The sequence below is a fragment of the Mustela erminea genome, chromosome 14 (genome assembly GCF_009829155.1).
Source record: "Mustela erminea isolate mMusErm1 chromosome 14, mMusErm1.Pri, whole genome shotgun sequence".
In the NCBI taxonomy this organism is placed as follows: Eukaryota; Metazoa; Chordata; class Mammalia; order Carnivora; family Mustelidae; genus Mustela; species Mustela erminea.
Genome location: NC_045627.1, coordinates 5,659,438 through 5,803,616, shown reverse-complemented (window position 1 = coordinate 5,803,616; position 144,179 = coordinate 5,659,438). Strand labels below are relative to the sequence as shown.

The following is a 144,179-nucleotide window of genomic DNA, read 5'->3' as shown; positions in this document are numbered from 1 at the left end:
AGTACCAATCTTACTGCCTCCTCAAGCTGGTTTTGTGGCTCCCCTCGCTGGTCTCATAATTCCCTGTGGACGCCTCTGTCACCACACGTTGTGTGTGCTTCCCCCTTGCATCCCTTCAGGGCAGTAACTGAGTTATTTTATTTTATTTTAGACTCAGAGTGGCTGGTTCATAGTGGTGCTCAAAACGGTGCTCAAAAGTATTTGTCCTGTAAATAAGTAGGTGGGTGAGTGAAAGCAATATTCACCATTATGTCAATGCATATCAAATACATTCACCCGTCTGGGGGTTTCTGGTGAGAGATGGAGAGATCTGGGGTCAGAGACACTGGTGCTCACTAAGACACAGAGCCCAGCTTTTTACTTCGGAATCTAAGTTGCTGTCCCCTTGGGGGACTTCTCCCCAGCAACACTATGGCTAAGCTGCTGTGCATTTTCAGTCTGACCCCGTTTCTGCTCAATTAGCACATGTCTTATTAAAATAAAATGAGATAGATGGTTCTGGAACACATGGAAGGATGGGATCAGCTTCTCAGTTGCAAGCAGTGAGATGAAGGCATGTGGAGGAGAAATGTTCTCCTGACAGATACTCAAAGTAATTAGGAGCAGGAGTGCGTGGGGAGGTGTCAATCACCTGACGCATGTGATAAGCACATCCTTTTTCCAGGAGCTTTTGAAGAGCTTTTGCCCAAGCACAGGATATGAGGAATATGGAGCATTTGTGTTAAAAAGACTTGTAGGTTAAACCTTTGAACAGCTAACAATAGCAGAAATAACAGTTACCAACCTTCTGAGTATGAACACGTGTGGGTAATGGAAGGTGTAAGAGATTATCAGGGATCGGGGGTGGGTTGGGGAGGGTCCAGTCCGAGAATCACTCCATGGTACCTGTAGAAACTGCATACAGGGATTAAACAAAGTATTATCAAAACGTCTCCAGCTCTGAGAGTCAGGGAGTGATATTCTAGATATAAAGCTCATAAATAAAATTCTAATACCTGTGCAGATTCACAGAGCTTTTCCTCCCATCTCTACTATCACACCATTACCCATTTATGTCGAGGCCATTCCTGAACAGAGCTGCTGCTGTATTTTCAGGGTGGTAACCTACTTTAAAATTCTTTAGAATAAACATGTGATATGTGTGCAAACTAGCTTTCCTCTGGGTCTGAAGAATTAACTCAGCGTGCAAGGCACCCTAACCAGGCTTAACATTCACTCGTTCCTTCAAATATCAAACGTGGACTGAGTGCACAAAAGTCACTTAGACACTATTCTATGAACTGGAGATAGACTAATGCACAAAACAAGTTAAAACACCTGCCTCGAGAAAGCCCACAGTCTGGTTGCAATGAATGGTGACTCTAGGTGCTAACTTAGGTACTTCCAATATGGCTGTAGAAATCATATTCAAGGGGCGCATGGGTGGCTCCATCGGTTAAACATTCAGCTCTTGATTTCAGCTGAGGTCATGATCTCAAGGTCAAGAGCTCGAGCCCCGCGTCGGTCTCTGCACAGAGCATGCAGCCAGCTTAATATTCTCTCTCTCCGCCTCCCTCTGCCCATGCCCTGCACTAGGTGCATGTTCTCTCTCTCTCAAATTTTAAAAAAAAAAATCATATTTAGAGATTTGATCATTTGAAGAAAGGATTTCAGGAATAGTTTCTCTATGGATGTACAGGAGGTGCTGAAAATATTTGGGGGATCTAAAAATTTTCTCCACATCCTGCCTGTACAGAAGAACAAGTCTAAAGGGGAGGCAGGCCCTCCAGCCAACCGTGTTCAGGGCAGGGATGGAAATCGGTGCTCCCCACTTCTCGAAGGATGTTTGCACCTGATCTGAGCATAAAGCTGGCTGACCCTGCCTTCAGAGTATTGTTGCCTCCCCCTCACGAAGAATAATTTATGCAAGTGCCTACAGAGTGCCTGGAAACAGAGGAGGGCTTCGCTGAATTTACAAGAAATGTCGTTAGATGTTTCTGCCACTGCTTGCTAAAAAATGTTGGCAATTTGGGCATATTTTGGTTGAGTATTTATCATTAAAACCTACTGCTCGAAAACAACATTACTGGAGAAGATGTGTTTAAATACTACCTTTCGCCCTCCGCTGGAGGATCCCAGTATTTAACAGAGGGACCAGCCAACCCTTGACTTAATGCATGTGGAGCCATTCCTCACAGCACCATAGGAAGAATCCTATGCAGAACTTTGGTCTTCAACATGGCTCTGCCTGGGACCCCAAGCCTTTCTCTCTGGTGGGAACCAAGGGGTTAGTGAGATTGGCTGATGCTTATTGACTCTATCCAAGCCTCACACTTTCACAGTTTGAGCCACTGGGGCTGAGCCCATTAGACCAGATTTCAGGATCTGAGCTAAAATTGGCTGGGCACCGAGGCTCTTCTTTTCTTTCTTTCTTTCTTTTTTTTTAAATTTCTCTCTAAAGACACAACCTAGGACTGTCTACTCCCTTAGGTTACCCTAAAACTGCCCCCTTCTTCTCTGGCGGGTCCTTCACACCCACACCACTATGCCACCCCCAGCCCTTCCATCTGCCACAGTCTGTGACACCAGCTGGAAGTCTCACACTTTAACTCCATCGGACACCCTGTACCGAAGCATGGCATCAGATCCCACAGTGAGGGGCTCAGTCCCACAAGACTGCCCTCCTCTCTCCCTCCTCAGACACCAATCGCAAGTCCAGGTTGTCACCTGTGCTTCTGACCAATCAGCTGTCAATCGGAGATTCCCACCACCCCCTCCTCAGGTTCCATTGATTTGCTAGAGCAGCTCACATAACTCCAGAAAACTATTACTTCATGTTTACCAGTTTATTACAAAGGGATATGGTAAAGGCTAGAGATGAGTGTTCAGATGGAAGAGATACAGAGGGCAGAGTATGTGGGGAAGGAGTCAGGACACACCATTCTCCCCACACCCCCCAAGGGGTTGCCTACTAGGAAACTCTCCAAACTCTGTACTCTTGGGAATTTGGGGGAGGGTTCCTCAGGTAGGCATCATAGATCCTCAGCTCCATTTCCAGCCCCTCTCCCCTCTCTGGAGGATGGAAGGTTTGGGAGATGAAAATTCCAAGCTTCTCATCATAGCTTGGTCTTTCTGGTGACCAGTCCTATCCCAGAGCCCACCCAGAGTCCCCTTCATTAGAACAAAGACACTGCTGTCCCCCAAGAAATCCCGAGGGATTTAGGAAATCTGTCAGAAGTCTGGGTCAAAGACCAAAGATTACAAGACCAGTGCTCTAACCCCTGAGCTATGGAGCCAAGATCAAAGATTAGAACAAAAGCTGCTCTTAGTGCTTTTATCGCTTAAGAAATTACCAGGGTCTCAAGAGCTCCATGCTAGGAACCAGAGGCAGAAACCAATATATATATTTTCTATTATTTTATAAGTGCCATGTTCTCACTTTACGGAAAATGATCGTCTTTAACCCAACCTTCCCACAAACCCACGTAATTTCCTATTAGTAGCATTTACAGAGTGTTATTTTTTCCTTTGCATAGAATATCCTCCTAAATGTTATAATAAATCATCATGAATGATGACAACTCATCATTGGTGACTGAGTCGTGGAGTCACTTGGTAGGGGTGGGAGTGCCCAGCAGCGGATCCCCTGGATCGCCGTAGGGATACACAGCTTCCTGGGAAAGAGACAGCCCTCTGAGACTGGAGCCTAACTGGTGGGAACACGCACATCCTGACATCATCGTGGAGGCGCAGGTTGTGATTCCGGAGATGGGAATCTTAACCACCCTGTGCTAAACAGGCTCACGAGACTTCTTGATCAATGTTGTGAATCCACAACATTTACAGCATTTCCTCACATAGTCTGTACAACGTAAATGCCATCAAAGCTTTACTAGCTGATGTTTCTATCTTGTCTGCATTCTTCGGAATTGTTTCAGTATGACTCGCATTAGGTCTAGAGAGTGACCCATATCCATGTAGGTACTCACAGTAAGCACGGGGTTGGGAGGCAGGCTATGATGGGGAAGGGTGGGCAGTGGAAGAAGCACTTCCTGTCAAATGATGCCAACAATTCTATCCTGAATCTTCCCAGAGAGGGTGGGCCTCTATGAAGGAGAAAGAACGGAGCTGGTTCACAGTGGAGACTCACTTTCCCGCAGATAGCCCTGCTGTGGCTGGACATACCAGATGGCCAGAGCCTGATAACACTGAATATTCATATCATATATCTAGCATCCTTTGCTGTAAATGAAGGACACGAGGACCCTGGGAGAGCATGGAGCCATAAAATAGGATGATCTCCATCTTTAATTGTTGCATCGAAAGCTACCCGGTCCACCCACATTGGACAGTCACATCAGTAAAAATTAAATTCTACTGTGGCAAACCTCTGGCATTTGGGGTTTCTTTGCTTGTAGAGAAACTTGAATTATCTGAGCCAATACAGGAAACTAGCAAACCCTTGTCTTCATAAGCTTAACAAGTTCTTACTGTTTTTCCATACCTGATCATTGGGGTTGGAAGGTTGGGGGCCAGGAGGAAAGAAAGGATTTTATTATATTATTTCAAGTGACACCTTTGCCAGATAACTCAAACATTAAGTACGTGACTGTAGATCTCCTCAGCATGCTGTGTGATCGGCCAGAATATAGAAAATACAAGGCACTCTCAAAATTGGTCTATTACAGTTGAAAGCACATTGACTTACGAGCTAAAAAATATTTATATCAAACAATTTCAGCCTATGTAATATCCTTCACAAATCAAGGGTAATTTCTAGAATAGCATAGTTATAGGACTCATAGATTGTATTTGCTGCCAGTATATGATTCACTTCCTAAGCAGGTGACAGAATTTCTATTCATCACAGTCTACCACATGAAAATAACAGAATAAACTCTACAGAGAAATTTAGAAATAGGACATAATTAACTATGATATAACTCATGCAATAAAATAATAATGAATGCAATCAAGCATAATTTTGATCATTTGAAGAAAAGGTAATTGAGAGCCAAAATGGTTAATAATCCTCCTTAAAAAAAACTCTCCTTAAAAACAAGCATCCTAGTGCTTGAGGAAAACAGAGTAAGGACGTTATTGAAAATATATTATTGCTGGGGACAAATATGGAAGTGAAGAATGTTAAGAGGAGAATGATTGACAATCAGCCTGTTTTCCTTTCCCTCCTTGACTCTGTTATAGGAACGGGGATCCAGGATGATGGAGTCTATTTTAGGAAGTGGGGAGGATGGTGGCCAAGGTCAAGTGTTCTGGAGGCAGACCGCCCTGGTTTCCATTACCTTCTACTTAGATAGCCTTGAGTGGCTTCATTCTCTCCTTGCTAAGTTGCATTTTCCTCATCCATAAAATAAGAACCGTCAGAGTACGTATCTCACAGGTCTGTTGTAAACATTAAGTAAGATAGAATTTTAAAAGGAATTCCATAGCAAATCAGCAAAAAGTGAACTCAGAAAGAAATCAACATACATACAAATCCTGGAGACTTGTAGTGCCCTGGGATCCACAGCAATGAGTCAACACTAGACTAATCTGAATACTGAAGATGAAGGTTGTAGCACTTAGGGCTTCTGAACATTGCAAAGCAGTATTCCCCCTTTGTCTTGCTCTTTAGTGTCGCTGTGTTAACTCCCTTTATTATGAATGAGAAAACAAAGTCTTAGGCAAGTTAAGTGACTCCACAGATCCCAAGTCTTCTTAATAGCACAGGATTAGAAACCAGCACTGCCAGTTCCTATTATCCTTAGCAACACTAACAGGAAGTATAATTTTGTGTGGTTAGCCACACAGAGATTGTGTCACTGCAGAAATTCAGTAAAGCACCCATACTACACACTCCAGGAATAAGGCAAAGCTCATATACACAGGTTTTGGGGGGCTGGTGCTTTGGAGAGGATGTGGGCATAGAGCCTTAGAGTCTAGAGATTTTTCTCGGATGTCATTACTTAGACAAGATTGATGGAACCACTGGTCATGGGATTGAGCTCAATCTCCGGAGGACTTTCAAACTTCTAATCACCTGCCTGATCTTTCCGGTGACCAAACTGCGCCATGATCCTCTTTGGGGCCCGTCTCCAGTCAGGTCATGAGTGTAACAAGGATACTTCCACGACTCAGAAAATTCTAGAGATTTTGAAGCTGGGTCAGAACCAGAGACAAAGACTGCACACATCCATTGTCACAGCACACTGGATTACTTTGGCCAACTGATGATCGCTCCTCCATATAATTCCCTCTCCAGGGTCCCTCTCCTCAAGGACCCTGAAGGAAATTAACTACTGATAAAGTCAAAGGAATTATGGCCCCTGATAAGCCTTTTTAAAGAACCTTTTGACATTCATCACTTCATCTGTACTGACTTCAGAGGGTCCGTCATTTCAGAGGTCCATCTGAGCCCTTGAGAAGAGCTCTCAGTAACAATTCTCTCTACTCAGTCTGGACAGTTGGTCTCCTTGGAGTCAGCTTTCCAAGGGCAGCCCTGCCAGGTAATTCCAAAGCACAGACACACCATGGTAGATGGATTTTATGTCCTTCATTACCCTAGTCTGTAGTTTCCAAATTTTCAGTAATAGACACAAATGATTTTATAAACAGGAAATAACCCAGTAAACAAAAGAGGAGTAGCCCATACTAAGGTATAAGCTTCCATACAATGATACTATGTAGCAATTATGAAGAAAGCAAAGAAGTCCAAGATATAGTTTTACATAAAAATGTCAAGCCCATATATTAATATTATTAGCTTTAAAATATATATTTATCCTTACACATACATATAGAAATCTACATCTCTATATTTATCTATTTATATACTTATATACACAAATAAAAGCTATCTTTACAGATATATACACAAATATATATCTAACCATTACATATGTACACATATATATTATATATATAAAGGTTAATAATGATGCTTTTGGTAAGTGATCTTGAGAGAGCTGGAAGCATGGAGAAGGATTTGGGCTTTTCACAATATACCTCTCTATAGGTTTAGTTTTTAATATATATGCAAATATGCCTTTTCATAAAGTTTTCTGTGGATCAACGGTCAACAGTAGGCAAACTTATGAAGAGGACAGAATTTAACTTGCTTAGTTTGAGGACCTCAAAGGGGCTTAATAAAGTCATATTTTGCAATAAGAAGCAGGAGAATAAGAAAAAGGAAGAACTCAGGGAAGGGCAGGAAGAAGGGAGAGGAATGGAGGGAGGTTTGGAGGGAGAAGCAGCGGGCATTCCTTGACTGAGTGTGTAAAGTACACCGTGTATAACCTGACACTAAGCATTAGCGTTACCCTCTAAAGATTTTATTTATTTATTTTTACTAGAGAGAGAGAGAGAGAACATGCACAAGTAGAGGAAGCAGCAGAGAGAGAGGGAGAAGTAGACTCCCCACTGAGCAGGAAGCCCTATGTGGGACTCAATCCCAGGACCCAGGGATCATGACCTGATCCAAAGGCAGACGCTTAACCGACTGAGCCACCCAGGGACCCAGCGTCAGCCCCGCCCAAACCAGTCTACCTCCCTGAACATTATGCAGAAGTCACTAAGATCAATTTTTTGCAACAAGTATTTTGTAGTCAGGGAGACCAAGAAGTTACTAATCACAGTATAACAACTTCTCCTCTTTTTCTCTTTTTTAAAATCTTTAAATCCATTAGCATAGTAACATGGATTGAATCATAATGCAACCGCGAAATCTGGGGTCACAGAATGAAAGGTGGTTTAATATTGCCTCCTGGGCAGAGAATTTTGTCTTGATTAAAAACTGGTGATTTAAAGTTAGTTTTAACCTTAGAGAATTATTGTTATAGAGCTTCAGAACAGATAAATGTTCTTCAGTATTAAATGTTTTAAAGCATTATACCCAACTTTTATATAGAAGACTGACCTTTGTACCCATCACCAATAAAGTGAAAATCTTTACAGGTCCTCCAAAACAACTGTCTCCCCCCAAGAAAACTGGAGGACAATTTCACTTGATAGTAACAATTCTGAGAAGATGTCAGACGATTTCTTTAAAACCTACATCAGACGAAATTTTTTTTTATCATGGGCGTTAATCTGAGTTTAAGGCATGTCGAGGGTGGGGAGAAAGATTAACATTTGTTGCAACCATTAAAAAAAATCTGTTTTTTCAAAGAACGGAACAACAGACACTTGAAAGAAGACAAAATGAATACATACAAGAAATAAAGGAACTATAAGCCTCATTAATTCACAAATCTAAGGAAGTATAATAAGTAAGTTACATATCGAGGGAATAACACAGTTTGTCAGAACTGTTTTTAACCTCCAAGATGATGGACAGAAAACAGACAGTGAATAATACAGTGGTAAAGCCCGACTTTAGAGATTCAGAGATTCTGGGCTGAATGAAGAGTAAGAGGCTACATTAGAGGCTGATACAAAGTTGCTAGTTGACCCTACTCCACATCCTCCTGATGGGTCATTCATAGGAAGAGCTCTTTCTTATTCTTACTTATTCTTTCTTATTCTTATTTTTATTCTTATTCTGAGCAAGGTGTTCATTTCTGGGCTTATGGAAATGAAAACATTGTAGCTCTTCAAGGAGCTCAAGAGTGAAATGAGACAGACAACTACGGATTTCCATTTCATTGTGGGCTTGTTCTGGTCAGTGTTTGGCAGCAGACGACAGAATCCACTAGAGCTATCTTAAGCAGAAAGAGATCTATTGAGGGGCATTCACAGTCTACACACACTCACCCGTAGATGAGTAGAATCTAGTGGAGCTTCTATGAAGACGGTCCCCCGCCATATCAGGAAGCTGCAGAACCAGGAAGCCCTTTGAGGAATTGAGGAATTGGGAGCTCCCAACCACTCAACCTCCACCCGCTCCGACAAAATGCATATTCTGAATCTTGCTGTTGCACCCATATACGTTCTGGAACTGGGGCTCGCTTCTCTCCATGAAGGCTTTGCGGAACATTTGAGGTCTGAAATAGGATATGACAAGAGAGAGAAAGTGTGCCCTACTCTCTTGGGGAGATGGTAGACATATATGTCTTGATATTCTTTTCTCCAGGCTTTGGTCAGTAGTGTGTGTGTGTGTGTGTGTGTGTGTGTGTGTGTGTGTGTGGTGAAAGTTTTAGAATGATCAGATCAGTCTACATTTAAAATAAAGTTAAAAATTTTTATTACCACTTGGTAAGTAAGGCCCAGTAGGAAGACCAAATTTTTATAGAGAGTCTGCCTATCAAAATCAGAGCCTTGGTGTAATGATGACCTCATACAAATGTCAGAATATCTCTTCTTCCCAGTGCCTGGCTCAGAGGGAATGCTCAAGAAGGCATTTTAAGGTGCCTCCCACATGTATGGGCCATCAAATGCAGTTCATTTTAGAAGTGAGTGAGTCCTTAGTTCCTGGGCTTATCTGCAAAGAGTAAGATAATTTTTTTTTTTTTTTGGCTTAGTGAATGCATTAGTCCAGGTGCTGGGAGAAGTCAATGCCAAGATGGGATTAAACATTAAGGACTTTATTAGGGCCGCACCCATGAAAGGAAATGGGGAGGGAGCCCTGAAAGTCTAGGAAGGCTGTTTGACAACAGTGAATCCAACAGAGTGAAACAGAGAAGGGAAGGGGCTCTGTGCACTACTGGAGGTCCTCAAGCCAAATCAGTATCTGGGATGTCTTGGCTCCTGGGAATGGGCCTGCTTGGTTGTTCTGGGGGCTCCAGTGACTGGCTGAATCGGCAGCTTCAGGGCAAATGCAGTTGTAGATTTCAGGGCAAGAGCAGCTGGGAGCTTTGATCCGTTAAAGCCCCAATGGTCAGAGATCTGTGAGATGCTTTCTGATGATCCATAATGTATATAATCTCTCTGCCTCAACAGGTAGCACCAACAATTCCTGTAGCATGGCTTTGCCAGGTATGACTATCTTATAAATATATTGTACTGAAGGTTGATAAAGGGGACACATTTCTTAGGAAGAGTGGTACTATTTTAATATATACTCTAATCCTCCTGTGTTAACTGTTGTGTCCGAGCCCAGCCGGTAGAGCGCCTCAAATTTACCTTCTGTTGAGTAGTTCGACATTCTGATGCCAGTCTTCTTTTTAAGTCCAAGGTTCACTTCCTCAATTTATTTAATAAGCATCTCACATATTGTCTTACCCCTGATTAAGTACTTTTCATGCTTCTCACGTAAATACGAAAATATGCAATTTCTCTCATATCCATAATTATTTTTCCATGAGGAGAAAGGGTAGGAGAAGCAGGAATAATTTGTTGAGACAAATCACCAGGATACCTCAAGTTCCTCAGCTCTAAAATGAGGGACAGAACATCTGCTTTGTCATATTACAGGAATGATTCATTTTGTATTAGTCAGAATGAGATACCAGAAACCACCCCAGGTCTTTTCACTGAAAGGGGTTTAATACAGGGAACACAGTGCTTACAGTATTACTGGAAGGAGCCTCCGGACAAAGAGCTGGTAGTCCTCCCTGGTAGCTTCAGGATGACCCCACCTCGCTGTAATCAGGGGACAGATCAGAAGCAGCCTGTGCAGGGGCTGTTGGCGCCAAGTGACACGGGACTCGTGGGTCACAAAGGGATGACTGGGTTTCTTCTGCTGAACTGCACTCTGAATTCATGTGTTGCACAGGAAATAGTTAATGTTCATAAGGAAAGTACCAACTCTGGGGGACTTCATTTTTTTTAAAGATTTTATTTATTAATTAGAGAGAGAGCAGAGAGCACAAGAAGGGGAGGGAGCAGTAGGCAGAGGGAGAAGCAGACTCCCCACTGAGCAGGGAGTCCGATGCAGGCTGGATCCCAGGATCCTGGGATCATAACCTGAAGCTGACGCTTCACCTGGTGACGCACACCAGGTGCCCCTTGAGGCTTCATTTAAATGTGTTTGCTTTTTCAGATCATGGGAAATTTCTAGATCCCTCATGAACCTTAAGACACCAAGCTTATAATATCGAGGCACAATCATTTCGGAATTTTCAACCTCAGTGAATTTGGTTTGAAGTGTTAATTCTGAAGCATTATACAACTGGGAAGCACAGACTCCCCTCCTGCAAACAAAACACATTTGGGCTTTTTTTTGGGGGGGGAATCTAAATATATTATTAAATTGAAAGTAGAAATGTAAATTTTTGAAAATTGTAAAGAAAGAATTAGAATAAGAAAAGTTTCCCTATTGAGCAGCTTTGTTGAAACCGTTTTTATATGTTTTATTCAAAATCATGCTACAGGGACATCTGGGTGGCTCAGGTGGTTAAGCTCTGCCTTCAGCTCAGGTCATGATCCCAGGGTCCTGGGACTGAGCCTGCCAATCGGGATCCTACTCAGTGGAGAGCCTGCTTCTCCCTCTCTCTCTGCCTGCCGCTCTGCCGACTTGTGTACTTTCTCTCTGTCAAATAAATAAATAAATAAAATCTTTTTAAAAATAAATAAAATAAAATAAAATAATGTTACATTTCCTTATCAAACATTTTTCCCTACTTACACAATCCGTTTCAGGGAAGAATTTTCCATTGGAGCCAGGTTTGAGCAAAAATGCCATTGTTAAAGCAAACGGCTGTTTCCAAAAATAGTGTTGTTACACTGATACATCATTATTGGAAAACTTCCAATGATTTGTTTCCAAGCAGTGGGAAGTAATTTCTTTAGGACGGAGAGAAGCAGTCACCTTGTGTTGTATTTAATGTGAAAAATCCCTGAAAGGATTTTTCTTTTTCCCTCTTCTCTGTACAGAGGAGAAATAATTTTCAGGAACTCAGTGCTCAGAAGGGAGACTGGGTTTGTTATGCAAGCAAAGCCTTCCACAACGGAGGCACGCGGAAAGGTTTCCTGGGTGTCCAGGAAAGAAAAGATCGTTGAGCATCTTTTTTGGCATTTTGGGCATCTGCTGGGCTCCCACAGTCTGCCTGAACATAGACACCGATTTTGCCCCCTGGGGCAGAGACCTCTGCATCCTGGCGTGAGAGCCCCACCGGGAGCTCAGGCCTGCCCTTAATGTTGCTGCAAGAGGTGTCTGTGGTCGTAGGGGGAGTGGCCAGTGGCTCGGAGGGTCCTGGAAGAAAATCAGTGCAGATGAGGCCAGGGAGACAAGAGCCCTGGAAACCGCCTATGGCTGAGCAGGGAAGGGGGAGTGTTTGGGGGTGTGCAGATTTCATCAGAAAGACACTGCCCAGCCCCGGGGTTTTCTAAGCTGAAGAGCAGTATCTCAGAATGGGCATTTAGAAAGGTCAGCTGGTGGTCAGCGTGGCAAAGGTTGAGTGAGAGGCTGGGTGCAGACGGAAGTCCAGTTTGGGGATGCTCTGCCAGGTCTGGGCGCAGGGGTCCAAGTCACTGGCGACTCATGGACGCTTCCAGGGACAAAGAAGGGAGTCCTCTCTTGGGCTGAAGACCACTGCTAGAGGGCAGCTGGCCTGCACATGGAGGTGGAGGTTCCCACACAACAGGATGCCAGTTGGGCACAGCGTGAGGGCATGAGATCCGCGGTCTGGAGGGCACATGTGCCAGCCTCTGTGACCAGTCCCCTGCCATCAGCCCTGCCCTCCAGGGTCAGGATGGCTGGGTGCTCCCTGCCCTGTCCCTGTGTGACCTTGCCAGCTCTCCGCCCGTCCTCATCTCTGCCACTCTGTCAGAGGCAAGACCCACTCCCCTTACAGTCCACTGACTTCTTCACTCTCCTGGCCTCGGAGCCTACGTTAACATGGGAAGCAAACGAGGTGAAGTGGGCTGATTCATTTGCTCATGGTTAGTACTTCCTTCTCCCAATGACACAGGATGTCTAGTGTTGGTGCTGGTGACCTTGACCCAGTACTCTAGCATGGTTGCTCCAAGACCAGGGCACTCAGCAGGACATCCAGTGGGCCGTGGGGACGTACAGGGGCCTCGGCGACACAGCCAGGCCAGCAGGACAGCGTGCTGTGGTTCTCACAGGTAAGCTCCCTTAGTCATGAAACAAGCAGCACTTTCCCAGATGGCACCAGGTGACCGTCCGGGCCCAGCCCCCTCCGGCTGTCTGCCTTGCTGACACAGGGGAGTGGTGAGGTTTGCAGAGTAGTGACTCACTCAGATATGACTTGATCTAAACCGGAAGTGTGTGATGTATTAACATGCCACCAAGTCTTACTCCAGCCGGAACACGCTTCTGTGGGCCTGTCTTTGGGAGCCCCCTTGTCCCCTGTGTCCTATGCTTTACAACTGTCTGCTCACTGGCCCCTGGGTTTTGAGATCGCTGTGGCAATGGGTCTGGAACAGAATATTTTTCTGCCTGATGTCCCTGAATGATCTATCAGGGGCCACAGCGGTGCTGGCCCCTTCTGTGGGAAGTCAGGAGAAGGCTCAGTGTGGGGTGCGTGCCATTGGGGCCAAGGGCAAAGGCTGCAGTCCGCAGGAGCCAGTACGTACGTCCTCCCGGCACCGGGGAACTCTGAGCTCCTTCCACCAGCAGCACCGGGATTCAGCAGCAGGGAATGGGTCCTTCATTCATTTTTATAGAAAAAGCACAGCCTCAAGAGCTAGGACCCGGAGCAGCTGTCCCATCCATCACGCTGACCCTCAGGGGAAGCTGTGGGTCAAGGTGGCCGCTTCAGTTTTCCATTCTGCGGCTCCGTTTGGTTTGATAGCAGGCTTCAATGTCAGAACATAACAGGGGAGCGGGGGACTGAATCAGAATAGCTCATGGGGTGGGAGAAAGGTCATCACCTAAAAACAAAATAACTACAGACCTGAGCTGTCTCCTCCTACCCAGAGAGAGCAGGGCTGGCGTGTGGTCGTCAGGAAACTCTGAAAGCTGGGAGGCCTGAAGCCGGGGTCTGGGGTGGGGGGTGGTGAGAATCAGCACTTCGCAGATCCAGGGCCCACTGGGTCGGGGGCGAATGGACCAAATGGACGGCAAGCCAGCCCCGAGTGTCCCCAGCATTCTAGACTCTGTCTTCCCACGTTGATCACCAGGCTGGGCACGATCCGCTTGTCCTGACTTGTCACAAAGATTTTTGGTGTTTTTGTTTCCAATGTGGGGCATATGTTCACATTTCACAGGACTCAAGAGTGACTCAGGGAAAAAGAGGCCATCCAGCCTGGAATGTTCCAAGCTGTCCACGAGGCTCCCCGCAGACAGGTGTGTGCAGAAGGCTGAAGGCCGACTGCATAGGAGCCTGGAGGAGCATCAGGGAGTGAGAGGAATGCGATCTTGTCTACAGGGAGACAAGATCGCGAAGGAATATGGGAACTGATTTTTCTTTTGAGGAAGACTTTCTTACGTATCTTTAAACAAAAAGATTTTATTTATTTATTTGAGAGAGAGAGAGAGAGCACAACTAGGGGAGGGGCGGAGAGAGGCAGGGAAGCAGGCTCCCCACAAAGCAGGGATCCCGACTTGGGGCTCGATCCCAGGATCCTGAGACCATGACCTGAGCTGAAGGCAGGCGCTTAACCAACTGAGCCGCCCAGGCGTCCCTCTTAACGCTCTTGAAGTAAGAACCCTTGCACCATCCTGACTTCACCTTTCTGGTGCATAGGAAGCAAAGGAACAGTGCAGCTTGCTGGTTTATGAAGAAGCCTAATTTCCACTTGTCTTGGCTTCCCTACCTCCAGTGGAGATAGCAAGGATGATTCCTCTCCTTTCTGGTCTTCGCCGGCAGCCCCGGTCCACTCACTGAATGGTGGTCCCACTTGCCAGTTTCCAGACATGACTTTGCATCATAGCCAGGTTCCTGTAATGTCAGGAATTCTGGATGTGTTTGACTGGAGTCAGGAGATTGGGGCGGGGGGCGGGGGGCAGGTGGGGGGACACAGCTCCTACCAACTGTATCTCAATCCTTGAACACCCACCTGGGTCTCTACCAATCAGCCTTCAAGAAGCAGAACTTTCTTAGAGTAATTTGGACATTGTGGATACCTTTCTTACATCTGACTTATAAAACCAGCCAGCCTCAAGCTCACAGACTGCAAAGTTAGAGGAGGAGACTTCTTCTCTGACCCTTCTGCCCAGCAATGGATTTAAGGATAGAACTTTTTCAAATAGTACTTTTTTTTTTCCCAAATGCCTTTCCCTATAGGAATTCTATTTGTTATATTATCCACTACACCAAAAGTCCTGCTACATTTTACATGGTGGAGAGTTTAAACCGCAATTGCTTGTGGTGGAGAGATGGGGGGAGGGCACTGGGGAAGGGGAGGGAGGTGCTCATCTCAGATACTGAGATAGTGGGGACGGGCCACATAGTGTCCTACAGAAGAGACACCCTTGCTTTGAGTTTCCTTCAAGAAGTACTCATGGATCACCCACTGGACCTGGGGAAGAAATGGAGAAGCCAAAGCCCTGCTTTCTGTAGCTTATGTGCCATAGGGAAGATGGACAACAAACACATAAACAATGATGCTTTTTTTAAATTGCAAAAAAGCAATGAAAGGAAATGAACAGTATGATGAGGCAGGAGTGGGAGGAGACCTTCAGAGCATCTGCTCGAGCAGGAGGAGGTCAGCGGGCTGCAGCTGGGACAGGGAGGCCAGAACCGAGCCAGCCACACAAAGATTTGGGGGGTGAAGAGGGCACTACTGGTTTTGGTTTTGTCTATTTTTTTTCCCCACTGGATTTAAGACACCACTAAGAAAGAAAAAAAGCAATGTGATTATCATTGCAAATCACCATTGATTGCAAAACACATTTGATTCCAGAGAGATTACAATGTGTTAAAATTTATGTCTTCTCATCAGTGTAATACACCAAAGCTAAAGTGAAAAAAGGCTTGGCTGGTTGGAGTGACTGAAAAAAAATCTGATAGGTTTGTAGCCAGTGAATTGAAGGAGAAAAAGGTATGAGGTTTCAGGAAGTAAAAGGACAAATCTTGGCTTTTTTTGCTTAAGCATCAGGGTATGATGCTGATGCCCCCCGCTGAGATAGGAGAGACTTTGACCTTGCCCAGATGTACATTTTAGACTGATCTTATATATTTTAAGTGGCAATTAAGACAAGGCAGGTTAGAAGGAGATTTAATACTCATTTAAACCTCAAGGCTTATAAAAAGGCTTTTGTACCATGTCTATCACGAAACCAGGGGTCCATGAAATTGTTATCTGAAGAAATTGAATAAGATTAACGCTGCTTTTTTTAATACATATTTTTATATCATCTGCATACTGTGTCACCATAATCAGTAAACTGATAAAGGGCCAGAAAATGCTTCTACATTACTTTCCTTCTGATAGGAGGTAGATGGAATTGGCGTGTCATCCAGAAAGCCGAGTTCCTCCAAGATTTACAGTCCAGTTCCTCCGACAAAGTATTTAAAGTGGTGAATTTTTCATGGAGGCCGTTGACCGGCACAATCATCGGTCTGTAGGGCTGTTTATAGCAAATGGCATGGCGTATCTTCTATCATTTCCATGCTATGACCTTCCCAAAAGGCACCTGGCGACGGGAACTGTTCCCTACAATTATATAGATGAGAAAAACTGAAGTCTGGCTCCTGACGACATGCGCAGGTACTGGAAGGGCTGGAAAGTGAACCAGAGCTCTACAGTTGCAGCTATGGTCTTTGGTCCCAGATGCTGCAGTCCTTGGTTCTTGATCACCTACTGGCATCATCCCGCATCCAGGCTCATTTTGTGTTTCCTACAGTGAAATCCAGGGTAAGTCCCTCCCCATGCTGTACTTTCTTAAATAGATTTTGCTACCGACATTTGCTACCACCACCACAAAATGACAAAATGCAACCAGGCTTAAGGTTGCCAAAAGCCCATTTTAGGTGGGAATGAAGGTTGCTACCCTGTCTTAGAAATTGATCAGCCTCGCCCTTTGGAAGTTGTTTGAACAGAGATTAACCATCTTGCTCTCTGCTTCCAAGTACTCAGGCCAAGAATGTATTGTTTTCATCCCTAGGAAGTGTTACAGTGTTAATTTTCTGGGAAAGAGGAAGATAAAGTGCTTTTTCATCAGTTAATGAATATTCAGCCAACAGTTTTGAAGCTTGGATAATTATCAGACTTCCTTGGAGGATTTTAAAATAATGCCTGCTACTGCCTTTTTATTATATTGAAATCTCCATATTTATTAAAATTGATCCTGCACGAGTGGAAAGAAAGGGAGACATTTGATTTTTCTAAGCTCCCTAGTAATTCTGATGATTATGCATTTGGGAAATGCAGCCTTGAAGATTCCTCCTAAAATGATTTCAGCTGTTCTCCGGATTAAGCCCCTTGACCCTCATCCAGCTCTCCCCGCTTGGAGTCTTCTAGAGAACACACTATCCCATCCCTCTCATAAATTATACCCTCTTCCCCTCTTCTGGTTCCTTTGTAAGCATTCACCAGGTTCCAGTCTTCCATCTTTAAAAACAACAATAAAAAAAGTCTTTCGACCCCATATTTCTCTCAAGCTAATCTCTTGTTTTAATCAGAAAAGGTTTGCTTTTCCACCCCATCTCCAGCCCTCTACCTCCTAGGTTCTGCTCACGGCCCCCTTTGAGCACAAAGTCATAGTCACTACCTTTTGCTGGTAACTGGATGCACACTTTTCAGCTTGTATCTTCCCGGGCTTCTTGGCGTCCATGACCATCAGCCTCCCCTTCCATGCTAGAATACTACCTGCTTGGCTTTCACAAAGACACATACCTTGGTTTGGTTTTGTTTTTATAGTTGTTGTTTTGGACACCGCTTCTCAGAGAATTGAACATTCCCCTTCCTATGGCCCTTAAAATTGTGTTTCTTTCTTTAAAAAAAAAAAAAGATTTCATTTATTTATTTTAGCGGGGGGAGGAGCGGAGGCAGAGGGAGAGAGAATTTCAAGCAGAATCCCCATTGAGCTCAGAGCCTGATGCGGGGCTTGATCCCACAACCCTGAGCTCATGACCTGAGCCAAAATCAAGAGTCTTGTGTTTCTTAAAGGAAGATCTTCAGCTTACCTGGATCAGAATCATTGCAGGTGTTAATGAAAACTCTGGGATTCTAGACTTGCCAAAGCAGAATCACTGAGAATCTGAATTGTTAGCATACATTTTAGGTCAGAACTTCCCAAACAGCCTGCCACAAATGAATTAAACAAGATACAGATACCCACCCCTGAGCTTACTAGTGGCTGGTGACAAAGGCCACAGGCCCTGGGCTGGCTGTGCTCTCACATGAAGAGCTTCATTCATTTATCCCAGGTCTCTTACCAGCAGGATCATTGCTGGGGGTGCCAAGATGTGCGGAAGTTTGGGAAGCACCGCCCTGGGCAATTTCTAAGCACAGTCAAGTTTGAGGACCACTGCCTTCAATGTTGGTGTCCCTTGGGTTCTCCTGTCTGGACCAGCTTCTTTCCCTACTGCTCTACACACTAGTCCAGGACAATCCCATTCACTCCACAGCTCCAGCTCCCATGGCCACAGATTTGACTGGATCTCCTGTCTGAGACCCATATGCCTAAATGCCTTTTGGCTGATACCTGGAAAATGTCCCAAGGGTCCCTCAAAAGCAGGCTGTGTTGGCCCAGGATGAAAAGCGAGGCTCCATATGCCCTATATCAATGCATCTGGTCTCTAGTCTACATTTCCAGAGCCTAGTAAATTGCTTTAGTTGTTAACAGTTGGGATGAAACTGTGATCGTGAAGTCATTTATGGCAGGAACTTCATTTCTGCAGTTTCAATCTATCTGTCCTATTACACTTTACATAAAAGATACTCAATAACTTCTACTGGAACCTTTTCTGAGCTAGAAAAAGGAATCAGGCAGGAGATGGTTTGAGTTCATCTCTGCCGCTTAGGAGCCATGTGACTTTAGATAAGTTATTCTAGTATTCTGATAACTGGGTTTGTTTTTTTTTAACTTGAAAATGGAGACAAGAGCTTACAAAGAAGCCAGCAAACATGCCCGGCATATAGCAGGTGCCCAATAATGATTAGGGTCCTCTCCTAACATGTGCCTTAGGAGGCAGACATTAACCCCCCACCACAGAAGAGAGAAGGAAGAATCTGTCAAAAGAACATTCTCAAAGCCATCTGGGAATCAGATAACATATGTAAATTATCTAAGCGGGGCCTGGCACATGGTAAGTATCTTCCTAAATGTAAGCTTAAGGCATATTTGTTGCTGAAATAAAGTTATTTTAGAGTTGCTAAAAAAGTCACTATCCTCATTTCCACATTTCTAGGCGTGAATACATCATTATGAGTTTTCCACTCCCCACGTAGCTTGCTTGTCTTGGCCATGTATACAGGACACTTTTCCCAGACACAAGAAATAAGGTGGGATCTGACCTGGCTTCTGTTCATAGTCTGACCAAATCACTTAATAGCAAAATACAAAAATTCATCTGGGAGGAAAAAGAATACAGTGTGAGATGCAGCCAAACCACGTCGGGGAAGGGATTAGGGTAACAAGGGATTAGAAAACATCGAGGGAGCAGTTTTGAAACAGCAGAAGAATCTAGAGACGGATGTCACGTTGGACTTGGTGGGTGGTGGGGCGGGAAGGAGGAGGCGGGAAGAGAAAATTGGAAACAGCAGGGTCAGAGCCCTAACTGGCATCAGCAGAGACATAAAGGTGAAAGCTGGCACTGGGACCACGTACCAGTAATGAGAATACCAGCTGACGCAGTCAGGAGAAGTGGACACTGAGTTAGTGCCAATGATGACAGCATAAAAGAAAGCGAGGGGAACCTGAAGGGGCAGTAAAATCAAAGTCACTCAGGTGAATGTGCCTTTGAAGACCCATTCATTCATTCACACACACGCCATTTCCATACCAATACGGTTGGTCCTTACTGGGCGGTGGGTGCTGTACTAAGCGTGGCCCCTGGGACTTTGCTGATATGACACAGAGTTGAAGGGTTTACGTGGCATGTTCTTTTCCTCCTCCAGAGCAGGTCTGTTTTCCCCTAAATACCTAAAAGGAATAAACATAAAAGAAGTTACAGAGTATGGCTCTTCTGGGATGCCACACACGAAGCAGCTTATAGAACACCCAGACCTCCTAAGAGGATGCTTCTGCTTCTGTAGCAACCACAGGACTCTGTGCACGTCCTGATGTGTCCTGCGGTGAATCACAGACGAGCGTATCCGTGCTCTGAAGAAATGAGAGGAAGGTCGAAGGAGACCTGCAGGAGGTCGTCAGTGTTCGGTCAGTAGAAGGTAAGTGGGAACTTGCAATGCGCTAGAAGGTTTTATATTGACCCGCAACTTCGAAAGAGAATGTAAAAATATAGTATTGCTCTCAGGAAGCAAGACCTGCTTTGCAAGAGAACCTATCTGTTCAGTGTTTAGAGCTCTATGTACTTATGCATCTAGACGGGACACATTGGGTCTCTGGATGGCATGTCAGACTGTCGCTCGTAGAGCATCTTAGCAGCATCGGTTCCCATGGCCTGATTTCTCACGGGCTGAGACGCCCAAGGTCTGATGTCCCCGCATAAGCAGGTTTGCACCGTAAGGGCAGAACCTTGGAACTAAGGCGCTCTGAGCTCACGTGTAGGTGGCTGGCATCTGTTCTTTCCTGTTCTGGTGGGATGGGGGAGGGTAGGTAGGCTGAGCGAGACAGAGAGAAAGTGAGAGAGAAAGAGACCTTTGCTCTGGAATGTATGCAAGCACTCTCTGGGAAAGGAGGGAATGTTCCTACTTTTTGAATCACCCACTTGAATGTAAGCAAATGATTCCACAGGAGAAAACACTTTAAATTCTCCAGAGCAATACACGATCTCTAACTTCTGAGGTGTATTTGTCATTCAAGCATCCTTTAGTCCAAGTGGCCAGGAATTTTTGCGCAGAAGACTCTGACTGCAGATAAATAGGAAAATATTCATGGAGAGTGATTTCCCAGCACTAAAGAACTGATGTGTCTTAATGCTTGAATAAATTGTATTGATTCTCTACGATCATACCTACTTTCCAAATATTTCCATTTCTAATGCGTTTGTACAACCTTCCCTTCATACCCTTTATTTGCGTTGCTCCCTTCCCACACCATGGTTCACCACCTGCTCTTTCTAGAGTCCTGGTGTTTCTGCAGTGGGCCCCACGGAACTCGAGGGAAGCTGGGATGTAGAGTAAAGGAAGGGCTTCTCTCTTTGAATCTCACCCCATTTCATTACCCGAACATCTGTAGTTTCACTTTTATCTGTTCTATTTGTAGGGTGATTCCACATTTTATATAGGGTGCCAGGGTGGCTCAGTGGGTTAAGCCTCTGCCTTCAGCTCAGGTCACGATCTCAGGGTCCTGGGATCGAGTCCCACATCGGGCTCCTTGCTCAGTGGGGAGCCTGCCTGCCACTCTGCCTGCTTCTGCTCGCACACTCGCTCTCTCTCTGACAAATAAATAAATAAATAAACAAATCTAAAACACACACGCACGCACACACACACACACACACATACCTTCTCACCTAGCTCGAGATTCTTGGGAGTATTTTCTCCTTTTTTTCCTAAGTGTCTCCTAGTTTTGTGTTTTATCCTTAAGTCCGCATTCCATTTTTAGTTAATCTTTGTGTAACTGTACAGCTGTGAAACTTATGTCAATATAGCTTTTTGGCCTCAGGGTATCAATTGCCCCATTTGTATTTGTTCAAAAAGCTCTAGTTCCTCGACTATTTTTATACCTTTGTCAAAAGTTAGTCTATCATATTAATGTCGGCCTGGGTTCTCTACTCTTGTTTCATTGATTGGTATGTCTAGCCTCTATCAGGACCACCCAATTCGACTGGCTGTGTAATGAATCTTAACGAATCAGGTAGATTGATTCTTTCCATTTCATTATTTTTCAAAATTGGTTTAGCTTTTTAAGCTCCTTTTCATTTCCACATAAAATTTTAAATATTTTTTAGAGATCTTATTTATTTATGCAGGTGAGCAGGGCAGGGTGGAGGGAAGAGCGGCAGCGGGCAGAGGGATAAGCAGACTCCAAGCCCGGCATGGGCACCGATGCAGGATTCCATCCCACCACCCTGAGATCATGACCCGAGGGGAAACCAAGGGTCAGACACTTTAACAGATGAGCCCCCCAGGCGCCCCTCCATATAAATTTTAGAATGATTTTGTCTGTATCTACAAAATGTTAGTCTAGTCTGGGATTTGGTAAAAATTTGGATTAGACTTGGGTATCAGTTTGAGGCAAGTTGACATTTTTACTATGTTGATCTTCCAATCCATGAACATGATATGTCTCTCCATCTAGTTATATCATCTTTAATATCTTTCATTAGCTTTTGTAGTTTTCAAAATACAAGTTCTGCACATGTTTTGTTAGATTTGCATCTAAATAATTCACTTTGAGTTGATTAAAAATGAAATTATATTTTAAATTTTGTTGTTTATATGTTCATTGTTAGTATATAGAAATACAATTGATGCTCATCCTATACCCTGTGACTTTCCTGAACACATTAGTTCTAGAAGAATTTTTTATTGTGATAAAATATGCATAACATAAAATTTATCATTTTAACCACATTTACTTGTATAGCTCAGTGGCATTAAGTAATTCGCCATCACCACTATCCATCTCCAGAAATTTTTCATCATGCCAAACTGAAACTGTAGCAATTAAATAATAACTCCCCATTCTCTGCCTCTGTGGGCAGGTACAGTCTATAAGAGGAATCGTACACTATTTGTCCTTTTGTGTCTGAAGTGTTTCACTTAGCACATCTTCAAGTTTCATCCGTGTTGTAGCATGTGTTAGAATTTCTCTCCTGTTTCCTTCTTTAAGCAACCTAGATGTCTGTATCATTTTATTTTACAAAGACAAGTCCTCTATAATACCAGAACACATGGATATTTTCCTTCTGTCCTTAGATTGAACTACATCATTGCCCAGGATTTTGAAGACAAACCAACCATTGGTTAATTTTTTTAAAAAAATTCAATTTTTTGGGACACCTGTGTGGCTCAGCATATTAAGCCGCTGCCTTCAGCTCAGGTCAGAATCCCAGGGTCCTGGGATCGAGTCCTACATCAGGCTCCTTGCTCGGCGGGGAGCCTGCTTCTCTCTCCGCCTCTGCCTGCTTGTGTGCTTTCTCTTTCTCTCTCTCTCTGACAAATAAATACATAAATAAATAAAATCTTTAAAAAGTCAATTTCTTTTCTTATTTTTTTAAAGATTTTATTTATTTATTTGTTATTTTAGAGAGATATTTTAGATATTTTAGAGAGGCAGAGAGCACACCTGAGCAAGGGGAAGGACAGAAAAAGAGGGAGAGAGAGAATCTCAAGCAGATTATGGACTGAGCACATAGCCCAATGCAGGGCTCAATCCCATGACTCTGAGATCATGACCTGAGCCAAAATCAAGAGGCAGACCCCCAACTGACTGAGCCACCCAGGTGCCCCTTAAGTTCAATTTTCTTGAAGTAAAAAAGATACTATAGAGATGCAGCTAAAACTAAATTCGCCATCTTACTGGAATGAAGAATTTCTTCCCTTTCAAAAATAAAATAATATTTTATTGTATGTGTATACCACATTTTGTTGATAGACATTTGGGTTGTTTTCACTTTTAGCTATTGTGATCAATACTGCTATGAACGTGGACGTACAAGTGTCTCTAGAGACTCTGCCCTCAATTCTTTTGGTATAAACGCAGAAGTGGAATCACTGGATCAATGGTAATTCCATGCATATTGTTTTGAACAACTACTCTACTGTATTTTACATCAACTATGCCATTTTGCATTCTCACCTACAGTTTACAAGGGCTGCAATTTCTCCACATCCTCACCAACTGTGTTTTTTCCTATGAGATTTTGCTTTTTAAATAATTGCATCCTAGTAGGTGTGAAGTGGTATGTCATTGGGTTTTGCCTGCATCTTCCTAATGCCTACTTATCATCTTTGCATGTGCTTGTTGTTCATTGGCATATCTTCTCGGAGAAATGTCTTGTCAAGTCCTTTACCCATTTAAAAATTTTATTTATTTATTAAAAGATTTTATTTATTTATTTGACAGACACAAATCACAAGTAGGCAGAGAGGCAGGCAGAGAGGGGGAAGCAGGTTCCCTGCTGAGCAGAGAGCCCGATGCGGGGCTCAATCCCAGGACCCTGAGATCATGACCCGAGCCAAAGGCAGAGGATTTAACCCACTGAGCCACCCAGGCACCCCTACCCATTTTTTAAAAATTGGGTTGTTTGTTTTTTTGTGATTGACTTGTAGTTCTTTGTATATTCTAGATATTTATCCCTTATCAGATATGTCATATGCAAATATTTTCTCCATTCTCTGTGTTGCCTTTTCACTCTCTTGATAGTGTCTTTTGATGCACCCAAGTCTTTAATTTGAAGAAGTCCAGTTTATCTATTTATTTGTTTGTTGCCTGTGTTTTTGGTGTTACAGCCAAGAAATAACTGCCAAGTCCAATGTCATGAAGCTTTTCCTGTTTTCTTCTAAGATTTGTATAGTTTTACCTCTTACATGTAAGTCTTTGATCCATTTTGAGTTAATTTTAGTATATGGTGTCAAGGTAAAGGTCCAACTTCCTTCTTTTGCTTGTGAGTTCTATAAAGTATTTGTACATTCCTTAGGCTTTTCTATGTAGAACATGTCATCTTCAAATAGAGACAGTTATATTTTTTCATTTTAGATACGCATTTTATTTCCTTTTCTTGCCTTATTGCACTGAACACCAGTATGTTGTCCAAAATTATGATGAATAAAAGTGGTGATGGCAAACATCCTGGTATTCTCGATCTTAGGAGGGGAGTATTTGGTTTTTCATTATTAAGCATACCATTAGCTGCAGGTTTTTAAAATTTTTTGTATATGCTTTTTTATCAAGTAGAGGAAATTCTCCTCTTGGTTGAGACTTTCTGTTTTTTCATTTGTTTCAGGTATATTCTTAACTGAGTTTTATGATGGCTGCAGTAACATCTTTTTCAGATAATTCTAACATCTGTGTCATGTTGTCATTGATGAATCTTTTTCATTCAGTTTGAGATCTTCTGAGTTCTTGGTGTGAGTGTTTTTCAATTAACACCTGTACATTTTTGTATTCTATAATATGAATTTTATTTAAACCTTCTGTTTTAGTTGGCTTTCTCTGATACAGCTTAGGCGGGGAAGGTGAGGGACACAGCCCTGTTACTCACAGAAGGCGGTACAAGTTCAGGTTTGCCATTTGGCTTCACTGACACCTGAGAGGAAGAGGGCTCAAAGTTACCTCTAGATGGGGTGGGAATTCTAGCTTTCCACGTGGTCTCCACTGACGCCATTGTGCGAGTGGTCTGTTACCATGGGTGGTGCTTAAAGTCCTGACCTGTCCTAAGTCTCCTCTGACACCATCCCAGCAGTAGCGGGAGGGGCACCTGTCAGGTGGAAGTCAGGCTCTACTGATACTGTCGGAGGGGAAGGAAGAGGGTGGGAGAGAAGGTTCATTACTTCTTGGTGTGCCATCCCCTCTTCTTGCATTACCTGGATGACAGCATTAGGGGTACCTCATGATCGCCTGTGAGGAGTGAAGTCTAGGCTTCCCAATCTGCCTTTGATGGCATAGATGAAATGGGACCACAGTTCTTTTCTCCCTGTGATGTTTTCTTGCCATGTCATCCTGGCTCCACTGTTCAGTCTTCTATTTCATTTACATGTAATGTCCATGGCTATAATTAGTGAGAAGAATAAGGAGAGAAAATACTCCATTCTATCTTCCTGGATACAATTTTTTTTTTTTTAGATTTTTTAAAAATTTATTTATTTGACAAAGAGAAAGCAAGCACAAGTGCGGTGGGGAGGGACAGACGGAGAAGGGCAAGCAGACTCCCACTGAGCAGGGAGCCCGACACAGGACTCCATCCCAGGACCCTGGGATCATGACCTTAGCCGAAGGCAGACACTTAACGGACTGAGCCACCCAGGAGCCCCATGTCTTCCTGGATACAGAATTCCAAGTTTACTTTTACTTCCTTAGAGATTAGATCTTAATTATTCCAACCACAGAAAAAGACATGGTAATTATGTGGTGTGATAGAGGAGCTGGCTAACTCTATAATGGCAATAATATTGTAATAGGTAAAGGTAACACATCAACACATTGTACCCCTTAAACTTACACAATGTTACACATCAAATACATTTCAATTAAAAAAACAAAAAAGACAAGAAGGGAAGGCAAAGCCAGGGATGAGAAAATGGAGCTTTATTAGTTAGACTTAAGCTTCAGACCCCCCACAGAGCCTGTGGCAAAGCCTACAAAGAGCTCCCATCATCTGAAGATTCTGCCTCATTTTAAATTATGTCCCCTGCGATTGTGAAAGTGTCAGACCTCCTCAGGAGGTTGTGAAACAGTATAAACTTGAGAAAAGAAAGTCATGTCAGAGATGTTGAGGAAGTGAGCTTCATCTATGTTTAAAAAATCAAATTTGTGGGGGTATCTGGGTGGCGCAGTCAGTTAAGCATCCCACTCTTGGCTTTGGTGCAGGTCGTGATTTCCAGGTTGTGAGATCGAGCCCTGCATCAGGCTTTGCGCTCCATGTGGAGTAACAGACTCTCCCTCTCCCTTTGCCCCTTACCCCTACACCCACTCTCTTTCTCCTTTCAAACAAATAAATAAATCTTAAGAGAGGAAGGAAGGAAGGAAGGAAGGAAGGAAGGAAGGAATCAAATTTATGGCCAATTTAAGCAGAAGTCAGCATTGAAGTGCTGTGAGCAGAAGTCATGAGAGGTCACCTCAGCATTTCAAAGGGCTCCAAAAGTCCTTGGCGTCTCCCCTACATTTATCTTCTTGGCTTACCTTTATCTACAATACAAGCGTATCTCTTGCCCAGATATTGTCTACACATTGATCCTAAAATGCCTCTCTAGATTTTGATAATAACAATGAGATTCCCCCCCCCCACTTTAGAATTCCTTTAGCTCAGGTCAGACACTGAGTTAAGGAAAGTGGATGTGACAGTCCCAGCGTTGCCTCCCTGGGCTGTGGAGTGACCACGCCGCGTTGGAGGCTCTTCCCCGTGTCAACAAAGTGAGTTCACAGCTCTCAGGGCTTTCAGGTTCCCAGCATAATGAGGAGGACAGGTTACCGGCTCACCTTATCAAACACCCTGAGGCAGATGCCACAGTCGTTCCAAATCTTGGTCTCGAATGGAGATGATGCGATTTGAAGAGCTGACAGAAACTTCAGCCTTCCGTTCTGCCACGGTGGGGTTTTCTTCTGAAATAGAGCATGGTGACCTATCTTCAAACACCTCACGGAAGGACATCTTAGCCTTCTGGGGAGAGAGGCAGAGGGTGGTGATGAGGGGGGACCCTCTCCTCTCCCACGACAGGAAACTGGATTCACACAGAAGCTGCTGTGGCTTGGAAGCCAACACGCTCCTCTCCATCGCAGCCACGAATCTGTAGACCTGATAACATACTTTGAGCTTCAAGTTACATGGGAAAAAAAAAAAAAAGATACCTGTATTTTGCTTTACTGAAGGAAGGCTTACATTTATTTATTTTTAAAGACGTATTTATTTATTATTTGGGAGGGGGAGCGGCAAAGGGAGAGGAAGAGAGAAACCCAAGCAAACTCCACACTGAACATGGACCCCGTCCTGGGGCTCCATCCCAGACCCTGAGATCAGGACCTGAGCCAAAATCAAGAGTCAGCCACTCAACTGGCTGTGTCATACAGGTGCCCCAAGGCTTACATTTCAATAGGTAAATTAACACACTCTAAGGGTATTCGATGAGAGTTTTATTGCCTTCTCTTGGAAAGAAACTTACTGTAAAGAGAAGTATGAAGGGTACAGAGATGAGAGAGTTTTTCAGAAAACTGAATAATGCCTCCTTTAGAGAGAAAAAGATGACAGTTCTTTGATTCGGCTTCCAGGAAGTAGAGGAGTTGGAAGAGCTAATCAGATCCAAAGATGTAACAAGGTAAATTTCCGTTTCTTCAGCCTGGAGACGGCCACGTCATCATCAACACTAAGGGAAAGAAGCCTTTAGGCAAAACATCACTTAAGTCTAAATGTGTCAGCTCAACCAACACCCCACCGTCTACTTCTACGGATAAAGCTATCTTGGGATTTTTGGAACATCTTTACCTCCACCGAGACAGTAACACTGACCTACGACCTATCTCACGGAAATGCCGCAGGCGTTAATTACCATACAGTGCATGGACACACTCACCATCCATAAGGAGACTTAGATCTTGTCATTTTTCATTCAATGAACACTGCGCTCTGCTATGTAACATGATCTGACTTGACTTTTTCGGTTGTGATTTGGGCAACAAACAAACAGTTCTTGGTCTGCGTGTGCTTTTTCATCAGCCAGGGGCCCGTCCACGTTCTACTTGGAGGAAGACCTCTGGTGTCAATCAGAAAACTTGACCCAGTTTTCTGACGTCATTTATTGTACTTGGCACAACGCCAGCTAGAAAGAGAACAGCTTCCTGTCTGCATGCTCGCCGGCTCCCAGTCTTCTCCCAGCTCTCAGCTAAGTGAGTCTGACCTCCTGCACTTGGACGGGATCCTCCTATTCACCAGCCTAGAACCCTTCAGTCCCCTTTAGTCACCTGTCTCTGCTCATTGGCCACAGATGCTGCTCCTTCACTTCCCCTCGGGTCTGCCCCTCCAGCCTTAGCTCCTAGCAGATGCCACCCCCAACCCTGCCGTTACTGTCCCTGCTGGGGCCACACTCATCTCCCGGGATCAACTTTATTGTCCCTTCCATGGCTGGACCGTCAGCCCCTCCTTGTCCATGTAAGTGAACTCCTGGTCCTTCCTGACCCCTGACTAGGTCAAATCTGTCTCAGAGGCTCCCAGAGCCCTCTGCATCTTTGTTCCCGATGACCCTGCCCTGTTGCTGCATTCGTCGCTGGTCCCTGGCCAGCTTCCCTGGGAGACCGGCTCGGACACCCTGGAGTCCACTTGTGAACCCCGTGCTGGTGAGTGCTTGCAGGGCGCTCACCGAGGTGAGGAGGGCCCTTGGAATGTATCCCCAATGGCACCAGAGGGCTGGGCCTTCGAACCTGGCATTGACTGTCATTGGATAGATTCCAGCGAAGAGATGCCACCTTGGGCAAGGCAGCATTTTCCAGCAGAGGACAACAGTTGAAGGACTCAGCAGCGGGCCGTTAGCTGGTGACACTGCAGGCACAGGGTGGGGGAGGCAGTGTCTCGGTCCCGGAAGGGGCCCTGGGTAGCCCAAGACAGGGGCCCTGGGTAGTCCAAGGTGTTGTTGCGTCCCTGCCTCTGGGCCCCCATAGTGCAAGCTTCTGAAGATAGCGTCCTTTGGTTGTTCAAGTGTTTAGTGTAATATACTTGGCACCATCCAGGATCTCAGTGAACGCTTGTGAGAGAACAAATGAGTCCAGTCTGTGTGACCAACCTTCCAGGTTTCTCAGGACTGTCTCGGTTTTGGCAATGAAAGTCCTACGTCTCAGGGAAACCATCAGTCCCAGGAAAACTGGGGCAACTGGTCACCCTACCCCTAATACACCTAAGTACTTTTACTGACACTATACAGAGGCCACAACTTTGGGCTCACCTTGCCGACAGTCTGTTTGGTAGGGACTGGCTGGAATTCTGTCACTACTCTGCTTGCTCTTAAATGAAGAGACAGACCTTGACTTTGCTTCAGGTTTTTTGCTCATAAGACTTAGGTCCCACCATCCCTTTTCGACATCAAGCCTCTGGTTTCTGACCTACTTCTGGACAGCATTGGCTGTTCCTGTAACCCAGCAGGTCTGTCCAGATTCCTAATCTCAGGATGTGCTGGTTTAGCTCAACCTATTGTCACTTGAACATCCTTCATTCTCTTTCCACTCTCTCTCCATTCATTTGAAAACTCAGGGTTGGTGTGATACGTTGTCTCACATTAGGGGCTGCTTTGCGAAGGAACAACTCAGTCCTTTCAAAACTGCAGGCTCAGTGGGAATCATAGGCTGGCCTGGATCAGGGAAAGAATGATCCAGGCCAAGCACAGTGAGGACAGCATGGTCTGTGTCGCCCTGTTGAATCTGATCCACTCAGAGACGTGAAGGGGCAAAGAAAAGCTTGGGAATTTTCTTGGAAAAAAATTGCAAAGAACAGCATCAGACTCTCTCCCAGTTCGGTCCCCAGTTAGGACATCTGATCTCTGTAATCCTTTCCAAGGTAGGCTCCTAGGATAAAATCTGAAATGCAGACGTCTTGGGTTTCTTGGCAACCAGGATATTTGCCCTCACAGGGACATTTCATTTTCACACTAAAGATCAAAATAATTAAAATAAGAATATCCCCGCCTTACTTCAAGGCTGGGCCTCTGACCTAAATGCCACCACCTTTCAATAACCCCCCTTAGCTTTGCCCTTCACCAAAAAAATAACTTATTTTTCCATCAATTACCACTCCTTATAAACATATCTGATGGGAATTTAATTCGTTTTGATTGATGATGTTTCTGATGAATGTGGCGATCACTGGTCCTCATTTCATGCTAGGGAGGGATAAATTCAAATGCTCAGAGATGAGTAGCCCATCTGGTATCACGCAACACACACATCTAGAATTTTGAGAGGAGCAAGAATACACCTCCTGATGTCTTGGCGTATCTACAGTGGAAATACAGTGTCTTCCTTTCAGGGATGTTCACCTACAGATATCCACTAAAAGAAAGAAACTCAGAAACATTGCCCTACCAACCAACTTTAAGGAGTGTTCACTGGAGTGCGTATTTGTATTCCTATTGTATGAAGATGCAGTTGGGAAATGGTATATAAATTTAATGGGGTAATTAAGACCAGTCATTATCAAAGCATCAGTGCACAGGAAAGTTCCTGCAAAACTACTCTAGCGCAGACTGTTTCATCTTTCTTTGATGATTCAGACAGCACTATCGTCTCTGCATAGTCCCAGCGTAACTGTTTAAGCATTGATTATCATTGTGCAGCAAGAGCCAGTTTAAAAAAAAAAAAAAATCCTAGTTGCTAGCTTGTTTGTTATGGTCTGGACAGAGGAGGTCATAAACTGCCGCATTTAAACAGATGCAAGAGAATGTTGTTTGAGAATTATGTGGGATACTCTCTCCCTCGTGGTAACTGATTTGAAAATGATCTTCCCTGGGATCAGGTCTCACACCGCCTCTGAAGTCAGGACCTAGGTGGGGGAGCTACCTCTAAATCTGGGTTTACCGAGGCAGTCACAGCACTGACACTTAGCCTGTGGGGTCTCTTGGACAGAGACATGATTTTGGAATTGGATACATTTGACCAATAACCTTCACCAGTGAATGGGGTGAGATAAAAATAAAATGTGTCATCTAATGTATTACTATAAAACAGCTGTAGATGCAGTGGGTTCTGTAATTAGCCATCATTTTTACCAAATTAGCCTCCTAAAATTAAGACTCTAGCCACATCAGAATAAAATAAATTGGCATTAGATATCACGTGTACGTAAAACTTGAATTCTATGCAGGATGCAAAAATATATAAATGTATTTTTTAAAAGATTTTATTTATTTATTTATTTGACACAGAGAGAGAGAGAGAGATCACAAGAAGGCAGAGGCAGGCAGAGAGAGAGGCAGAAGCAGGCTCCCTGCTGAGCAGAGAGCCCAATGCGGGACTCGATCCCAGGACCCTGAGATCATGACCTGAGCTGAAGGCAGAGGCTTTAACTCACTGAGTCACCCAGGTACCCCATATTTAGATTATGGCTAAATATTTCAGAATATACAGGTAGGCATATGTCTTTTGTTTTTGATTATTTATGTATACTATTTAAATAGGGCTCAGTTAAGTGTCTGCCTTAGGCTCAGGTCATGATCTCGGGGTCCTGGGACTGAGCCCTGCCTTGAGCTCTTTGTTCAGTAGGGAGTCTGCTTGTCCCTCTCCCTCTGTCTCTGCCCCCTGCCCTGGGAAAATAAATAAATGAAATTTTTAAAAAATAAAATAAAATGTTTATCCAACTCACCATGTAATAGATGTTAGGACCCACGCTCTGCCAGTCTGGGTATCCACCCTGAGAACCTCTCATCTCTTTATCCCACTTCTGCTTTCATAAAGCCAACATGTCTACCTTGTAGCTACAGCCAGTGTCCTTTTTTTCTTTTTCTTTTTTGCTCATTTGGAGCTTTCTAGCAGTTGGCACTTGGACCATTTTCTGTCTCGACACCTCCTTTCCAAATGTCAGGCACCGTACTGGTTTTCTGCACACGTCATCTCATGTAATCTGGAAGGTCAGCACTACACCAACCCCAACATAATCACCCACCAAACTCATCTTCCCTTCTCAGCCTGTACTTTAATTGTTCTTCTCTATTTATTTGTTTGCTAAACTGGTATAAGATAACTGCTTTTAAGCAACCCCCTGCCAGTTGGAGCCCTCCACTGGACTGATCCCTCATTGTCAAGGCTAAACAACTCCCTCCTTTCCACTTTCTAAGTCTTTCTGTAACATCACGCCCCTGAGCTTCATATCAGCTCTGGGTTTGAAAGCTCCCAGTTTGCAAACTGTTGTTACAGGCACAGTAAACTCTGACTAAATACGATTTTACTTATCTGGTCTCAATTTTCCCTGTTTCTGGATTTTTGACACCATCCACCCCAACTCCCAGGAACCACTTCCTCTGCGTTCATGATCATTTTCCACCTGCATGACCCCACATAGCACTGGAATTTCATGACCCCGTATTGTTCATTGACGTGGTTTATTCTCCATAAAAAAGAACAGGTGAATTCCTTGAGAAGCTGTACCACGTACTAACTTCGACAGCACTAGGTAGCATTTTGTCTTTTAGTAAAGTGCCTAAAATTGTTTTTGTTTAAAGATTTACTTATTATTTTGGAGAGAGAGAGTGCATGTGAGTGGGGGGGAGAGGGGCATAGGGAAAGGGAGAGAGAATCCTCATGGAGATGCCCCCTGGAGCGCTGAGCCCCACACAGGGCTCGATCTCCAGACCCTGGGATCATGACAGGAGCTGAAACCCAGAGTCAGATGCTTAACTGACTGAGCCACCCAGTGCCCCCGAAATTGGCTTTCATGGTAGCAGCTAACAGTCATGAAAATGTTTGCTGCTAAGTGCCAGGTGCTGGTTCCTTCCTTTCTATTCATTGTCTCCTTCCACCACTGGAAATACCCCCTCGTAACCCTTGAGCTGTCATACCTGCAGACAGCCCTTAGGTTCCCCTGCTCCCACAAGAACTGGTTCTTTTTAGAACCAGACTAGGGGAGGGGCACCTGGGTGGCTCAGTGGGTTAAAGCCTCTGCCTTCGGTTCAGGTCATGATCCCAGGGTTCTGGGATCGAGCCCCACATCGGGCTCTCTGCTTGGCAGGGAGCCTGCTTCCCCCCGCCCACCCCCTGCCTGCCTCTCTGCCTACTTGTGATCTCTGTCTGTCAAATAAATAAATAAAATCTTTAAGAAAAAAAAAAAAAAAAAAAAAGAACCGGACTAGGGGAGACCTCCCCCTTCACAGTCTCTTCACATGGACTGGGGTCCCCGCGGGTGATCTGGGGAAGGGGGTGGGGAATGTTGAGCCACGTGCAAAAAAACTGGTAGGGAGAGTCCAAAACTTAAGTGTGCAAATGATGTCAAATTATCTTGACTTTTTCACACACTCATCGGAGATTCCATCTATTTGCCTATAAGTAAAATGGGTGTTATATTTAGTTATTTATAGTTTGGTCATCATACTAATTTTCAGTCACTGCTTATAATAAATTAAAAAGAAAAACACAAAACAAGTCTAGGCTCTCAGATGATTTTGGAAGCTGACATTGGATTTTTTTTCTTTGCTAGAACAATAGCGTATAACTTGTGCAGCAAACTCTCCATAGCGTCCTTCTTTCTCCTTAGATCACAGGCAAAATGGTCAGGAGAGGACACTCACACGCACCTCTTTCCAGCAAGGTGGACGCTCCGAGTGGGATTTACCGACATGGATTCCCACACGCTCTGTACGCAGAGAAATAAACACACATGATTTTACCATTTTACGACCAGGGTGATCACTTGACCTGTATTCTGCCCAACATGCATAAAACACCTCTTTTCTTTCTGCCTTAGATATAGCCATGAAAACTGGAGAAACAGAAAGAAACCATTTCAAATGCAAGATATTTGGCTTTCTTTCTTTCTTTCTTTCCTTCCTTCCTCTCTCCTTTCCTTCCTTTTTTTGAAGATTTTATTTATTTAATTAAGAGAGAGAGCAGGGGGAATGGGTGATGAACAGAGGGACAGAGAGGGGGAAGGGGAAGGAGCAGAGGGAGAAGGAGAAGCAGACTCCCCGCTGAGCAGAGAGGGCCCCATACTGGGCTCGATCCCAGGACCCCAGAATCATGACCTGAACCGAAGGCAGACACTTAACTGTCTGAGCCACCCAGGCACCCCTATTTGGTTCTTTTCTTAAAGTCCCTCCACAATGATCTGAAATATGTCCTCAGTGGCACAGCCAAGTTCCTGCAGACCGATGCATGGGGCTTGTCCTTCTCTGGCTAGTGCCCTTTCCTAGGCATCACCAACAGGGTCATGTGGAGTCAATGCCTGGCATGGCCCGGGGCTCTGCTGTTCTCTGGGGCAGCCTGGTCTCTTTCTCAGCTCCCCAAATTCATAGGGAGCAGCCCAGGGAAAATAAGATCCTGATTAATTAAAAAAAAAAAAGTCTACTGTTTTACTTCATTACAGAGTTCTAACCACTAGTTCACATGCCACAGATTATGCAGTGACCTTTAAAATCTGGCTTGGTCACTGCCCAGTGGGTGGCAACAAGCTTGGTCCCAGTGTTACGGTCACATTGTCCAAAACTGCAGTCGCCATGTGGTGTACCAAGTTAGTAGCAAGGGCACAGAGGAAGGCTTTCATTATTCAAGGGAGTCCATAAAAAAGGGCACACTTCCCACATTAATGCAGCAATTTAAAGCAATAATGTTTACACAGAGCAAGAACAAAGTAATGCAAGAGTTTCAGGTAAATTATGCTGATGTCTCTGAGCACTTATGGACTCACTGGTAAGTAAGTTAAATATCTCACTGCCAGTGGACTTGGGATTTCCAGTCATTACTTGGAAATGGAAATAAATAATAATAATAATAATAAATAATAAAAAATAAACAAAATGCATGATCATATATATGATATATATACCATATATATGATATTATATATATATGATCATGCATTTTGTATATGTTGTATATATATATTTTGTATATGTGTGTATATATATATGATCATGCACTTTGTATATGTTGTGACTATATATATAGTCACAACATATAAATAATGGAAGAGGATTAAAAAAGACCCTCAAAGCTCAATTTCTCCAACTAAAAATAAATAACGTCTAATTTACTTACAGGAGATTTTAGCAGTCAGGTAAATGGTAGCAAGGCTATACACTCATGAACTTGCTACCTCATGTTGGAAAATGAGGTATTTAGCCTAAGCGAGTTTTTCAGACAATGGAAATTATATTTGAAAAACAAGTCTCTTCATGGGGGGCCTGGCTGGCTCAGTGGTTGGAGCATGTGACTACTTATCTCGGGTCTGAGAATTCGAGTTCCATGCTGGGTGTAGAGATTACTGAAAAATAAAATCTTTAGAAGAAACCGCCTAATTTTAATCATTTTGTATGGAACTACATCTTCACTTACTCATCTCCTTAAACAGAATATATTAAGTATAGTTTAACATTGTTATAAAAATCACAATGTTGAAATAACATTTTAAAAAAGTGTTCTGGAGGCATCTGTGTGGCTCAGTCGGTTAAGCATCTGCCTTCGGCTCAGGTCATGATCCCGGGGTCCTGGAATCGAGTCCTGTGTGGGGCTCTCTGCTCAGTGGGGAGTCTGCTTGTCCCTCTCCCTCTGCCCCTTCTCCCACTCATGCACACAAGCTCTCTCATAAGATCTTAACAACAACAACAACAACAGAGTGTGCTGTCCTGGGGGCTGTTTGCCCCTCCGGGGAGGGCTGTAGAAGGCAGTTCTTTTCTTCTGTGTCTGAGTCTGTCTTTCATGTTCGGCTCCTCTCAGCGCACTTGCTAGGTTAGCATGTGGTTCTCAAAGCAGGTGGCACAGGGCCCTCAGACCCACAAACCACACACAGGCAGCTGGGCAAAGTTTTACCAATGTGGAAAATCCGTTTTCCTCATTAAGTATTCACATTTCTACAATTGTGCTAGCCTGAGCGTGTCCTGCCGTTTCACTCAGAATGGAAAAGCCTGCAGTTAAGGGAGAAAGTTGTCAGATAGTGTTTGGCCATTTTTTTTAAGTATGCAGAAGGGTGGTCTGGCAGCAAACTGTCCCCAGACTCTGAGTGGCCCAGGAGGCCAGGGTGGACGGTGCAGGATCCGTGGATGCTTTTAAGGGACAGAGATCCGGTGCTGACTTGGGTCTGCCTGATGATTGCACAGCGGGTTCCGCCAATGTGCACCATGCCTTTTAATATCTTGCCACCTAAAAACTATGAGAAGGGCGCTCACTCAAAATTTGAGAGCTGGGTGGAAGCGCTCCCCTTTGTCAGTGGGGTGGAAATGAGAGCATTTTACTAGAACCGTGTGCAAACGAGAGCATTTTACTAGAACCGTGTGCAAACGAGAGCATTTTACTAGAACCGTGTGCAAACGAGAGCATTTTACTAGAACCGTGTGCAAACCAGAGTATTTTACTAGAACCGTGTGCAAAGCTGAGGAGGGAAGCGAGGAGGGGCTCGTTTCCTCCTACATGTGCTTCACCCGAGGCTGCAAACATACGTAAAAACGTTCTTACCTACTTCTGGGCTCCTTACTGTGTTTTCAAAAGCTGAGTTTGCCCAACAGCTCCTATTAGATAAGTGAGATGTTTGGAAAATTGTCGTCAGCAAACCATTTCCTGTTTTGCCTTCACACCAAAGGCTTGGATGTACCAAATTTCCAACAAGTAGAACTCTCGGAAAATAATACACCACTACAGGGAAAATTCTGTGTGTGTGAAAAGAGACAGATGGAAAATGGTACCAGGGGAGTCAAATGCATGGTAAGTTCTGTGTGATTTCCGTTTCAGCCCTGTAAGGAGGTTTTCAGTTGGTCAGGAAGCTCTGCTCACGGCCTTCTGAGTGAGAGACAGAGAATCCTCGGGTCCCTTCCAGGCCAAGCTTGTGCCAACTTAAAATGAACTCTTAAGCAAATACCTGCTGCTTTTAAGAGGTACTACTGGTAATTTTAAAGGGTTAAAAAAGCTTTGCATTGACTATTTCAGCATTTTGCCAGATTTGTAAACATCTCCCTGTTCACCTTCCGAAAGGCTTCCAGGAGGCTCTACAGTGTAGGCACGACTGTTTTTCAGGCAAGAGAAGCAACTCCCCGTCTTACTGATGGAGTCATTCCCGTTTCTGCCTTAAGTCACACCATACCATCTGTTCAGAAAACATCCCCTTCTCCCAGCCACTCACCGCCCTCTTTGGCTTTTGAACAAATCACCTTTTAAATCCCTTGGGGGGATGATTCCTGCAGAGACAGCCTCATAAACGGAGTCCTCTGGGCCCAACTTCATCTGCTCTACTTCCTGTTTTAGCTTCTTCTGGCCCCGCGCTGGACTCTCTGCTCAGCAGGGAGCCAGCTTCCCCTTCTCTCTCTGCCTCCTTGTGCACTCTCTATCAAATAAATAAATAAAATATTTAAAAAGGAAAATAAAATCCTAAAAAAAGAACTCAATCTAGAACACCCTTGCCCAAGAGTTGGATCCTTGTGCTTATCCTTGACACATGACTCCAAATCTCCCAGCTAGTCTTACCCCCACTGCCAGCTTCATCCTCGCTCACCTTCAGCTAGAAGGTTCCAAGGTCGTTTCCCTGCTCCCCTGGGCTCCTCCTGCCCCACCCAGCAGGTCCTACTTCTCTGCTTCTGTTCTCTGACTGATAGCTGGCTCCCCCTCAGGACCACAGAGCAGCATCTGCCCAACAGCCAAGGATGAAAAACAGAGCACAGGGAAGATACTCAGCCTTACATTTCGCATCCCCCAGGAAGCAGGAGGCAAAAGGTGCTCCCATTTCTGCATGTCCCCCCTTCCCATTTGAAACCACTAAGGCAAACTGGAAGGGCATTAAGGGTTAGTGCCTTCTCTGCAGATTCATAAAGTTATGCTTTGAAAATTAACTTGACCCTTGCAGGACTTGATGACCTCCTGATTCAGAATCTTCCCTTTCTGCTCTTTCTCCTTCTGTGTTTTGCGCCCCCCTCTCCGATTAGTCGCGCACATCCGTTCTGTTCCTGCGCGGAACATAAAGACACACTCTCCCCGTGTAAAACCCACGGCTTCTGTGGTCTTTATCCTGCGACACCCTGCGCTGTGGTCACTTTGAACTTTCCAGACTTGATGCATGTCCCTCCTGCTAAAGAGTCTCTAGTCCATTCCTTACCCCATCACCACCGCCCACCTAAGAGCAGTCCCCACTGTGGAGATGGTCAGCATGGGACACACACGGAAATGTGTTCACGGGGCAATGTCACCCAGATCCAGAGCAAGAAAACACGTATGGACTCCAGCACTGGGAAGAGGGGTCTACTGATGGCATTCTGGGGGACCTGGGGCAGCACGGGGGCTCTGGAGCCGAGGTACTTCCTTCTTAAGGCTGTGTTGCTCGGAGGCCAGACGGGCTCTCCTACAATAAAGACAGGCCAGCAACCAGCAGCACCAGGCTGGTAACAGTGTGCCCAGGGTGGCACGTCACGGAGGTATTTCTGAGAGATCTCCCCAAGGCTCAGTGATCTCACGGGGTCTTTTTCATTTCACCTTTGAACACTCTTAACAGTGTCCTGTGTGCACCATTTAAATGCTGCCTGAACAGCTTCTGTAAAGGAGTACAAACTTCGTGTGTACACAGAGGAAGGCTTTCCTTGATACAGTAAAACATAGGATTGCGACCAGCTATGACTTTTATTGATTTCAGCTTGTAAATGTAAAAACTCTCCGATTAATTTGACAGAATCTGTTCGTTCCGGGTGCCTACGTTCACGTCCTGGGCTGTGCAGACCAGGTGACTACAAATCACAGCGCACTTTCAAAACAAAGTAACTTCTTTTACAAACCGTATTCTTCGTGAGCGGTTCCCCTCCGGAGAAAGGCTTACGAACATGTGAGACATAGATTATCGTACTCTTACAAAGGGTGGAAACATTTTTTGTAGCAGAATCCTAGAGTAACTCACTCTCAAGTGTATTGTTCCCTTATTTTATTGCAGCGACTGGATTTTTGAGTACAAAGAGAAATCAAAAGGAAAAATATCTACAATCTTGGGTTAAGAAGGATGCTGGGACCCGGTGGCTAAACTGTATGTACAAGATACAAACAGGTTTATACTTGTATGTACACAGTTAACGGTTGCCTAATCATTATAAATAGTAGGTTTAAGTTAGATTCTACAAAAATAATGATTTGGGATGGGCACATGCAAACAGGTACACATAAACTTATTTATAAAACAGATCTCTATACTTCTTTTTTTTTTTTTGCTCTTAAATATAAATGTTGCTATTTAGCCTTTAGCTAAAATGATTTAAACACAAATCCCAAAGTCCCCGATCAAAAATATAAAATCAGCTTCTACCCACAGCAGCACCCTTCTTCATGTATCCTTACCTATTCGTAAAGTCTAGGTAATTTTGTCACATGTGAATTATAGGTACATATCCTGTTTCCTCAGAGATCACTCCTCCAGAGTAAAAGCTTGCTTTGTTCCATTATGTTGTTTTTTTTGTGGTGTTTTGATTTTGTTTTTTGTAAATATTTCAAACAGTAGACATCTGTTAAAAGATCATCTTGGCCTCTACATTCTCATACAAATCAATGAGACAAAGGCTCTTTCTCCCTGCTCCGGCCGTGGTGCTCCCGGGACAAGGCAGCAAAGCCCTCAGTTGCCCGCGGAGCCATCGGGGTGGGTGGAGGACTGTGGGCCCACAAAAGGCTCGTTCTGCTTCCGATCCTCCTTTGGGCCGGCAGCCTGGTCGGCAATGGAGGAGAAGGACAGCTGGTCGTGCTCTATGATGTGGACCCGATCCTCGTCCTTGTCTTTCTTCACGTAGAACATTTTTCTGAATTTTTTCAGCTCGTGGAGCTCACAGAAGGTTTCCAGAACTACCAACATGGCAATGAGGCCAAGGAGGAGGTAACCTGGGTGAGAAGAAAGACAGCGTCTCAGTGGGACCGAGTCACAGATGACTTCAGTGGTGACAGAGACAGTGTGCTGTTGAACTAATTCCCCGCCACTTTCTGAATAGCTAGGAATGTTCTTAGGTCCGTGGCTCCAAGAGGGACCACCCAGAGAAAAATGAAGAAGGACTTAACATTCTATAAACTTGGGATTATTCCGAATCAGGGTGTAATTTCTGAGAAAAGAAAAACTTGGAGCTGACATGGCATCGTAAGGAGAAATACCATCCTGTATTCACCCACACCCCAAGGGTGACCTGCAGAGGCTCTCCACCTCTGCTTCATGACCAGCGGCTCTCTAAAAGCCAGTGACATGTCAGGGGCACCTGGGTGGCTCAGTCATTAAGCATCTGCCTTCAGCTCAGGTCATGATCCCAGGGTCCTGGGATCGAGTCCTGCATTAGGCTCTCTGCTCAGCAGGGAATCTGCTTCTCCCTTTCCCTCTGCCTCCCCAGTTCATGCTCACTCTCTCACATCCTCTATCTCAAAAAAATAAATAATATCTTTAAAAAAAAAAAAGTCAGTGACATGTCCCAAAGGGTTTTGATTGTCATGAGTGCTGGGAGCAGAGCTTGCCACCTTCTTAAGGATTCAAGAATTTCATCAGTTTTTCCACTAAGGAGTAACAAGTATTGCAGTAGAAATTATAGCTGAAGCTAGATAAGAATCTCTCTGAGAATGGACGCGGACATGAAACTGGTCTTCGTGTGGCGATTCGCACCCGACCGGGATCCACCAGCTTCTTACTCCAAAATAGAAGATAACCTGTGGATTCAGGCCATGTGCTGTTCCTTGAATTCAGTGATGGGACAGTGGTGACTCTGAGTGAGTTCCAACACATTTAAAATCAGTTTCTAGGAAATAAAAAATTCATCATGGAAAGGACAGGGAAGTGAAAATGAAAACTAAAAATAACAAAAATCCCAATTTCATGGCCCAGTGGTAAAACGCTTGCAGAGGATTTTCAGAAAACAAGTGACCCGGCTAGAATGAGCAGCATAATAGGAACAAGGAGGCTGATTGTTTCAAGAATGCAGAGAGACACGGCTCTAGCATCCTGAGAGCCTGGCTACTGAGTTTTCATGATCAACATGGTGTATTTTTGTAAGAGCAATAACAGGGATGCTGGGTGGCTCGGGCAGTTGAGCCTCGGACTCTTGATTTTGGCTCAGATCATGACCTCAGGGTCCTGGGATGGAGTCCCACATCAGCTCCCTGCTCGGTGGGGGTCTGCTTGGGATTCTCTCTCTCCCTCTCCCACCCTGGCTTGTGCAAGGGTGCATGCGCTAAGATAAATAAATAAGTCTTAAAAATAAGAAATAGCAATGACGTTGTCGGACGAGTTGACAATTCCCTTCCTTTTCCTTTATCCAGTGTTTAGTCAAGCCTTGAACACTGACAAAAATATTCCACAGGGGTTTCAGGCAAAAGCGGTAGGATTTTATCCTATTCATAATCTAATACACTTTTGAAATATTCATTTGCTCTGTTCAGCACATATGCTACGTAGACCGCCTGTAACAAGCTGGTTCACACAGTAACAAGTGTTAAGATGATCGGTAAGGATTTAGCATTATACAAAAAATTGAGGGAGTTCGACAGTTGGGCAGAATTTATGAGACAACAGTGAGCACAAGAGACAAGCAGCCCTAGCAAACGTAATCGCAGAAGCATTCAACTTCTCCAAGTCCTAAAAATACTACCTTAAAATAAGGGGGTAATAGTTTACCTACCACATGAAAAAAAGGCTGAGCTAACATTTATTGGAGCTACTAAATCTGCCACAAAAACAGCCCGCAGGCCTCTGGCCCACCGACCAGGAGGGCCGAAACCGCTGTGCTCAGATCGCTATGCTGAGAGTGTAGGCCTGGAACGCTGTTTGCAAAGGGCAGGGTCGGCATGTTCTGTGAGTCCCAAGAAAGGGATATTCACTTTGGGCCAGGAATCCTACTTCTTGGATAGATACCCAAGTAGAAAAAATATAAACATATACAAATATTTACTATGGTGTTGTTTATAATGTACCCCAACAGGAGACAGTTGTAACAGTCAACAACAGAGGCCTCGTTAGTTTACTGTAGAGCCAGTGCTCAAATATGCGGGGGACAGTACAAAGAATTATGGTAACTACAGGAAACTGGAGCTCGTGCTTGTAACTATTTGGTAAGCATTTCTGGAACTTGTGTGTTAGCTGGGCACTGTTCAGAGCACTGGGGTTCATGACTGGGGTCTCTATCCTGGGTGAGCCCCTGGTTTAATGTAGGTGTTAAAATATACATAATTCAACTAAGCATGTTGTCAGGTTATGACGACAAGACAGGGCCAGGACACAGCATCTGACTGCCTGAGTCCCTCCTGTGATCTCCTCGGAAACGTGACATGAGCCGAATCTTGAAAAGTTCTTGAGACGGCAGAAAGGAAGACTGTGTGTGTATTTTTATGCAAAAATGAAGAGTTTCTTGAAAACAGGTTTCTAAGCTCTCAATACTGACATCCAATTTTAAAAAAATGTTTAAAAATGATAAACTACTGGCCATCTGAATTTGAATGCCTACTTTCCACATCCAAAATTCTGAAAATTGTTCACATATATTCTAACTTCTTTGAAAAAGAACCAGATGGACAAATGAAATACGCAACTCTTTTATGATTTTCTTGGCAAACTGAAGAACATGATTAATAGGAACAGGCTACATCCTAGCCCTAGTTTTCTGGAACTTAAAATATTTAATAAAAGCAGGAAAATTTTTTTAATTAAAAGCTGGCAATCCGGTATATTCTAGGCGGTGCATTTTTACACTAATTTACAATGCCTATTACGTTATTGGTAAGAAATTGATCAGTTATAGCATTAGTCGTTAGTAGGAAATCGATCAGCAGTTCTAAGGTACCTGGAAAAAATAAGACTCAGCAGTAAGAGTTTTGCACAAAGAGCTTGACAATTTATCAGTCAGGGCTTTTACGAATGACACTATTCATTGGAAGGTGAGGTGGGGCATGGAGCAGCAAGTAGAGGCCAAAGGGGATGGAGTCCGGGGTCCCCGATACTCACATGTGATCCCAATCTTATAGAGCTCTCTGAACTTCTGATTGTAGCCTTCTCCAGGGACGTAGTCCCCTAGGCCGATGGTGCTCAGGGAAATGAAACAAAAATAAAAGGACTCGAGGAAGTTCCAGTCGTCCTCTAAGATGGAGAACACAGCCGCCGGGATGAAGAAGAAGCAGGACACGGTGACAAAGCCGAGGAGGACGGCGTGGACAATGGCCACCACCTGCTTGGAGAAACCCCAGCGGACGTGGAAGTAGAGGACAGGCCTGCGGGTGACGTGGATGGTGACACGCTGGACCACCGCCGTCAGGAACAGGAGGGTGAACGGAATGCCGATGACCGAGTAGATGATGCAGAAGGCCTTTCCTCCGTCCGACAGGGGCACGGTGTGGCCATAACCTGCATGGGGAGGAGGTAAACTGAGGTGAGGAGGAAGTGGGGCAGAGTACACCTCTGTCAACTCGTGCCTGCCTGCTGTCCACCCCGACCCCTCCAAACCAAGGCAAAGAGTCGGAGCTCGGGTCTGATACTCTAAAGTCTCAACGGGAACACTGCACAAAGGATGTCACTGCCCTTGGCAAAATCGGACCAGCTCTTCCCCTCACATCCGAGCCGGGTTTTGAACCCACTGTCAGGCTGAAACAGAAACACTGTCTGAGACCAGCCAGGCAAACGCATCAGAGGACAGGCCTCCTCCCCCAGGCTGATGCCCCCTTGCCCTCACGCCCCCCCCCGCCCCCCGGGACCCTCATTCGTACCAAACACCAGTCTACACCTGCCTCCACCACAAACTGCTCATGCAATGTTCTAACGAGGGCGGCTGGACAGTGGGCATCTGAAGGAGACGCCAGGAAGCCACAGACCTCACCAAAGGAAAACGAAGATTAAGGCACACCAAGCCACGGGACCGAGCCTTTCTTGTACTTGCTCAGCTATGTGGCTAACAGCATATTCAGAAACTGTAACTTCCCCCCCTTGTCATTTCCAAAGGCTGCAAGATGTCGTACGTTCCCCCAAACAAACATTTAAAAAACACGTTAGGCCCCCATGATCCGGATGTACGCCTGTCTGACTTTCCAGCAGGTCTGAATCATCCCCAAATTAAGCCATTCCCCAGGCTTCATCCAACAAGAGCCAGCAAGAGAGAAGCCAGGCGGCTGCAGCTCGGAGAACCACGTTTAAAATTTCACGAGCACTTCACCCCAAAAGGCCTAACACGCCTGAATAAGTCAGTTCAGGAAGAAGGCAACAAAAAGGCCTAACACGCCTGAATAAGTCAGTTCAGGAAGAAGGCAACAAAATGCCTTTGTGTGTGTGTGTGTGTGTGTGTGTGTGTGTGAGAGAGAGAGAGAGAGAGAGAGAGAGAGAGAGAAACTGGATCCTGAAGAAGCCTCACATATGTGATTAGGATTAAAACGTGATTTCTAAACCAGATTTCTCCAGCATAGCCTCCTTAAAAATAAACAACTCTGAAAACCCTTCCGCTGTGGATCCCCATTTTCTCGGTTTTATGGCAGTTTGTGGGATAGGGCCCAGGGACGGGTGGTCAGGGAAAGCCTCCCCAGGGATTCCCAGGCACAGTGTCCACACAACAGTCGGGGGTTATCTGCTGGCCAGGGAGGCCCTCGGCTGATGAATGTGCTCCAGAGTCCCAGAAACCTGCTGCGATTGTCTGCAGCGCACACAGCCCCATGTGCCTCTTTCCGGGATGAGATCCTGGAATCTTAAGATTCTTGAAAGGGGTTCAGAACGGTTGTTTTGAGCAGCTGCGCCCACCCAGCGGCTCCCGCCGTACCGTGCTGGGCTCTGGGCACGGCTGCCGGGGAAGTGGGCAAGGCAAGGAGCACGGGGAGAACAGGAAGCATGGGCACGGCAGGGCCGATGCTGTTCCCACCAGAGAAGGAAGCAGGAGAAATGCAGCTCATGACCACGAGGCCCAAGTAAAGCAGCCACGTAGCAAGAGCCAGGGGAGAGGCGAAACATCAGAAGGGATGTTCTCGGGGTCAGAGATCTCTGGAAAGGACATCGCCCTTGACCGTGACGAAGCCACTGGAAAGCGATCACGAAGTTGGTGTCAAAGTATTAGGAGACCATAGAACTCAAGCAGGGAAGCCAGGGAGGCCTTCCACCGAGGTGGGAATTTTGGAGAGGAGTTGAATCAGCCAGATTTGGCAAAAGCCCATAAGTCCATAACTTCATTATGCTTTTTTATATATATATATTTTTTCTAAAAGTAGAACACACCAATTTCCTGGCGGCCCACCTCTTCTGTGCCATCTGTTCCAATAAATGACATGATTTCAGTTCTACTAGGAAAAAAAAGTAAACAAAGGTCCAGTTTTAAAATATTTTAGGATGTAATTTCTACTCTCAAATGACAACAGCTCTTTCCATTAGAGTGCTAACCAACTCTTCATGGACTAAAATCTTATCTCTGAGCAATGCAGATAATCATGACGAGGCTCTAAGCCTGTCCCCTGCAGTAATGTCTTTAAAAAATTTTTTTTTTATTTTGTTATTATGTTCAGGTAGTCATTGTATAGTACATAATTAGTGTACTAATGGATGCGGTGTCCAGTGATTCATTAGTTAAGTATAACATCCAGGGCTCATCACAGTACATGCCTTCCTCAATACCCAACACCCTGCCACCCTCCCCAACCCTCTCCTCCCTGAAACCCCCAGATTGTTTCTCGGGGTCCACAGTTTCTCATGGTTCATCTCCCTCTCCGATTTCTCCCCCTTTGGATTTCCCTCCCTCCCGCTGTGGTCCTCTGTGCTATTGCTTATGTTCCACAAAGGAGTGAGACCAAGATAATTGTCTTTCTCTGCTTGACTTACATCACTTAACATAATCCCCCTCCAGTTCCATCCACATCAATGCAAATGGTGGGTATTCAACCAATAGCCCCGATGAACATGGGTGCCAAAATACTCCACAAGATCCTAGCTACTAGGATCCTACAGGACATTAAAAGGATTATTCACCACTACTAGTGGGTTTTATGTCTGAGATGCAAGGGTGGTTCAATATTCACAAGTCAATCCACGGGTAGAGCGCATCAATAAAAGACAAGAACCATATGATCCTCTCAACTGATGCAGAAAACATTTGACAAAATACAACATCCGTTCCTGATTGAAACTCTTCAGAGTATAGGGATAGAGGGAACATTCCTCAATATCATAAAAACCATCTACAAAAAGCCCATAGCAAATATCATTCTCATTGGGGAAAGGCTAAGAGCTCTCCCCTTAAAATCAGGAATACAACAGGGATGTCCACTCTCTCCACTATTGTTCAACATAGTACTAGAAGTCCTAGCCTCAGCAATGAGACAACAAAAAGAAACAAAAGGCATTCAAACTAGCAAAGAAGTCAAATTCCCCCTCTTCGCAGTAATGCATTATCAAAATGCATAAAGCCAGTAATATGTTCCCACTAAGAGATTTAAAATCACCAACATGTAGATGACTCACTGAAAGCCTGTTTCTTCTCCTGAGGTTACATAGATAATTTTGGTTAATGGAAAATAAAAGTGTTAAATTTACACTCCATTGGTATTGCCTACACTTCCGGTGCAGGCCAGACTGGGAAAACTAGCCCCTGCGCAGAGCGCCCAGCATTTCTTTTGCAACGGACAGCCCTGAGTGCATGAGACGGAAGCCTTCAGTGCTGCTGAATTTTAATGAAGTGGTGAATAATTTACTCAAGTGCAGTCAGTTGAACCCCCAGACGAATCACAAAGTAAAGCTCCTATTTTAAAACCTTCTATTAAAATCCATTACAAACCACCAAGAATGTTGCAAAAGAGTAGTAAACCTTACATAGCTGGTGTTCTTTGCTGAACCTGAGCCTTCCGGTTTTTCTGGTATTTAAGTCCTCCTGAACAAAGTCCAAGACAGAAAACCTTTGTGGGCTCCTACTCAGGTCATTAGAGCAAGTCACCGACGGGCAACTTCTTCCCACACATGTTTCTGAGAGAGGGACAGTTGGTTGCTACGCCTCTGGTTGTGATCCTGCCCATATAACATATACTGTCATTTATTTAGATTATTTAGAATGATCTAGTATAACATATACACTTCCCGGTCAGCTCGCTGGATACCTGCTTAAAAACCATCTACGACAGAATCTCAACCTCTGAAGACTAATAAGGCCAGTAGAGATATTGAAATAAATTACAATGTTTCCTCTCCTGTAAAATAGAGTGCAATTTCCAATCCTGGGCTTCCGCTTATTACTTATCTCTCTCCCACTGAGCTGTGAGCCCCTGATGGGGAGGAAATCCTGTCCTCTACTGTGAGGCTCTCCTGGCTCTCCAACCACGGTGCCATCCAACACACAGGAGGGCCACAAATGCACTGTCCGGCAATGAAGAGTCTTCTGGTCACGCCGACTTTGCTACTATCATTGTGTCTTTTTTTTTTTTTTTAAAGATTTTATTTATTTATTTGACAGAGAGAGATCACAGTAGGAGAGAGGAAGGGAAGAGATCACAGAGAGAGGAAAGGAAGCAGGCCCCCTGCTGAGCAGAGAGCCCGATGTGGGACTCGATCCCAGGACCCTGAGATCATGACCCAAGCCGAAGGCAGCGGCTCAACCAACTGAGCCACCCAGGCGCCCCTGTCATTGTGACTTTTGTTTGCAATAAATTTTTGTTCCAAGGATTCAGTACGTGGTTACCTTCCAGACACCCCACACACAACATGCCTTCGTAGTTCCGTGTTTTACTGCAACACTTTGCAAAGACTCGCACGTGGGTGAACTCTGTTCATCCCTTCCATCAGGGTCATGGACAGGACGTGGAACGTCCAGCTTCTCTCACTTTGCTTATAATGGAAGTAGTTTAGGAAAGTGAGTAAACCACCAGCTCCCAGCAGAGGCCATCCCCAGGAGTCCAAACACCCAGCTCCTAGGTGGTACTGGCACAACGGCGCTTACTTTCTGGCACAAGCATGCAGTATACAGACTAACCCTCTGTCCTGCCGGCTTTCCTACCCACCTCCTATCACCTGGGCCCTTTTATGTGGGTATGGTTTTCGCTAATAGTGCTGGGAACACCACCATATTTTTTCTCTTGGCCTTCTAGAGTCGACATAGAATCTTTCACATATGAACAAGTCCTTTTGTTCCTATGATTCTGACTCAATAGGCAGTTTTTCGTTGTATTCTACCTGTTGCTGGCTGTGCCGAAGTACTCAACCAAAAATATTTCATTTTTCTCATTTTAAACTTTAGGTGAGGAGTCCGGCCAACTTAGGAACTCCTATTATGGACGCTTTCTTTCTGAAGCATTATCCATTTACTGCAACTCTGAAACATGTATTTTTTCATTCTAAGTCCCAATAAATAATACTGTCTCTCCATCATTTACAATTCACTCTCATAGTTTTTAAAAATTTATTTATTTATTTATTTGAGAGGGAGAGAGAGTGAGCATGAGAGGGGGGCAGATGGAGAGGGAGAGAGAGAGAAACCCAAGCAGACTCAGCATTGAGCGTAGAGCCCAACACAGGGCTTGATCTCACCACCCCAAGATCATGACCTGAGCCAAAACCAAAAGCTGGATGCTTAACTGACTGTGCCACCCGACGCCCCTCTCTGTCATTTTTAAGGACATATATCCCTGCAATGTCCTCTCTCACACTAGCCTCTCTGAGTAATTCTTGCAAGCCAAGATCCCCCATGAAGCCCTGCTTCACCAAACTGAAATGAGGAGGGAAAGGAGTGCACTATTTTCCAACTATCCATCCTCCTATCTGCCACTCCTGATCAGGCCAGCACCAGCAGGACAGCCCAGCTTCCCACCCACCTTGTCTTCCTGCGTGAGCCTAACCACATTGTTCAGTTTTAATCTGGAACATTGGCAGGAAGATACTCTATGTCACAGTAGTAGACAGGAAATCGTCAGCCAAGGGCGTTTTTTGCTAATTGTCATAATTATACATGTTCCCTATGGAAAAAAGCAGGTAATCATCCCCACCTACCCCTGCCGGCTTGTCCAACTATACCATCTGTTGAGCACTGTGACTTACGGTCTTGGTTAGGTTCCCAGAGGCAGGAAAAGGGAGCTCATGACCCACTACCCAATAGGAGGCTATAACCAAATTATGTCACATTTTTAGTACAGCTTTCCCAGAATTCCAAGCAGTTGCATTTCTTGTGGTTCCTACGGGAAGGAACAGGCAAGGCAGGGTATGCCGGCTGGTGTGAGAAGTTTCAGCTTGGGGCACAGATGTTGTCCCTCATTGTCCAGCATCTGGCCTTGGGGTCACCAAGGCAGTGGGACAGTAGCTCGGAGGGTAAGAGGCCGATAAAGGAGGAGCTTGGGGGTGTGCGCTCTGGGTTGGTTGGGTTGTATCTGGAAGGTGGGCTCATAGGTAAGCCCTGATTTCTCTAGGAATGGTTGACCCTGGGAAGGTGGGTTCCTTCAGGAGCAACAAGGCTCCAAGAGGTCAAAGCGTCAAAATAAAAAGACATAATAAAGCAGGAGGCTGGTTCTGGACGGGCATGTGCAGAAGCAACAGTGAGCCTCCAGGGCCTGTTGTAATAAGCACCCCAGTTAGAGTCCAGTGGACAGGGTACAAGTGCGGGGAGATATGCCTGCCAGCATTCCAGGAGGGTCACAGCACATGGCCCGTGAATAACTACCCCTTCGATACTCTGAACTCCTAGAACCTTTACGGTCTCCGGGTGTTCGTTACTTGTCAGCTCTGGCTTCGCCTGAAGACCTGAACAGAGTGTTCCAGAGAGAAAAGGAGGGCGGCTGGTGGGTGAGGCCCCAGGCGGTGGGCAGGGGCAGCCCTCAGAGATCGGCAGGCAAGTCCCTCTCTTACAGGAAAGGAGACTGTCATTAGTTTAGCAAAGTTCAAGCAGGCAAGGGAGGCAGAGCTGAACCCTGTGTTTACCGATCTTTTCAGTCGGGGCCCAACGGCTGTGGCGAGGAGGAACAAGGGAGAACAGAAAGGGGGTGGCCGCCGATTCCCCAATTACCTGGGGAATAAAAGCTGGAGAAATCCCTGGAGGTTTCCAAGGAAAGGAACCTTCTAAGAAGATGAGACCTAGGACAATGATGGCAGCGCTTGGCTACCTTACGCTGGGACCTCCAGAAACTCCCCAGCCCTGGTGACCTAGTGGCTCCAGGCCAGAGCCAGGCTACAGCGACAGAGCACTGACTTGTCCCGATCCCTGCTGGACCTGACCCTCCCGTTTTCTTGATTCACGGTTGCCTTTGCCTTGAGGTTATTCCCAAGATTTCTTTCCACTTTAGAAATTTCATCTAAGTGAAATCATTTCTGATCTTCCGGTCCCGATTACAGAAGTCAGGGGGCTGATCCATCCTCGCAGTGACCGCAGGCCCCGTCTCCTCCCGCAGACACGAGCCCCTGCTGCAGAGGCAACAACGCCGTGGACGGGCCCGGGGTTCCCATACCAGCTGCTACTGGGCATGCGCGCCCCGGACAGCAGTCCCTCGGCGCCCCCTGCGGAGGGGTCGGGACACGGGCTCGGGTACACACTCACGCCTGCCTGTCTGTTACACACGGACCCACCGTTTCACCGCTGGGACGCCCGCAGGGACAGTGAAAACAGACTCAAAGTCTGATCGCTGCGGAAAATGGCACAGCCGAAGAGGCACGCGTCAGATTCTAGTCTGTGTTTTTCGTTATTTAATTTTATTTCCCCTCCCACCCACTCCTGGCCATTTCTTAGGAATTCTGGCAGCAGGACAACCAAGCGAAGCTGAAGAAAGCAACAGAACAATGGGTCGAGTTTTTCCTAGAGCCCCAGTATTTCAGACAAGGCTTCCGGATCTATTAACTGAAGTGGTTTTTCCTCCACCTGCCACTTTGCTCAGGTCTGCCTTCAGGTTTGACATAATCATCCCACAGCCACGACGATCATGGGGTTTAAAAGAGACCCTATTGGAAAGGACTGCCAGGGATGCACTTTCAGAACAGGCTTTTAAGCTTCATGCTGTCGGCACGGATGCTGGGCAGACAGCTCAGGATTTCAATTTCTTTTGCCCTGGGAACAGTTGGGCACCTTGCCCTCTGGAAGACAGGCTCAAAAGGTAATAGAGAAAATGCTGGATGACAAGAAGACACACCATTTACGTGACGCAGAATTTCTACCTCCCAACCCTGCGTATCATCAATGGAGATCTTGCCTGGCCCAAAGCTTGACTTCAGATTAGTAGAAGCCACAGTGGTCCCCAACTGTCACCTGGTGAAAAGGGGTGGGGGACACCTAGACATCTGCTGAATCCAACCACGTTTTCATGCCTCTCTTTATAGGGTCTCAAAACAGTGATATTCCAAGGGTTCTAGGGGCTCTGGGAGGAAAACACAGGTGTCCGCCTGGCTTGATGGGAAAATCTCCACATTTTTTAGAGGGAGAAGTTCCTGAAATAAAGCCATTTTTTTTTTCCTTTTCCATCAGAACGTAAAGACTCTGAGGCTTGAGCTCTGAGAACACCGGGAGGAAGGTGCAAACAAAGGCCACACGTGTAAACTCAGCAGAGCTTCGGGAACAGGAGGAATCCGATTTCCTAGACTGAGCCCAGGCTTTGCTCCCTACTCGCTGTGAGGCCCCGGGAAACTTTGTATCTATATTTTCCTCATCTATCACATATGGGTCATACTTCCTACCCTCACGGAGGGGTCAACGAGGTTTACATAAAATAACCCACATGAAGCAATTAGCACAGACGCTGGTACGTCGGAAGTGCGGGGAGGGCGAACTCCTCCTTTGATGCCAAAAGACATCGCTAATGGAATCATCTCGACAGTAAGTCTGTTCTTTCCAGTGGGTCACACTCTTTCTAGGCACGCTGGTTAAAAATTGTCTGTCTGCACTCTCATCTCTGTTCTCTGCACACATGTTAATTCTCCTCACATCCTTCAAGGTCACTTCTTCCACACCGACGGTTTAAGCAGTTCCTGAGAGTGACCGGAGACCTAACAACAGCACTTAGGGGCCAATCGGATATAGGAACTTTGTGGCCACTCCGCAACTGGAGGGTCTACTAATGACCCCAGAGAAAGATCTAGACTCCCTTTCAGGTTCTCATTCCCGCCAGTGTAAACTGATCCAATATGGTGGCCGTTTACCACAGTCCCATTTTCATGGGGAGACACCAGCAGATTCCAATGACCAAAGGTAGGGAAAACTGCAGGTCCCCTCCCACAAAACTCCTCTACTGGGTGGCACATTACACCAGAAAGAGGCACAGAATAGTTATACAACAGGTTATAAACTCGGGGCAATTCCAACCCTTTCTCCTTTAGATCCTTGAGCAAGTCTTTCGTTGAAAGGTTTGCCAGAGTCAGAGGCAACACTGTTTTTGAAGCTGCAGTCAACTCCCTTCTGGCAGCTGAAAAATCAGGTGATGAAATACTCAGGTCCTTCCTTAAGTGGCAGAGCACAGAACAAGACCGAGTCCTAGGCCTTAAACACAGTTGTGAGGGGTACCCACTTGCTGGGCGCACAAAGATCTTCTACTCGCTCCAAGCAAGAGCAGACAAACGACATCCAGACATCTCTAGTTGGTCTACATAACTTGACCTCCCCCACTCTTACCCATGCAAAACACCCCTAGGACCCCTTAGGCGAATGAATGACCTCTCTGGTCTAGTTGTTCAGGTACTTGCTGAGACAGACTGAGGAGAGGAGATTCCTAGTCAGTCTTTTTTTTTTTTTTTTTAAACATTGTATTTATTTATTTGACAGATCACAAGTAGGCAGAGAGGTAGGCAGAGAGAGAGGAAGGGAAGCAGGCTCCCTGCTGAGCAGAGAGCTCGATGCGGGGCTCGATCCCAGGACCCAGGGATCATGACCTGAGCCAAAGGCAGAGGCTTCATTCAACCCACTGAGCCACCCAGGAGCCCCAGTTTGTTTATTTTAGACGAGGAGGAAGGAAGAGAGAGAGAGAGAGAGAGAGAGAGCACGAGCGCGCACATGCGCATGAGCGGGGGAGTGAGGAGTAGAGGGAAAGAGAGAGAGAATGTCAAGCAGGCTCTACGCCCAGCCTGACATGGGGCTCGATCTCACAACCCCAACATCAGGACCTAAGCTGAAACCAAGAGTCAGCTGCTTAACCATCTGAGCCACCCAGGCTCCCCTCTAAGTGGTTACCTTCAAAGGTGCCCCAGGAAAAGCAGATTGGAAACCCGGGGCAGGAATCCTAAACTCAGGTCCTTATTTAAATGTCCAGACTTGGTATGAGCAGGGTTGAATTCCTGTCAAATGCCCGGAGAGTGACTCAAAATAGCCCTTTTCTCTGCAGACTTGTGCAGGTGGAGGCCCACCTTTCTGCCTTGGCCCCAGAGTAAAGGTGGGGGGCAGGGCCACCTGAACCCACCAAGGACATGGTTACTGGAAGCCACCAAGACTTGGGGGCCATGTCACCCCAGCACCGCCTTGAAAAAATGGACTAATACGCTAGGATAAAATAAAAAGGTGAGGGAGGCATGTGGGACAGATGAAACAGGGCGGCAGAACTGAATGCGGACAGCTGGCCTGGGGGTGGACGGAGTCCTCATTACACAATTCTCTAATTTTACAGGTTTCATAATATCTGTAATAAAAAGTAAAAGCGTCGAGACTTTGAAATGTGGACATTAATAGCTTTTCATCTAGACAGCCTCTGAGGAAGACCTAGACTGACTTTATTCCTTAAAATCCCACTTTTACAGTCAGTACTAACAAGGGTGCCCGGGTGGCTCAGTTGGTGAAGCGTCTGCCTTTGGGTCAGGGTCCTGGGATCAAGCCCTGCATCGGGCTCCCTGCTCACCGGGGAGCCTGCTTCTCCCGCCCCCTTTGCAGTTCACCCTGCTGTGCTCTCTCAAATAAATAAGTAAAACCTTAAAAAAAAAAAAAAAAACCAAAAACCAAATAAAAGCATAACAAGATGAAGCAGAACCCAGAGGTATAGCACTTACACTCTGGTACAGCCAAATGTGCTTTCTAAGCCTTCTAAACCTCTAACAGTCTCATCATCTCCTCAGCCAGAGGAGTTGAATTCTCCAGCTGCTCTCTGAGGGCACACACTCCTGGGCCATTGGCAAGGGGCTGAGCAGAGAGAGTCGGGGGTTTCCTCACAGTGTTCCAGGGGTTTAAAGCAAATCAGCTATCGGCTGCCATCTGTGGGACACAATTCTTGGGGTGCACCTGCCAGGCTGCTGTCTCCCCCCCCAGACTCCCCAAGAGTCACCAGTTAGGGCTGGGAACCACTGATCTACCCTAATGACTCCCAAATGTACTTGCCTTCCCCTTTTTCTGAGCTCCAAATTCATGCCGAAAACCCGATTCAAAATCCCATCTGGGATGTGATACAGGCTCCTCAAAATTGCTAGATCCAAGAAAGATTCCTTGATTACGTCACACAAAGGACCTCCTGCCCCCACCATTGTCCCTTGCTGTGAAAACCACAGCCCAGACCAGTCCCTCTTCTAGTTTTCCTCATTTCAGTACTGTTACCTGTTTAGTTCTTCAGGCCAAATACCAGCTAGATTTTTAAAAATTCCTCTTTCCCTTGTCCTTAGCATCAAGTCTATCAACAAATCCTACTGGTTTTACTTCTAAAGTATTTTCTAAATCAGAGCACTTTTGTTTTAATCATTCCCATGCCCGTTAACCCAAGCCACATGATTTCTCCCCACTGACTGGAAGAACACACTCCTCCTGCCCCCTCTGCCCTACACCAAGTCTGGGAGACACCTGTGCTGGTTTCCTGCGGCTGTCCTAACCAACCACCACCCGTGTGATGGCTTAAAGCAACAGACAAGTGTGTGTCACGGTTCTGGGGGCCAGAAGTCTGGAATCAAGGTGTTGGCAGGCTGCGCTCCCTTCAAAGGCCCTAGGGGAGGGTCCTTTCTTGCCTCTTCCAGCCTCTGGTGGCTCCAGGCTTCAAGGAAGGTGGCTTCCTTGGCTTGTGGCGGCATCACTCTGCTCTCTGCCCCCAGCTCCACTCGACCTCGCCTCTGCACCTTCTCCGCTTCTGTCTCATTCAAGGACACTCGTCATCGCATCTCGGGCCCATCTGGATAATTTGGAAGATCTCCTCTCAAGATTCTTAATAAGGGCTGCCTGGGTGGCTCAGTCAGTGAATCGTCTGCTTTCGGCTCAGGTCATGATCCCAGGGTCCTGGGATCGAGTCCCGCATCGGGCTCCCTGCTCAGCCGGGAGTCTGCTGCTCCCTCTGCCTGCCGCTCCCCCTACTTGTGCTCCCTCTTTTTGACAAATAAATGAACAAAAATCTGAAGGAAAAAAAAGATTCTTCATTATATCTGCAGGGACCCTTTTCCAAATAAGGTTCAGGGGTTAGGACATCGCCACAAACTTGGGGGGCTGCCACCAATCCACTACAACACTGTAATTTTTAATAATGAAAATTATATCCCATTAATCATTAGATCAAATTGCTCCAACAACTTTTCATTGCAAGTGCTAGAAAGAAAATGTGAACTTAAATTCCTTGCTATGTTTTCTAAGGCTCTATAGGATTTGGCTCTTGACTAAATTCTGTGACCAAATTTTCCCACTACTATCTCCCTCACATACTACCCTGTAGGGACACCAGCCTTGTGTGTACTCTTCAGAAAGTCCAACCTCCAACCCCAGGGCCTTTGCATGTGCTATTCCCCCTAGACTTCCAGGACTGGTGCTTCCTCCTCATTCTGGTCTCAGACTCAGTATCACTACCTCAAGAGCAGGCTCCCAGGTTGCTTTCTCTGAAGCAGCTCCATCCCCTCGCAGTTGCTGACGCCCACCATCCTACTGCAGTTTCCGAACATCATCTTACTCAGTTTTGTGCTGGCTGCCTCCCCAGCCAAAATGGAGACAGGGCCCTTGTTCGTCTTGTTTATTGCTGTATGCTTACATGCCTAGGAGCGCTGCTTTGCCTGTAGGGTGCCCTTACTACGAATTTGTTGGCCGTGTGAATCAGAAGGCTGTCTGTTTGGGGAGCATCATAAAACCCCCTGAGACGGTGAGTTTAATTGGAAAGAAACATGAAATGCAGCATGGCTCTCTGGGGACTGTGGACCAGGAAAACGAAACCCAGCAAGGGACGAAGTACGGTGACTTAAGGGAACTTACTCTGGGAAAAGCGCTAAAAATAGGAACCCATCAGAGAAAATGGTGCACCATGGAAGGAAAAGTAGAACTGAATTCATAGAGACATGATTTCCAGTCAGCGTGAAGCGAGGGGGCCATTCTCCAACCCCAGAACTCCCAACAAGCCGTTAAATTTCAAATAATACTTACATGCACCCCCCGCCCCCAAACCCGAAGTCCCCGGTCCATACGTACTCCAAGCCCCCACCTCTCGCATCAAACCCGGCCCTCCATTCCCGCCCCGCTGGACGGACCACAGCTGCCTCTAACCCAGCACCCAGACGGACACCTGCATTCTCTAGGTTAAAGAACAGCTCCACTGTCCACCCACCAGCTGCCTAGCAGTAACCCCCAACTCTTTGGGCCTCCCCCATAACATTCGAGCGAACACCAAGAGTCACTGACTTTGGAAGAATTTCCCCAATTTATTCCTTCTTCTCTATCACCCCCCTGATGTCTTAGATGAGGTCTTTATCATGTCCCCTGTACAAAGAGCTCCTGCTCACTTTTCTCCTACTCTGCCCATCCCCCCCCGCCATCTCTTGCCCCTCAGGCGTAGGTCTCTGGATGGGCTCCCATAGCAGGTGACACCCCAGAACCCAGAAGATGCACACTTCCCTTCCTTGCTGCCCCAGAAGCTGGGAGCTGACTGTCTGACAGAGACCCGGCTAAGGAGCTATGAGTGGGAATCCACTAGAGGGAAGCTGGTCCAAGGAAAGCTTTGTTTCTTCCTACCTTTGTTTCAGACAGCACATCTGGAGCTGAGCGCCCATCCTGGGACTCCTGAGGCACGGCGTGAGTGTGACAGCCCCCTTGGATGAAGGGGCCAGCCAGGCTGAGCGGCTAGACCAACTCCAGCAACGGCTCACAGCCAGACCTCATAGCCAGAGGAAAACTGTCCCCCCGTCAATGTCAGCCACTACAAACTACAAACAGGAACTTTGGTTGACCAGAGCTGAAAGCAATCTTAACTGGTCAGTGACTTGTATAATCATGATCAGTTTACATGTGTCTTTAAGGTACACTTGACCCCTGGTGCTCTTTGCTTATTTCTCTAACTCTGGAGCCCGGCACAGAGCCTCGCAGGTGGCAAGTTCACACAGCCATGAGAGGCGGGGGACATTGTGCAGAAGGAAAGCAGTCCTGAAAGGCTGTTACCAGCAGACACGAGACAGACCTGACCTTTAGTCTCAACATTTTCCCGGAAAACCATCTCCTTTGGAACAATGTACAGGGGTACCTCTCCAAGAGATGAAAAATACGTATGTAAAATGTAACCAGATTTCCAGCATGGGGAAATTAGTTCATGTGAACAGAACCTAACTGTTGAGGCCAATTCATTTTACCACTAACATGTAGCTATAATTAATGACTTCCCTGTCTGTTTTCTCTGTCAATGGAGATGAAATTAGCAATATGATGAGTCTGTTGAATTCGGGCTAATCACTAGGTCAAAAGCAAGGCTGGGCTTCCCAAAGGTCCCTAAGATGGTTCAGCAACAAGAAGGCAGGCCCCTTATGCCATTATTCTTTACCTGATCAGCCTACAATGAATCGGTCTGAGTTAAGCCCACACGGACATACTGCAATTGTGATTTCTTATAAGTGTTTCCAGGCCTTTTGGAATCTACCCGTGGTGCCAAAAAAAAAAAAAAAAAAAAAAAAAGTTATATTTTATCAAAGAACTAGTTTCCAATTTACTTAAATGTTACCAAAAATGTTTAACGCCTCAAAGAAGTATCATATGGCTTTCTCTCACTGCTGCTTCCCACACACTCGGGGGATTACAGTCTTTCTGTTTTGGAGAAGAGAATTTGCAACTCAGCTCTCTCTTTGGATACATGTGCGAGGTCCCCTTTGCAGAGCCTCACTGGAAAAATAAGAATATTGAAGTAATAGCGGTGACCCCCAACATATGCTTAATTTGTAATCTCTCTTTTCCACTCATCCCCAAAACCGCAGATTAGCAATGGCATAAAGCAAGAATGAGGCAGGAAGAGCCCCACTGAGGCCCTTGATCAGGTACATTCCAACCTGGACCACGTGTAGGATGGACTCAGCATTCAGTACCACTTTGCAGAAAGGAGTTTTCAGGATAAAATCCAGGAGTACAAAGTGAAAATCCAAACTGAAACCAAGCTAACATGCGAACAAACCACAGTGTCAGATTCACGGGATGATTGATATCCTGTTGTTTTTTAAAAACTGGACAGCTTAAAAAGCACGGAGACCCCTCTCCAGATTCCCTGGGGAGGAAGATCAGGTATTCGACCCAAACACACAAAGAATGTTCAGTGCTTTGTGAGACGTTAGATTCTTCTAACTTTAAAGATTCTTGGCAGATAAGTGAGCAGGAAGTTTGATGGTCCCACTAGGCAACACAAAACCGTATCTAAGCCCAAAAAGCAGGAGTAGAGTTTGACTGTGTTGGCTGTGATGTTCAGGTCTCTAGGCCACACCCATGAGGCGCCAAAGGCTTCTGGATTCTTCACTTGCTGCAGGTTCTTCAAAGAAACAGGACCAGAGCTCCTCTCCTCTTATGAAAAACAACAGATGTGGAAACAGGAAGAGAGCATCTTAAAAAATGCAAAAAAAATGCTCTACATAAGAGAGGAAGAAGAGGGTCAGCCCACTCTTTGCTCTGGTCCAGAGTCAGGGTCCCAAGAATGCAAAACGCTAATCCTGCATATTCAATTCAAATCCTGTATATTTGCCTCTTGTCTTGGTGCCTTAAGACTTGAGCCCAGTCGTGGAGCTAACAGCCATGCGCGCGATACACATGTGGGTGCAAAATTGAGGGGAGAAGGCTTCTGAAGCCTTCTGGTCCAAGGAAGCTAATTATCACCAGGCTTACGGTGTCCTTTCCCAAACAGTGAGTGGCATCATTTGTTCTGTGGGCCGTTACCCGGGGGGTAGCGGGAAAAACCTACGGCTGCTTCTGTGGACACACACGCACCCCTGTCGAGCCAAACGTAGGCAGCACAAGCTGCTTGGAGGAGTCATATGAATCCCTCCCTTTCTAAAAATATTCCTCTCTGGCATACAACGCTACCGAGCATGGCTCGACTTAGTCATCGAGCCCATGGCTGCAGAGCTGGAGTACACATCCCACCGGGCGCTGCCCCAGCTGGGTCCCCTGGTCCTGCACCTGTGCCATCAGGCAGCCGGCCAGAAGGGACCGTCAGGAGACCCTCACTGGAGGAGACTCAGGGGCCAGCAAGCTCTGGAATCGTCACAAAGCTGCTGCATGACAGTGTATCCCACAGGGCTTTGGTCCCATCTAAGGAACAGGAAGCACTCTCACGTGTGCTGAACCATCGTTTCTAGAGCCGATCACTTCTTTTATTTTGTTTTTTGAAATTGATCATCAAACACACACATACACACCAGAGAAAGAACAGAGTCACTTTTTCTCTTCTCCTAACCCACAGCTTTGTGTGACATCAGGAAACAGGGGTTGTGAGCTCTCCTGTTTAGAGCAGGCACGCTGCAGTCAGGAGGCAGTGGAGGCACACAGGGGCCCCCCCACTTCAAGCATGTCAATCAGACACACCATGGGCTTTGTTCTACTACGTAAGACGTGTCAGCTAACAGCGATGGATATCCAAACCAGTACTATACTAGCTTTGAAAAGCAGTAGTCCCTTCAGATAAACAACCCAAGGAAAAAGTAAACCCATCATGGGAGAGAGTCTGGCTTCTCTGGTTAGGGGAGGGCAGATAACCCTTTACGATTTCGTCTTCCTGAACATTCCATCAAGCACTAATTTCTGAAATTTGCATGATAAATATAAAATATCTACTACGTACTCACGCTGCCTCTCTCTCCCCTTCCCCACACATGTTGAGACTCTACAGCCCTTGCTCTTAAGGGCCTTAAATGTTGAGTCTAATCTGCCCAATAGAACCACCCGAAAAAATAAGATGAATTTCTTGCACCTCAAACGGCTGAATTGCATTTACTTTTAATCCAGAGGCTCCCAAAAAAGACATGACATTCAAAAAAAAAAAAAATTCCTATGGTGTAGGTTTCATACTGATGAAAATCTCATCACTGGCCAGGCCCTGGGAAACACGCTACCGTCAGAAAGATCCCACTTGAAAGCGCAATCATTCTGCGTTTAAGGAAAGAGGAACACGTGCCACCAAATGGAAACTTTGGTTTGAAAGAGCTCAGAGGCCAGCTTGGAAGCAATGATGGTGAACACTGAGAGATGGGTAGAAAAACTGGCGAGGTAGATTGGTGCGTTTTTCAAACTCCTTTTATATCCACGTCTCCTTATGTTGTTCTCCGACGGAGAAAACAAAGAAACCCACACCCAAGAGCTGGCACAAGAGCGCACTGGCCCATCCCTGCACCTGTGACAAAGACCCCAGCCTTTCTCTTGGGTTTCTGAAGCCAGCTCTCCCCTACAGCATGAGGTGCCAGACCCACTCGCCCAGCCCAGGACCCAGGCCAGCATGTCAGCATGATTTCCATAAACGTTGTTAACTCTCCTGCCTCATATAAACACACCAACCCTTCTCCCGTCCGCCACTTCCCTCCCAGATGCCACCCATTTTTCTGTTCCTTAGAAACCAGTACCGACCTCCTGCCTTCAGTTCATCACCTCTCTCTCTCTTTTTTTTTTTTAAATAGACTTTATTTTTTAGATCCGTTTTCATTTCACAGCAAAACTGAGCAGAAGGTACAGAGAGTTCCCATGTACTCCCTGTCCACACAGGCACAGCCCCCCCCCCCCGCCAGGAGCTCTCCCGGGGTACATCTGTCACAGTGGATGAACCCACACGGACACACGATCCTCGGCCAGAGTGTCCGTAGTGGACACCGGGCTTCACTCTTGGTGCCTTGTGGTCTGCGGGTTTAGACAAATGGATAATGACATGTATGCGCCACGGGAGTGCCACGAAGACTGGTTTCACTGCCCTAAAACTCCTCTGTGCTCTGCTCACTCACCCCCCCCCACACACACCCCACCCCTGGTAACAGTGTTTTTTACGGTCCCCGTAAGTTATGCTTTTTCCAGGACGTTATAGTTGCAATCCTATCTAGTCCGCAGCCTCCAGCCTGCCTCACTTCCCTTAGCAGCAGGCACTGAAGGTTCCTCCAAGTCTCTCCAAGGCTTTGTAGAGTGTTTCTCTTTAGTGGTGAGTAATACTTCATATCTTGGATGGACCACAGCTTATTTATTCACCCACCTCCCGAAGGACACTCTCATTTGTTTTGGAATCTCACTCAGACTGAGCTTTTACCGGCACCAAGCCAGGACTTGCCCTTGCTAAATCTTCATGGCGGTCTCGGCCTTCACCTGCTGACCCACGGGTGTCATCTGACACCGCTCATGCGTGCCTCCTCTCCATGTCTCCATTATTTTCTTTGTAAGGTTTTATTTATTTGTCAGAAAGAGAGAGCATGCATAAGCAGGGGGAGCAGCAGGCAGAGGGAGAAGCAGGGAGCCCAAAGAGGGGCTCAGTCAAAGGACCCTGGGATCATGACCTGAGCCGAAGGCAGATGCTTAACCAACTGAGCCACCCACGGGTCTCAATGTCTCCATTACTGATTGCTTGGCCTCTGGGCCATGGTGGCCACCTGGCTTTCCCATGACCTCACTGATGGCCTTCCCAGCTTCTCAATCAGTCCCTCCTCTTTCTGACCTGTGATGCTGCACTGCCTAGACCCACACATCCAACCATCGTTTCAGTGTCTCCACTTGGCTGCCCATTCCCCCCAGGCATCTAAACTTACCACGTCTCCAGGAGAGCTCCTGGGTCTCCTTTACCACCTCCCAACCTGCTTCTCTGGGTTTGTCCCCTCTCGGTCTGTGGCACCTTCAACTCAGTACTTCACGCTGAAAACCCTACAGCCATGCTCTCTCTTCCTGGTTCCTCGCTTTCACCTATGTCTAATCCATCACTAAATCCTGTTGGTTCTACCACTAAAGGATGTCCAGAATCTATCTGATTCTCACCATCCCTGTTCTACTCTTGTGGTCTAAGCCATGGACCTCTCTCTGAAGATCACACTAATGATCTACCAACGGGTCTCCCTGATCTGTCCAGCCTCCTATACTCTGTTCCCCAAATAGCAGCAGAGCGACCCTAGAAAACAAGTATTACTCTTCTGCTTCAAATCCTCAGGTGGTACTCAGTCTCTCACTCATAGTGAGACCCAAAGTCCTTATTATGGTCCATATGATTCTGTAGGATATGACCCCCACATCACATCTCTTGATCTTCACTGGCAATTATACCCTGCTATTCACCCAGCTCCAGTCACACTGGCCTCCGAGCTTCACGACTGCATACTCCTGACTCAGGGCCTTTGCACATGCTGTCCCTGCTGCCCGGAATGGTCTTTCCTCAACTATCCATTTGGCTGGCTTACTCATGGACTTCAGGTCTTTATTCAAAAGCTGCATAACTCAGAGAAGCCTACACAAGCCACCTTATGTAAAATATCAATGATCCCCTCATTCAAACCTTACTTCACCCTTCCCTACTTTATTTTTTCCCTTAGCATGTATTTTATTTACTTATATTGCTAATATCGTCATTCTTCCCTTCTAGGAACTAGATTCCACGGTGGGAGCTGTGGTCTACATTGTTCCCTGATGTTCCTCAGCACCTAAAAATGTGCCCCGCATAATAGAGGTGTTTGAAAAGTGTTTAATACAAGTACTAAAGAATGCATGAGTGAATGAGAGAGTAAATGAATTCTACTTGGCAGAATCAAATCCATCGCTTAATCTTTTACAAAAACCCCAGTTACTAGGTTTGGTGTCTCACTGACTTATTACTCACCACATCACATGGGAAGAAGTACCAAAATTTCAAATAAAATACACAAAGCTGTGATGTTCTACTGGCTCAAACTTCTTATTTTATTCAAGAACTTAAAAGCACGAAAAGCAACAAAAATGTGATGGTCTTGGAGCCAGGTTCCCTTTGGGCAAGAGTACATTTGCTCTGTTTAATCCCATATTTAAAGCCTAGCAGAGGTCGGCTCACAGTGGGAATTCAAAAAATATTTGTGGCTTGAATGAACACTAAATGTGGCTTTTATTTTGGTCAGATGTCATTAGTTCTTGAGCATGCTAGGCTGAACACACCCTCGGGGGTAGAGAGGTCTACTCCCACCCGTGCCCATATACCTGTAAAACCTGTAAAACATTTCTATGGAAAAGATTTTTTTCCCACTCAAAGGTTGATAATTGCTATTAATCATATTAAAATGGCTCCTGAAATAGAGGGGGAAAAATGGGTATTTACCTGTCAGCTATCATGAGAACTACAGTTTTGGAAAAGATTTTGTTTTTTTAGAGCAGTTCTAGATTCACAGCAAAATGGAGCAGAAGGTACAGAGAGTTCCCATATACCTCCTACCCCCACTCTTCCACAGCCTCCCCCCTCATCACCACCCCCTCTGCTGTGGGGCATCTATTATGACTGCTGGACCTACAGTGACACAGCGTCATTACAGAGAGCCCACAGTTTCTCTTGGGGCTCAGTCTTGCTGCTGTACGATCAATGGGTTTGGACAAATGCACAGCCACACACATCCATCATCACGCTATCATACGGAGTCACTTCACAGTCCTAAAACTCCTCTGTGCTCTGCCTACTGCTCCCTTCCCCCACCTCAAGATAATTCCATCTTAAAGCACTGGCCTATACAGCAGACAGGTTAGACCAGAAGACTACCTACATTCACACCTTCTCTTTTTGGAGTTGGGCCAACTCAAGTAGCAATGAAGGTGATAATATGTCAGTTTCCCTTTGGAAGGAAACAATTGTTTCCTTACCTATTTAAAGGGTTCCATCTGGATGAAATGACCACTTCATATTGCAGATGCGTGAGCTGAATCAGGCGTCTGTCTACTCCCAGGAGATGATGAGCTTGATTTTCCTTCAGCTTTTCATTAATTGATCTGAAGGAAGCATAAGTACAGGTTCATCAGCCCCAGGAGAGTTTTCTGGTGATCCTTTTACCAGTTCGGAACCCGAGGCCCCTCACAGAATCACGTCACCATGGGCAGCTGTGGCCATCACCATCCCATGAGCCCTATTTCTACTGAACACCTCGCCACCACACCTACTTGACTCTCTCAAAATCTGTCCGACTCCCTCAAAGTCCTCCCAGGACTGTCAGAGCACTTGGACTTGAGTCCCTATTCTGCCACTCCCCAGATGCTTCCGGTCATACAAGACCCTCGTGGTCTCTGGTCGGTTTCACAGCGGTAAAACCCCGTGGATGGAGGTCTGCTCTAGCGTCCACACCGGACAATCCAAGAAAGGAACGGTAGTGAGAGCAGCTGGAAAGTCTCCAAGCGGTATCGAAATGCAAATATTCTTCTAGAGTGTTATTTGTTACTGTCCCCTCTTTATGTGATTCATTGTCAGGGCCAAACACCTGTTGTCACGATTTCTCGCACCCAGAAGAGAGTCCGTGAAACAAATGGGACTACTGTTCTGCTGTGGACAGAGGAGTATTCTAACATGTCCCCCCACCAGCCCCTCCTAAAAGCCACGATGGTTTTCCCTTGATGCCTGCCATGAACAGTTCGGTCATGGGCCTCTTGTACCCCTCCTTTCCAATCATCTCCCCATACCTCAACAACAAACCAAAAAATCCCCCAAAACAAACCATGGCATTTCAGACCCTGGAAACTATCAAAACTCGTCTCCTTTTCAGACCATCTCTAAACGCTAATTTACTATTTTTACACGGTGTTAGTCAAGATTTTGGACAAATTAGCACCACAATTTATTCTTCTATAGAGAAAGAGCAAATAAAGAGCAAATTCTCTCTTACAAAACTGGCAGTTGAAGGACCGTATAAAGTCAAGTATTCTTAGATTCAAGAATATTTCTCGAATTCATCAGAAAAACAAACATGAGGTTTAAATGGGCTAGCAACGTTTCCCAAGTACAATTATGCTAATCTGGCTTTATTAATGTACTGACCTACAGGGAAATGCCCTGGGGAAATGCCCTAAAATCTACACTCTAATGATGTTTTCTTCTTAAAAATGTCAGGTTTTTTGTAACATACTTTTACGGTTTCATACCTGCCAGAAGGATGCAAATGACAAGTCTGTCGAATATAGGGTAGATTTCTAAGGGTCAGGGGATGAACCAGCATTTGCTACAAGGCTCTCCAGCCCTGCTTCTCAAGGATCTCACCGCTACTGTCGTACAAAATCACGCATTAATCAGTACCATTTTCGCGGAGATGACTCTGGGATCAAACCAAAGTTAACAACGGCTAACCTAGCCTCTACAGGACCCACAGGGAGCCCGGCCGCAGAGCAGGTGGACACGAGACACTGGGAAGCCAGCTTTCTTAGCATTTCTGGGAAGAAAAAGTACAGTCTCCTGGCTCTCATCTTTACAGGAAAAGGCTGTTTCAGAGTTGAGAAGCTGTCCCCAAGGAAGTTCTGAGAGCTGACTTGCAAAGAGAGCCTGATGAGGGGGAAACGCCAGAGGCAAAGCAGACAGGACGGCCAGGAAGTGTACCCAGGGCGCCTTCTGTGAAGGGGCACAAACCCAGGATAATCAGAAAAGCGTGGCTGTGCCCTTGAGATTGGCACATGGACAACAGAGGCCCCCAGTTAAGTGAAGGACAATGAAGCATGTCCGGTGGCTGGTGCGCAGCATGTGGTCAGCTAGTGGTAGTAATTACTGGAATCATGGACCAGACCCCTGGTGAAGTCCAAGCAGATGGAGGGGACACAGCATTGCCAGGAGAGCCAGCAGCAGAGTCTGCACTGATCTCGGAAAAAGGATAAAAAGCCAGGACTGGTAGCATTATGAACAAAGGCACCCTTCAAGCCTCTTGTCCATTAACTGGCCTTATCGCCCTACCTGGTCAAAATGACGACTACAACGTCCCTCTGTGACTTCACCTGGTAATTTGGTTGTTTGCACGTCAAAACATATTAGCTTCAAATTAGAGTTGGTATGTTTGGTGGGGGCGGCGGGGAGAAGAAAAGGAGAAAACAGGGCAACTCTGGCCACGAGAAGTCTTCACATCAGGAAAGGAATCATTCCTTTGGGCAGCAGCCTTTGAGGAAGGGAGATAACATTCCCTGAACTGAATGGGCAGAGCACGAAGTCACCCCTGCTAAGAGGCTCTTCAGGCAAATGTCATTTTCATACCAAGCAGAACACAGAGCAGAGTTTTCCTTCTGGAACGAGCCAGCGGCACACACATGCAGCAGCAAAGTGGGGAACTTCCTGTCGTGGTGTCTTGGGCAGACGCTGCCTGGTTTGGTCTCGGGGAAGTCCCCGGTGCCTCTTAGGGCCAGGGGCTCTGTAGGGACCAGGGCAGCCATTCCTCCAGCCCCAACCAAAGGGCACCAAACCAGAAGACAGTCTCTGCTGCTAAAGCTTCTAGAAGGTACTCTCCATTTAATGGGAAATGGGGCACGACCTGCTGGGGAAAAGGTAGACCCTATAGGCACTTCAGGAGAGTGAACGAGTGAACGTAGGAAAAAGCCCAACGTGTGAGAACATCAAGGATGTTTCTTCAGGAACACACAGCTAGACTCTAGCCCAGCCTCATCTCACAGAGGAAATGAATGGAAACAAATAAATGGTCTCACTCTGTACCCCAGTACACAGGAAGCAGGCTGATCAATAACCATCACGCCTATTAGAATTACTAGTTACCAATCAGACATATAAATACGACAAACTGTGCATGATGCCTAATTCTCAGGGCCAGGTCTCCGTTTTCAAGAAAGCATGCTAGAATGGAAGGAAGGGTGACGTTACTATGGGTATAATACTCCATCTACTCTAATTGTTTCAAGTAAGTCTTTTGGAAATACCGAAGTTCATCTGTATCAGTCTTCTATGGGGTTCTCTATTGCTCTGAGAGTACACGACCCCAGAGCCTTGGAGTGGGGGGGCGTGTCTGACCCCAAGATTTACTAGAACTGATGCTCAGAGATCAGATGGCAGATTTTGAAGAGATTATAAAAATCTGATTCACTTTGCTTTGCTCATCAAACACGGCCCCGTACTGGTCTATTCTCAGATTTGCTTATGAACTAGATCACGTACTGGTCCATCTCTCAGGTCCTTTGGGCAAAAACCTTGGCTAAAATAACCACCTGTGCACATGTCGGTTCAATATGGACCTAGTTTTTGAGTCTACACCATTCAAATAAGGTGACAAGGGAGAAAGAAAATTCTGTAGGTATGAACGTGTGTGCAGTTAAAAAAACAACAACAAAAACCACATCTAATGAGAAAGAAAATAAGATTGTAAATTTAAAGATTTACGCTAGGGGCGCCTGGGTGGCTCAGTTGGTTAAGCATCCAACTCTTGATTTCAGCTTGGGGCATGATCTCTGGGTCGTGAGATCGAGCCCCACAGTGGGCTCCACGGTGGACATGGAGCGTGTTTAAGATTCTCTCCCTCTCCCTTGGCCACTCCCCCCAATTAAAAAAAAAAAAAAAAAAAGTAAGCTAAGTGGTGCCCTTTGCTCAAAGCATTTCTGAGTGTGCTATAGCAGTTTCATCATCCCAGCTTCTCCATGAAGTCAGAACAGACCTGGAATACTGGACAGCCTTGGGCAAAAAAAATAAAAATCCTGAGAGATTAAAGAAAAACCAGACATCCTTATCCTGGGTCCCACGCACTAAGAAATTACCTTGAGCAATTACAAAATGCAAAGAACTATATTTACAATACGTGCTCTTTGAACCCCCAAATATTCACTAAGTTACAATCTGGCTACTTGGGCCCTGGGCTACGATGGGGATTTTAGCAGGTCAAAGAGAACTGACTTGGAGCAGATGAAGAGCAAGAACATGATATAGGCAATGGCTAGTCTACTAGAACTTTCTCAAACTACTCAGCAATGCCCATTTGTAACGAACTGAAATCCTAATTACAAATCACATCCATAGCCACAGCCTCAAGGGCTTATATCATCTCCTGGCCAAGTCCCTGAGAAAGCAGGGCGGAGGGCCCAGCTCTCCACGGCTGCCCAGGGCCCCCAGAAGCCCGTGCAAAGCCAGGCATCTGGTTAGCCATGCCTGTGTGAGGAGGGGAAGGGGGACAGAACTGGTGCTTGTTCCCTTCCATGTTCCCTGCCACAAACACACCTAGAAAGAACTTACAGTCCTATTTCCAGCAACAACTTGGCTTCTCACCCGCGCCTCAGGGTGAGGCTCGGTGTCCTGGCTGAGAACGTCCTGCTCTGCCAGCCCGGGGTCATCTCTCTTATCCCACCGCACCTCAAGGCCCAGGAAGTCCTGGTTATGCCCACCCAGGCATCCTGTGGGAGGTCTGCCCTTGGCTCTTCGTACCCCACCCCTGCAACTCTGCCTTCACGCCCCGCTGTCCTCTGGGCCGTTCTTGCCCTGTCCTTGCTCACTCTCCTCCACAGGCCGGGCGGCTTGTGGGTGAGCCATGGAGGCCAAGGCCTCGGAGCCAGGCTGCCCGACTCCAGCTGTCCCTGTTTCCAGCCGGGTGGCGGACAGCCGCACTGTCACAGCGTGGGTCGGGAGGTACATAGTCCCCTGCCCTTGCTCAGTCCAGAGCTTCCCGTGGTGGCAGACCTCTGCCTCCACGTCTACGCCTCCTGGCTGCCACCGGCCAGCAGGAAGCACCCCACACGGGTCGACCCCTCAAAATCCTAGAGCTGCTGCCAGGACCCCAGTCAACTCAGCCATGAACTCTCCCTGCGTTTGACGGTTTAGTCTCCGCTGCCGCCAGTCTGCAGGCTTTTCAAGGTCAGGGCTTAACCCTTCCCAGTGCTCTGTATGTGTCCTCACCTGGGGGCACAGGGCAGGCAGTCCACCTTCCAGACACTAGAGCCACAGAAGCTTAGAGCCCACAAAGGATCTTTCTTGGTCCTTTCATCAAATCGAGACGAAATGACTGAACTCTGCAGACCTTACCAGCGAGTGTGTGCGGCTAACGACTCGCGGGGAGAGAACCCAGCCCCCGCCCCAGTCCATAGGCCAATGCTGCCCCCCCCCCAGTCGATAGGCCGATGCTTTGGCACCTCTGGTGTGCACCAGCCCGCACTTACGTCCCTGGGCCATATTTCTTCAAGTTCCCCAGAAAACATTTCTTTTCTTTTTTTTTTTTTTTTTAAAGATTTTATTCATTTATTTGACAGACAGAGATGACAAGTAGGCAGAGAGGCAGAGAGAGAGAGGAGGAAGCAGGCTCCCCGCTGAGCAGAGAGCCCGATGCGGGACTCGATCCCGGGACCCCGAGATCATGACCTGAGCCGAAGGCAGCGGCTTAACCCACTGAGCCACCCAGGCGCCCGAGTTCCCCAGAAAACATTTCTAAGCAACATCTGACCTAGTCTATATAGGGCTGTAACATGTCCCCTAAAAAAGAAGTCACAATTCTCACTTTTCACTCAGTCAGGCCGTACTTTTCAGTACTAGTTCAGTCTGGTACCATGACCATCCTACTCGACAGCAGCATTCCCTGGCTCCTGAGGGGAAATCCACCCCCCCACCCCCCTGGTTATGAGGGGACCCTGCTCTGTGCTGTTTCTGCCCTCAGCTGGCTGTGTGCAGGGGCTAGGACACCGAGTAGTGACAACGCGGGATGGCAGAAGCAGCTTCCCCAGACATACACAGCCCCGCCAGCCCCCGGGGAGCAGGACACAGGCTGGCCAGGCGCAGGAGGACCACCAGCGCACATCAGCACCCAGGACGCAGCTGGGCGACGGTGGAGGAAGGAAAACGGACAAGCAAGTTCAGGGGCAAACCTGTCTCTTCAGCCTCATTGGGATTACCTTCGCCAATCATAGGTGTTTGGCCAGAACTGCTGGAAGAACAAATGCAGATTTAGGTCACATTCCAGAAACTACCAATCAACAGCACTTTGCCTTTTCCTTTTTCTTTTGTAATTTTAGTTTTGTTCTTCCCACCTTTGTTGGTTCAATTTTTAAACCCGGGATGCACTGCAGAGTTGCACCCTGGGCCCGGCCTGGCGGATGACAGATTGCTGGTCCACACAGCAGAGAGGAGCCCTGCTGTGAGCGCGGCAGCCTCCGCCCCCTCCCGCGGAGAGGTGCACCTGTGCAGGCTGCCCGTGGGCGGGGCTCCTGTCGGGGTTCCTGTGGGCCCTGGGGGGCACGTAGGATGCGGGGTAGATGGGTCACGAGGCGCAGTCTCCTCCCCAGCTCAGAACTCGGGGAGGCCCTGGGACAGGCGGCCAAAGCAGGACAGTCTCTCCGGCGCCTTGAATTAACCTAATCCCCGAACCACAGTCCTTAAATAATTGAACGCCCGGGTAACCAGTGTTCAAACATTTAAAGAATTTTAGCTACAGGGGCGTTTTAACCTTCCAGTTCTGGCGTCAAACAGTCGGCTCTCCCTCCTGTTGGTCACAGGCTCAGGCGACATCAAAAATACGGCATTTGGCACCCAAAAGGCACACACCTCAGATCCTCAATCGAGTACCCAGGAGCCATGTTATTGGAAGGGGATCATTTCAAATGGTAACCCAGCAAACTTAAAGCCAAACCGGAGAGATGAAAAGTACTCAGGTGGTTTGCAGAGTCACGTGATCGTTTCACCATCTGTTACAAACTGTAAATGTATCTCTTTGAAGCTGACAGACCTCCTGATAAAATGCTTAGATCAATCCTTCACGGGGAACAAAAATTATGTTTTTCTTATTTACTCCCTAAAAACAGAAAAGACCTATGCTGATTTCTTGGTAATTAATGTTAGCTGCTCCTAAAAAAAAAAAAAAAAAAAATGCACTGAAGATACTTATTTACTGTTATTCTTGACTATATATAAGGCAAATTTTAAACTGAACTATTATGTCAAATACTAAATATCCTGTTGTTAAATTTAACAAAAAAAGAAGCAAATCCTTCTTTTCCATCCATCCCCCCAGTTTTCCATACAGACTTATTTAATAGTAATTTAGAAATTTAGATACTCTTTCTCCATCTGGAAGTTGAAGTGTTTTAAATGACTATATATTTTAAATATATATATTTGTGTGTGTATATGTGTGTGTGTGTGTGTGTGTGTGTGTGTGTAAAATTACTATATATTTATTGTTCATCAAATGGCAACTCGACCCAGAAAATTCGCCCGCTCCATCTGGAACACTTTTCCTTCATCTCTACCTATGGACGCGGGATTTCAAGGCCAAGCTAAGATATCACCCCTCAAAAGCTTTCTTAAACTCGGCCGTCAGATACATGGTGCACGGGATGTAAGCTGACATCACAGCTGTTACAGGGCGAGCCTGGCCCTCAGGAGGCCACGTCAGAGTCAGTGCAGCCTCGTGTGGACCCCAAATACCCAGTAGCAACCTCAAGTCTGACGTGCCCATGGCTGAGCTTCAGATCCTCCAGCCAAAACCTGCTCCTTCCCTGGCCTTCTCTGTGTCCTGGTAGGACTCAGACCAAAAACCTTGCGCTCAGTCTTGATAATTCTTTTCCCAACACCTCCTATCCAGCCCCTCAGCAAACCCTATTGGCTCCACCATCCATGTGTATCTGAAATCTGACCACCTCTCCCCACCTACTTCCACCGCCTGCTCCAGAAGCCACCCACGGGCCTCATCTGGGGCACAGCAAATGTCCTGCTTTGGGCCCCCGCTTCCACCCTTGTCCCCCGACACTGGCCTGAGTGACCCTGGTAGAACAGTGGGTCCGATCACATTACCCTTTCCCGCAAACTCTCCTGTGGCTTTCCACCTCACTCAGAGAAAAGCCCAAAGTTTTGCAGTGGCCGAGGACATGCTGTCCCATCTGCCCCCTTCCCTTCTCCTTGACCTTGGCATGTGCTGTCTTACTCAGCGCCAGCCACGATGGCTTTCTAGCCACACCTCCAATGCAGGGACTCTGTTCTAGAACAGTTCCCCCGACGGCGGTAAGCTGGCTCCCTGCAATTCGACCCCATTCTGACGCTGTCTGCTTGCAGATGATGTCAGATCCCGCAGGTGAAGGGCTCTGTCCCACAGGACCATCCCACTTCAGACGCCTGTCAAGTCTGGGTGATCAGCTGTGCTTCTGACTTGGCTGCCGCAAATCTGAGTTTCCACGATCCCTGCGGTGGGATCAGTTAATTTGCTAGAGCAGCTCACAGAGCTCAGGAAAACAGTCTGGTCACTGGGTCACCAGTTTATCATAAAAAGATGTAGCTCAGGAATAGCCAGAGGGAGAGAGATACAGAAGGGGAGGCTGGGAGGGTCCCAAGTGCAGGAGCTTCTGTCCCTGTGGAGCTGGGGGTGTGTCCATCCCCTAGTGCAGATCTGTTCGCCAACCTAGGTGCTCCCTGAACCCCGAGCTATGGGGATATTTATGAAGGCTCCCTCATGATGACACAACAGAGGCTTAGCCGCATTTCCAGCTCCTCTCCCCTCTCAGGCTGATGAGAGTGGGGCTGAAAACTCCAAGCTTCTCATCATGGCACCATCTGTCTGGTGACCAGCCCCCCCTCCCTAGAGCACAGGCAGAGCTGCCTTATAGAACAGAAGGCTCTCTTGGTGCTCCAATCAGGAACTTACAAAGGTTTTAGGAGCTCTGTGCCAGGAACAACAGGGCAGAGACCAAGATGTGTCTTCGATTATCTCCCACTTAGTCATCTAATTTACCGTACATCCTTCCTCCTGAGCCTAAGTGCTCAATAAATATTTGTGCAAGAATGCGTGCCTCTCTCCTTTTTGCAGATTACTCAGGGCCTTCCACAGTGTACGTGTGTACACAAGGCCCTCAGATAGGACTATCTTTACAGAAATACCTACAGGAGCCACTGGAGCAACGTGAGCCTGTTTCCTTATCAAGATGGTGAAATTAGATCTAAGGTCTCCTGAAAACCATTAAGAGCTTTAGAAATGTCCTCCTTTTACTTAAGAGGAAATAGATTCAGACATGGGAAGAAACGTGCCTTCCTCTGCACTTACTGACCTCCTACTGAGTGCCAGGAATGCAGCATGAGGCCAAGACAGCGCTCATTCGCGAAACCTCTCTTTCAGGGAGACAGACATGAAAACGAATCATTTCCGTCCGAGGTGCTTCCTAAGTGCTCTAACAGGGAGAACGGACTATTCCAATATAAGGTGGTGTCCCGGATGTCATGGGGACCAGCAGGCAGAAGAGAAAGAGCAGGGATTCCCCCTCCCTGGGAAGACCGGAAGCAGAGCCCGCCTCTGTGCAGCCCCCACCATGTGGGTGCCCAGCTCAGCCTTCCCTAGGGCAGCACTCTTCCCTGGGATATGAGCGCCCCCCGACAACGCCCCCCGCCACTCCCCTCCTCAGTGCACACTTGGACGACAGGTGTCACCTTGAGTAAACAGCTTAACTTGGGTCCCCGGGCCACCTAAGCATTACAAGACACAAGCCTTACCATTCAGCCTCCGTCCTTCTTCCTCCTTCCCCTTCCTTTCCTTCTTGCCTTCCTTTTAGTTGAGGTACAGCTGACACACGACACTGACAGCATTACATTACTAAAGGTGCACAACATAGCGATTCGACAAGTCTGTTCTTCAGTTCTTATTTCTAACGTGCAACCCACTGACCACATTCTGAAATCAAACCGTTTTTTTATTGCATGTTTTTTCCTTCTCAGCTCCGCCCCCACAGCCAGGTTCATATGGACTCTACATTACCTGGTCACTGAGTCCCTGGGCAGCTTTCTGCTCGAAAGCTCATCACCAGGTACCAACAGCTAAAGCCACACAGGCTTCAGAATGCATGCTTTCATTTCACAAAGCAAGTCCACCTTGGCCAGAGTACCCCATGCAAACAGTTAGAATCTGACCCCAGAAGCAGGAAGACAGTAGCCGGTAAGGAAATACTGCCCATGTCAAACACAGCCCAATTAATCTCTTTGGTATAAGAACTGATTCTGTTTCACAGATCAAAGAACGGGAAGACGAATGCAACTAGAAAATACACGACTGCTGGTCTGACTCATGTCCAGGGACAGAATCACAGTCCTTCTAGCTCTACCTCCTCGATGCCTCCAAATCCCCCTTCACCCCAGTCTTTTTTTTTTTTTTTTTAATATTTACTTATTTATTTGACAGAAATCACAAGTAGGCAGAGAGAGGGGCGGGGGGGAAAAGGCTCCCCACTGAGCAGAGAGCCTGATGCGGGACTCGATTCCAGGACCCTGAGATCATGACCTGAGCCGAAGGCAGAGACTTAACGTACTGAGCCACCCAGGCGCCCATCTTCACCCCAGTCTTCATTTTAACCTTGGGTCAGGGGCATGGCCCTGCACCCACAGAGAGTGCCCACCAACTCTGAGGACAAGGATCTGCCAAGATTGAATAAAGATGTCAGAGCACGAATGGAGTCTGGGAGACTAGAGGACACCCCTCACCTCCCACTGGTAACAGACAAGGTGATCACGGCCCAGTCAGACATCCCAGTACCCCATGCATTTGGCTCCAGCTGAGATCGAATGATGTCTCTTGAGAATAAAATCTAGCATAGTGCAATTCTATGCCAAAGAGAGGGTAGGATATAGACAGTCTCTCTGTCCTGAAACCGACTTGTAGGTAGTTAAACCACATGAAATCACTGTATGGGTCAAAACAACCAAGCACCGACAATTCCACACACTCCAAACTTAGCGTCCTCTTCTGCGCTGCGGAGGGCGGATGCTCTCCCCGCCAACAGCAGTCCAAGGAGCAGCGTCATAAAACAGCTCGTCCTGAAAGGCACCAGATTTCCCACTAGGTTACTGGGACCATAGAAAATTACATTCTTGACAAGATTTACAGTTAAGTCATAAAAGCAAATGTGTAATTTCTTTCGTGTTGTCATTTATAATGGCAACAGTATGTTCCAAAGGTCATATAATAGGCATAGATAACAGCAAATTTATAGTTAAAAACAAAACAAAACAAAAAAAAAACCTTCGAAATGCTGAAGAACTGATGTTTTATAGACAGGGATGGGCTTACACAGTAAGCACCAGGACATAGTCTATCACTAGATGGAAATGTTTCTAGGATTTATTACACATTTCTCTGCTTTCTTAAATAGAGACATACTGAAATATTATTCTTGATAATTCAGGGTTATCAATTATTCTGCTGTGTTCTCAAATAATGATGTCTTATTCATGCATATGAAGTTGTTGGTTGCAAAAGCAAAGACATAAACATTTTGTTTCTTAGGGCACCGTGGCGGCTCAGTGGGTTAAGCGTCTGCCTTCAGCTCAGGTTGTGATCTCAGGGTCCTAGGATTGAGTCCCACATCAGGCTCCCTGCTCAGTAGGGAGTCTACTTCTCCCTCTTCCCCTGCTCCTCCCCAGCACTCCTGCTCTCTCTCTCTCTCTCTCACCCTCTCTGTCTCAAAAAAAATCTTAAAAAAAATTTTAAAAATTAAAAAATAAAAAATGCTGTTTCTTTTGCTCCTATATTTGTTTTTGTCTGTTTCAGTTCAACAACAACAACAAAAAACCCCACACAAAACAGCACTTCTGTGTTCATTTACTAGGGCTTCCATAAAAACGTACCACAGCCTAGGGGGCTTGAATAACAGAAATTTATTTTCTCAAGGTTCTGGAGGCCGGAAGTTCAAGATTAAGGTGTTTGCAGGCTTGGTGTCTTCTGAGACCTCCGTCTTTGACTTGCAGATGAAGCCTTCACATTGTGTCTTCATTTTAGCTTAATCACTTCTTTAAAGGCCCTATCTCCAAATATACAGTCACATTTTTTTTTTTAATTTGAGAGAAAACACACAAGCAGGGAGAAAGGCAGAGAGAGAAGCAGTTCCCTGCTGAGCAAGGACCCCACCCCCACCCCCAACCCCCATGCAGGACTCCATCCCAGGACCTTGAGGCCGAAGGCCAATGCCTAATGACTGAGCCACCCAGGCGCTGCCACTGTCCCATTTTGAAGTACAGGGGTGAGGACTTCACCATATGAGTTCTGGAGACGCACTCAGCCCATAACAACCTCCTATTGCTAGACACCATGCAAATTTCAAGCTCTTAACCCAGATACATCAGGATTCAAATCAAGGCTACCCCATTTCTAGTTCTGTGACGTAGGTAAGGTCACTCAACCTAAGTTTTAGCTGCGGCCTCTGAAGTGAGGATAACGACACCGATACCTCGAGACAGGTTTTTACATAAAGTCTTCAATGCAAGTTGGTTTTTCAAAATATCACTTCATTTTTCTGATTTTTGAAGTATTTGTCTTTTCACAGCCTTTCCCTTAGGCCTGCCCATAGCTGTGCCTTTCTTTCTTGAATCTGTTGGGGGCTTCCAAACCAGATGACTAAATTTGTTAGAATTAGATATAAAGGCTCAAAACCAAGCCCTAAGGCTTTCCTGCGAATAAGGAATGCAAACTTGAGCACGTGGGATTTCAGATTTCTTGCAGCTGATAGTATGCTTGTCTGCTTCTTGGCATTTCTGTTCCACATACAACACAACATCTGCCACCCACTTTAGATGGGGCAATTCTAATGTGAGGTGTGGCTTTGTCAGCACTTATAAAGGGGGGGAGGAGGGGCAGTGTCATTCTATGATAATCATTTTTGTTTTGGAAGTGGTTGGGATGGTAGCAACTAATTTAAAAACTTCATGCCCCTGAAAAAAACAGCACAAGGAAGTCTCAGAGGCTAAACCGTCTTCTAGAAAGTTTTCCAAAAGGAAGCGGAGCACTGAGCACCCCTGACTCAGAGCTCCTTCCAAGTCTCATTCTAAAAGCGGGGTTTGGCAAACTTTTTCTGCAAAAGGCCAAGCAGTTAAACGTTTAGGTTTTGTGGACACACGTGGTTTCTGTCACAAAGACTCAACTCTGCCACTGTAAAGATGTGACCCAGAAACCATCACCAGCCCACCACTATTAGCTTCCAAAAGTTCCATATGGATTTGCTGCAAACAGTAACCCATTTCTCCTAATGAAAAGAGTTTGAAAACTCAGAGTCAACCTGGCACCCCCATTTCTTTCTCCCACCTTCTCTTTCCTGAAAACAGCCAATGCTGTAGCAGCTCCCTGCCTTACTGAACCAAAGACCACTGCAAAATAAGCCAGATTGAGTTCCTGTCCTCAGCGCTTTATTTTTATTTATTTATTTTTTACGTAGGCTCTACACCCAGCACAGAGCCCAATGCAGGGAACGCAGGGCTTGAACTCACCACCTTGAGATCAAGACCGGAGCTGAGTTCATCAAGAGTTGGACACTTAACCAGCTAAGCCAGTCAGGCACCCCCCTCTGAGCGCTTAAGAGTTCTGAAACCTCTCTTGGTAAAAAGGGATAAGGCAGGGAGTCCTGATGATGAGGGAGCAGGAGCTTGGCTGAGGACAAAGCAAAAGCAGGCACCTTGCACCCCCTCTCTACCCGCTCCCCTCGGTAATGTGTGTGACATTCCTCAGGCACCCCTGACTGCCATAAACGAGAAACAAACAGTTAACTTGCAGAAATCACAATCCTGCAAGACAGGAGTCTCCCTTGGTTTACCAATGTCCTAGAGATTTACAACAAAGAAGTTACCTTATCAATAGCACAATTTCCAGAGGCAAATAACTCAATTCCTCAAGCCCTAAATAAAGTTAAATTTCGGGATGCCTGGGTGGCTCAGTTGGTTAAGCAGCTGCCTTCAGCTCAAGTCATGATCCCAGCGTCCTGGGATCGAGTCCCACATCAGGCTCCTTCCTTGGCAGAGAGCCTGCTTCTCCCTCGGCCTCTGCTGCCACTCTGTCTGCCTGTGCTCACTCTCGCTCCTCTCTCTGACAAATAAATAAATAAAATCTTAAAATAAAATAAAGTTAAATTTCTTCTAAACCCAAATCTCACTAACAAGGACACTTGATAGGAGAAATGTGAAACTTTATCTCTAAATCTCCAAGATAGTATCGAGAATCATTCCCAAGCATATGGCCCATTGATATACATCTAAAGGGTCTCACAAGAAGATTCTTAGTACTAGTAATAAATAACCTTTCTCCCAACAATAGCTAGCACCTCAAGGTCCTGGAGACCTTGCTTCCAAAATTCCTTAGAGACTAACATCACCCACTTTGTTCTCACCCAACTCCTGTGTATATAATCAGCCACTCCTCAGGATAACGGGGCAACATCTCCGTCTGCCCATGGGTCCTGTCCCCGTGCTCTAATAAACCACCATTTTGCACCAAAGATGTCTCAAGAATTCTTTCTTGGTCATCGGCTCTGGACCTCAGCCCACAGAACCTCACCTAGGTTCTAGAACTTCATCACTGATACAAGGCACCAAGCTGACAGCGGACAACAACCGGCTGTCTTGGACTCCTACCTACAACACAGCACAAGGAAGAACCACCTGAGAGTCACCTGCCCACAAATCTCTATTTTTACCAAACATCAGCATGACAGAATCCTGCTTAAGGGGAGGAACAAAGAAGCAAACATACAGTACACAGACATGACAAATTGTTCCTTATTATTTCTTAATTCCCAAGTGTCACCTACATGTCCCTTCATCCTTGAAAAAAAACCCAAACAAAACAAAAGAAAAAGAAAAAACAAAACCACAGTATCAAAGTTGTATGGGAAATACCTCAGTCTATAATGCCTCCTTTTGTTTTTATACAGCTCTTCCCTCTGGAAAGGTAAAAGGGTACCGCACTTTCCCCTCCCATCCCCACACAGATCCCATGTCCGTGTTGCTGTATCTTTTTCAATCCAAGAGAAGTAAAGAGACATTTGGTTGTTTGAAATCATTCACGGGGTCCTTGGGGGAGCAGAGATTCAACTCAACATCCCTGAATCACCAACGTAAGTCTTCTTCCAAAGAGACCAGAAGCCTCGACCAGGTCCTCACAGGAATGGGAGCTGGTACTCTGAGATGAGAACATTCTGCCCTAAGCCCATTCGCGTTCCTGGGTTACAGCGATTTCTACTCAGAACATCAACTCTGTGATGCCCACCGCTAAGGCTCTGGGCAAGCCAGGGCTGACTGTACTGAGAGACTGGGGGACAATGAGCTCAGAGATTTGCCATCGACAGCGCTGGAAGAGTTAAACAAACAGAACCACAACATACCTTAGAGCTCTCTGAAAGAGAAGCATGGACCACAATTCCGCTTCAAGTTGTCTAGTATTTTTCCAGAAAACATTTTTCTAGTAATGAAGCAGACTGGCTTCATTCGACAAACCGTCTGACCCCCTGCCACCACAACAGTGTGCTGCTACCACCTGGGACATCAAAATGTGCCAGATCCTGGGTCAACACAAAAATGTAGAAAATTCTGAAGCTTACCGGAACTCTATTTGAATTAATCAAGTCAATTCTACCAATGACAAAAATTCATTGATTTGCTGACTTTACAAACCAAGAGGCACATCTTTCATCTAGTGTATCCTTAAGTGCCCCCAAGTGAACTCTTGTTTTGCATGAAAACAGACTTTCCTGGGAACTACAATGTAATCTGAATACCAATAATAAGACATCTATCCCCACTTTAAAAAAAAACAAAAAAACAAAAACCAGGAACTGCAATTTTCCTAATTTTCAAAAAAGTAGGAGAGGGAACCTGGGAAGTAACTCAAGATGTAAACTCCTATTTTTGAGATTTAAATGGCTTTAATTGTATTTAATTTAATGTGATGAGATTAGGCATGAGCTGCGTCAGTCATGGAAAAAATCCCACCCAGTAAAAGCAAACACTTAATATTGTTCTTATCCTGGTTCTGCCTTTAAAATACCAATACCTAGAAAACACTAGAAATGTTAACGTTTACTCAACATTGTGACCCAGTTCTAAGACCTTCTGTAGCGGGTGGAAACAGTGCCGCAGAGAATGAATGATTTTTGATTGAGAACAAATGTACTTCAAAGGAAAAGCATGGTGACTTAAATGACGGGAGGCTGGGAGCCTGACAAAGACAATGGAGGCAGCCCTTGTCAAAATAAAAAAAGACTGGTGTTGGCAAAGTGAGAAAGAGAGCACTCTTGAATAGCGCGAAGCTTATCACCGTCTCTAGAATATCACAAAGCAAGCTAGAATTGTTCACGGCAGTTTGGTAATGCACCCCAGACTTCCAAATCGTTGTTTTACAGGATTTATATGGCAAGTGTACTATTAGTATCACTTAGACTTATTACCAAAACATTCAACCGGGTTTAGCCCAAGGGCATTACAAATAAACCCTGGGAGGCGCCGAGCAGGTGGAGTGAAGAATTGTTGCCACACAAAGTTGATTCACCTGCTCCGGAGGTGGGGGTGGGGCGGGACCGGTATCCTAGCAGGGGTCACCCGGGGCCCGGATTCCAGGACTGCCCAGGTAACTAGGAAGTGCGTGACCTTGTTCCAGCCAAGACGGACGGCTGAAAGATTCCATCTCCTGGATAAAAAAGGGGACTTCGCTGAACGTTCTTTGAGAGACTTTCCAGGGCTCAAATATCAGTTTATAAATATCTCCAACCAGGTGGGTGCGCCTCGCTTAGCCGCCGGGAAAATCCAGCGTTCATTCATCTAATCCGGCACAGGAAGGGCGCCCTGGGGCACGCGCCGGCCGCGCCCGTACCCCAGGACGCTCCTCCACTCCAGAGCGTCCTACGGGGTGAGCAGGGCGGGGAAGTGTCGCTGCGAAGTTTAAGGGCGGCCTCGCACACCTGAAGTTGAAAAAACTGCTGAATCAGGGTGCCCCCATTTCGCCAGACTCGAGGCGATCGGATGCTCCCTTTCCGCACCCCTCCTCCGACTCCGAAAAGAAACCGGATCCGCCAGTCCGCTCAGAGGTCACCCGCGAAGAGCAGGGTGATGTCATCCCGCCACCCCTACAACCGCTCCCCAAAGCGCAGAGAGGCAAGAAATCTATGCATCACCGGGACGGGACACCCTCCGGAAGGTGACCCCTGAGCGCAGCCTCGGCCCTGCGGGGTGGGGGCGGAGGACAGTGCGCGCACTCGGAGCAGTGGACGGGCTCCAGCATCACCTCGCCCCGCCGCGCGGCGGCCGGGATGCTCCAGATCCCCACCGGACAGGCAGGGGCAGGGAACCGCGGAAAACGGGACGCGGGCCCTGAAGCCCCCCTAGAAACCCCGGTCGAAGGCTTTAGGGACCACTCCCCGGAGTTACGCGCGGCGACACCCAAGGCGCGTTCGGTGGCCGCCGCGCGGGTTTCCGGCTCCGGAGCCCGCGATGCGCGCCGCGGGGGGGCCGGGGGAGGGGCCGGGGCGGCGGGCAGGGGGCCGCGGGTCGCGGCCGCCCGCGCGGCGGGCCTCTCTCTACCTGTGGTGGAGAGCACGGTGCTGGCGAAGAAGAGCGCGGAGGTGAAGTCCCAGTTCCAGTTGCCCGAGGCATTGCTGAGCACCGACACGCCGTAGTTGCTGGCCTCCAACACGCGGCCCAGGAACTGCTCGAGCTGCTGCTCCGACAGGCACTCGTGCTCCTCCAGGAAGCGCCGCTTCAGCTTGCGCAGCTCCTGGCGCAGCAGGTCCTCGTAGGGCAGCTCGACCGACGAGAAGACCACGGCGCCGAACACCAGGTAGAGCAGGTAGCCGAGCACCAGGAAGCCGAAGCACCAGGCCGAGCGGTGCCGCTCCACCAGGCGCACGCACGAGCTGCCGGCCAGGGACTGCAGCATCTTCCCCCGCCGCCGCCGCCGCCACAGCCGCCGCCGCCACAGCCGAGGCCCACGCCGCAGACCGGCCCGAGCGCGGCCCGCCGCCCCGCCGCAGGTCGGCCCCGCCCCGGCCCCGGCCCCGCCCCCGCCCCGCCCCGCCGCCGCTCGGCCCCGCCCCCGGCCCGCGCCCACTCCCCACGCGCGCCCCCCGCGCTCCCCGGCGGCAGCGTCTGCCTGCGATTGGCTCGCCCCGGAGAGGTTTTTCTTCCTTCTTTTCCTGCTTCCCTGCAATATAAAAGGCCCCGATGATGTGGCGCTGACGTGGGTGCCGGCTCAGGTAACCCGAGAGCCGGCTGAGACCGCGTGGCAAACTTGGCCGGACCGCCGGGACTGGGAGCGCGGCCCGGGCACCCCCGCCCATCGCGTGGTCCTGCGGAGTGGACGGGGGTCGCTGGCGCGCAGACCCCTGTCCTGCCGTCGCCCCAGGCACCTCCTGCTCCCTCCTGGCTTCTGTAACCAAAGCTCGGCGGACCGCGGGCCGGGGGTGACCGTCTGCGAGGCAGCGCGCTGGCTGTCCCAGCCTCTGCTCCCACCCACACCTCCCACCTATTTTGTCTTAATCGGGGCTTGTATTACCAAATAGCGAGCTCTGGAATCCCTCCTTCGTCTGCCCATTGGCCCAAGCCTCGAGCGACGTGGTGCCAACGGTGACGGTGAAAATATCAAAACCCCAGGGTTGGAAGGCACCTTGGGTCATAGAGATCTACAGTCCCCACCCCCGCAAAAGAATCTGAGAGTAAAGTAGAGTTTGGGAAAGGCACCTTTCTGAACTCTCCGAAGCAAGTTCCCAGTGTGCCAACGAACAGAAGAAATTCAGCTTTCCCAAGTGTTTCTTTTAAAGTGACAGGGTCAGTGAGCCACCTGACCGTGGAGGAGAGTGAAAACCGGGGCACCCTTCTGGAAAGGCAATATGGCAATACATTCCCAGAGCCTTGAAGCGTTTGTGCTTCAAGGTGATTCCATGATGTGTCCTAAGAAAAAAATAATCGGGTAAAGATTTATAGACAGGCTATTCATAAATAATACAGGGATATTATTATATATGCAATACGTATGCATGTGTTTATTATGAAATGAGTAAGAATCGGGAACAATTAAAATGTTTCAAGTACGGGAATGGCTAAATAAATTATGGTATCTCTACAGCACAGATATATAGCTGTGGAAGATGGATCTGAAGACTACTGAAGCTACGTGATCTTATGTATTGAAGATACACAGTCTTATGTACAGAGTCTCAGACACATCAGCTGGCTCCCAAAAGTCGTCTTTGAGTGATAGTGGAGTACACAGGTGACTTTTATTTCGTGTACATTTTTATAGTTTTCAAATATTCTGCAGAAATGTTTTTTTTCCATGCAGTCGATCTATTTGTCATATACTATTATATTTTACAGTACAAAATACAAATATTTTACATATTTGAGATTCTTCCAGCTAAACCAGACCTAACTCATGAGCTATAATAACACGGTTGCTATTTTCAGCCAGTGAGTTCTGAGGTAGCTGTTTACTGACAGACAGCCCGGAACAGTAGGCATCATGCTGAGCCTGACAAATCATTAGAAAGGTTCTTCAGATGACTTTGCCATTGTCTCCTGTATTTCACTTCTCTCACTTAGACTCTGTCCTGGGTCCATATTACCACTGGGCCAAGGAATCCCAAATACCTTTTTTTTTTTTTTTTTTTTAGTTTTTATTTATTTTTAACATTTCTTTTCAGTGTTCCAGAATTCATTGTTTATGCACCACACCCAGTATTCCATGCAATCCATGCCCTCCTTAATACCCACCACCAGGCTCACCCAACCTCCCAACCCTCGCCCCTCCAAAACCCAAATACTTTTAAATCCTATGTTACTGTCGACTGGAGCCCAGAGGAGGGGGTGGGCTGAGGAATGCAAGTATTTCTGTAGTTTTGGCTTTCAAAGTGAACCTGAATCTTGAGGACTGAAGTCGGCTGCCTCCCTTCCTCTTCTCAGCCCACTGCCCTGGGCACGTTGATCACCTGTCTTTGTCATCAGAGAAATTAGCAATCTCCGCAATGTCTAGCTAGGCCTTCTGACTGGCTACTTCCCTCCTGTGACCACGTGAGGGGGAGCTGACGTCTCTGACACCCCACCCCCACTTGAGCATGGCAGAGGTCAGCCCATGCATTTCTCAGAAAAAATTCGGAATATGGAAGAAAATACAGGGGAAGGGGTGAGGATTCGCAAGAGGGGATCAAGGGTGGGCTGGGAGGGGGTGTGTTGGATGCGAGAGGTGTGGGACTGCTTTCTGCTTTGGTGTTCACGTTAATTGACATAATTTGGAGACAAGTGACCAAGCTTTGTGAGAAAGAAATCTTGTGCTTGGCACAGAGCCTTGCAAGTTAATCAGACATAGAGATAATGATGTAAATGATCACTATTGTGCCGGATGATAATTAGGCATAAATGGCAAGCAGTTTCTGTGAATAGGTTTAATTCTCTCAACAGAGTAAGATGATGAGAACAATTTGTAGAAATGGTAGCGCCATAGGAAAGTCTTTCACTTTCAAAAAGTGAAATTCACAAACACGGTGTTAGGGAAACCCAGCGCATCAGCAGCAAGTACAAAATAGCGTTCACAGTTCCTTTCCTGCCTTTATACCTGAGAGAGTTGGAGATAGAACTTGAAGAGGCATTTTGCATCCATGTTCACAGCATTCTCCACAACAGTCAAGGTGAGGAGGCACCCAAGTGTCCATCAACAGATGAATGAATTAGCAAAATGTAGTATGAACTTACAATGGAGTATTTTTCAGCCTTAAAAGAGAATGAAATTTTGATGCACGCTACAATGTAAATTGAACTTGTGGACACTTTGTCAGGTGACATAAGTCGATCGCAGAAGGATGAAAACTGTATGATTCCACTTCCGTGAGAAATCTAGAGTAGTCACATTGACAGAGACAGGAAGTAGAGTGAATTGTGTTTGCCAGGGGCGGGGAAGAAAGGGGAATGGGGAGTTAGTGTTTAATAAGGCAGAGTTTCAGCTCGTCGAGATAAACAGTCCTGAGGATGGTTGATGCGGATGAGGGTGGCACAGTCACATGAATGTGCTTAATGCCACCAAACCGCACACTGAAAAATGGCCAAGACAATAAATTTCATGTTACGTGTCTTTTAGTGTAATTAAAAAAAAAAATGTTAGCATTTGGGTTGACAGGAGGAGGGCAGTTTCTTTGAGAACGGACTGAAGCTGTCCCACCAGGCAACAAGCTTCAGGCTGCATCTCTGATGTGGGTCTTTGAAGTAGACATCCTTCACTCCCGGAGAGTGCTGGGACAGTCTGGGGAGTGGGGGTGCCCAGTACAAGATATGGCCCATACACCTATGAGATATACCTGTCTGATGACAGGTCTGGAAGCTCAGCTTGGAGAAATGGCAGGAGTATCCCAGGCATTTGCCTGGAGGAAAGAAAATTTAGGATGATCGGATAGCTGCATGCAGACAAAAAAAGCGTGTGAATTTATTTTGTGGGTCTTCAAAGGGCAAAGCGAAGACTAATGGGCAGAAGATACGGGCATAGGGCTTAGAAATCACTGTAAGAAAGAACGTTCTAATTATGACTTGGCTACCTATGGAATGAGCTGCCTCTAGAAACGGTGAGCTCCAGCCATGAGTGTCCAAGAGGAAGGCAAACCATTACAAATTAGAAAGACACAATGGAGAGCATTTAGCCTATTAAGGTTCTTTCCAAGTCTGCGATTTTATATATGCAGCATTTACAAGGTCAAATGTGTGGGGAGGAGAGGCGTGAAGCAGGTGACATACAAACTTGGCCCTCTGACAATTGCAGATGCCTCACCAGGAATCCCAACATGCTCCAAACCTTGAGTCCCTAACTCCTGTTCGTACCATGACCATGTGTCAGGGGACCCCAACAGAGCAGACCCCAGCTTCTCTGTCATCTTTGGCAAAGAGTGTCACAATGTCCCTTTACTGTGGTGGGAGGTGTCCATTCTGTGAGAAATGCAGACCAGGTGCAGCCTGAGGTCCGGTGGTAGAGCAGCAAGCACCAGATGACTCCCCTTCGGGTCCTTCTGCCCACGCAGGCCTGTGTCACACGGTCTGCCCTGGCCTGGGCGATGCTCGTAATGTCCCTTCTCTCATCTCCATCTCTTAACCATGCCTCCGATCCCACTTTACCTGTGAGTGTCAAAACAGAATGGATCCCTGCTCACCTCTTCAACATGCCTTCCGTGGGTGCAAGAAATAAGGAAGGAAGGGGAAGGAAGATGGGGGTGCTCCTGGAAGCAAGAGATCAAATAGAACAGGGAGAAGTTGGAACTCAAAAAAAAATTTTTTTTTAGTTAAAAGAAAAGCTGTTTTAGAGAGTGTTCTATTGACATCCTCTGCTCTACCCTGCCATGCACACTGGGAGGGTGTTTCCCACCCCCAGCAGGACTTAACTCCCATGGTCCCCCCACTGTCCCCTGCCTCTGAAGTCCTGCTAACTTGAGCAGTGGTCACCCAGCACTTTAGCATTGTCCAAAACTGGGTCATGTGTCTCAGCAGCATGGAATGGGTTCCCCCAGGCTTAGTTCTTCCATGATCTCAGTCTATTACCGTGGGGGCGTTTATGGCCCTAATACCAGAAAAGAGAAAGAAAGAAGAGTAGGGCAGTATCTTTTTTTGCCACCTGGAATGGTCCAGCCTGGGCGCTGGTTATCACCAGAAACCGCCCCCCTCCCCCGGCATCCCCACGTGACAGCACTTGGCCCAGCACCTGGTTCAGCTCTTTGATGGCTTGGCACGATGCACTTCATAACCTGTTGTGTTTGCACACGGGGCACTGAGTGTCTTCCAGGAAGCTTTCCAGCAGAGAGTGGCTTTATGGCGAAGGTCAGTGGCTTAGCTTTTCAAGAAGAATCTACCTATTCAGAAAATCGTCAGATCTGGGAACACAGAGATTCCCCCAACGAAAGCCCCTGAACTGCTGGGCCAGGACTGCAGATGAGTCTGTAAACCTTCACTCCACAGCTTCTGAGTTTGCTGTATTAGTCTCTCCCTTCCGTCCTGGAATGGTTTAATTCCTTCCATATCACATGCCACTTCCACTTAAAATTTCCTGTTTCGCGAGACCCAATCCAGATCTGCCATTTAGGCCACGCTTTCAAACCATCTAAATAGGGGCTCCTGGGTGGCACAGTCTGTTAAGCATCAGGCTCTTGGTTTCGGCTCAGGTTATGATCTCAGAACTGTGAGATCGAGCCCCGCATTGGACTCTGAGTATCAACACAGTCTGCTTAAGGTTCTCTATCCCTTCTCCCTCTGCCCTGCCCCTTCCAAATAAATAAATAAATCTTAAAAAAAAAAAATCTTATCTAAACACACAAAATCCCCCTCCCCTCTCATTCTCCCTCCTGAATACACACATGATCTGTCTGAGTCTCCAGGTCCCTAACGTACCCCTTCCAGGTGTCATTATTTTTGTGAGTCCACTTGACCCTTGAGCACTGTTCAACCTTTGTAGGTCCACTTATGTATGGATTTTCTTCTCTACAATGCAACTCTGTAAGTGTATATTCTCTTCCTTATGATTTTCTTAATGACATTTTCTTTTCTCTAGCTTACTTCATTGTAAGCATAGAGCGTATAATACATAGGACATAAAAAATAGGTTTTAACTGACTATTTACATTATTGGTAAAACTTCTAGTCAGTAGTTGGCTATTAGTGGTTAAGTTTTGGGAGAGTCAGAAGTTATTTGTGGATTTGGAACTGCACGGGGGATTGGTGCCCCTAACCCCAGCATTGTTCAACTGTCAGCCGTAGACGCTTTGTCTCTCTTTGAGAGTATGTACTCTTAGGAAGAATCCTTGTGTCTCTCAGTTCTTTGTAACCTTGATAGCAGTTGGTACAATTTTTTCACCTGATGTATGTACCATAAATCCTTTTGCTTGTTTGATTAATAATCACAATGATTACACTTTCCCCAGGCAAGAAAACTTTGTTTAGTGAGAAATATTTTTAGAACCATGGTCAACCACCCTGTGCTTATACAGTAAGTATCTGTCATTGCTTTCAATGTGAGGAAGCTGGTTCTTAGCACAAGGACCTGCCTGGGGGGCCCTACACAGGGAACTGATTTATTTTGGGGGTAATTTTGTTCTATTGGATTCTAGGATTTTCCATATGTAACGAAGACTTTTCAGGTTCTTTTTCCTTCAATGGAAGACAAAGGTTGTCTATTAGAATTTAATTTTGAATGTTTGAAATAAGACACAATAAAACACAACACACTCCTACAGATTCTAGAAGGAACAGGACTGTGGCTATGACCATACCCCTAACATGACTGACTGGATTGGGATAGAGCTTGAACCAAAGCTGATCAACAGACGATTGTCTACCAACCAGATTCACTGCAATTATTTGAAAATCCAGCGGAGATTCTCGGGCAGTGGTGGGTGCTGTGGCTGAAAGGGATCAGGGGCAAGGGAAGAAAACTGCCAGCCTGAAAAATAAGGAAGAAAAAGACAGAAGAGCAAGCTTTCCTGAAATGAGAGAAGCACAGGAAGAGAGTGTAGATTGAGCAGTAAGTAGGAAGTGAGGAAGCCAGGTAAGACAGTGCCCCCCAAATGCTCAACTGTGCAAAGGGATGGACAAGAACAGAGTTAGAGGAACAAGCAGAATGTTATCTGTTATTTTCAGGTGAGAGAGATTTTAGTAAAAGGCATTGGAAACAATCAAGCAAGGTGCTCTGAAGTGGAGCAGGAAGAAAACCAGGGGAGCACGGTGACCTGTAAGACAAGGGAGGAGAGAGATTAACGCAGAAAATGCTCAGAAGGCCTGGGTGCTGCAGGAGGGCACACAAAGGGAAGCATGAGATGTGCCCACCATGGAGCTGTTGGGAACTCTATCCCGTGTAGTTCTAGAGGCCCCGGGAGCTACTGCTCCCAGGTGGAGAGTGAGGTGGAGAAGTGAACAGCATTAAGCCCAGAACATTAGATCTGGCTAGTCTGTGGGTGGAAAGGGAGCCCCTGACGGGGGTGGGGATGGTTGTTGTGTGGACTCTTGTGCTTCAGACCGGAGAGACTTGAGCATGATTGTGTACTGGGGGGAAGGAGCCAGTGGAGAAGTGGGGTTTAAAGCGAGAGAAGAAAGAAGAAACATCTGATAAAGAATAGTTCCAGAGGAAGTCAGCACGACTGCAATCCATAGCATGGAAGTAGACAATGAAAAAGAGAAAGCAAGTGGTGGGACTGTTCATTCATTTACTTACTGCTTCCTTTATCAAACAGAGATTGAAAACCCGCCGTGCAGCAAGACTGGTGCTAGGCTCAGAGAATGGAATGGCGAGAAACAAGATTATGTTCCTTGTCTTAGACATATTCAGACGAGAGACTCAAACGTTAACTAAACAAGAGGAGCACAGTGCAGGGAACTATATGGTGGATAACAGGGAGGTCTGTCTGCATATGGGGATCAGAAAGGCTTCCCTCAATCTGTGCTATTTGAGATGCTGAAAGATGATTGGAATTAACTAAAACAAAGAGGTGGGGCTGAGGGAGGATCTGGAACTAGCGGGAAAGAGGCTATGAAGCTGGTGGGGCCAGATTACCCGGGACCTTGCAGGGCAGATTAGGAATACAGGACTTTTTCTTGGAATCCAGGGAAGGGTTTCCAGCATACGAATTTACATTTCCAAATGGCCACTTTGCAGGGTGAAGAATGGGTTTGAGTAGAGCAGGAGTGGATGCCACACAACCATTGGATTGGGAAGGAGTGTTCCAGAAAGCAAATGATGACAGTTTACCTCTATGGTAAATGCAGTAAGGGCAAGGATCACTGTTCTGTAGCCTTAGCACCTAGAACAGGATCTGGCACAAAGTGAGAGCTTGTGGAAATGAAGATGAATGAATGAAAGAATGAATGAATGAATGAATAAATCAATCAATGTAAGCAGAAGGCCAGAGAATTGAGGGGTCTCCAGGATTTGGGGTTAGACTGAGTGGGTGGCTGAGTGGGTGGTGGTAAGAAAGGCATCAGTTTTCTAGCTTGTGGGCAGAAATGGTGGTGGCACCATTAACTGAAGTTGGGAGGAGGATAAGGTTAGCAAGAGAAACTCATGATCTCAGTTTAGGACAAGCGGAGTCTGAGATACTCTTCAGATATGCACAGAAACGTGTCCCAGCAGGCAGTGGTATATACAAGCTTAGAGCTCGGTGAATTCTGGTGGAGATGGATGTCAAAATGGTGGATTATCCAAAGTAACATTCATCTATGGAACATTTCTAGAGAGTGACAGTTCTGTCTTTACAATGGAAGCAAGTGACTGAAGTTTAGTAAAAGTGTAAGATTATCGGCATAAAGAAGGTCAAGAACATATAGATGTTGCTTGCTGAGTGGGACACGTGGATGTCTTTTTCTTCACAGGCTTAACAACTACAAAAAGAACAAAGAGCAGTGATAATAACTCATCACCTGTCTCTACCTGCAATGAGAATCAAGGAAAATAATTTTCACATACATATATAATTGAGCACTATGGAAAAGTAAGATATGGCTGCAATGAGTTTTCACAGATGAGCTATGTTAAAAGCCCCAAATAGAAGATGAAAGACACATTGTGAACTATGTTGGGTTACTCAAAGTGTCTTCTTCTTTTTTTTTTTTTTTTTTTTTAAAGATTTTATTTATTTATTTGACAGAGAGAGATCACAAGTAGATGGAGAGGCAGGCAGAGAGAGAGAGAGGGAAGCAGGCTCCCCGCCGAGCAGAGAGCCCGATGCGGGACTGGATCCCAGGACCCTGAGATCATGACCTGAGCCGAAGGCAGCGGCTTAACCCACTGAGCCACCCAGGCGCCCTCAAAGTGTCTTCTTGAGGGAAGATATTCTTCAGCTAAGAATTCAAATTCAGGTGGTAGATACAGACCCATATTTAAAAAAAGAAAGAAATAAAGAAAAGAAGCTAAGAAAGAAAAAAAGAAAGACAGAAAGAATTTGAGACAAGAATTAGCAAGGCACAGATTAACCTGAAAATAAACATTTAGTTGAAGGCAGACTGTAAGTAAAATAAACAAAGTAGAAATAAAAGGTATATGGACTGGCCACTGTTTTCTTTTTTTAAATGATCAAACGTGGTTTTATTCTCTACAGAACATTTTTGTCTATTCTTTTCAGTATGAAGCGGTATCAGCATCTATTTTATTCCAGAAAAGAGGACATAAATGGAAACATCAGGATGTCCAAGTAATAGGAAGAGAGTGTGCAACGCATGCATGGGTACGGCAAGCTCAGCGGATAGATCATCGTATCAAGAGCTAACATCAGAGCTGAGCGGTGCCTGGACCAGCCCCTTGCCCAGAGCTCCCCTCCTGGTCAGCCTCATTGGATTTCGGTGAAACTCAAATCCCATATCTGGCTCTCTGAATGCACTGGGACACCCAAATAAAAAGGCTTTGTGTTTCTTCCTCGTGGTACCTGAGCTATTCCCACAGAAATTGAAATTAGTAACACTGTTGTGGTACCTTTTTGTCCTTGCAAGAATTCAGAGTTTTGCTCTAGTATTTTGTATGCTTGTCCGTACTTGCTTTTAAAGCAAAACTGCTGTTTCAATGGCCACCCCCTGCTGGCCAGTGGCCACCTACAGTGACACACCAGGACCCTAAGGACATACCCTGAGAGTTTTGTGACCATAGGCTATTCCATCAAACACTAATCTAGGCACTGCTATAAAGGGACTTTACAGATGACATGGAGGTTACTAATCACGTGACCTGAAAACAAAGAAATGAACCTGGATTGTCCAGTGGGGCCCCATGTCATCACGGGAGCCCTGAAAATCAGAAGAAGTTCAAAGAGTCCATCAGATAGAGAGGTGGTGAGGCAAAGGAAAGGTCAGGGAGATTTGAAGCATGGGAGGGACTCACCAGCCAGGAGCCATTGATGCTTCTAGAAGCTGAGAGCAATTCTCACCTGACAGCCAGTCTGGAAAAGGGTACCTTGGTCAACCAAGACACGAGTTCTGCCCACATTCTTCCCGAACGCCTCCTGAGCACAGCCCTGGTGACAGCCTCAGTGGAGCCATATGAGACTAGCACAGGAGGCTAACTCAGGCCCTGGGCAGCTAGCTGTGTAAGGTTTAAGAAGTTGTGTGACTCCATGAGTCTATTTCCTCAGATGGAAACAAGGGCAAAGTTAATGTGACCTCACGGGGCTGGGAAGCATATGTATGAGGGGGTGGTTTTGTTCTGCAAGACTTATGTAAGATAATGTCAAAGTACTTTGTAAACCAAGAGCTGGTATCGAGGTGCTGGTTACCACTATCGACAAAGTTGTTGCAAGTGGCAACATTTCATTTTTGATAGCTGCATAGTATTCCTGTGTGTGTGAGAGAGAGAGAGAGAGAGAGAGAGAGAGAGAGACATCTTCCTTATCCATTCATCTGTTGATGGACATCTAGGTTCTTTCCATAGTTTGGCTATTGTGGACATTGCTGCTATAAATATTCAGGTGCATGTGCCCCTTCGGATCACTACATTTGTATCTTTAGGGTAAATACCCAGTAGTGTGATTGCTGAGTCATAGGGTAGCTCTATTTTCAACTTTTTGGGGAACCTCCATACTGTTTTCCAGAGTGCCTGCACCAGCTTACACTCCTACCAACAGTGTAGGAGGGTTCCCCTTTCTCTGCATCATTGCCAACATCTGTCATTTCCTGACTGGTTAATTTCAGCCATTCTGACTGGTGTGAGCCATTTTCACTGTGGTTTTGATTTGTATTTCCCTGATGCCAAGTGATGTGGAGCATTGTTTCATGTGTCTGTTGGTCATCTGGATGTCTTCTTTGCAGAAATGTCTGTTCATGTCTTCTGCCCATTTCTTAATTGAATTATTGGTTCTTTGGGTGTTGAGTTTGATAAGTTCTTTATAGATTTTGGATACTAGCCCTTTATCTGATATGTCATTTGTGAATATCTTCTCCCATTCTGTCGGTTGTCTTTTGGTTTTGTTGACTGTTTCCTTTGCTGTGCAAAAGCTTTTGATCTTGATGAAGTCCCAATAGTTCATTTTTGCCCTTGCTTCCCTTGCCTTTGGCGATGTTTCTAGGAAGAAGTTGCTGCAGCTGAGGTCAAAGAAGTTGCTGCCTGTGTTGTCCTCAAGGATTTTGGTGGATTCCTGTCTCACATCAAGGTCTTTCATACATTTTGAGTCTATTTTTGTGTGTGGTGTAAGGAAATGGTCCAGTTTCATACTTCTGCACGTGGTTGTTGAATTTTCCCAACACCATGTGTTGAAGAGACTGTCTTTTTTCCATTGGATATACTTTCCTGCTTTGTCAAAATTGAGTTGACCATAAAGTTGAGGGTCCATTTCTGAGCTATATATTTATTTTTAAAGATTTTATTTATTCATTTGAGAAAGTGAAAGAAAGCATGAGTGGGGGGAGGAACAGAGGGAGAGGGAGAAACAGACTCCCCACTGAGCAGGGAGTCTGACTCAGGGCTCAATCCCAGGAACCCAAGATCAGGACCTGAGCTGAAGGCAGACACTTAACTGATTGAGCCACCCAGGCACTCCTGCAGGTGTCTTTAGGTTGAAAATGGTTCTCTTATAGGCAGCATATAGATGGGTCTTGTTTTTTTAATCCATTCTGCTACCCTACATCTTTTGATTGGAGCACTTAGTCCATTCACGTTCAAAGTAATTCCTGACAGACACATAATTATTGCCATTTTATTACTTGTGGTTGTTTCTGCTAGTTTGTACTTTTTCTGTAAGCCTAAAATTATTCCAAAATGATAAGTTAAGAGAAAAAGACTAGCAATATTAAGTGTTGGCAAAAATGTAGAGTCTCTGGGAGTCTCATTGCATTGTTGGTGGGAATATGAAATGTTGTAATCAGTTTGGGAAACATTTTGGTACTTCCTCATAAAATTAATCATGCCAATTATTCTGTGACCAAGCATTTCTATTTCTGTAAATACTTCAGAAAGATGAAAACATCATTGAATGGAGTTGAAAACACTGTGTTGCATAACTGAAATTTGTTGAGAGGAGACCTTTGGTATTCCCACCAAAAACAAAAACAAAAATAGAAATCAAAACTAAATATGTCAGAGGCTGGATGTGTTCATTAACTTGATGGGTGGAAATCCTTTATAAAATATATGTTTATCAAATCATCACCCTGTGCACTTTAAATCTCACCGTCAGGGACGTCTGGAGGGTTCAGTCTGTTAAGCATCTGCCTTCAGCTCACATCATGTTTCCAGGGTCCTGGGATCAAGCCCTGAGTCAGTCTCCCTGCTCAGTGGGGAGTCTGCTTCTACTTCTCCCTCTGACCCTTCCCACCCCCATGCTCTCTCTCTCTCTCTCAAAGGAATAAATTTTTAAAAATTCTTTAAATCTTATACTGTTGTCAATTATACCTTAACAAAACTTAAAAAAAAAAAAAAAAAGGAAGAGCTCTTAAAAACAAAGAAGGAGAAAGTCCCCAAAGGCTTGTTTTCGGATGTTTATAATAGCTTTATTTATAATACGATTTGTTTAAATTATATGAATTCATACAATGGAGTTGTCCCCAGTAATGAAGGAATGAACCCTTGATACACACAGCTGGATGCATGAATCTAAGAACAGTATGTTGTGTGAAGAAGTCAGGCATGAAAAAACATGTCCTGTATGGTTTTGTAAATACAAAACTCTAGCGGGTGAAAGATCTATGGTGGCAGCAATCAGATTGGTGGCTGCCTGTGGTGGGAGAGAGACTGATTGCAAAGGGCAAGAGGAACTTTCTGGGGAGCTGGAAATATTTGTATGCTGCCTGGAATGGTGGTTACACAGATGTATATGCTTGGAAAAGTTATCACCTGTATGCTTAAATATGTGAATGGTACTGTATGTAAATTACACTACGGTAATGATGTTTTAAAGTGAAATGAAAAAGATGTGTTAAGTATGTACTCTGTTTCATAAATAAGGTGATATTCTGGGTATTTAAGAATGTTGAGTCCCTGTCCTCAATAAACACACAGGTGGTAGGATAAACAGACGAGACAACACACTTGTGTGAGGAACAAGAGCTCCGACATCGGTCAGATCGTCTAGGTTCAACGATCATTTCCCCCGCCCATTCTTAATGCAAACTTTGTAGAATTATATGAATTTCCTAAGTCTTGGTTTCTTCTTTTTCTGTAAAAATGAGAATAATAAATGTACCAAGCACTTGGGGTTGGGAAGATAAACAAGACATTGCATAGGAAGTGTTTCGCGCACACAACGTGGGACACAGAACAAGTGCTCTACAAATCCTTCCACTTGCTGTAAAATCGCACAGGGGCAGACGCTGCATCTGTTCTGCTCCTGTGGAAATCTGTAGAATCTTTTATGGTGCCTGTCATGGGGTAGATGTGAAATAAATATTTGTAAGATGAAAAAATGGGGGAACCAGGAGGTAGTCAAGGGTAGGGAAGGGAGAGATGGGGGCTCAGGGTGAGGGAGGGTTGCTCAGGGCAGGGGAGTGGTGGTTTGCTTTGTCTTCCCTTCTGCGGCATCTTTCTTCCCCTGGCTAAGCTCCAGCTCCTCCTCCTCCCCCCTCCTCCCCACCCTCCTCTTCTTATTCTTCTTTTAAGATTTTATATATTTATTTGTCAGAGAGAGAGAGAGAGCATAAGTTGGGGGAGCAGCAGCCAGAGGAAGAAGGAGAAGCAGGCTCCCTGCTAAGCAAGGAGCCCGATGCAGGGCTCGATCCCAGCACCCTGGGATCATGACCCAAGCCAAAGGCAGATGCTTAGCTGATTGAAGCACCTGGGTGTCCCTGGCCAAACTGTCCTTAGAGACGGTTCTTTATCTTTAGAAACATCATGCACGTTTCTACTACTTTATCTTTTTGCTCAGATCCATCTCTCTGCCTGAAATGACTGTCCTCTCTGTCATCCCGCACTTTAAGCCCTTTCGCTTCTAAAAAGGCTCGCCGAAGTGTCTGAAATTTCTGACCTGACCTCCTCTAGCACCACGGGAAGTCGTTCATTTGGCTTTGTAATTCCCACCCTGCAAGGCACCATTTTATCTCTTGGTCCCTTCCCCTTGGCTGAGGATCCCTTACCAGATGCTGTCGGGAGAAGGAGAGGAAGGGAATGATCGGCAGGCGACGAAAACATGTGCTGTCTCCTCCAGAGAGCAAGTGGGGAGTGGAGGGAGCGTACGTGACTTCTATTTTATCTGGAAGTAGGAGGTGAGATGCTGCTAAGTATGATGCTGGGTCTGAGGAAAGAGATGTAGGAAAGCGAACGGAGGGAAGCAGCAGAGGAGCAAACCGACATGTCATGAGGACGCCGTCGCGGTTGGAGACTTATGTTTGGGATGGCCTCATCCGTTCAGTTTGCGTTTTCTGGAGCAATCTTCAGTTCTCTGAGTGACATAAAAGTAGAGTCTTGCTAGGGGTGTGGGAGGAATAAGAGGACTGCAACTTTTCCCCACAAGGAGATGCGTTAAAATGATGGGCCGTGGTGGGGCGCCTGGGTGGCTCAGTGGGTTAAAGCCTCTGCCTTCAGCTCAGGTCATGATCTCAGGGTCCTGGGATCGAGATTGCATCGGGCTCTCTGCTCAGCGGGGAGCCTGCTTCCCCCTCCCCCCCCACCTGCCTCTCTGCCTACTTGTGATCTCTCTCTCTGTGTCAAATAAATAAGTAAAATAAAGAAACCACACCATAGCGTAGAGAAGGAAATGAAGGGAGCAAGGACTGAAGCACCCAGGAGGCAAACGGAAGAACCGGACACATGAGCTGGGACAATAGGAGTGGTGAGAAGTTGGCAGGGAGGGAGTAAAAGGAGAGCAAGTTGTAGCCACAGCAGAGGAGACTTATTTCGGAGGTGTGGACGGAGTTCTAGGTGATGACAATCTCTAGGGTTTCCCCAATTCCCACATGGAGGGAAGAATGTCGCTGGCCGAGCTGTGAGTCAGGGATTTTGTATTTTGACGTGGAAGACATGCCAGACAATGCCAGGACTTGGGTAGAGAAGACGAGGACAACGCCAAGAGCAGAAATCTCCAGGGTTTCAGGAGGGCGTGGGAGGTTCGCGGCTAACAAAGATGGTGATCAAAGGAGGAAGCACTGCTTTAAGGCTGACCCCCATTGAGGGTCCTTTTACTGAAGAGGGAGACTGACCGGAAATTGATTTAGGAGCTTGGGAAGCGTGCTGATCGCTTCTCCTGCCCTGACATGGAGTAAAATGAGCGGCCTCAGCGAGGGCCGCCGGGAGGCTGCCGGGAGGAAGCCAGGAGGACCAGGCTTCGGGGGCGCAGAAGGTATTCTGCGGTTGGGATAAAGGCGTGGGTGTAGTGGCTTTGGTAACGGTCACAAAGGCAAATGAGAAGTTTTGCACGAGGAGAGGAGCACTGGGAATTACAGATAGAGGAGAAGCCCGGAACGAACTACAGATGCGAGCAGAAAAGAGGATGGATAGACAAAGGTTCTACGCTTCTCAAGGTGACCGAAAAGACAGAGAAATGCCGCAGAGCAGAGTTAACTGGTCTCAAGCTTTCAAAGCAAACTGCGACCCAAAGCAGGTGCAGGTACAGCTGAAGCCCAGGACCGTATCGCCCTGGCTTGCGGTCAGCCTGGCCACCAGGCAATGCCTCCTGCTCCCGCTCACCTCCCCACTGCTCCCTGGATGTATGAGCCCCCTCACCTTCAACCCGAGAAATACTGTCCGTGGTAAACCAAACACCAGACTTCCCCCTTGTTACTGACCCCTGAGTGTAGGTTGCATGTTAGTTGTTTTCATTCTAGAATGGCTATTCACTTAATTTCAGAGCACTTTTTTCTTTTTACTTATTTTTAAATATTTTATCTGAGAGATTGAGAGAGAGAGCGAGAGGATGAACGGGGTGAGGGTGCGGCAAAGGGAGAAGCCCACTCCCAGCTAGGCAGGGAGCCCGACACAGAGCTTGATCCCAGCACCCTGGCATCAGGACCTCAGCTGAAGGCATATGGAGCCACCCAGACGACCCATCAGAGCACTTTTTTCCTTTCAAATAACTTTTACTTTTTTTCCCCCCCGAATTACATTTTTTTCCCTACTTGTATCCAGGTTTTTTTTTTTTTTTAAGATTTTATTCTATTTGACACAGAGAGAGATCACACGTAGCCATAGAGGCAGGCAGAGAGAGATAGGGAAGCGGACTTCCTGCTGAGCAGAGAGCCCGATGCCGGGCTCCATTCCAAGACCCTGAGATCGTGACCTGAGCCCAAGGCAGCGGCTTAATCTACTGAGCCACCCAGGTGCCCATGTACCCAGTGTTTCAAAGTTTATAGATATTCCCATATAAATCATTCATTAGAGTGACTTTCTTAGAGTAACTGGAAGTAAGCAAGCCATTATTATCCAGTTTTTCCAGATGAGTAAACTAAGGATTTGTGAACCACTTTTTAAAGGGCGTCTTCGTTCAATGGCTTTTCAGTATTTTCTAGGGTCTGTTCTTTGAAGGCAAAGTCACGACGTGTATTTCTAAGACTCCTCAGAAACATGCCTACATAATAAGGATGACGTACTTGGTGATATATTTAAAAATGAAACCCAAGGGCTTGGTAATAATAGCTTCCTGTCACTATTACTTTGTCATCTTTCAAGGACTTTTCCATCACTGAGACATATATTTGTTCTTTGCTGAAAACCACATAAATGCAGATGCCAGTGACAGATAATCAATGATGAGAATGATTCATAGCCGTGGCTGAGTTTGAAACCAGGAGCATGTTTAGTGTCTGTTTAAGACAACGGCAGAGTAGTGGCTCAAAAATGAGCTGTAGATTTAAGTTAGTGGCCTTAAGAGTTTTATCATTCTGAAAGACAGACTTTTCTTTTCTTTTTTTCCCCCCTTAAATATTTTATTTATTTATTTGAGAGAGGAAGTGAAAGAAGGAGAGAGAGCACAGGCAGGGGGCAGGCAGAGGTCGAGGGAGAAGCAGACTCACCGCGGAAGAGGGAGCCTGATGTGGGACTCAATCCCCGGACTCTGGGATCATGACCTGAGCTGAAGGCAGACGCTTAGCTCACTGAGCCACCCAGCCACCCATGACTGTCTTTTCAATCCAGATTTTTCAGTGGCAGAAACCTCCCTGAGTGAGCAACTCTTAGAATAGAGGTGGCACTGACATGTTTGGTGATCAGAGAAGGGGAGGCTTTGCTAATGGCTTTCAATTTTATCAAAACCAACTTGGCCAGAATGATAAGAAGTCAAAATTCCCAAAGTGTCTGTTCCTTTAGGTGAAACAAATAAAGATTAGGAATTTGGCATAGAAATCATTAAAAACTTATAATGACCCCACATTTTTACTTGGGCTTTCTAATAAGTATTAAAAAATACTGTAAAAGTACTTTAAAAAATTCAGTTGAGGGGCACCTGGGTGGCTTAGTGGATTAAAGCCTCTGCCTTCTGCTCAGGTCATGATCCCAGGGTCCTGGGATAGAGCCCACATCAGGCTCTCTGCTCGGCAGGGAGCCTGCTTCGTCCTCTCTCTCTGCCTGCCTCTCTGCCTACTTGTGATCTCTATCTGTCAAATGAATAAATAAATAATCTTTAAAAAAATAAAAATAAATAAATAAAAATAAAAAATTCAGTTGAATCATGTGAAATTGCTGTTGTTAGTAAAATGATGGTCAAATTCAGCAATTTCGTGACTCCTATAATAATACTTATCTAAAATATAAGATGGTTAGAATCTACCCTGTGAATGACACACAGTTCTCTGTTCTCTGTGGGAGTCTTACAAAATAAAAGCTTCTGCTCACCTTCTTGGTTAATCTCCTCTTTTTTCTTCGAAACAGGTAACTCATAAGGCCCAACTATATTCCCTATGAACCTACACTTCCACTTTTGATCCTGGGGCTGGCATTTCTATCCCCACCCAGATCATGTTCTTCCAGTCATTTCCAGAGGAAAGAGACTGGATCTAAGGCCCCTAGAGTTCCTCCCCAAGAAAGTGGTAATCCAGCTTTCATTAATGAATACATTGTTACTCTTAGGAATTAAGAACCCCTAATGATTTCAGTGGTAAATAAACATTGAAAGTTATGTCCTCTCCTTCATTGCTTTTTCTAGAGTTCAAAGTGAACAAGAAGAAAGTATTCTTTTTTTTTCTCCACCAGCTCTATATTATACCTGGTTTGGGGAATTAAGTCACAGCATTTCAAATTTTATAAAAATATGTCCTGTGGTCAGCTAGACCATGTCATGAAAAGGGATTACACATATCTAAGCACCAGGAGATTAAGGAAATATTGTCATGGCGACGTTGACGCTGAGTTTTTAAGTGTAAATTTCTCATTTGTGAAATTACAGTTGCAAAATGGCTTGTACAGAAAGTTGGTCTCCTTCATTAGAAGCAACAAATTACCTTCCCGTTTTACTAATCAACTGAGTTAAACTTTATTCTAAACTGTGGGTGAGATTTGTCTTCTTTTAAATGCTAGCTCTACCAAACCGGACATTTTCCAATCAAAGCACCATCGAAAATACTTAAAATGCATGTTGCTCAGTGTGTTGGTTTCACTCACAAAAGATTTTTCTGGGAAAATAAGTTAAAAACAGTGGACCCCAGACAACATTTTGCCTTAGTTTGATGTGACAAGTTCAGCATGCTATTTTTAACTGCTAAATAAAAAGATTATGGCAATCACCCTCACATCTATATTTCTCTACAAAGTTAACAGTGATAATTTATATAAAGACACGAATATTTGGCCAGTTGTCATCACCTCTAGGCGTGTTTATAGTTTTTGTAGTACTTGTTACCTTTATCTATTCTCCTTCGCCTCACACTAACGAGCATTCAAGATTTCTAGCGCATGTTGGCATTAATGATGGATTAGGGATTTTCTCTAGAAGAGGTTCACTGGTGAGGTAGGGAAATAAGGTCAGGAGGTCTGAGACAAAATCTAATACAGACATTCAACTGGGCCATGCTTTCAAACCAATCGGTGGGCAGATTACATGTCATGAGAGACTTAAATAGAATGCAGCGGAAGTGTGGTCTCATTTTTCTCGAATGCATTAGAAATACTAACAAATAACAGAAACATGGCTAATAAGACTTCTAGTCCTTTCATACAAGATTATATATTGATTGATTATCTATAAAAGGGTAATATGCCTTTCTATAGAACTTGTGTAAGATATACCTGTACACTTACACATATATGTGTGTCCTTTTAGTTACACTGACAGAGAGGAGATTGCTTTTCCTAAATATTTTGTTCCAACCCCAAACCTACTTCACTAATGTGCACTGGACCTAAATATAATTGTAATTTATTCTGCAATAGTAATTATACCACTATGATCTATAAATTCCTGTCTGAACTTGTCAAGTGGGCAGAAATTTTAAAGTGAAATGTCATTTAGGAATTGGATTTAGACAACCCATGAACATGGAGCACTGGGTATGGTGCTCATTATTCAAAAATAATGAATACTGTTATGCTGAAAATTAAAAAAAAATTCTGCTATGAAAATCCAATAGAAATATAAACCGTGAATAAGCATGAAATGATAATTAGATCACTACCAAACTGAGCTGGATTTCGACCAGGCACTTTACTGAACTTAGTCCAATTTTTCTTACTGTCCTCTTGCTGTCTGCTTCAACTCAATTAAATATTCTTTGAATTTTACATAAATTTACATTAAAAAGTTAGTCATAGCTAAGAAGCATATTAATAGCTGTTCAATTTCACTTTCAGCCGAGATTCTGTCCCCCTTCCCTGTAGTTCCTTATATAACAAGGATCTGAAACACAAGGCACATTTACAGCACACACAAAAATAAACTCAAAGTGGACTAAAGATCTAAATGTGAGACCTGAAACCATAAAAGTTCTAGAAGATAACATAGGCTGTAAAGTCTTAGACCTTGGCATTAGTGAATTTTTTCTAGATTTGGCCCCTCAGGCGAGGGAAATAAAAGGAAGTAAAACATTCAGAATACACCAAAATAAAAAGCTTCTGCACAGCCAAGATAGGGAAGAAACCCAAGTGTTCATGGACAGAAGAATGGATAAAGAATGGACTATTACTCAGCCATAAAAAGGATATGCTCTCGCCATGCGAAACAACATGGCTGGACCTAGAGGGTAATATGGCGATCGAAATAAATAAGACAGAAAAAATATCATATAACTTCACTTATATGTGGAATCTAAAAAACAAAACCAATGAATAAATAAACAAAAGCATAAACAGACCCATTAATATAGATAACAAACTGATAGTTGCCAGAAAGGGGGGAGGTTACTGGCAAAATGGGTGAAAGGAAGTGGGAGATACTGGGTCCAGTTATGGAATGAATAAGTCACTGGGCTGAAAGGTACAATGTAGAGAATATAATCAGTGATATTGTCATAGTGTCGTATGGTGAGACATGGTAGTCACACTTATGGTGAGCAAAGCATCAAATATAGAGTTGTTGAATCACTTTGTTGTACACCTGAAACTAATGTAATATTGTGTGTCAAACATACTTCAAAACATACACACACATACAAAGGCACAGAACACATTAAGTATAAAAATAGTATTTCAAGGGCACCTGCGTGGCTCAGTGGGTTAAGGGTCTGTCTTCGTCTCAGGTCATGATCTTGGGGTCCTGGGATCGAGCCCCGCATGGGGTTCCCTGCTCAGTGGGGAGCTTGCTTCTACCTCTCCCTCTGCTACTCGCCTTCTTGTGCACTCTTTCTGTCAAATAAAAAAATAAAATCTTCAAAAATCCCCACACAACATTTCAACTAGTTCAAAGAACTGGTAAAGAACTGAGAGAGAACTGATAAAGACTGACTTATATGGTCACTAGCTTTATGACAGAGGAGCCAAGGTAATACAATGGAATAGAAAAATGGTTTTATTAAATGATACCGGAATATCTGGATGTCCATATTAATAAATATGAACCTCAACTCATCTCTTACCATACACAGAAGTTGATTTGAGATAGACCTTAATTACTTGTGCGAAATGTTTAGCTTTATCTTTAATTTTGCTTGGGTAGGCTATAGTGCCCAGATTATTTGGTCAAGCAAATGTTTAAATGTTTCTGTGAATATATTTTTTAGATATAGTTACCATTTAAGTCAGTAGATTGTATGCAGTGGGTGATCAGTTAAGCATCGGAGTCTTGGTTTCAGCTCAGGTCATGATCTCATGGGTCATGGAATTAAGCCCCAAATTGGTTTCCAAACTCAGCTTGAAGACTCTCCCGCTCTTCTCCTCCTCACACTTGTTTGCTCTCACTTGCTCTAAATAAATCTTAAAAAAAAAAAAAAAAAAAAAGGAGGTTGTGTGTAATGCAGATTACTCTTCATAATGTGGTGGGTCTTGTCCAATCAGTTGAAGTCTTAAGCAATAAAAGACTGAGAATCCTGGAGAAAAAGCTAATCTACCAGCACATGTCCTCCAAACTCAAAGTGCAACATAAACTCTTTCCTGGGTCTCCTGCCTGTCAAGCTCCCTTACAGACTTCAGAGTCACCAGCCTCCACAGCTCTGTGACTCAATTCTTTGATAGAAATCTCTCTCTTTCCTGTATTCCAGTACAAGAAAAGGTGAAAGGAGGGAGAAATGTGTACATGCAATGTTTTAAAGTCCAGACCTGAAAGTGGCAGTCTTCACTTCTACTCTCTTGCCATTGGAGAATTCATAGTGATAAACATACTCCCAGAGGCACAAGTGATGGGGATCTCCACAGGCCCAGCTATCAGGCTACTATGGAGAAAGGGAAGACCATATTTTTGCAGATATCTGGAAGTCTCCACTATTTAGGGACACTAAGCTGAAAAATCTTAAATTTTTCAAAATTTAAAAAATAAGTTGTTTTTATTAAATATTGCATAAGTAAGAAAGTGTTTATAATATGTATAAGGTATAAGGAGATACACTCAGCACCCAAACTTAGCAAAGAGACCATTAGCACTCTCTTGGAAGTCCCTCCCACTGTTTACACTGTGATTCAAGTCCCTACCACATGCAAAATATATTCATGGTCTCCCAAGATTCCCTAGGGCCTTATCCTGTTATAGCATCTGTTCATAGTCCAGAAATTCATTCAAATAATCTAATTCAGGGTAAATGAGATTCCTGGATGAAATCCATCTGTAGGCCTGTGGGAGCTAAAAAGCAAGTTATCCCACCCCAATACACTGAAAATATAATTGTGGGACCAGTGTAGGATAATAAATATAGACATTTTAGCCCAAAGAGTGAGAGAATAGAAGGTAAAATGGAGGCCTTAGACCATATGAACTCTGAAACAGGGCAAAAGATGAATTTTTCTTGATTAGTTCGCCAAGCCTAGGAATGATCCTTTGCAGGATCATTTGCAGCACTTGGTTTGACTGGTTAGGCTCTTGGGTCCACCCTCTAGGCTCTTGGCCCTACCCTCTAGCCTCACGTCTCCACCCTATGGGCTCTTGACTCCTCCCTCTCAGCTTCTGGCTACACCCTCTGAGTCATCCTCCCTTATTCATGAAATACAGTAGCTGTTTATAATTGAATAATATTCTCAGCCTATTTTCTACCAGTTGGATTTGGGGAATCCAACATCCTCCATTTCATTATATTCTCTCTGTCCCTTTTTGTACCAAAAACCCACAAATTTTTGCACAGTATTTTTGCTGAAACAATTTTTCTCAAGAACTTTGTAGACTCTGCATTGATTTCATGGTGTTTTACTCCATTAGACAAAATCCACACACACAAACATTGTTGAGATAAGGCCCTCTCAGTCTTTAGCTTCTGCTCAGACGGCTGAGAGCCCCGCAAGCTTCATAGATAACCTCTCTTTTGTTTGAGAGGATCTGTGAGGCACATCCTGGACTTCTTAAAAGGGCCTTTTGTGCTCTCTCTTGACCTTCCTGTGGTTTAGCAGAAGTTGCCCTGTCAGTCCCACACAAAACCTTTTCTCCGTGATGTGTTTTGGCAGCCACTGTGACATCTGGTGTCATCTGGAGAGGCTGAGAATTTTTAAAAATCTCCCAGTCTTAACTTATTTTTTGGTGAAACAGTTCTTTCCTCAGTTTATTTCTCTCATTTTGCATTTTCTCACAAGTGGAGGGAGTGGAGGTCAGCCATGAACCTGCCCAGCTGTGACTCTATGGAGGTGGTATTCACAGCCTGTCTCAGTGGGAATTCAGAACGAAGGAACATTTTCCAACTACCCTTATATGGTCAGTATAACTCTGATAGAAAACCAGATGAGGACATTATAATAAAGAAAAATTATTATGCCAATATTCCTCAGGAACACAGATGCAAAATGATAGCAAATCAAATCCAGCATTGCATAAAAAGAATAATTTCTCATGCCTGAGATGGGTTTATTCTATGAATTTATAAATCAATGTTTTGACCATATTAATAAGATGAAGAAAAAATTCATATGCTCATTTCAATGAACCCAGAAAGATGTTTAATAAAATCCAACACCATCCTATGACAAAAACTCAGAAGAATTAGGAAAAGCAGGAAATAGCCAGAAAGGTGTTCCAGGAAGCTTATCCGCAAAATACCCAACACTGGGGCACCTGGGTGGCTCAGTCAATTAAGCTTCAGCCTTCTGCCCAGGTCATGATCTCAGGGTCCTGGGATTAAGGTGTGCAATAGGTTCCCTGCTCAGTAGGGAGCCTTCTTCTCCCTCTCCCTGCTTGTGATTTCTCACTCTCTCTCTCTGTCAAACAGATAAATCAGATCATTTAAGAATAATACCCATCACTAAAAAATCCCTTAGGGGAAGGAGCAAGATGGTGAAGAAGAAGGAGACCTAATTTCGTCTGGTCCCAAGAATTCAGCTAGATAGTTATCAAACCATTGTGAGCACCTACAAACTCAACAGGAGATCGAAGAAAAGAAGAGCAGCAATTTTAGGAACAGAAAAACAACAACTTTCTGGAAGGTAGGACATGCAGAGAAGTGAATCCGAGGTGACATATAGGAATAGAGACTGTGGGGGGAGGGGCCAGCTCCCAGCAAGTGGTAGAGCAGTGGAGCACAAAATCAGAACTTTTAGAAGTCTGCTTTGTGGGGGACATTGCTCCAGAGGCTAAGCTGAGGGTGGACCCCTCGTGGGGACAGTGTGGTCTCAGGACCCATGGGATCACAGAAAGACTTGGGGTGTCTAAGTGTGGCAGAGCTCCCAGGCATCAGAGCGGGGAAGCTGGCTACAAAGACAGAGTTGAGCAGTGGGCTCTCAGCTCGGGATTACCTTAAACCATGATCTGAGGCACAGTCATGTTACTACTCTTCAAGCAAGTGTCAGATCCAGGGAGACTCCCCCACTTCTTCCACCAGGAAGAGTGGCGTGGGAGTGCATGTCAAGAATCTGCTGGGTTTGGAGACTCCAAATGGGGCTGTGCACCATAGACAGAAATGCTCAGTCACAGGCTGGGTTTGCACGGAACGTGGCCGGAGACCAAAGAGACAGGAGGGATTGACTGCTTTTCCCTGGGAGTGCACTGAGGAGTGGGACCCCGAGCTCTCAGCTCCTATGGGCCAGAGATTGTGAGGCCGCCATTTTCATTCCCGTCCTCCAGAGCTCTATGGAAAGCATTAAGGGAACAAAAGCTCCCAAGACCAACCTGACCAGATTGATTAGCCTGGCCCCTGGCAAGGGCAGTGCAATTCCACCTCAGGCAAAGATGTTTGAGAATCATCACAACAGGCCCCTCACTTAGAAGATCAGCAAGAATATCCAGTCAAGGCCAAGTTTACTGATCAATGAAACCTCCAAAACAGCAGTGCTAGGGGAATATGGCATGTAGAATTCATGGATTCACCACCCCAATCATGATTCCTTAGTCTTTCAAAGTTAAATTTTTAAAAATTTTGTTATTTTCTTTCTTTTTCTATTTTTTGAATGTTTTCTCTCTCCTATTTTAACCTAGTTTAACTATTTTATCTTATCAATATCTTTAAAATTTATTTTTCATTTTTATAATCATATTCTATGCCTTCATTATATTTAACCTTACTTTTTTGTATACATGTAAGTTTTTTTTCTTTAAAATTTTGGGATACAGTTTCTTCTAATGGACTAAAATATATCCTAAATCTAGCATATGGCTTTGTTCTAGTCTCCAGCCTGATCACATTCTTTCCTTTTTTTTTCTTTTTTCAACCAACTTCTTATCAATTCCATTTTTAGAATCTTTTTAAATTTTCATCTTTACAGTCATATTCCATCGCTTCATCATGTTTACCCTTATTTTATATATATATACATATATATAAATATATAAATATATAAATATATATATATATATATGTATATATATATTTTTCTTTCTTTCAAATTTTGGGAGGCAGTTTCTTCTAACAGACCACAACTTCCAAAATCAAGTGTGTGGCTCTGTTCTATTCATGAGGCTAATCATATATTTTTTCTTCCTTTCTTCTCCCCCTGGTTTCAATTCTCCTCTGATTTGATTGGTGTATATTTTTCTGGGGTCATTGTTACCTGTTTACTATTTTGTTCTCTCATTCATCTATTCTTCCCTGGACAAAATTACAAAGCAGAAAAACTCACCTCAGGGGAAAAAAAAAAAAAAAAAGAACAAGCGGCAGTACTGATTGCTGGGGACCTAATCAATTGGGACATTAGTAAGATGTCAGAACTAGAGTTCAGAGTGACAATTATAAAGTTGTTAGCTGGGCTTGGAAAAAGCATGGAAGCTACTAGAGAATCCCTTTCTGGAGAAATAAAATCCCTTTCTGGAGAAATAAAAGAACTAAAATCTAACCAATCTGAAATCAAAAAAGCTATTAATAAGGTGCAATAAAAAAATGGTTGCTCTTACTGCTAGGATAGATGAGGCAGAAAAGAGAATTAGTGATATAGAAGACCAAAGGATGGAGAATAAAGAAGCTGAGCAAAAGAGAGATAAACAAGTACTGGACCACAAAGAGAGAATCTGAGAGATAAGTGATACCATAAGATGAAACAATATTAGAATAATTGGGATCCCAGAAGAAGAAGAAGAAGGGGGATGCAGAAGGTATATTACAGCAAATGGTAGTGGAGAAATTCCCTAATTTGGGGAGGGGAGCAAGCATCAAAATCCAGGAGGCACAGAGAACCTTTCTCAAAATCAATAAAAATAGGTCCACACCCTATCATCGAATAGTAAAACTTACAAGTCTCAGAGACAAAGAGAAAATCCTGCAAGCAGCTACGGACAAGAGGTCTGTAACATATAACAGTAGAAATATTTGATTGGCAGCAAAGCTATTCACAGAGACCTGGCAGGCCAGAAAGGACTGGCATGATATATTCAGAGCAGTAAATGAGAACAATATGCATCCAAGAATACTATACGCAGCTAGGCTGTCATTGAATGGAAGGAGAAATAAAAGCTTCTGGGGGGTGGAGGGGGAGAAAGAAGAAAAGAAAGAAAGAAAGAAAAGAAAAGAATTTGTCAACACCAAACCAGCCCTACAGGAAATATTGAAAGGCGTCCTCTAAGCAAAGAGAGAGCCTAAAAGTAACAGACCAGAAAGGAAAAGAGACAATATACAGTAACAGTCACTTTATAGGCAATACAATAGCACTTAATTCATATCTTTCAATAGTTACCCAGAATGTAAATGGGCTAAATGCCCACAATCAAAAGACACAGGGTATCAGAATGGATTAAAAAAAAAAACAAGACCCATCAAGGAACTCATTTTAGACTTAAAGAACCTCAGACTTAAAGTGAGGGGGTGGAAAACAATTTATCATGCTAATGGAAATCAAAATAAAGCTAGAATGGCAATCCTTATATCAGACAAATTAGATTTTAAGCTGGACTATAATAAGAGATGAGGAAGGACACTATATCACTCTTAAAGTATGTGTCCAACAAGAAGATCTAACAATTTTTAAATATCTTTGCCCTTAACATGGGAGCAATCAACTATATAAACCAATTAATAAGAAAATCAAAGAAACATATCAACAATAATACAACAATATAGGGAACTTTAACACCACCCCCAATCACTGAAATGGACAGTTCATCTAAGCAAAAGATCAACAAGGACATAAAAGCTTTGAATGATACACTGTACCAGATTGACATCACAGATTTATTCAGAATATTCCATCCCAAAGCAACAGAATACATATTCTTCTCTAGCGCACATGGAACATTCTCCAGAATAGATCACAACCTGGGTCACTAATCAAGTTTCAACCAGTACCAAAAGATCGGGATAATTCCCTGCATATTTTCAGGCCACAATGCTTTGAAACTAGAACTCAAGCACAAGAGGAAAGTTGAAAGGAACTCAAATGCATGGAGGTTAAAGAGCATCCTATTAAAGAATGAATGCGTCAAGCAGGAAATTAAAAAAGAATTTAAAAATTTGTGAAACATGAAAATGAAAACACAACTGTTCAAAACTTTGGGACACGCCAAAGGTGGTCCTGAGAGGAAAGTATATAGCAATACAAGCCTTTCTCAAGAAACAAGAAAGTTCTCAAGTAGACAACCTAACCCTACACTTAAAGAAGTTGGAGAACAGCAGATAAAGCCTAAACCCAGCAGGATAAGAGAAATAATAAAGATCAAAGCAGAAATCAATGAAATCAAATCCGAAGAACAGTAGAACAGATCAATGAAACTACGGGCTAGTTGTTTGAAAGAATTAAAAGGATTGATAAACTCTTAGCCAGATTTAACAAAAAGAAAAGAGAAAGGACCCAAATTAATATGATAATGAAAGAAAGAGGAGACATCAGAACCAATACCAAAGAAATACAAACAATTATAAGAACATATGAGCAACTATACACCAGCAAATTTGACAATCTGGAAGAAATGGATGCATTCCTGGAGACATATAAACTACCAAAACTGAACCAGGAAGAAATTGAAAACATGAGCAGACCAATAACCAGTAAGGAGATTGAAGTAGTCATCAAAAATCTCCCAAAAAACAAGAGCCCAGAGCCAGATGGCTTCCAAGGGGAGTTCCACCAAACAAAAAGAAGAATTAATACCTATTCTGAAACTGTTCCAAAAAAGAGAAACAGAAGGAAAACTTCCAAACTCATTTTATGAGGCTAGCATTAAGTTGGTCCCCAAACCAGACAAAGACCCCATCAAAAAGGAGAATTACAGGCCAATATCCTTGATGAACATGGATGCAAAAATTCTCACCAAAACACTAGCCAATAGGATCCAACAGTACATTAAAAAGATTTTTCACCACCTCCAAGTGGGATTTATTCTTGGGCTGCAAGGTTTGTTCAATATCCACAAATCAATTAATGTGATACAATACATTAATAAAAGAAAGAACAAGAACTATATGATATTCTCAATAGATGCTGAAAAAGCATTTAACAAAATACAACATCTTTTCCTGATCAAAACTCTTCACAGTATAGGGATAGAGAGTACATACCTCAATATCATGAAAGCCATCTATGAAAAACCCACAGCAGGGGCACCTGGGTGGCTCAGTGGGTTAAAGCCTCTGCTTTCAGCTCAGGTCATGATCCCAGGGTCCTGGGATCGAGCCCCGCATCAGGCTCTCTGCTCAGCGGGGACCCTGCTTCCTCCTCTCTCTCTGCCTGCCTCTCTGCCTGATTGTGATCTCTGTCTGTCAAATAAATGAATAAAATCTTAAAAAAAAAACCTACAGCAAATATCATTCTCAATGGGGAAAAACTGAGAGCTTTCCCCTCCATGGTCAGGAACACTGCAAGGCTGTCCACTATCACGACTGCTATTCAACATAATACTAGAAGTCCTAGTCTCAGCAATCAGACAACAAAAAGAAATTAAAGGCATCCACATTGGCAAAGAAGAAGTCAAACTATCACTCTTTGCAGATGATATGATACCTAATGTGGAAAACCCAAAAGACTCTACTCCAAAACTGCTAGAACTCATACAGGAATTCAGTAAAGTGTCAGGATAAAAAATTAATGCACAGAAATCACTTGCATTTCTATACACCAACAACAAGACAGAAGAAAGTGAAATTAAGGAGTCAATCCCATTTATAATTGCACCCAAAACCATAAGATACCTAGGAAGAAACCTAACCAAAGAGGCGAAGAATCTGTACAGAAAACTGGAAAGTACTCATGAAAAAAATTGAGGAAAACTCAAAGAAATGGAAAAATGTTCCATGCTCATACATTGGAAGAACAATATTGTGAAAATGTCTATGCTACCCAAAGCAATCCACACATTTAATGTAATCCCTATCAAAATACCATCAGCTTGTTTAAAAGAAATGTAACAAATCATACTAAAGTTTATATGGTACCAGATAAAACCCTGAATAGCCAGAGGAAGGTTGAAAAAGAAAAGCAAAGTTGGTGGCATCACAATTCCAGACTTCAAGTTCCATTACAAAGCTGTAATCATCAAGGCAGTATGGTACTGGCACAAAAATGACACATAGATCAATGGAACAAAATAGAGAGCTCAGAAATGAACCCTCAACTCTATGTCAACTAATCTTCGACAAAGCAAGAAAGAATGGAATGTCTAATGGAAAAAAGATAGTCTCTTCAACATACAGTGTTGGGAAAATTGGACAGCCACATGCAGAAGAACGAAACTGGACCATTTCCTTACACTTCCCAAGAAAAATAGACTCAAAATGGATGAAAGACCTTGATGTGAGACAGAAATCCTTGAGGAGAACCAGGTAGCAACCTCTTTGACCTCAGCAGCAACAACTTCTTCCTAGAAACATTGCCAAAGGCAAGGGAAACAAGGGCAAAAAATGAACTATTGGTACTTCTTCAAGATCAAAAGCATTTGCAGAGCAAAGGAAACAGTCAACAAAACCAAAAGACAACCAACAGAATGGGATTAGATATTTGCAAATGACATATCAGATCAAGGGCTACTTCCAAAATCTAGAAAGAATTTATCAAACTCGACACCCAAATAACAAATAATCCAATTAAGAAATGGGCAGAAGACATGAACAGACATTTCTGGAAAGAAGACATCCAGATGGCCAATAGACACATGAAAAAGTGCTCCACATCACTCGGCATCAGGAAAATACCAAAATCAAAACTACAGTAAGATCCTACTTCACACCAGTCAGAAAGGTTAAAATTAACCAGTCAGGAAACAACAGATATTGGTGAGAATGTGGAGAAAGGGGAACCCTCCTACACCATTGGTGGGAATGCAAGCTGGTACAGCCACTCTGGAAAACAGTACGGAGGTTCCTCAAAAAGTTGAAAATAGAGCTACCCCATGACCCAGCAATTGCACTACTGGGTATTTACCCCAAAGATACAAATGTAGGGATATGAAGGGGCACGTGTGCCTGAATGTTTATAGCAGCAATGTCCACAATAGGCAAACTATGCAGAGAGCCTAGGTGTCCATCAACACATGAATGGATAAAGAAGTTGTGTCATATTCTAATGAAATATGTTATGATAGACAGAATATGCACATCTGAGGATGTCCCATGTCCTAATCCCTGGAACCTGTGAGTATAAAACATTACACGGTCAATGGGTCTTCATAGAAGTGAGGAAGGACTTTGAGATGGAGAGGGTAATTTGGATTATCCAGGTGAGATCAATATAATCACATGGGTCCTTAAATTAGAGAAGGCTTTCTGCTATGGTTAGAGAAAGAGATATGAGGATGGAAGCGGGATCAGGGAGAAGCTACACTGGCTGGCTTTGAAGATGGAGGAAAGAGGCCATGAGCCAACACATTCAGGAAGCCTCTGGATTCCAGAAAAGACACCTGAATGAATTGTCTCCCAGAGCCTCCAGAAAGAACATGGCTCAGCTGACACCTCGATTCTAACTCTGTGAGACCATTTTGGACTTCCGACACTGGGAACTGCAAGGTGATTTGTGTTGTTCTAAGCAAATAAGCTGTTGTGTCTGTAATAATTTTTAGAGCAGCAATAAGAAACAGATGCAATATAACGGTACCATTATTGGTGTGCTGCTCTAATAAATGCCTAAAATATAGAAAGGGCTTGGGTATGGCGCAGTGGGTAGAGCCTAGAAGAATTGAGGAACATGGCAGAAAAAGCCTAGACTGCCTTGAATAGACCGCCAGTAGAAACATGGATGTAAATGACTTTGTTGGCGGGAATGCAAAAAGAAGTAAAGAGCATCGCAGAGAAATCCTAGAATGTTATAGACTATGTAAATCATCATAAATAGACTGCTGGTAGACATATGGACGTTAATGGTGCTGCTGCTGAGGGCAGAAAGAAACAAAGAACATGTTTTTGGAAATGGGAAGAAAAGAGAATCTTGCCAGACAGTGGCAGAATGCTAAGCTGAATTGTGACCTAAAGTTATGTGGATGGAGACCTTTTAAGTGATAAGCTTGGGTGTTAATGGAACAGCTTTCCAAGGAAAGTATGGAAGGGGCTGCCTGGTCTCTTCTTCTCACAGGAAAACGTGAGATCAACTGAGGAAGAACTATTAAGCAAAACTAAATCACTTAAAAACAAAACAAAACAAAACTTAAATCAGTGCCTGGCTATAGGAGTGCTGGCAACACTGACTCTATCTTTGGGCCGCCATCTTGTTCATGTACCCACAATGACCCTCCTCTGAGCTTCGTGTTCCAGGCCACTTGGAGGTTAATGTGTGCCCTGACTGGAATGCAGGAAGGCTCGTTCTGAGCCTCCCTCCCCTGTCACACAGGTGGTGCCACTTTAGATAACCAGTAGAGATGACTGGGGCATAGATGGTATCACTTTGACCTCACCACATAACGACCCTTTCACCCCACCACAATGCCCCTTGCTCTATAAAACCTGTAGATGAAGGTCCAGACGAGGGCAGAGGAAGAGCTGCCTAATGCCTGGATCGCTTGCCCCTCTGATCTCACCCCCCACCCCCATCACTAAGTCACCCTGACTAAAGCTTCATAAATGGTATAGAGGGGCTTGCGTTTTTCCATCTCCAAGCCCCTTCTCACTCTGGAGGATACTTCACTGTCCTTCCTCCACCTTCTAACACCTGATGATTTGGGAAATTTGGTTATTCCAGATTGAAAAAAAAAAAAAAAGGCTGGAATTCTGAGACTTGGAGGAATTGTCCTCTGGTGTGGAAGCCAAGAGAGTAGCTGGACAGCATCTTGCTTGTTCCTGGGAGGAAGAAAAGTCTCGGGAATAAGTCATATGGAGAATTCTCTGAAGGGGTTGGGTATGTGGCTCGTGGATCTCAGCCCTCTCAGCAGAACCTAAAAATAGAGGTGGACTCATCTAGAAAAGACTGGTGGATGAGCCTCTTGTCTAATGAAATGGTTCTCTGTGACCCATGTAGGAGACCCACAGGTTCTTGAAAATTTTATGCCCCCCAGAAAAACTGCCATCTTAGACCAAAAGGGACATGAAGTGAAATGAAAGAAAGCTATCAGAGTCTTAAAATTCTACAGACAAAAAACAGGCTGGTAAAACTACTCAGCTTCTAATACATGCTACCTTTATTAAAAAAAAAAAAAAAAAAAAAAAAAGACTCAGAGGGCAAGAACTGAAAGGCCAGAGAATAAAACGGGAGACCAGAGGGCAGAGTTATGAATCATGAAGGATTATTTCCAGGACTTAGACCTCATGTTGTTTTCCCAGCTGGATTTTGAGATTGCTTGGAACTGAAGATTCCTCTTTTTTTTTTTTTTCTTCCTCCCTTGTCCCTCCTCCCTCTCCACCCCCCCCCTTTTTTTTAAGATTTTATTTATTTATTTGACAGAGAGATCACAAGTAGGCAGAGAAGCAGGTAGAAGGGAAGGGGAAGCAGGCTCCCTGCGGAGCAGAGAGCCCAATGTGGGGCTCAATCCCAGGACCCTGAGACCATGACCTGAGCTGAAGGCAGAAGCTTAATCCATTGAGCCACCCAGCCCCCACCCTCCTTTTAATAGGAATGTCAATACCTAGTATCCACGCCTGTGCCATCTTGCATTTGGGGAAAACAGAACTTTGTCTAGTTTCACAGATCTAAAAATGGAGAGGAAGTTTGCCCAGGGTGGATGGGAGCCAGACTCTCACCCGTATCTGATTTAGATAATGTGGATGAGTTTTGGACTTTGGAATTGATGCTTTAATGGGCTGTCGCATTGGGGCTTGTTGGGATGGGGTGGACATATTTGTCAAGAGGGACAGGTTTGCCTCTTTTAAGGATCTGAGGTGCACTATGGTGGTCTGTGTGCAAGGAACTGAAGTCCGCGGCAAGGAACGGAGGCTGCCGACCTCATGAGCCAGCTTGGCAGTGGCTCTGAAGGATGACCTCCTCAGATGACTAAACCCTCATGAGAGAGACCCTGAACCAGGGCCACCTCACCAAGCTGTGACCCAATGTCTGATCCTCAGAAGTTATCGTGAGATTAGTCCCATTCCTTATTCGAAGTTGCTGAGTTTTAGGGCAATTTACTAGGCAGCAACAGATAACTGATATCATTATTTAATAATTTTATTTAAAGAAGTAAAGCAAGAATGACCCCAGTGCCCATCAGTTGGTGAATGAGCAAATGGACATGGTGTCCCTATATGAGGGAATCCTATTCAGTCATACAAAGTGGTGAGAGAGTGTGTATGGTGCACTATAGGTTAATGCTGAAAATGTGCTGAATGAAAGAAGCCAGACAAGGGGCACCTGAGTGGCTCAGTGGGTTAAGCATCTGCCTTCAGCTCAGGTCGTGATCCTGGGGTCCTGGAATCGAGTTCTGCGTTGGGCTCCCTGCTCAGTGGGAAGCTGTCTTCTCCCTCTCCCTCTGTCTAGCACCACCACCCACTGCTCATACTTGTGTTCTCTCTCACTCTCTATCTCAAATAAATAAATAAAATCTTAAGAAAAAAAGAAAGAAGGAAGGAAGCCAGATTTAAAAGACTCCCTACTATACGACTCCATTTACATGAAATGTTTTGAACAGGCAAATCCATGGAGACAGAAAGTGGATTAGTGGTTGCCAGGGGCTAGAGTCGGGGGGATGGCAGGGGCTGCTAATAGGTACAGGATTTCTTTTTGGGGTGATGCATATGTTCTGGAAAGAGGTGGTGCTGGTGGCTCTAATGATTCTGTGAATATACTTTTTAGTTGCATTGAATTCTGCACTTTTTAAAAGTGTGAATTTCATGGTATGTGAATTACACTGCAATTTTAAGGAAAAAGGGGAAAAAGGAAGGCAAGGAGAGTCTTACGATAGGTAGACGTAAGAGTTACAAGTGTTAGCAGTGAGGATGTTTGTTTGTTCACTTTTTTACATACGAGACAGAGGCAGCAGCAACGCGGGATGGCAGTGGACGTGAGCGGGGAGAGGGAGTGTTTCCTTCGTGACATTTAATCAAATGGAGTATGGTGCCTCCATCAGAAAGGATGAATACCCAGCTTTTGTATCAACATGGACGGGACTGGAGGAGATTATGCTGAGTGAAATAAGTCAAGCAGAGAGAGTCAATTATCATATGGTTTCGCTTACTTGTGGAGCATAAGGAATAACACGGAGGACATTAGGAGAAGGAAAGGAAAAGTGAATTGGGGAAAATCGGAGGGGGAGACGAACCATGAGAGCCTGAAAAACAAACTGAGGGTTTTGGAGGGGAGGGGACTGGGGGTTGGGTGAGCCTGGTGCTGCGTATTGAGGAGGGCACAGATTGCATGGAACGCTGGGTGTGGTGCATAAACAATGAATCTTGAAACACTGAAAAAATAAAATAAAATTAAGATGTTAAATAAAATAAAATAACTAGGGGCGCCTGGGTGGCTCAGTAGGTTAAAGCCTCTGCCTTCGGCTCAGGTCATGATCTCAGGGTCCTGGGCTCGAGCCCCACATCTGGCTCTCTACTAGCAGGGAGCCTGCTTCCTCCTCTCTCTCTGCCTGCCTCTCTGCCTACTTGTGATCTCCGTCTGTCAAATAAATAAATAAAATCCTAAAAAATAAAATAAAATAAGTATATATATAAATAAAGACGTTTTAAAAAAGGAGGTAAAGACTTGAGCAGTTTGAAAATAATTGATTGATGTGTGACCTTGACCACGTTCTGAGACTGAGGCCGAGGAGTAGAGCTTTTATAAATCTTGCAGAAGTAGAATAAATGGTCTCTGCCATCAGGGTATTTAACACTTACTTTGTGGGAGAAAGATGAACAAAACAAGTGGCACAGTATGGCACCTGGTTGAGCACAAGGCTGCAGGACACAAACTATAAATCTGTAGAAACAAAGACCAAAAAAGATGATTGGAATCAGTTCGCCTCCATTCCTTGTTACTGTAATGAATTTCATGTATTTATCGGAATCCGTGGGACACACACAGATCTCGGTTGTGGTATCGGCTGACCCTCCAATCCCCACTAAATTCCCATTGAGTTGCCAAATATTAAAATAAAACCTAAATCTGAGTTTAATTTTTCGAGAAGGAATATATGTTCATAAGGTGTACAGAAGTTCAGCAAATATCTGACTCCCCCCCTTATATTTGGACATAAAGTCCTTGAAGTCTGGTTTTTTGTGCCCTCTAGTTTCTAGCAGCACTTTACACATAGTAAGTCCTTGATACGCTGGTCCTTTGGTGACTGAATCCTGAAACCCGGGACAGTCTGGGATTTACTCACCATCATTTAAATACCATCCTAGGTATTTAGCTTTCCAATGAGCTCCTTCACCAAATTGCTTAAAATTTTTCTCTGCTTTGAAAACTGTTATGTCCTGTGAATACTACAAGTTATATTTAGCTGCATTGACTTAGAATAGTCAAGATATAAATACTCTGGAGATCCTGGAGAAATAGTATCCTTCGGAGAACATAATTATGATTAGATCTCAGAATGTTTTCTACTGCCTTGCTCTTAAATATTTATATTCTTGCATACCCCCACATTTTCTTCCTGGTCAGGGAGGACTCAGGGTCAAAGCAAAAACAAAACAAAACAAAAACATGCAAAGGCAACTCATTATGGGAAATTTCAAATGAATGTAAACCCAATTTCCTACACCCTATTCTGATTTTTAAACTTTTCTGATTTCCATTGTATTTCTTCATTATACTTATATTCTGGAACTCACCGTTGAATATGGGAGCCACAACATGGGAGATGTCCGTGGAAAGCCTTCTTGAGAATTAGGATCTCACAGTGGTTCAGAGCCAGGATACCAGAGCAAGACTCCAATTCTGCTACTTACCAACTTCTTGGCCTTAATTGTTCTGTGCCTTATTTTTATCTATAAGATGGGGGCAATAATGGTATAACTATATCTTAGGGTTGTTTTGGGGATCAACTGACTCCACATCAAGCACTTGGGGAAGGATTTGTACATAGTAGGAGTTATATAAGTGTTAGCTATTATTTATTACCATTTCTGGAAGCTCCAAACCAATAGAACAATCTGGAAATCTCTGTTCCAAGGATTTGAAGTATTGATCCTGTAGCTCCATGTTCCTGGGTGAGGCAGAGGGGCTGCGAGAAGGTTTGGCTGTGTATTTATGTCCTGTAACTTACACTTGATTCCTGGTTGTGTTGAAACAGTAGAGCAGCAAATATTCATCAAGGTACACCATTCATGGAAAGCACTAAACTGAGTCATGTGACCTATGAATTCTTCATCCTTTTATTCCCTCGTCCCCTTTACCTCCAAACCCTCTCCCCGCTTCCCCTCACTGTTCTCTTCCAGCCTCCTCCATTTCTTTGATTACAATCTCTTAAATCTGTGCCACATTGCTTTCTATAGTGAAACTGGGAAATTGGGAGCCCCTCAAAAATGTAATATCGAAAGCACATTTAGTCTGATGGTATAACCAGGAAATTAAACTTTGAAGTTGTTATTCTGCCTTGAAATTATTTTCCCGACTCTTAACTGTGGAACATGAGCGGCCTGCTTTAAACCGGGCCACATTGGGCTACAGAGGAAATTGCTTTTCTTTCTGAGATTTGCAAATCTGGATGCACTTATTATTAAAGTTCGTCATTCCATCCAGATTTCCTACAGGCTACAATTCAAACAGAACACGTACCGTGTAGGCTCCCTTTTATGACCAGATTTGCCTCCTTACACACTGTCATCTCAACTCGCTCTCATTTTAGAGTTTTTGAAATCCACTGTAGGAGAGTTTTTCATTGTATGTCAATAGTACAGTTTGTATTTTTTTCTGGACTTTGGCCCCTTCCTTTCTTCCTTTCTCCTTTTGCTCCTTTTGAGAGTGAGAGAGAGAGCACGAGGAGGGGGAGAAGGAAAGGGCAGAAGGAGAGGGAGAGAGAATCCCGCACAGCCTCCACGCTGAGCGCAGAGCTCCATGCAGGGCTTGATCCCCGCACCCTGAGATTGTGACCGGAGCCGAAATCAGCTTAATTGACAGAGTCACCCAGGTGCCCTTGGACCTCAGTATATTTCTGTATACTTGCAGCTATAAATGGAGGCTAGTATTAGCAATGAAAAGGACAGAGAAAGACTCATTATGAGGACATGAAGATTGAATTTAGGATGTTATATCTTGGTTTTGGAATGGCGCTGGGGTTTGAGCGGTGACCTGTCATTGTCTTATTTCCCAGCTCTTCTCCCACAAATGGGACACAGAAGCAGTTACAGTGTCACCAGAAGAAAAATAAATAACTGGCAGGGAGTGATCGGTTGTAATCACCATGGTAACCCAGGAGCCTGCAAAAGGGGAAAATACAGTCATACCGGGGCAGTGTCTCTTACGCATCAAACAGGAGTTAGTGACCTCGCTCCAGGAACAATAACAGAACCTGATTCATTCCATACACTCACTCAGAACTTTTTTGAGAGCTTCCTGGGGTGAGGGCAAAGCTCAGAAGTGAGCTAATGGGTTAGGAAAGATAAAAAAAGAAACAATTCCTGCACTTAAGGACTGTCCCCCTCGTTCACTTAATGATGGATTTATTAATTTCTTTGCGGTTTTCCATCCCAATGAATGAGCCCAACTCGATTCTGTGAGCCCAGCTCTATTCTGCTGGACACTAAGGGAGCAGAAGTAAGAGAGTCTCTACCTGCGATAGGAAGTGAAAACAGTCTGACACATTGTATTATTAGGTCCTAAAGATATTTTGTTCTTTCTATTCTTGTTTTCAGGTCTATCTTGCCTCAAGGGAAAGGCTGTTGTCTCATTCATCTTTATATTTCCAATACCTGACGCTGTGCCTGACACATGGTAAAGATTCAGATTCAGTAGTATATTGAAGAAACAAACCCATTTCTGCAAAAACCCAAGGCTACCTCTGAGCAAACTTCTTATTTTTCAGGAACTGTGCCAGTACTATGCAAAATTGAAAGTGTTAGCTGGCTTTTATGTAACTACTCTTAATAAGAAATTAAAATAAAATATTCGCAAATCTTTGACTGTGATCATCATTTATTATCTGGAATATCTCATTTTCTTAGGAACAGTTATGAAGTCTGGAAGTCATAGAAACCAGAAGAAAGAGAATCACAACTCCCATTTAATCTCATAATTGTCCTTCTGTAATAGTTTAATAACATGTTAATCAGTTTTGCCTTGGTCAAGGTTCAAGAAAACATACACTGAGTTCTGAACATGGGTAAATCTACAAAAAACAATTTATTAAAAGATTTTATTTATTTATTTGTTAGAGAGGGAGAGTGTGCACAAGCAGGCAGAGTGGCAGGCAGAGGCAGAGAGAGAAGCAGGCTCCCCACTGAGCAAGGATCCCAATGCGGGACTCGATCCCAGGACCCTGAGATCATGATCTGAACCGAAGACAGATGCTCAGCCACCCGAGCCACCCAGGTGTTCCCAAAATGATTTTTTTGCTTCCAGGTCCTGTACAGAAATCATATCGATTTTTTACAAAAGATTTTGTTTATTTATTTGAGAGAGGGACAGAGTGAGCAAGAGAGCATAAGCTGGCGGAGGGGCAGAGGGAGAGGGAGAAACAGACTCCCTGCTGAGCGGGGTGCCCTATGCAGGGTTCAATCACAGGACCCTTGGGATCATGACCTGAGCCAAAGTCAGATGCATAACCCGCTAGACAACTCAGGCACCCCTCTAGGATACCTATTTCTAGACTTCTTCTTTTTTTTTTTTTTTAAAGATTTTATTTATTTATTTGACAGATCGCAAGTAGGCAGAGAGGCAGGCAGAGAGAGAGGAGGAAGCAGACTCTCTGCGGAGCAGAGAGCCCGATGTGGGGCTCGATCCCAGGACCCTGGGATCATGACCTGAGCCGAAGGAAGCGGCTTAACCCACTGAGCCACCCAGGCACGCCTCTAGACTTCTTTTATATAAGAGAAAAGTAAATGTCATCTTGTTATTTTGTACTATCCTATGCAGACATATATAATCCTAACCAGTATAGAAGTTACTGATCATTTGAGGTTCTGTCATCTTCTTTACTTCAAATGCTATAAGCTTGAAAAATTTTAAAAGGCAAGGTCTTTGCAGAAACATAAGCCAAAATCACCGTGTCATCACTGCTTTATATTGAAGTAAGATTAAATATCCCTATAATGTAGTATAAACTCAACAATATTTCCTTCATGGCTATACCTTTGATATTTAAAAGGAATTTAAGTAATTCATGCAGTAAGACAAATGATCACTTGTGATTTGCCGTCTGTGGAGACTAAATTTGTATTGAGTCTGATTAAAGAGGATGACATTTCTATTTGAAGGAACTTTTAAATGGTTTAATTCATCCTGATGTGTCTTTTGTATTTCTGTAAGATAAGAAAGAAAGAAAGATTGCAAAAAAAAAAAAATAGCATCCATTGAACAACTTTGATTAATTCTAAAAACAATTCTTTGTTCCTTGACATTAGGCAATCTCAAAAAATAATTCTCAGCAGGTTAAGAACATGAAAAAACAAACAAGCTGTCATGTATATGGTCAAATGAACTTAAAGGTGCCAAGACCACTCCATGAGGAAAGGACAATCTCTTCTACAAATGGCGCTGGGAAAATTGGAAATCCACATGCAAAAGTATAAAACTGGATCCTTACACCATATACAAAAATGAACTCACACTAGATTAGAGATCTTAGTGTTAGAAGTAAATCTATAGAAGTCCTAGAAGAAAACAGAGGGGGAAGTCTTCATGCCATTTGATTTGGCCTGGGTTTCTCGGGTACAATGTCAAAAGCACAGACAACACAAACTAAAATAGGTAAATTATATCAAATTTAAAAACTTCTGTTTTTACATCAAATTTAAAAATGTTCTGTGATTATATAAAATTTAAAAGCTTCTGCACCTTAAAGGACACAGTTAACAGAGTGAAAATGCAGTCTCTGGAATGGGAGAAAATATTTGCCAATCATGTATCTAATAAGCAGTTAACATTCACAATGTATAAAGTGCTATAATTCAACAATCGTAAAGAACAAGGACCCAATTTTAAAAATGGGCAAAGGATCTTAAAACAAGTTTCTCCAAAGATGTTATGCCAATGGCCAGCAAATATATGTAAAGATGCTCAACACCATTAATCTTTATTTTTTTTTAAAGATTTTTAAAAATTTATTTATTTGACAGACAGAGATCAAAGTAGGCAGAGAGGCAGGCAGAGAGAGAGAAAGGGAAGCAGGCTCCCTGCTGAGCAGAGAGCCCGATGTAGGGCTCGATCCCAGGATCCTGCAGAAGGCAGAGGCTTTAACCCACTGAGCCACCCAGGCGCCCTAGATGCTCAACACCATTAATCTTTAAAGAGATGCAAATGGAAACCACCATGAGATATCACCTTACACTCCTGCAAATACTTGATGATTCCACTTCTATGAGGTATTTAAATTAGTCAAGTTTATAGAGACTGAATGTAAAGTGGCGATTTCCGGGGGCTAGAGAGTGGGGTAACGGGAAGTTGTTATTCCATGGGTATAGAGTTTCAGTTTTGCAAAATGAAAAAGTTTTGGTGATCTGTTGTACAATGTAAACATACTTAACACTACTGAACTGTACACCTAAAAGTGGTTGACATGGTATGTTGGTAAACATAATGTTTTCTTTTTTACCATAATTAAAAAGAGCAATAAAAAACAGCCCCAAAGAGACAAAGAATTATAAAGAAAAAATTTCAGACATATTTTGCCGTGACATAAGACCGTTGGGCATTAGGGTGTTTATTCTGAAGTTGAACTCACAGGTAAGGAGATTGGTCTTGAGTGGTTAGAATTTGTTCCAGTTTTCTGTGCTGACACACCTCCTGGTGTCCCTTTAAGCTCAAGTCGTTCCATTTCTATTCCTCATCTTCTCCCCCGGCTGAACTGCCACATTTAGCTCTGGTGGTTTGGTAGAAAAGAGGCACTGACAACCTTCAAAGCAAAACAGTTCTTCGCAACAAAGAAAATATCGCAAAATGTTAAGCTTGTATTGATTTGTGAAATTCTGCAAATGGTGTACCAGATTTGAAGCCAGCTTTCAATCTTTAATAAATTCAGTCCTCACAGGTCATTTCGACCACTTGAGCAAGCAAGTAAACAACATCTCTTGAGTTCCACTAAAGAATTCTGATTTCTTAGAAATAATTAATAAAAATGACTGTTTTGTCCAAATCTTACTGTCTTCAACATTCAATCACTCTTTTTTTCCAAACTTTCTTTGGCTAGTTCAGTTCCAGGGTTTTTGTTCCTGAATGTCTCCAAAATTCACTGGGCTTGTGTACCCAATGGAGTTCATAAATGATTGGTATAATTGGTTGAATGCTGCGGTCATTACATGTTAGTTGCTCTTGGTTGAAAGCTCTTTGAGAACGAGAATGGCTTCTCCTATTTCTTCTATGACTCTGCTGCCAACACAGTGTTCAGGACATTGTCATGGGACCATGCTGTTGTTTCTGCATTAATAAGGAACAGTTACCCTCTTCCAAAAATGTCTTGGTTTACTCATAAGCTCTTTGTTATGAGAGAGATATTAGCCTGGTTTTACAGAGTATGGATAGGCATCTGGGGAATGTTCCTTCCAAAGACGTTAGTCATTAAGCACTCACGCTTTTGTGCTTATCTAGTGTTTATCTCAAAGTCCATTCCAGACTTTTCCAAGGTTTTGGATCTGCTACCAGTTTTGGATCTTGCTTCTTGTTGGCTTCCAGATTCTCCAACAGGTTGAAGTTTCATTTTTGCTAACTAACTGTTAACTCAGTTGTCACCATGGCTAACCACTTTTCCATCACTTTCCCATGTTCTAAAAGTGGGTGAGTACATTGACCCTTTTCCCTTGTCTATGTATGCCTTTGGTTTATTCATTCAGCCATTCATGTTTTAAAAACCCCTTGGTTGTCAATGTAACAGGAGGTCAGGAAGGATAGGAGACAAATATATGTTTTCTACCCATCACATTTAACTGACTACCTCCCTCGGCCTTTAGGAAGAAAGTAAAAGTTAAACTTGAGAGTCTTTTCTATCCAAGAAAATGTGGAGCGGCCACAGAGTCTCCTTGGCAGGGGATGAGATTTTTGAGAGATTCTTTTACTCTGATGAGGATTTTGCACTAAATTCAGAAAGTGATGCCGAGCTTCAGTAGAAATTTAAGAAGTATGGAGGCCTACGCCTCAGACACCTTTACTATGGCTTGGTTTCTTTTGTCTCTGAATTCACATTGGATTTCTAGTTTCCAGCCTAGGGCAGTCCAACCAAACTGTCTGAGGTGATGGAAATGTTCCTTATCTGTGCTGCCCAATATGGTGGTCCCTAGCCACATGTGGCTATTGAGCATTTGAGGTATGACTGATTAATAAAACTAAGGAACTGAACTTTTAATTTTATGTAACTTTAATAACTTAATGTTAAATAGCCACATGTGATTAGCATCTCCTGAACTGGAAAGCATAGCTCTTGCTTTTAGAGTATTATTTGTCATTCCCTAATTATTTCCCTTGTGTCTGTCTGCCTTGTCACTCCAAACAGATTTTAAGACCCTAAAGATAGTGACCTGCTCAGATGATCATCTCAGCTCACAGTTCAATAATGGATAGCACAGAGCTGGACTATAAATGGAATTACTGATTGATTCGATTACAGTGCATAGAAAGAACTCCGAACTGGGAGTCCAGGATCTGGTTCTGATTCTACCACAAACAAACTAGACAACTTTGGGAAAAGTTATTAATTCGTTGATTCATAATCATGGAGTCTAAAAAGTAAAAAGTTTCAAGTAATTTGCTATCAATTGTGGTAGTCAGGGTTCTCCAGAGAAACAGAATATATATAATTGATATAGATCTATATGTGTATGTATATGAGTTATACATAAAAGAATATTATATAAATATGTAATTGTATACTATATATTTTATATGATTTACTGTGTGTGTGTGTGTGTGTGTGTGTGTGTGTGTGTGTGTGTATTTAGAGAGAGAGAGAGAGAGAGAGACTTATTTTAAGGAATTGGCTTACATGATTATGAGGGTTAGTAAGTTCAATATCTGCTGGGCAGGCTGGCATCTACTCAGGGAAGAATAGATGTCGCAACTTGAGTCCAAAAGGAGTCTGATGGCAGAATCTCCTGTTCTTTGTGTCTTTTAAGTCGGTGTCTCTTAAGTCCTCCAACTGATTGTATGAGGCTTACCCATATTACAGTGAAGAGCCTACTGAAAGACAACTGATTTATAAGTTAATCTAATCTGAAGAAAAGAATAATCATGGCAACATATAACCCAAAATATCTAGATACCTTGGCCTAGCCAAGACAATTTAGTACCACCCCCAGTAGTAACTGAGTTGTCAAATTGTACAAGTATGTTGCTCTTACGGGTAAATGAGAAAAGCTATTTCTCCCTCTCAGCTTTGCATTTCTGATACAATTGAATGGGTAAGAAAAGGAATATTATTGAATGGGCAGTGGCTTGTTTGGAGCACCTTTGAGAATGTGCTGGGAAAAGTTTGGATCTAGTATTGGAAAGGTCAAGGAAGGAATCTGCACCTTGTATTGCCCTCTTTGGAGAAGTTCAGTACTTGTTGGCCTCAGCTCCTTTCTGAGGAATTCCCTATATGTTGGTCAACATTCATCATACTAAATGCCCTATTGTCCTAAAGGGTGGATTTGCCATGTCTGGTAACTTCCTGAACCAATCAGGTAACTTCCTGAATCAATCAGATCTTTTTAGGGCGCGTGAGGAGGAGGTCGAATGTTCTATAGAAAGAACACAACCAGGGGCACCTGGGTGGCTAAGTTGGTTAAGCATCTGACTCTTGGCTTTGGCTCAGGTCATGATCTCAGGGTCATGAGACAGAGCCCCACATTGGGCTCGACACTCAGTGTAGTGTCTGTTTGACATTCTCTCTCTGCCTCTTCCCCCACTCTAAACAAACAAGCAAATAAATAAATAAATAAAATCTTAAAAAGTTAAATTAGATTAAAAAGAAAGAACATAACCATTAGTGGAGTGGACAAATGCTGAGTGACGCCTAGAAAGACAGTGGGAGGCAAAGAGCAGTAGAAAAGATGATAAGTAGAAATCGTTAGGAAAATGACTAGAAATGGAGTGGCTGAGTCATGGGGATATCAAGTATGAAAGTTCTGACTGGAGGCTGGTGGTCATTGAAAACACTTCCAGGCAAGCTGGCCACCAAATTACCTTCTAAATTACCTAAGAATATCTGGTGTCCACTGTGTTTTTTACTTGCCATTGTCCTTCTGTGGAGCTGACCCACAGACTGCTACCTTAAAATAACCCAAGTACCTCTCTGTTCCCTAGCATCCTAAAAGAAAAAAAAAAACAAAAAAAACAAAAAAACAAAACCCAGAGAAATGAACGCTGACTTCATCAGTCTCTCTGGGCTCATTTTTCCCAGCTGCAGCATTCTGGGATGGAGCTAAATCATCTTTGGATCAGCTGTGATTTCTATTTTGACACAAGGTAGTATTGAGACAAGGTGGACAGTTCACACAGCAATGCCTCAAGACTATGAAACAAGAGAGGTCACCACAGTGTGTAGTTGTCATTCCCAGCTCTGTGGGGAGGTCACTGGCATAAAAATGTTGTCAAGATGTCTACCTGAGCCTGCATTTTACAGAAGCTTGAAGTGAACAGCAGATGTCAGCAAGCTCAATCCTTTTGTGTCACTGTCACTGTATAAATAACACTTTCTAAAAATGTGGGTTTTTTCATCACCAAAGGCAAGGGAAGTAAAGGCAAAAATGAACTATTGGGGCTTCATTGAGATCAGAAGCTTCTGCACAGCAAAGGAAACAGTCAACAAAACCAAAAGATAACTGACAGAATGGGAGAAGATATTCATAAATGACATATCCGATCAGGGCTAGTATCTGAAATCTAGGAAGAACTTATCAAACTCAACACCCAAAGAACAAATAATCCAATCAAGAAATGGGCAGAAGACATGAATAGACATTTCTGCAAAGAAGACATCCAGATAGCCAACAGACACATGAAAAAGTGCTCAACATCACTCAGCATCAGCGAAAACCACAGTGAGATACCACCTCACACCAGTCAGAATGGCTAAAATTAACCAGTCAGGAAATGACAGATGTTGGCAAGGATGTGGAGAAAGGGGAACCCTCCTACACTGTTGGTGGGAATGCAAGCTGGTACAGCCACCCTGGAAAACGGTATGGAGGTTCCTCAAAAAGGTGAAGATAGAGCTACCCTACGACCCAGCAATTGCACTTCTGGGTATTTAACCTAGGATACAAATGTAGTGACCCAAATGGGCACGTGCACCCGAATGTTTATAGCAGCAATGTCCACAGTAGCCAAAATATGGAAAAAACCTAGATGTCCATCAACAGATGACTACAATGGAATACTATGCAGCCATCAAAAAAAGAAACCTTGCCATTTGCAATGACGTGGATGGAACTAGGGGATATTAGGCTAAGCGAAGTCAGTCAATCAGAGAAAGACAATTATCATAGGATCTCTTTGATATGAGGAATTTGAAAGGCAGGGTGGGGCGGTCGTGGGGGTTGGGGAGGGAAGAAATGAAACAAGATGGGATGGGGTGGGAGACAAACCATAAAAGACTCTTAATCTCAGGAAACAAACTGAGGGTTGCTGGAGGGAGGGATAGGATAGCTGGATGATGGACATTGGGGAGTGTATGTGCTATGGTGAGTGCTATGAATTGTGCAAGACTGATGATTCAGACCTTATGATACAGACCTGTATCCGTGAAGCAAAAAATACATTACATGTATTAAGATATATGTATTACATGTATTAAAACAACAAACAAAAAACCCCCACAGAATCACAAGTGAACTCTAATGAAACTATGCGCTTGAGATAATCATCACTGGTTCACCAACTATAGAACAGGGTGTTAGAAACCAGGGAAACTGGGGGGATGGGGTATATGTGAGAACTCTGTTCAGTTCTTCCATAAACCAGAATCTGCTCAGAAACTAAAGTTTATCAATTAAAAAAAATCATTAGTTGAAAAAAATGTGGGTTTTTTTCTGATTATAAATATGTATTTATTGAAAGGAAACATAGGGGGAGGAAAATAATAGGATTTCATTACTTAGAGGAAGCACTTGTTAATAGATTCAAGTATCTTTTCCTCCTCAGGCTCTTTTCAGTCCACCTTGAGTCATAAAATGTTTTCCTGTCATTAAATGTTTTATGAAAATTGAACTTCATAGCTACATAGTATCATATCATATGGATACACTGAAAGAGTACCAATTCTGTTATTGAAATTTCACTTATTTTTCAATACATTCTGACATAAATCTTTATGTACATCTCTGATACTTTTTTCGGATGACCCACTGAAAACAGATTCTGGACATTTATAAGATGTTTCACACCCCTTGCTAAACTGTCCCCTGGAGCAATTGTGCTACTGTATTTACACTCAGGTCACTGTTAAGTATTATTTATGTCCCTCCCCCCCCAATTTTTGTCAAACTGCCAGATTTTTGTCAGATATGAACTCTTAGTGTAATTTGAATTTATTTTTTTATTTTTAAAATTTATTTTTAAATATTTTATTTATTTATTTGACAGAGAGAGAGAGAACAACACAAGCAGGGGGAGCAGCAGAGGAGAAGCAGGCTCTCCGCTGAGCAGGGAGCTTGATGCGGGGCTCCATCCCAAGACCTTGGGATCGTGACCTGAGTGGAAGGCAGTGGAAGGCTCAACCGACTGAGCCACCCAGGCATCCTACAATTGGTGTTTCTTTAGTCATTAGTGACATGAATCCATCTTCAGATACTGAAAGGCCATTTAAATTTCTCCTTTCATGAATCTGCAAATCATCTGCCCATTTTTCTAATGGTACGTTTATTTTTTTCGGGTTGATTTTAAGAGCTCTCTCTCTGTGGATGTTATCATTGGTCCATGTAAAGGTAAAAAACAAAACACAAAACACAACCCTGAATTTTCCCTGTTGCTTAAAAGGAAAAAGACTTCCCCCATCTCTTTTTTCAGAGCATTTCCTTGAAAATGACTTCCTCTATTCCTTTGATGTGTACGTAAATCTTTTTAGAGGCTAAATAAGCCTCTTGCCGGCTTGGCGTCCTGTTTTTGCAATGCAAATATCAAGGAAGAGAGTGCCTCTAACTTCTGTCAGCTGGGCACAAGAACCCGGCCTCTGGGCTCTAGGCTTCCTGCCTGTCTTGGAGTAAAAAAGGAAGTTTCCTTTCTCTTCAGATAAAGACACAGAGGGCTACCCCAATTACCAGGTGAATATTTAACAAATGGTGGTTTCAGGGCCTCCTCCTAGAGAACCCATGATCATAAATCCTGAGAACCTGGGAGTGATGGGTTTCACCTGCTAGGCTATAGACAAGGTGGATTCCTTTCTGTCTTTGTATTTCATTAGCCTATTCTTTGGGATGTGTGTGGCTGTCTGTTTGGATGTGACTTCAATAATAAACCTGTTCCCTTTATTCTGAATGGGTGTGGAGAATATTTCTCCTGATGGACTGGAGATTTCATTTTAATTTTCCCCCCTACAGTCATGATATATAGTCCAAGCTGATTTTGCATTGTGTTTATTTCTATGTGTTTTATGTACTCATTTGTGTGCAGTTGTCCTATTTGGATCTATCAATCTTTTTTTCTTATGCTTTCTTTCTGTGCTTTTACTCTCGAAAAGTTCTTCCTATCCTGAAAACAAATATATGTTCTCTATTTTTTTTTCCTTTGTCCTTCGTGGCTTTAAAATTCTTTACATTAAACACTCACTAAGTCATTAGGAATTCACTTCGGTGTGTGGTGTAAAGCATATATAATATCACACTCCCCTAGCCCCCAATTCTACTACCAATTATCAGACACATATTTAACTTCTTCATTATGAAGATCATATCTACAAGGATTATGGTTCGCTGACACGGTGGTGTGTAAAGGAAGCGACATCCAATCAGAAGACAGGTCCTCAGCTCAGCTAAGACAACAGCTACCAAATGTGGGCCATTTCTTTGGCTCCTCTAATGTCTTTATAAGCACATGGACAAATGCAGCTCTGCCATATTTATGTGAGATTGGGCAAGATCTTGATCTTTTTGTGCCTCAGTTTTGTCATCTGTAAAATAGGGGTGATCATATACTTCTCTCACAGGATTACGGTAAGGATTAAATTAGTTCAGACTCATAAAGAGTTTAGAACAATGCCTGATACCCATAAGGACTCAAAGAAATGCTAGTTAATATGATTATAATCATCCTATTAGTTACAAATATGCTTAATATGAGGGTATCTTTTCTTCTGGAAAAGGTGCTGTCAAACCAGTGAGGACCCAAAGCTTCAGTTTGCTCATTGTTAATTACTCATAGCTCTACAGAGACCATGAACATGAAAGCACCCAGTGTATTTGTTTGCTCAGGCACGATGGCCAAGTCCCACAGACAGGGTGCTTCAACAACAGACATCTATTGTGTTGGATCTGAAGGCCAGAAGTCTGAAATCTAGGTGTCAGTAAGGCTGGTTTCTTCTGAGGGCTGTGAGGGTAGGATTTGTTCCAGGTCTCTCGGCATGTAGAACTTCCCAAAGGATGCTCCTGTGTGGCTCTGTGTCCAAATTTAGTATTGAACGAGAACCCACCCTAACGACCTCACTTTACAGAGATGACCTGTCTCCCAATGAGAGAAAGGCCCTGTCTCCAAATAAGGTCACATACTGGTATTGGCAGTTAGAATTTCAACAAATGAATTTGGGGGGAACACAACCCAACTCGTAACACACGGTGACGTTGTCGGTGTGTGACGACAGTGGCAGCACCTGGGGGAAGTCGCCCCACAAGACATTCCCCGCAGCAGACAGACATGAAGCACAATGGAAAAGGCATGAGCAAGCAGATGACTCAGAAGTATTTCCACCTCAATTTTAGAGAGGTCTCCTCTTGACTTGAGGGGACGGCTTTTACTGGAGAAGCAATCACTTAGACAGTTTTCTTCTTCACCTTGTCTTTGCATATCTATTAACTAGGAATGAAATCCCACACCCATGGCCTTGAAATAAAATTTAGAGGACATTAGAAACTTTTTGCGTCAAAACCCTCAGCAAACCTTTATGTATCCAGGAAAAGGGTCCAGTTCCAACGTGATGAACAGGAAACACTTATGTCTGGGCAGATTTCTCTCATTTTTAAGAGCAGATTGTGCTCGCATCGGTTTGCCAGTATCTGAGTGAGGAAGAACGGGAAAACAATGCTGTTGAGGTTTATTTTCTTCTACAGGCAGCTGTAAATCACATAATGACCTTCGTAGTAATTATGGCACGTGACGATCTGATTCAACAAAAATGCAATCGATTCTATGGCACTTTGGTGTCCGTTCCGGGGCTTACCGCACAAATTAATGGGGGGCTTGCGTGGAGAATTAGTCATGAGTGTGGATAGAAAAAGAACAAGTGTAGGAAGGCGAGCCATCTGCAGGACACGTTGTCTACTCGTGAGAAGGAGGGCGTTGGTGGAACCGCTCACAGTCCTTCTTCCCCTTTTCTTTCTCTTCCACCTGCCTGTCCTCCCAGGGCTAATTTGGGACTCCACTGATCGCAGGAGGAAAGCAAGCAAATGGGAAGTTGGCAGGATGGAGGAGGGAAAATTCGCTCCTAGAGGTCTGAGTGGCCAAAGGGACGGTGGGCTTCCCTTTCTCCGTTGGAAGTGATAGGGACTCCAAGTGGCAGTAATTTTATTTGAAGTTAGACCCCGGTTGGACTCCTGCTCCTTCTGTTTATAGACTTTGAGGAGTCACTCAATCTCCCTGAGCCTTGGGGTGAACAATGCCGAACCCTGCGGATATGTGGTGAGGACTGACATAACCTGACAGATACGGGGGCGGACAACAAATGCCCAACCTGAACTCGCTGTGCATCCCCAGGAAGGTGGGGAAGTCAGTGAAATGATTAACCAGTTCCTATTGTCATGGTGAGACAACCATGGTGTGCTCCCTTCGGTTGAACAGGCAAAGGGTTTTGTTCCTTGAGGGAAGAGGGAATGGGGGTAAACGTTATGGGTCAGAGAAGAAACAGCAATTAGAACATGATCTCACCAACACAGGCTGGGTCAGGGGCTTATAACTACTATTTGCAAAGACATTTGTCCCTATTTTTAACTTTAACAAGTAGATTATCAGAAAAATTCTGGGGGTGGCTGAATGCTTCAGTCAGTTAAGCATCTGCCTTTTAGCTCAGGACATGATCCTGGGGTCCCGGGTTGGAGACCAGAGTTGGGTTCCTGCTCCCTGCTCAGTGGGGAGTCTGCTTCTCCCTCTCCTGCCCTCCTCCACTGATCATGTGCGTTAGCATGTGTGCCTAAGTGTGCGCTGTCTCTCTGTCTTTCAAGTAAATAAATATAATCTTTAAAAAAGGAAAAATTCTGAAGTAATGGGTGGGCGGTTAATTTGCTATTTGGTTGTTATGAACAGAGGAAAAAGCTATAACTTAATCACCAACCCCCCTGGGGTTTCTTTAAAGAAGGATCCTGTGTTGCTGGTTCCACAGTTGCCTGGGAAAGGGGACTGGGAATGTGGGCGGAGATCTGCTTCTGTGTGGATGCAGAAAAGGGGTAGGCTGGAAGTTAAAATTCTGTCATTGTTTTCTCCTCAGAGGCCAAGCGAAACCATAGGCGGTGAGAGCCATTGGGTGGCTGCTGGGAGAGAAAATGCAATCTCTACAATAATCCGACGTGAATGCTTTGCATAGTGAACGATGCACTCTCCCCCAACACATTGTATTTCAGCTTTGATTGCTTGCTTCCAAGTTCATTCTACGTAATATAATCTTTATTTCTCAATGTTTTCCCTGTAGGCAATTTATGGTCCACTTGGCTGATAGCCGCATTGTAGGTGTACTTTGTCCTGGTAGCCAGCACCCTGGAGGGGTAGTTAATCTCTTGGTCTTAAATACATCCAGTTCAAGAACACGTACTGAGCTTGTACCGCGTTTGAAAGACTGGTAATGGGCGACAGAAAGGCAACTGAGACTCAGGGGCACACTCCCTGGGATATCAGCCATCTTTCCAGGAAGCAGACGGGATTCATCACCCTAGTGGGGGGGGGTGTCTGGAAAGGTTTGAATTAAAATTTGAAGGATGGATAAATAGGACGGGGAAGTCTTTCTAGACTGAGGAAACAGACTGAGTAAAACCTGGAAGTGAAAAGTGCATGGATGTAACGGTTTAAGTCGTGTTGTTAATGAATGATCGCCTCTTTATATGCTACCTTTGCAGCTCAGCAAAGAGCTTTGTACAGTATGGCAAGGCTGGCGGAAGACATCTGGGGCTGGATGGAGGGACTGCTCCCTGTGTTCTCCAGTCCTACCCTGCAGCACCTCAACTGGACGGGAGTGGGAGCCAAGGAAACTGCAGACGATTTACAGGTGCTGTGCTCTCTCTGGTTACTTGACTTTTTTTTTAAACCATGTGATCCTGCATTCAGTCTTAACTCTGATTTTTAAAAGCTTAAATCAATAATCCACAAAAAAGGACAGAACTTCACCTTGTGTGGGTGATGGCCCACAATGATCAAACCGCAAGAGGCAGTGAACCTGGTATATACAATGCAGCATTTCTCAAGTCTGTCACAGGGATGGTTTTGCAGCTGGGCTGGCCGTGAAGCAGACCAGCTCCAGGAAACGTGCCCCCCGTGCTTACTCCAGGTCCCAGGTCTCTGCGAGTCCTCTGGGAAGGAGACGGGGGAGAAAGAAAATAAACACTATTATTACATTTGTTCTCCTGGTGAACCCGAAATCCTCACGGGTCCACGTCCTGTAGGAAATATGTATTTTTCCAGTCTGTGGTTCCTAAACCCAAGTGTGGTATGTGATTATCACTAAGAACCATGGGTGATTTTCTGGTGATTCATTATCAGCAATATTGATTCACATAGGAGCTGGATTAGAAAAATACATAATCATTTTCGACGCAAGTGAGAATAATAAGACAACTCATCTTTCTCTTATTTGTTCACTAGGACAATATATTCCATCTCGCTTTCTTTTTATTGCTTCGTATTTCAGAGAGAACAGGTCAATAGATCAATAAATGTCATTTTCTCATTTGCCTAAAATCACAAAGTGAGTATGGATTTCGGCACAAGAATGTACTGGGTGCTATAGCGTTAGGCACCTATTAACATCACAGCCCGATATGATAATATCACGTTCCATGACAGGAAATGATTAACTCTCCTTTTGATCCCTTTTCCTTCCAACAATTCTCTCCAGAGTTACTCCTAATTTTAAAAGTGTAATCTAAGTAGAAATCACTACAAATGCAGGGCGCCTGGGTGGCTCAGTGGGTTGAGGCCTCTGCCTCCGGGGTCCTGGGATCGAGCCCAGCAGCGGGCTCTCTGCTCAGCAGGGAGCCTGCTTCCCCACCCCCTCTGCCTGCCTCTCTGCCTACTCGTGATCTCTCTCTGTCAAATAAATAAATAAAATCTTAAAAAAAAAACAATAACAGCTGATAGCTTGCTGAGCAGAGGAGAATAGAAATCAAACCCAAGGGTGCACAAGGTCAGTCCTTAAAATAAATGATCAGCAGCCAGGTCTGAGTCTGTGGTCCAACACTTGGGCACAGGACTCGAGGAGGACACTGGATGCTGCTAGGTTATGCCAAGACCCAGAGGTGAGGCACTCACAGCCACAGTCCGCAGAAGGACACACAGACACACAGGGAAGCCCAAAGGACCAAGGAGTTGGGGGCAGGGGAGCAGATAGAAGCAGGAAAAAGATAGAGCAGATAGAGCAGAAAGAAGGAGGAACGGTTGCTAGAAGGGTCCAACTAATTCTGCCAAATATGTTTGCCTTATATGGGACAGACTTGTGTTGGGAGGACCACTCTGACTGAGCATTTCTGTGCCAGAACAATCCTGCAGGGGAAGCCCTCCCATGAAGCCATTTTTCCCCGTGAGGGGAGTCAAGCAGAATGGAGGTGGGTTACTCGTCCCAGCTCACAGCGACAGGGATGACACCCAAGTCTGCTCTGACTCCAGAGCCTCAGACCCCTTGTGACTCTGCTTCCCAGTTCCACCCAGGTGATGGAACCAGGTTTATTAAGTTGAACAGAATTCACAACAGGAAGACAGGAACAGCTTCCGGGGGGAAACAAACGTGAGCATGGACAATCGGGGCTGTAAGTAATGTTCCTCTGAGGTGTGCTTCCTCCCCACCCTCCTGTGGACAGAACTTATTGTCAAATATAGGTTTTATTCTTACTGAGGTACGGTTAAGTCCAATGGTTCAGGAGACAGTTGCCATTGAAATGATGCTTTGCTATTGTTCCCAAGAGGAGGGGGAACAGCATGTCATTTGGGGTGGGGGTGGGCAACAGGGGGAAGCCCCAGGGTTGGTCACAAGGCAGAGGGAGAGGGGAACGGTGGGCAAGAGCCTTTCCCGTGGTCTCTTTAGGAAGGAACAGGAGAAGCAGGATAAGCAGGTTCAGGCTTGGCTAGTTTAAATAATTTCAGGGCTTCAGGGCTATCCCCGGTGGTCAGACACCTGGCTCTGGGTGATTAGGACTGGGGATAAGGTCCAGCATGAGAGCCCCATAGAGGAAGTTGGGGGATGGGCTCCAGGATTTGGTTGGTTTGTATTTAGAAGGTGTACTCGGGGAGAAGGGCTAGTTTATATGTGGGAATTGGCCAACTCTGGGAGGACTGGTCTCCCCAGTGTTAGCAAGGCCCAGATGTCAAAGCACCAAGACTACAGAAAGAAAAGACTCAATCAATATACATATTTCCATTAACACAGCATGCCTATCCTCACCCGGGAAAAGGAAATAGATTGTCCACAGGGATTTTGGAAGAACCCTGGGCATGATTTTTCTCTTCCTCCTCTTTCCCTCTTGGATGGGAACCTGACTGCAGAGAACACTCCTACTTTCTGTCAGTCCTGAGGGAGGCTGGGCCACAGAAGCCTTGTCCCTGCAGTGGAGGGCGGCGGGGACCAGCACTGGGTGGAGAGCTCATATCCAGCTGTGCAGCTAGGTATCAGGAAATCCACTTCCTTGCAGATCAAAGCTGCGTTCACCCATCCCAGCCTGCTCCACAAACATCGCCTGTATTGGGTCACCTCTCTTTGTTGGTTCTGGCGAGGAACAGATGTATGATTATTACTGTGCCCTCCCCACGACATCAGAAGGGCGACGATTGCCACAGGAGGGAATGAGCTTTTGATCCTGACTACCATTCAGTCAAATGGCTGGGACCCCAAATACTGTTTCCACCTGTAAGACAAATGAGCGAACTCAGAGAATCTTGGCCATGCGTGATGTGACTTCCACTAGGATTGGTCGTTGTGCCTTCTCTTTAAGAATGGGGGACATATTCCCTGGGAACACACAGCCTCACACTCTAAAAGGATCCTTTTTGCCCCTAGTCAGTTCATCTTGACAAAATTGATCTCTCCTGTCTGTTTGGGTGAGCACATAGTAGGGTGAGTTTCTCATTCTGGACAATCCAGCAAAAAGCAACAGTTAGCTGGGTCCTTCCTCTTGCTTCAGAAATTGTTATCCAATGACCAACTACAGATCCTGAAATCTTCTTCATTATTCTTCCCAGGAAGCTTCCAGCATCTTCAGTAAATACATCCATCTGGGATTTCCTAACATGCCAGAGTTGTCCCAAGATGGTAGACTTATTAATTTCGATGAAGAAAGTAAGAGGTGGAAAAAAGTGAAGAAATGTGTGGTTGGCTGGTTCCTTCATTACATTTTGTTTATCATAAAGCACTAAATTAACCCAGTTTTTGAGACAGATTTATGCACAATGAAATATGAATATAAGTGTCCATTTTGATGAATTTTGACAAATGCGAGCACCCCATAAAACAAGGTGTAAGATCTTCCCATCACCCTTCACAGTCACCCCCCAAACACACACCGAGGCAACTAGTACCATGATTCATGTCAACATAGCTTAGTCTTGCTTGTCCTAGAATTTCACATGAATAAAGTCAAATAGGGTGTATTTGTAATAGCAATGAAATAAAGCAAAGGGTAAACAAGGGTCGAAGAAGTAAGATAAAATCTGGAGGACATAACATAGATGCTGAGCCCTTTGGTGTCTTTCCTTTTGTCTCCCTCTGTAGCAGCATCGATCATAGCCATGCCTGTTAGGATGTACATCGCGCCCTGAGGAGGGTGAAAGGAAGGAGATCCACCCATCCACTGCCAGTCTCCAGAATTAGCTTTGTCAAGGTCTCTTTAAGAGTCCGGTTCATTCTCTCTACTTGTCCAGAACTCTGGGGCCGGGAGGCAAAATATAGTTTCCAGTTAGTACCCACAGCCTTGGCCAATGCCTGTGAGACTGAACTCACAAATGCAGGGCCGTTGTCTGACCTGATTGCAAAAGGCAGTCCAAACCTAGGAATTATTTCTTCTAGTAGCCTTTTTGCCTACCACTCCTGCCGTCTCATGTTTGGTGGAAAAAGCCTCTACCCAGCCTGAAAAGGTATCTACAAAAACTAATATATACTTGTGCCCATATTTTCTGGGTTTCATTTCTGTAAAATCGATTTCCCAATAAATTCCTGGTTCCTTATCTCTTTCTCTTTTCCCTCTTCCCATTCTAGTTCCTCCCACATTAACTGCCTGGTATTGAGCACATCTATCAACTATATCCTGAACCATATGCCCTAATTTAGAAACCTGGAACTGCTTGCTTTTAAGTTCCTTGAGTTTGCATGACCCCAAATGAGTACCCTGATGTATCTGGTCTACTAACTTCTTACCTAGTCTTCGAGGAAGAATTAACTTTCCTCTTTTAGTCTTAGCCCAGTCCCCTTCATAGTCTAATTTAGCCCATTTTTGTAAATACTTTAAATCTTCCTCTGAATAGTGTGGTTTTTCTGGTAGGGCTAGAGCCGGGAGTGTAACCAGCTCTTGCACTGTTTCTCGGGCTGTTGCTTTGCAGCTCGATCTGCTAATTGGTTTTCTTTTGAAATTGGATCAGTCCCCTTTTGGTGTCCCAGGCAATGCATAACAGCCACCTCTTTTGGGTCCCAAATAGCCTGGAGGAGAGCCAATATTTCTCCTCTGTTTTAATTCCTTTTCCTTCTGCTGTTAATAGGCCCCTTTCTTTATAAATAGCCCCATGTATATGGAGAATAGCAAAAGCATACCTGCTGTCCATATAGATGTTGGCAGTTTTACCTTTGGCCATCTGCAGTGCCTTAGTGAGTGCAATCAGTTCCGCTTTTTGTGCCAAAGTTCCATGTGGCAGGGCTGCTGTCCAGGGTTCCTGCTCAGGAGAAACCACCACAGCCCCCGCATACCTCTTTCCATCGATCATGTAGCTACTCCCATCTGTGAACAGAGTCATCTCGGCATCCGGGAGGGGAATGTCTCTGAGATCTGGCCTTATTCCTGTGACTTGGGTCAGGGCCTCCCCACAGTCGTGTGGGAGGTCCTGGCACAGTCATGCCAGTTCCTCTGGCAGCAGTGTGGCTGGATTTAGCACCACTAGGGGCCGGAAGGTCACTCTTGGTTCGTTGAGGAGAAGGGCCTGATACCCCGTCACTTGGGCCTTCATCATCCATCGGTCTGGTGGAGTCCGGAAAAGGCCCTCAATAGCGTGTGTGGTGGTTACGATGAGATTTTGACCCAAAGTCAATTTATTTGCATCCTTGACCAGGAGGGCCGTGGCAGCAATTATGCAAAGGCACGGGGGAATCCCAGCTGCTACTGGATCTAGTTTCTTGCTAAGATAGGCTACTGGCCTTTGCCAATGCCCCAGAGTCTGAGTTAAAACTCCTTTGGCCACCCCTGCTTTTTCATCCACATACAAGTGGAAGGGCTTGGTATCATCTGGGATGGCCAATGCTGGGGCACTCAATAAGGCTGTTTGTAATTCCCAAAATGTTCCTTCTGCCTCAGCTGTCCATTCTATCATAGTGAGCCCTCCTTTTGCCAGTTCGTAGAGGGGTCGGGCAATCTCCACAAACCGCAGTATCCACAGCCTACAGTAGCCCACCGTCACAAGAAACTCCCTTACTTGTCGGGATGTGGTGGGGCGGGGGTATAGGGTGATCACCTGTTTCCTGGACTCAGACAGTGAACGCACTCCCTCGTAGAGATCAAAGCCTAGATAAGTGGCATGGCTCTGACAGAGCTATGCTTTCTTTGCTGACACCCGATACCCTTTTTCCTGCAGAGTCTGTAAGAGAGCTCTCGTTCTCTGCAAACATGACTCATAGTCCTCAGCAGCTACTAGCAAGTCATCAACGTACTGTAACAGAGTGACTCCTGGGTTGGAGGTTCTGTACTCACACAAATCCTCATGTAGGGCCTCGTTGAAGATAGTGGGTGAATTCTTGAACCCTTGGGGAAGTCTTGTCCAGGTGAGCTGACCTTGGAATCCTTCCTGTGGGTTGGACCACTCAAAAGCAAAGAGATGCTGAGAATTCCTTTGCTAAAGACATGCAGAAAAAATGCATCCTTGAGATCTAAGATGGTATACACAGTTCTTCTGGGGCCCAGGAGGGAGAGTAGGATATAGGGGTTAGGCACTGTTGGGTGGATATCTTCAACCCATTTATTAACTTCCCACAAGTCCTGGATGGGTCGGTACTCCCCAGTCTCGGCCTTTTTGATAGGAGGCAAAGGTGTGTTCCATGGATATTTGCAAGGAACTAGGATCCCGTCTCCTCAGAGGTGGTTAATGTGTTTTCTGACCCCTTCCTTTGCTTCCCAGGGAAGGGGATACTGCCAAACGCGAATAGCCATAGCTGTCGCCTTTAATTGTACCACCACTGGAGGTTGTTCCTTGGCCAAGCCAGGGGGCTTCCCTTCTGCCCAGACCTGGGGAAACTCATCCTGTAGGATTTGGGGAAGGCTCCCCCCCTTTGTCTCCTCTGGTTTTGAGACTGGCTCATAAAGGAGGTATTCATCTACTGCTGCTATAAGCACTTCTACAGTGGGTTGTCTCAAGGTTACAGTCATGTCTCCTTCCGAGAACTGAATGCCAGCTCTTAACTTGTGGAGGAAGATCTTTTCCCATCAAGTTATAAGAGGCATTAGGGAGGACCAAAAATCGATGTTTAACTACTCCCGAAGCCAACTTTAAAGTCCTTTCTGTCCATTTATGTCTCTCTGTGCCATTTGCTCCTGGTACCCAGACTTCCTCTCCAAGTAGTAAGTCTGCCATAGGTTTAAGTAATGATGAAAATTGGGCTCCTGTGTTCACCAAAAAATCAACTGATTTCCCCTCCACTTCAATTTTTACCCGAGGTTTGGGGAGGGGCTCCGAACCATGGCCCCTTCAGTCTCTGGTGGCAAGCATTGTTGTCTTCCTTTTGGGGCACTCCCTGGCCCAATGTCCTTTTTCCTTACAGTAAGCGCACTGATATGAATCTAAGTCTTCCCACCAGCCTTCTCTGTGCTTAGGCTTTTCCTTCCATTTACTATCCCCTACCTGTCTCCTCCCCACCTCATGTAATGCCAAAACCTTAGCCAGTTTTTTTGGTCTGTTTTTCATCCTCTTGTGCATCCTTGTTGTTAAACAATTTTTCTGCTATTCCCACTAACTCAGTCAGATTCTTCCCTTCAAATCCTTCAATTTTCTGAAGTTTCCTATATCTGGGGCTGACTGACTGGCAAAGCAAGATCGTCTAAATGAGCTATCGTGCAACTTCCCTGAAGTTTACCTCATGTTGTCTAGCTTAAGTAAACAAACATTTAAAGACAATAAAGTCTAGAATTTAACATCCATAAAGGTGTGTTATTAAAACATAATTTTTCTCTCTAAAATAACCCTCGTTTTCAGAGATAGTCAAATCAGGGCTAATTTATTTGAAAAACAAGTCCAGTTTTAACAAGCTTGGCCTAATTATTTACATAAGCTCAGCAAGAGCAGTGAGGGATCATATAAATCTTTTAGAATCTGCTCTGCTGGAACTTCTCATAAGGAATCCCTAGGTTGAACTTATGATAGCCTCTCCAGGCCAGAAGCCAAGCTACATACTTGCCATCAGACATGCCTGTAATACCTGTTGATTTGGGTGAATTCCTATTCCTGAGGGCCCCAAAGAATCCTGAGATTCCTGCACCTGCCAGGAAGTAACATCCTTTACTCAACTGGTGAGGCTGCTGGGAACTCTGTAAGCAAGGTATCAGGCCAACAGTTCCCAAAGGGCTTTACGGTTCCAGGTTTTATAAAGTCAACCTTAGTTCATTTAGGCTGTCTAGTCATATCTGAGTCCTTTCAAATATGACATCCCAGTCTAAGCCATGGTAAAATAACCATTGTTTCCAATGGTGTCCTGTTACAAGGAGAACAGATGCTTATTGAACTTATGCAAATGACTGATTGCCATGGAAGAAAGAATACTTGTTGAGACCTTTTGGTTTCAGAGGGTTCAGATAGAGAGAAAGAGTTGAATACCTTGATTTGTTTACAAATGACTACATTTTTATCTCTGTAAGTTACAGATAACTTAAGAAAAAGTTTCCCTAGTCTGGAAGAGCAAACATTAAAGAACCATTAATGTTTAAAATAAGACAAAACAGCAAGAGATACAACATTATAATCTTTCAGTTCACCTAGTCCCATGTTAATAATTCTGGTTTAGTCTGAATGCAGCTTTTACTTCTGTAAATTCTTACCCGTTTCAGTTCCAGTATTTCAACATATCAAAGGCCTGTATTTGTCCTGAAAGTCCTTCCATATGAATTTCCTTTAAGGCGGAAGTCATTTTACAAGAGAATTCTTAGAAGGCAAATTTATGAATCAGTTAAGCACGGAACATGTTCACCAGCAGATTTCAAAAGCACAAACTCAGTTCCAGCAGCCAATGCTCTAGCATTTTATCCCATTTTGTTAAGACCTAGATTTCCAACAAATGTAATTCCATTTGTCATTCAAGCAACTCTTCACAGTTTCAGGTTACCAAAGACTTCGGAAGCCACTTTAACAATTACCCATTAAAACACTGAGACAGACAAATAACCATCTCCACTTCAGATGCCATGCTTTCCCACCAGCAAGGGGGAGGGGCTAGGCAGTCCACGTAGGGCCAGAGAAGGCAAAGAATTCCCTCTTTGTCCCATTTCTCCAAATACAACAGCAGCACAATAGACAACAAAAGGACCAGGTCAAGACAACTGCAGGCCCAACGATTCTTACCCAGAACCTGCCACTGGTGGGGGTTTTCTTTATTCACTGACCGCCTAGGGGGACTCGAACCTCTCAACCGTCTAGGGGGACTCGAAACCCCTGACTGCCCAGGGGGACTTGAGCCCCCTGTCGATCTACCAGCAGAGGGATGGGGTATCACCGCATCCACTCCAGCCCTGGGGAGCATGGCTGCATCCAGCTTCTCCCCAGTGGGTTATACCCTGGAGCTCCGCAACCAGACAGACAGACAAAATCCCAATACCTCCAGAGGCTTTTCCCAGAAATTCCAATGCTGGCTCAGTTCTCGTCATTTGATCCGGGTGCCTCCTCCAATGTTAGGGTCCGTAATTAAAGGAGTGAGACTGATACAAAGCGAAGGTCAAGCAAAGCTTTATTTCACGCCAAGCATCGAGAATCAAACTGACCGGTCAGGGCCGTCTCTTGCAAAGAGGCGACCCCTCCCAGCCTCACAGACTAACTTTTATAGAGGTAGTTTAGCTGGGCTATACACAGGTGGCCAATGAGATTGCAATACACAGAGAAAACTGCACAGTCATGCTAAGTCTGCCACACACAGAAAAAAATTGTTAGGTAATACACGGGTGGCCAATTGAATTTCAATTTACCCTAGTAGATATACGTGCGCCCCACTGATTGGATGTCTTCACCTTGTCTGACCCGCCCTTGTATCTAGGCTATGCATGTAAGTTCCTCTGGGAGGGGTGGGGTCAATCTAAGTTCACTGCATAGGGTCAATCTAAGTTTACTGCAACAAAATGGCTCCCTCTGATTAAGTAGGCTCTTACAATGCCCTTCCCATGGTCCTAGCTCAAATCTGGTAACTAGGCCAATCGCAACTATGACATCATCAACCATTGTGAGCTCGGCTTTTGGGGGTTAATATGGAAAACTAATTGACCGAGATATTAGGTGAAAGAATTGTCATCAAAACTACTGTAACTCAACAAAAATAGGTTATTTGGCCAAAAAGATCATTTGATCCATTTGGTATTTTAAAATATCAAGTGAAATTAGTACATAAGAAAAAAGAAATGTTTCTTTTGTTATAGTTCTCACCGCTGTTGTATGAGATAATGAACTTGATATGTGGCTCTTTAACTTGTAATATGAAATACTGTACTTGGCATGCACACTTTGTGTGAGCTATTTTTATCATAAGATGAAGCCATGTGAGATTTCCTTTACTCTTCTAATGTTTCCAGTGAGCTTTAATTTGCAATCCCCTGAACACATTCAATGTATTTTTCAAAATTGTATTTCTCAGTTTGGGAAGAAAGCTGTGGAGGAAGGAATTGATAGATACTGTATCAGAAATACTAATAACTTGTCAGTAAATCTCAGACGTGCCACCACATCTCCTCATTATAAGTCTCCTCACTACAGAGCCAGAAACCAAACGATCTTCGGAAGTCTTCATGCCCAGAAAGCATGGAAAAATCCAAGACTCTATTTCTTTCCATTGTGCACCATGTAATGCTCTGTCTGCAGATCTTCTACAAGAACTATTACATAGGATCCTGCAAATAACTCCCAGCTCTGCAGTCAGGTAGGGGTTGCTTCTGAGAGCAATGGCTGTGTGCTGGGTGATCCATCATCCATGGCTGCTTTCCCTGAGCATGCAGTGCATAGCTCCACAATATTTTACCTTAGTTTCAGAACTTAAGTCCCTAGTAGGGAAAGCAGAAAAACCGTGGAAACCATGCATCTCACCCCTATGTCTAGGGAATAGATAAAGAAAGCCTGGAGGAAAGAATGACATGGGAGCAGAAGACTTTGGTGACCAGTAAGGACAGTTCCAGAACTCTGAGCTCTCCCAATTCTGGTTCCCACTCTTTGCCCCTCTTCCTATGCTCGTGTACCCCTGTGCTTTCTAGAATCATCCACCACAGCTCTCAGAGCACCTCACTTCACACCATA

General features: G+C 44.8%; 1 protein-coding gene and 1 long non-coding RNA gene across 2 annotated transcripts; one reads left to right on the top strand and one right to left on the bottom strand.

Moving 5' to 3' along the window:
- Positions 1-38,754: 38,754 nt before the first annotated feature.
- KCNK1 (potassium two pore domain channel subfamily K member 1) lies at positions 38,755-81,835 on the bottom strand. The gene is made up of 3 exons (XM_032313011.1): positions 81,401-81,835; positions 43,098-43,493; positions 38,755-40,006 (listed from the first exon to the last, which is right to left on the bottom strand). Exons 1-3 carry the CDS (start codon positions 81,753-81,755, stop codon positions 39,747-39,749), a joined length of 1,011 nt encoding a protein of 336 aa, XP_032168902.1. The 5' UTR covers positions 81,756-81,835; the 3' UTR covers positions 38,755-39,746.
- Positions 81,836-101,146: 19,311 nt separating this feature from the next.
- LOC116573384 lies at positions 101,147-109,484 on the top strand. Its single transcript, XR_004278768.1, has 3 exons — positions 101,147-101,159; positions 102,657-102,663; positions 109,400-109,484. It is a non-coding gene; the product is annotated as an uncharacterized LOC116573384 (long non-coding RNA).
- The last annotated feature ends 34,695 nt before the right edge of the window (positions 109,485-144,179 follow it).

Bases quoted from the DNA above. Each gene is read 5' to 3' on its own strand.
- KCNK1 (XM_032313011.1), bottom strand. From the start codon at position 81,755: ATGCTGCAGTCCCTGGCCGGCAGCTCGTGCGTGCGCCTGGTGGAGCGG. The intron at 43,494-81,400 runs GTAGAGAGAGGC...CTCCCCATGCAG, and splicing joins CACCGTGCTCTCCACCACAG to GTTATGGCCACACCGTGCCC. The intron at 40,007-43,097 runs GTGAGTATCGGG...CTTCTCACCCAG, and splicing joins CTATAAGATTGGGATCACAT to GTTACCTCCTCCTTGGCCTC.